Genomic DNA, 102,789 nt, shown 5'->3' on the forward strand with positions numbered 1-102,789 from the left:
CCCACAAGGATAATCTGCCTGAGGATGGTGTCACTCAGTGCACTAGGGTGTACTAATCTGATAGATTCTTCATGAGCAGCCCCTTTATAGGATCTTTGAGGATATAGGCTAACACTTCATTGTCACACTGTGGCATGTGCAACATCAGGCCTGCTCCCTCTTGACCCCCTCTTCAAGATAGACTGTAATCCCTGGGATCTCCTTCACTGGACTGGAAATACCTCCAGACGTACTTCCCACAAATAAATGGGGTTGCTTTTTACTTACTCATTTCTTTTTTGTTATTGCTACTACAGAATGCACTCAACATTACTGTGTTCACAATGCATACTTTGTGGTTGTGCAAAAAATTTTCAAATAAAGCAAGACCTTTTGTAATCTAATGTTGAATTGTTCAATGAGGGGGGAAAAAAGAGGAGCGAAGAATAGGATATGTAATAAAGTACATTTGCCTTTCGGTAAAGGATGGTCAGTCTCTCTCCTTTTATTTTTCCTTTGCATGAATGTCTCACCACACACTCCCTCTAGGGCACATGCTTTTTCACTTCTCTTTTTAGGATGAGGTGTAAAGATGCAGTGGAAAATGTCTGTGTCATGGCTGAAACATGTGGGATACTGTGCGAAGGCGTACCACCCTGTATCTTTTTCATGCTCATTTAGTGCTTTGATAGCAGACCTTGAGGAAAGCCAGTTTGTTGATGTTGATGGTTTTGATAGGCCACCAGGGCGCTCTTCACTCCAGACCCAGTAGCATCCACTCCCCCAGTGCAATGATGGAGCAACATATTGCCAGCCATGCCATCTTTAGTAATGAGACGATAAAATAACATACTGATTCACTTACTGCATTTATTAATGTAAGATCCTGCCAGCTGATTTCCCTCCTTCCTTCTCTCCCTGCATGTACATCACTGCAGCTCTTTACCGAGGAAACTCCAGGAACCAGGGTTTAGACGGACTAAAAAAGAGTATGAGGAAAAGATAGGAGGAGAAGCGAGGAAAGGATACCGCTGTACTGAATTAGCACCAATTATTTTATCTTGTGTGTCCTACTATAAATACATTTAACCACAAATCTGCACTAAAACATGATCAGTCTAACCTAAAAAGGAGATGAAGTGTTTGAATTCATCCTCAAGGAAAGAACATTTCCAGTTGTGTCCACAATGTCAAATCATAAGGAAAACATTTCAAATAAGAAAGAAAACATAGCGTGTTTAAAATACTTCATTTCTCACAAGGTGGGAAGTGGCATACATAGACAGATGGAGATGGAGTTGGAAACTGTAGGAGAGACAGAGAAGTATATGGAACAGAGCTGAAAGGGATCTGTGATCTGAGCTAGATTATCTTATACTGCCCTCCATTGACATATCCTGGTAAGTACCATAATAATTTACATGTAGCATGTCTCAACCACTAGATTTTTTTTGAGGTGTTCAAAAAGATAGCTAATCTATGTTACATCAGCTTTGTCAAATGTTCATAAAGCATTACAATAAAAACAAATGTTTAATAAATCATCGCTTCATATATTCTGTATCATCACCACTGGATCATAGTGGATTTTTGCATAACCAAATCCACCTCTATAAGTGGTTCAGGAGGGATCCAAAAAGCTGCTCTCCATTGACAGGGGTATTTCACTGGCAAATAAAGAAGAAATAAGACAATCTGAAATGGGAGTTCAGGGAGGATACAGGTAAGGAACTCAGAGATGAAGAACAGGGACAGGAGACAAAGGAAGCTTAATGGGACAGAGTCAGAAGCACAGGCAAAGAAACATGCACATACACACAGAGGTGTGACTCATGACAGGAAGACTACATTTCCATTTACATTTATTCAGTTGGCAGACGCTTTTATTCAAAGCAACTTACAAGCAGGACAGAGTACAACATAAGCAAAAAGCCATATAAGGAGTCAACCATATTAGAACTGCTGCATGACCAGGTTTCAATAGTTGGCCAGACAAGGTACAAGCTAGCTGATAGAGACACTAGTGCATTAACCCATTTTGAATTCATTTAATTTTCCTTAAAGGAAGACAAATGCATCATGGAAGTGACAGAATATAAATGCGCAAAGTATAGAGTTTACAATCACAGGCACAGGATTTAAGCAAAGTGCTGTGTGTGCAAGGTATGTGACTTTACCTGCAAGTGCCTCACATGTATATGTGGCTTCTGTACCTGTCTGTAATCTACCACTCTTCCAAATCAAACAGAACAATAGCACTCTGGTAAGAATTGCTGGGCTTCCTCAGTTGGAAATTCTCAGAACAACTGCTATGCATTCACAAATCCCGCATGCACTTCATAGCTGCACATCTGAAAATAGCCCACACTGCAAAAATTTTGGAATCAATTTTCATCACTGAATAAATAATTTTGCTTCAGGTCACCTTAGCGTTGGAGACTGGAAAAATGTCTTGCCACTCCTAGCACAGCAGTAAAAGAGATGTGCATTAGAGCTCTAGTTACTACGTGCTGCTGTTCAGTATAATGCTCTTCACCCTTCGCATTGCTTTCTCGCCCTTTTCACCCGTTTTAGAATCGTAAAATTGAGCATTACTTCGACCACTCCGTGTAACGCAAAAGAAGGGACGCACGCACTTCCTAAGTGATTCGATGCCACTGACACGTATGGGTGTGTGCTACTGAACCACAGCATGGTAGACGCAAAAGATGTGTGCGCGAAACCTAGCGTCTCAAACATGGAAGACCACTAGGGGGAGACGAAGGAACGTATTTCTGCCTAGAGATGCCCAAACAGGAGCGACAGGGACAGGCATCAGAAGACGGTATACAGAGTTTTTGATTTTAAGACTGTAAATGTCATTTCTCTTGGTGCAATTCAGATCATTGATGACAAAACACGCCGTTGCAACGAGAGAGCTGAATGATACGTGTGCTCCATCATGATATATGTAACTGACTTCTCTTATCGTTCTGAAATTTTCAGTGATGTAGGGAAGATATGCGATATGATATAATGATTAATCGATGTATTTCCACAAGAATGTAATACAATAAATTTTATGTAGTCTCACCTGCAAATCACACATGCAGTTTGGAGGAAAAATGCGGAATTCATTTTGGGAGGATTTAGAGGTATTCTATACCAACCTGTAATTGTAAATTACCTGTTCTTTAGGGATGTAAATCTTTTTGCCATTTTTGTTAATTTCTTGCTCACATTTTATTCCATCTCTAAGATCAGACCATGCCATAAATATGGTAATTGTTATCACAAACATTAGATCGAGCAAACAGGGTTTCCCCCCCTTAATTTCTATCAAGTATGCATTTTGCTTACATTCGAAAGACGTTTGTGTTTGATTTAATTTCCATACTATTACCATACTTGGAATTGCTTCCCTATATTTGGCACATAACCAAACAAACAAACCTTCCCGTCTACAGTAATAGATTGCATAATGTGACAGCTGGAGTTTGCAACAATATTGGATAAAAACATGTCAACCCGTGCTGAATCCACAGACGTCAAACTGAAGTGATTAAGGAAAACTATATTCCAACTACAGCATCTTATGGAAAACACTTGACTTGAGACTTTACATTTTGATTACAGCTCTTGAAAATTCAATCTGCTGACATTTGGCTTGATGAAAAGCTTTCAAATAGATCATAATTATTTGCAACGTTGTGATGAAGACAGATTTATCCGTTATTTTTGTTTCCGCATTTCCAAGTGCAAAACAGATGAGAAGAGAGCCGAAAGAGATGCTCAGTTATGTGTCTTTTTTACACAATGACACTAAGAACCAAAATCATACCTTCGAGCCATATTAGCGTGGCGATCCCTTTTTAAAGTTAAATTTTGGGAATATTAATAAATGCTTGTCAGTCACACCTCTTCGTCCGTTCAATAGGCTTTCGCGTCAGATTGATGGCCGTTTTGTCACATAAAGAAATTCTCTCACATGTGGGCGTTATTACGGCAAGCCAATGCCAACACTTATTTGGCCTGGAGACAGTCCTGCCGCGTACACTCGTTCCGCAGGGTCTATACCGTGCCCACACTACCACGCTCTCCGAGGCTTGAATGACAAGCTCCATGGCCAATTGTGGCTAGGTTGGGTGGAGACTTACGGACAGTGAAAAAACGGCTTGTTAAATTTCTATCAAGATTACACTTTGCAATTACACATCGGTCGGACGTGTGGACAAGTGTAAGAGAGTGGAGAAAATGTCCTGCATTGCTTTACATGAACATATATTCAGGTAAGTCCTGAAACCGATTGATTGTGGTTTTCGCGACATCGTATTGGTTCTTGACAGTTAGCGACCGGTAAGAATAGCTAAACTCGGCGATTTAGTGCATGACTGAAATCTGTAGCTAGCATGCAAGTGATAACCGGTTAGCAGTCGGGCAAAATGGAATGATCACCGGCAAGGCTGGGCGCTAGTATAGTTGAATGCCTGACTGAGATGCGATATGAGTTTACATAAAATTTTATTTTAACACACGTGCAGCTATAGAACTCGATCTAACTAATTACAATGCTTTGTTGTTTAGTCGGGACATACTGGGTTGTGGTAAATTTGATATTTAAGAAGAAAGCTGTGTTTATTCGCTCAAATCTACGTTGCCAGTAGTGGCAAGTAATTTGACTTGATTCATCCTCGCTACTTACGAGTCTGGTAATGCCTTTCTGTGTTTGCACCAACCTCCTTCACTTCAGATTTTTCATTTAGATTTGATATCATTCTTAGCATGCAAACATCTGGAAGGACCAATAGTATCATATAAGTGATCTGTTTTCATGGAAAGGGGAAAGTTTGTGGATAACAAACATGTTACTTGAATTTGAACTGTTGGTACGAGACATTTGTTTCGATGCTGCAGCAATCAAACAAGGTAGTTTTTTATGCAACTAAAATAATAGGTTTTTTATTTCTGTTGTAGATGATTATTTATCAACATGTTCTCCGTGGATGTTTTCGAAGGAGAAAACTGGCAAATTTACTTGTTCACATGTTGGTTGAAGTGGAAAGGTCTCTCTCTCTCTCTCTCTCTCTCTCTCTCTCTCTTTCTCTCTTTCTTTCTTTCTTTCTTTCTTTCTTTCCAGCTATGTGTAAACCACCCTGGCCGCCTTGCTGTGTCTGATGCTCAGGTAATTGGAGTGCTGGATTAACCGCCACTTCAATTTTTAGATAATGTGGATTACAGTGATTCTGATTGGAGGTAACTGCGTGCAGGTGCCATCGGGTTGAAAAAGAAAATATTACGCACGGTAAAAGCTCTTGAAAGTCTTTGAGATAATAGATGTGTAAATGCGAATGCGATGCATGAGGACATGTTTGGCAACACAGAGGCGTTTTTAAATAGCAGGGCATCTCGTACTTATGAGGCAGAGAACAATCGAAGTATTGCTTCTTCTCTTGCGCAGTGTGTTTGGGGCAGTGCCTTCACGCTCGGCCAGGGCTTAGGTGTTTCAAAGTTGTCAGGTACAGATGTTTCAGGCAGCTGGAGAATTAAGATGAACAGAGAAGTCTTTAACCCTGGCTTATACTATGAGGAAAGACTTCAATATACGTTCAATTTGAACTGCTGCCGTCGTGGTGAGGTCCCAGGTGCTTCATGGCTGAGAATGGAGCGACATGAAATGACTCAACCACATTCACTGTTAAATGTCATCCTGTATACTCACTGTAGCTGAAGTGTGGGAGGAAAAGGGAATTTAAAGTCCATTAATTTCCAGGTGCTGGGCAAAAAATGGTTACATTGATGAAGTTGTAGTATCTGCACACTGGCGTAGCTCTCAACAATGCCATTGTCGCATATCGAAGCTAAAGCTGGGGAGCACAATATTTTTAACAATAGTCTTTTGTCACTTGGCAGAGACTGTATAGGTGAGATTACTGAAGGGAATTACGAAGCATTCTATTTCTACATGAAATAAATTAGTGTGTGCAAATGTTAGATGGTGCTCCATTTCTGTGGAGAAGTTGTTTTTTTTCCATAGGCAAACACTGTGTTCAGTATGAATGGGAACAGAGGGACATTGGAACCTTTTCCAACATCGTGACAAGAAAATCTGGTTCACCAGAACTTCAGGAATTCACTGTATTCCTGTTTTGTTTGTGTTTTTCCTCTTGTCATGTCCTTATTTTTAGTCACTGAGGTAACGTGTGTCTCCCCCCCCCGGCATCCTTTAACAGTATGGGGGTTAATGAATAAGTAAAGAGGGGCCTCTTTGATGTGCGGTACCGATGGCAGCTCCCCTGCACTGCCAAGGAGGACGAGGCAGTGCCGGAGGCTAGAGCCCCCGTCCAGCTTGCGGCCACACCGAGCCAGCTCTGGCAGATGGGGCCCTCCTGGCCCCCAATGCCTTATGGGACTGGGCCAAGGTGTGTGCTTGCGCGGTTCATTGTTTCATGGTGGACGTTTCTATCTAGACACGCAGGTGCATATGTGGCACAGTGACGTGGGCAAAAGCATTGGCCCTGGAAGGTTGCGGACTCGAATCCTAGCTGGCTGCTTTTGTTATACCTTTGAGTGTCGGTGCTTAACCAGAATTTCTTTGCTAAATGTGCAGTAAGGTACATTTTAAAAGAGGCTACTTAATTTGCCCTGAATAAGGGTGTTTGCTAAGCAGATAAATTATGTAATTCATGTCCCAGTTGAAGACAAGACAGTTGGAGTTTAGCTGTGCTTCCTTCCAGGTTGGTAATCTTGCTCAGATCTTCATCTCAGTTGATATCAGTTGGTATCAAAGTCCCAAAAAGAGAGCTAAACCCAGAGAGTTGAATGAAGATGCTGGGAGGGTTTATCAAGTGAGAGAATTCACTGATGACTTTAGGATGCAGCTATTTGTTTATCAGTACCTGCTGCAAGGTGTATACTTTGTGTGGGGATCTTAACTACTGCATTTAGGCAGAACAAAGTGACCCAAATTAAAAACTTAGTAAAACTCCACTATACATAAAGAGAGAATCAGAAGAAAGTGGAGAAGGGAGCTGACAATCAGTAATGGTTTAATAATAGTCAAATTTTATTGTATTTTGACAAAGACATTCTCACCCATGTCATTTCTACCTGCTTCATTTAATGCTGTGAAGTCCTGTTCTGTGAGTTGAAATGGTCTTGTGTGTTATTGTATGGTATGTTCAGGAAATGGGATTCTAGTTACCTTCTTATACAAAGGTTTTCTTACAACATGTTGTGCTTTTCTCCTCTTACAAGTAAGCCTGCCTTGATTTTCTGGCTTATATTCATGTTGGTATGTCCTTGAAAGGAAGAAGATTGTCCAAAAAGATTATGTCTGTAATCAAGGTCTTTACAGAGGGCCTTATGAGAACAATTCGTAGATGCGATGCAGGACGAAATGTTGAACTGTGGTCCCGCTTAAGGTCATCTGGTTCCATTTGCTGAGGGAAGAATGAATGCAGTGCTCTCTCTCAGGGTCTCTGTGTGTCTGACTGAGTGTCCGTGACTCAGCCTGCCAGGTGGGTGGGTGTAGAAGGAGAGGGGGTGGGAGAAAATCAGTCCTGTCTACATTCACTGACATATCAGGCTCAGTCTAAGAAGCCTTACTGCTGAACTCTCTATCTGTAGTGAGCCCGCATTGAAGACACCCTGCGTTACATAGCACAGCATGGTGGGGTTACCCGGATTCAGGCAGCCACCTGGAAGAAATACAGAGAAGAGGAAGAAGCCTTTCTCCAAGCACTCACAGGTTCACGAAAATAACCCTGATTAGAGCAAGGCTTCCTCATTCTCAGTTCCACTGTCTGTTTTTCTCTCTCTCATCCTGCCCTAATTATTACTGTTTGTGTTATTCTCGTCTGTTTTCGTGATCCTCTTCTTCTCCCCCACTGCGTCCCCCTCTCCGTCCCACTGCTCTGTCGGTGCCAATGACAGATGGGACAGTGAAGAATTGAGCAGGCTGTTAACAATTGATGCCTGGCTGAATTATTATTTCTTTTCCCCACGCGTCCCATTTCTCCTGCCCCAGTAAGGTGGCTGGCTTGCTTCTAATGCATTGTGTGAGCCTGTGTGGGCATCCACCTGTGTGTATGTGGTTATCTGTGTGTGTGTGTGCATGTGTGTCCGCTTATATGCAGGTGTGTGCGTGTGTGTCCGCTCATATGCAGGTGTGTGTGTGTGTGTGTACGTGTGCCCATGTTTCCCCGCTTATATGCAGGACAGTGTATGTTTGAATGTGAGCCCGTGTGCGTGTACATAAGTGTATGTGAGGGAGCGAGTGCGTATGTGTGTTCACAGCCACACACATGTCTTGAGGGGGGTAGAGAGGGGGTGTGCCCCAGGAGAGGGGCTCCGCTCCAGTCCCTGCTGCCCAACAGGGCGAGTTGGCGGGAGCTGGCGGGAGCTGGCATTTGGCTCCTGCCAGGGAGGGAGGGAGGGAGGGGGCGCTCCTGAGGATGGGGGACAGGCTTCTCGGAGTGCTCTTTTTCCATGGTGGCCATCTGTTTGCTGCTGGCGCTTTATTGCACCCATCAGTATGGCTCGGAGGGCCTGGTTAGCCTGCTGACGTACCGCTGACTACATGCAGCGTTGAGCGACCCTCCCTGCTGTCTCCAACTCCTGGGTCTCTAAATCGGGCAGTGTCCCCGGAATGACCAGTGAAGGAGAGAATGGAGGTCAGACAGCCAGACAAATGACATAGATGGACAGACGGGAACAACCTTTTCCATCTTGCTACAGTGTATTAACACAATTAAAGTGGTGTGGGAGCAGTTTGATCTGTCTTCGTTAACAAATGAAATATCATTTAAACTTTAATTTTTGCCATGTTGTCATCTGTGGAGGTTGTTTTTGAAAGGCAATTCAAAGCCTGCGAGGCACCCCTGATGGTGACCACAGCATAAATGCCACGGCAAACAGAAGCTCTTATCTACTAATTGCGTTGAAATTATGTCCATCTTCTCTGGGTCTTAGGAATAAGAGCACTCCACAGTGTATGCTGGACAATGAATGACTTCAGCTCTATTATTTAGCTTTCTGGTATCACAGGTAGTCACTATGTGTTAGTTGGTATGAATTATAGTTTCTTCAAGTAGCGATTGTCATTTACTCATTCGTGTGAATGGCATTTTGGTTTTCATTGTAATGATTTTGTTGACATTCATGACAATATTATTAGTGGAGATAGCAGTAGTCAGTAATAAACAATAATAATAATACATGAAATTGTGATAATAATAGTTCTCTGTGGCAGCCCCTCCTCCACGTCCAGTGCACAGCTTTGTTTTGTGTTTGTGAGTCACTGCTCACCCATTTACTGTAGTACAGTCGCCTTGCCGCGCACCAGATGGTGTCTCCTGTGCCTCTTGGCAGTAACCTGAAAACCTCTCATATGTTCCAGCTGAGACTTTGTGTCTCTCAGGTGCATCTCCATTTATCGCTTCCTATAAGTCTGTTCTTAACACACTACCATTACTATCATGCCTGAAATCTGTCTGTATATCTGTCTGCTGAAATCAAGGATAAGCAAGATTAATGTTTTGCATTCATTTTTTTTTTCTTAGAGATGAGAGCAGGTTTATGTCATCAATCCAGTGTACAGCTCAGTCCCAGGAGGGCTAAAGTGTGTCCGGCTCCCGCTTCACCTGAGGCCTTAATTAGCCAGAAAATCAATTAGCTGCTTGCTTTGAGAAGAAATCCCTGCCCTTGCTGTTGAAGCACTAAAGATATTACTGTGAAGGCTGTGTACTGTGTATTGCTGTGAAGTCTTCTGGGCTGGGCCCTGCTGGACTGTAGCTTGGTGCTCCTGGTCTTAGAGGAACAGTGGCTTCAGTGACACACTTCAGTCATTTTTTAAGGAACGATGCATGAACAGATGTCAGCATTCATCATACATAGAGTAGTGGGAGCTTGTTCAGGAGGTAACTGAAAGTTAAACCCACTTATCCTCTGTGTTCCTTGTCCTAATGAGATATTTCTTCAGGGGTGGAAAGTTGGTGTCCAGAGGTAATGAGCGTGCTGTGAGGAGGAGTACTCTTGGCTTCCCTTGTCTTGTCAGGTTACACAAGTTAACCTAGTGTAGGGCCTGTGTTATGCTCGCACTCACTGGTCTGGAAGTGTTGTTAGCCTGGTCTGACACTGTTGCTCATTCAACTTGAATGGATAAACTTATGTTCTATTGAGCTAGAAGTCGTTCTGGATAAGAGCATCTGCTAAATGAATATAATGTCATGTAAAGAGGAGGGGGTTGAGTGTAATGGGGGGTTGTAGGGTTTGTCTGTCCTGTGTTGGGGTGCTCTGCTCCATCCATGCCAGGACACGGCAGAGGCAGGGTGAGGAGATGGCTCAGCCAATAAGAGGGATCCAGAGGCTGGGGGGCGGGGCCTCCAGAGCCTGTTCTGGGCAGAGGATCAGCAGAACAGAGGCCTTGGTTTTTCTCATCTGAGGAGTCTGATTAGAATCATCCTGCAGTGCTTTCGCTATAGCTCCTCGGTGGCTCTGCGTTTCTCAAATTTAGAGGAAAAGAGAGGGAGAGAGCATCCCACCTGTCCGTCTCTGGCGGTGAATGTTCTTTTCCCCGCCCCCTCAAACGAGCATTATTCCTGCCGCGGAGCGATGGGGAGCTCGTCACTTCTGCGCAAGGGGAGCTCAGCGCAGCGTGAGGGAGTGGGCGAGAGGAATCAATACGTCCAGCAGGGCGTCGTGATTCTCCGCAGCTGCTGTTTGCGGTGCCAGTCTACCTTCAGCGCAGAAAGCTGAAAGCCCGGCGACGTGACTCACTGTCGTTAAAGAAATGGCGATTAGTCACATCATCACCATCAGTGTTCCCTGTGTGTGGGTCTGTGTAGGCTTGTGTGGGTGTGTGCGTGTGTGTCTGCTTGGGTGTGTGTGTTCTCTGAATACCCCCTTTTCTTCACCATATTCATGCTGAAGATATGAGTATGGCTGGGATGTAATCTGTGACAGTCAAGAGGGTCACACGCTGCACTTCGTGAGGGGATTGGCTCCCTGCCCCTGCTCTGCCCCCTAAATCTTCACCCTGCCCTTCCAGTTGCTTTCCCCTCCCTAGCCTATTTAGCCTGTCCTGGGTCTTTATATGATTACATCTGAGAGCAGTAGCTCTTCCTTTTTCAAACTTGTTAGCTGGGAATGGGCCATTGTGCTCTATGTATGTGTGTGTGTATGTGTGTGTGTGTGTGTGTGTGTGAGAGAGAGAGAGAGTGTGAAAGAGTGAAATGGCTCAGGATGTGTGGAGTGGCCTGGAGTATGTGTGGAGAAGAATGTCTCTCTGTCCTACTCCTGTGCCACTGCCACAAGGTGTGCTGCTGTGTCTGCCTTTTCTGCATATCTGCTTCTTTATCTCTCCATCTTTGTTTCTCTCAGTCTCCATCTCTGTTTTTCTCTCTGCCTCCATCTGTTCAATCTCTGCTTCTCTCTTGCTCTATCCGTGTATCTGTCTTTCTCCAGCTCCGTCTGTCCATCGATGTATCTTTTTTTTCCCCCCTTTTTTCTGTATATCCTGCCTCTGAGTAAGTTTCTCTCTCAGATGACAGATGATAAAGAGGAGTGTGGGCGGTGGTGTTATTTCAATCAGCACCCAGCAGTCAGAACTTCTCCCTCCACACAAGTGGTGCATCACTAATGAGGTGAAACAGATCCTTCTCCTCTCCTTTGCCTCGCCTCATCGTTTCTCCTCTCCTACGTCTCCTCCTCCCACTCCGCTCCACCGCCGCCTGGGTCGTCCTGCCGTTCATTAGAGGTTTATTTGACCCTGGGCGATAGGCGCGGTGATTGAAACAGCGTGCGTTTCGCATTGGTTGCCAGCACCACACTGAGATAAATAGGGAAGCGATATTGATCTGGAGCGTTCCGTGTTCCTCTCTGGGCTGAGTTCGCCTTGTGAAGAAGTGACGATTGCTTGTGAAAGCAAACAGAAGCGAGAGTCTGGTTCCAAGCCCCCCTGACCTGCCAGCACCTCTTGCCTCGGCTGGATCTTTCTCACAGAAGCAGTGGCCCTGACCCCCCCCATTACAGAGCCCGTTTCAGCTGAACTGCCTCAGCTGTCTGCGAGTTTGATTTTTAACTCACGGTGCATCTGCTGCTCAAGCGCTCCTGACTGCAGAGCACTTTGAGTTACATCTCTCTGATAACACTGCAGCAGTCTGGTGCGTTTGTAAATGACTGAGTGGGGTCTCTGCTACATGGGCAAGACAGCATGACCAGGCTAGGGAGTTGGGTAAAGAAAATCATTTCTGGCAGTGGTCTTTTGCGCAGGAGAAACAGCCAACTGTGTCACTCTCTGTCCTGCTGTTACATACGGAGCTGGTCAGCATACTGTCGGCCTGGTCAGTTTGTGATGGAAACGTGTCTGGGTTGCCACAGGTACAGCTGACTTCCGACTAAGGAATTTCAGTGGACACATGGATTAGGATTCATCTGCTCTCTCATAGAGCAGCACTGTGACTTGATGTCCTCTCACACACTGTGGCAAGCTCGTTCTCGCAGCTTCAGGCCAGCTCTTCTCAAGGCTAACAATGCTTTTTTTCTCCATTTCTCTTTCAGATCTTGGTAAAACTCTCTGAGCAAAGATGGCATTCTTCAAGAATAACTTCTGGGTAAGTGCCGCGGTCGGTTTATCCTTCAATTGTTTGTGATTTCTGGTTTGCTTTGAATCAGTTACAGAAGGCAAAATCCCCGTCTGTTGATGCAGAAGGACCGATATGCAAGCAGAGATGAGTCTGGACTGACAGCAGTCTTGGTGTAAGGTGGTGTTGTATGTATGTGTGAAATGTTTACAGCTCCTCGGCTGGTGTCTGTCACTGCTCCTGTGTGCTCTGGGACCTGTAGGACACAGTGCATGGTGATAATTTAAACTGAACAAGCGATGAATTAAGTGACAACGAGAGAAGGGTCTTGGGCATTCAAAGGCTCCTCTGGTGGCTCTGAAAAAACAACCCCCCGGGAAAGCATTTGGTTGGACGCACACAGCGTTTATAAATTAGTTTTGTGTGCTTGCTACATCCAGCTAAACACTCTCCCTTGGGATTCATTTTCAAAGGTGTTTTAAGCTGTGTAAAGCTATTATTCTGATGGCGTTCCCAAAATTATGCTGTGGTGGGGAATAGCCCAGACCTAGAGAGTTAAGCCCTATCTGAGGTGTCCTACAGCAATGAACACAATGACTCTGAGGACTAGGTCCTCGCAGACATTTGCATCTGTACCATCTAATCTCATTTAAACACAAATAATTGAGATACAGCTTCAAATAAGGACACGAACTTGGTACTTTCTTCCTTATGCTTCTCTCCTGCTTCTTGCTGTTGTTATGCTGCTTGATTTTTGTGTCTATTACCCCATCACAAATACCCATAACAATATCTCATTATTGGCATGTCCTCTCGAAGCATATGTTTAATTATATTCAGTCTATGAGTATATCTGTGCATTTTGCCAGTTGTACAGTATGTATGGGTAGCATTACTGCTGCAGATACCTGTGAATGTGGTGGGAAGGGTAAAACCAGCCAAGTCAGTGTTCTGTTTACAACTGTCATGAGGGGCTCAGCTTTTCTGACCAAGCTCTGTTCTAAGGTGCGTAAATTCTTTGACTCTAGAGTAGTATCCTTGGGTAAAGATTTAGTTCTACTATGGGTTTTTGGTTAAGATCTGGTGGTTCCGTTTGCAGTGCTTCTTTTTGGTGTTAGTTTTAATCTTGCTACCCCATTCTTTGGCCTGGTATGGCACACACACATGCATATTTGTCATGTTTAAAATTAAAGCACTCTTCTGATTCTTACTAGCTTGACAATATTTCCTTTTCAAAATCTTTGCATTCATTTCAAAGAACCTTAGAAGAGATAGGATATGTGTCTTGTGTGGACTGCAGCTTAACAACAGTTTATTCCATTTTTGGGAACTTTAAGCATTGGCTACTCAGTTATCATACAGAGCATGTAGGAAAGCATTACATTTATATTACATTTACATTTATTCATTTGGCAGACGCTTTTATCCAAAGCGATTTACAAGTGAGGTACAATACAACACAAGCGAAAAAACCATACAGAGTCAACAACATTAGAAGCACTGCATGACAAAGTTCCAAAGGTTGGCCAGGCAAAGTACAAACTAGCAAGTAAAGCTAACGGTAAAGAGGTAAAGCTAAGCCCATTGTATTTAGATGATGAAATGAGAAACAAAATGGCTAAGTCAAATGAAAGAATATAGAAAATACTCACTACCATTTCTTTGAAACATTTCCTCTTTAGTGTGTGATATAACGTGGGTTAAGTTGTTCATTTCAAGTTGCCATCATGTTGATAAACACCTTCTCGGCAGAGCTATTTTTATAAATGTGTATGTAGCTGCATATGCCTATTATACAGTGCGTCCATATGAGTATCTTGGCATTTTTAACACAGCTAAAGTGTGTTCTGTTGAGGTAAGATAAAGCCTACTTAGACTTAACACATGATATGGAAGATAACAAACTGATCTACTAGGAAACGGTCCCTAGTACTCTTTCCTGGGATGTGAGCGTTGGAGAGGACGGCTGCGCACACCTTTTGTTTGAGCGGTGAGGAGAGCTGGAGGTAGAGAGGGAGGCGGAGGGCAAAGGGGTGTATGGGAATCCGTCCCCTACGGTGGCCTCAGAGGCCAGTGCCATTTGTTTTGTTCTCGGCCCGCATTGTGAGGGTAGAGCATTCCCTCCCCAGCGGCCCGGTGGAGCCTGGCTCTCTGCCTGAGCTGCCGTGCTGCGCGGGGGCCTGTGCGCGAGTGACAGGAACAGGCCAGGCCTTTGTCATCGCCTCCCAGGAGGCCCCTCTGCGTTCAGGAACGTCGGCGCACCTGGCCGAGCTATTTCGGGTTTTGCGTCCTACATTACCTACCTGGCCAGCTGGTAGCCAGAAGCAGGCTGCTGAATCAGGAGGAGTCCTCATTTCAGACAAGCTCAGAGAAGCCGCGTGTTTAGGACAAGCACAATTAAAGTAAAGTAAAGCTTATGAACTAGTATAGTAAGGCTATGTGTTCAACACAAACGCAGTAAAGCACAGTAAAGCGGTGTGTTCAACACAAGCCCAGTAAAGGTATGCATTCAGCGCAAACGCATTGAAGCACAGTGAAGCTGTGTGGTCAGCACAAGCCCAGTAAAGCTGTGCGTTTGCCCTAATCTGCGGGTGTCAGAGGCTCCTGCTTGCAGGGGATGAAGCGTTGGAGCGAAAAGCCCAGCACCTCTTCCCGTTCCCGTTACTCACTCGATCGGCAGAGTTCTGGGACTTTCCAGGGGCCGCTGTTGCCGGGCAGCATGACACACAGCCCGCCAGCCCAGCCCGGCCCTCATGACGTGGCAGATTTCCACAGCCCCGTGCGCTGGCCCGGCCAGGCCCGCCTCACACCAGAAGCCCAGCACAAACAACCAGGCACAGCAACATAAAAGTACAGGCTATTGCTGGCGACACGCCATCACAACCCAGTTTATCCTGTGCAGCTCTCCAGAGCGCGGCAGCCCCAGCAGAGATGCACAGGAGCAGGCTGTGCGCAGGCTGGGGAGCTGCTGGGTGAGTGGGGAGTAGGGGAAGAGCCGTGGGATTGCTGTGTCAGTGGAGATCACCACTCGGGCATGGGGTGAATGGCAGTGAGGGTCCATGGAGGAGGAGGGCCGCAACCCAGGCCTCGGAGGCGGGGGGGGGGGGGGGGGTGTGGCCCCCCGTCCCTCCCCATTGTGAGAGCTTTGGCCGCGCAGCAGAGCTGTCTGTTTTGTCATTGTGAGGTGAGCCCTGCTTGTCTCTCTGCTGACCACGCTCGGGTCATGTGACTCCCCCCTGCTTTTGTGTCCGGGCCTCTGATTGTGCAGGGGCTGGGGGGGGGAAGGGAGAAATATAGACTATTCAGTTGAAATGTAAGATTCCTCCATTGTGTCGGACAAAGCCGGTCAAAGCCGCCTCCCACCCGTATTAGCATGTATGTGCTTGCAGGTTCAAATCCAGGCCACCCGCTGGGGCTGTCATAGCATGACCGCTCAGCTAGTCTGGTGTGTACCAAGCAGGGTTAAACCTGATGCATCTTCAATGTTCAAGTTAATACAACATAAATTAAGGCAGCAGATTTGATGCAGGATTTAGTATCAGGTGAAAGTTGCATTGGGGTGATAACTGAATGTGTGTGAGTGCTTAAGCACAAGCCAGACACAGGGGATCAATTTTGTGCATCGCAAAGTCCTAAGGTTCACATTAGAAGTGTTTACTTTGTTGTCTTTAGTTGTGAGTAGTTGCATTCATATTTCCAAATTGAAAACATTTTCATCTCTTGGCACTTTTAAACAGACTGACGAGAGGCAGGATTGCAGTTACCATAAATTCACATATAATAAAACATTGTGCTTTGTACAATGCTCTGTAACATTCCTGTTGTGAGGGATGCTAACGTAAATATTGTTTATTAATTTGATTGATTAAATAAATGATTTATTCATGGATTGATTTATTGATTGAAGCCCAGCCCAGCACAGGCAGACTGTGACAGCTCTCAGTGTGGAATGGACTGTTTTGTCTGTCTTAGGTGGAGGTGTACTCAGCCAGGGTGTATTTCAGTGTACTGGTTATGGACTGTAGGCTTCACATAAGGTTTAAGAACTCAGCCTGTCCGGTGCACCTCACCCCTGAAGGGCCAGAGTTAATAGAGGTGTCCCCGAGTGGTCACCTGTGTCATTCCTTCCCCAGCTAGGGTGCTTGCATTTCTAGGGATCCTGGGAAGTGTTCATGGATTATTTAGGATATGTTGTGTAAGGGCATTAAAGGTTGTTCATTATATGCCAGTCAGTTTTGGAATAACTCATACCTCCATGCTTAAATGTGAAATTTATCTGTGAAAGTACACTGTGTGTACCACAAGTAAAACACTGACTGCGATCACTATACACAGCGGCTTTAAACGTCAACCCAGTCAAGTAAATTGGGTGTTTGTGTAAGTCATGCGCTGAAACTACATGAGCCCAAAGGCTTGCATCGGAAGATGTGGATAGAGGCACACAAAATAAGTTGTTTTGAAAGCACTGACTAGGTGAATAATGCAGATGAGCAGAGCCGGTCTGCCTGTCCTTGGCTGCAGGCAGTCCCATCACTCTTAATGACAGACTGTGGCTCGGAAAGCCAGGCCACACTTCTCCCCCGCTCATAACTCAAGATGTGTTCAGAATTCGGAACTCTTTTAGTGGGCGCCGTCATTTTCGAAGTATATTTTCCAGTAATATTGCGTCAGCTCTTTTGTTTAATGACTTATTAGCGTAAATTAGCGTTTTTCCCCGAAAACATTTGCCGTCTTACAGCACTCTGCCAGTGCAGGAGTGAGCAGAGGAGTAACAGCTGGCATGTGCAAGACACTGTGGAAACTATCAAAGAACGGTAATTAATTTCAGCCCAGAGAAGCAAGCCGCCAACTGCCGCAACCAACTGGTGCATCGGCAGCAACGAGCCAGCGTCACTCTGTGCTCTGTGCTCCACTCCCTCCGAAACTCCATCCCATTCCTGCTCCGTGTAGACGAGAACCCGGCAGGGGGGGAGGTTTGCGTCGGTCTCCTCTGTCGAGCTCGAATGCGTTTTCTCAATTGAATTTACAGCGTGTTCCTTGTGTTCAGATGTGAAGAGATCCATTTCTAATGCCCGCATTACTGATGGAGAGCCTTTGTCAAACAAAGATTAAACTCAATGGCTTTTAGAACTGGTTGGACAGGTGCAATGCAATCGGATAATAATCCTTTGATTTCCCTCCATTAGTATGAGAACTAGACTTATATACAGGCACATTGATATATTAAAACGATCTTACACAGCAGTCAATGTAGGTAGCCCCTTTGTACAGAACCCAGTGCTGCCGAAAGGAAAGGGCTGTCTTTCATATGCTGGTATTGTCCTGTAATTGCATTATGTAAATTTGCTCCTTGGGCCTAAGAAGAAAGTGTCTTGTGCCGACGCCTGGCTGCTATTACTCTGTCTGGGTCTCACTCTCTCTGTCTGACACAGCGCACTCAGGTCCGGCATTAACATGAGCGCCGGGGCAGGAGTTGGCAGGGAACCTGGGGAGGGGACTTATTTAGAGAAGGGAACTCATTGTCATTGAGGAGAGCCGTGTCTCACTCTGCGAATTAGATTAATGAAAGGCAGATAACGGCCTGCTGTTCTGCCAGATAAGGGCCCGAGCGGGGAAAGGAATGCGCTCGGAGGGGTGAGGGAAGGGATTCAGGTGCCCGTCTGAGGGAGGGTAATGAAAGAAGGAGGAAGGGTGTTTGCACCGTGCGTCCGTGTAAGAGTGTGTTATACTCGCGCTTGTTTGTGAATGCACTGGTTTCCCCGCACCGTCAGCCTTGTGCATGGACTGCTGACTTCAGCTTCTCTCCAACTCCAAAGTCATTAATCACCACGGTGATAGTGACAGGACCAGGGCGTGCGGCTTCTGCATGTCCTGTGCTCTTATGCAAGTGCCTTTAATTAACATATAACTGAAATCTGGGGAAATCACTTGCTGGAGTTGTGTCTGCTCACTGATCTGAGTTAGCCTTATCCTGGTGTGGTCAATTGGTTTTCAGCCTCAGGTTACCTCATGCTTGTTAGATGGTGCCCCCCCAAACAATGACTTAGGATCAGCCAACCTAATCTTTAAGGTTAACCCAACCATATTTTGCAGAAAGGCTGTGCGATCTTGGGTTAGTGCCCTGAGAGGACATTGTCTGTAGAGTGTATTGCAAAGTAATGTAATGTAATTTAGTGTAATGTAATGTAATTCAGCTTCGTTCTCTGAATTTCAAGTGTATGGCTCAGCTGGGAGCCCTCTCTCTTTTGAGTGCATAACCTATCCTCTACAACTTAGTCATTTGTGTCTAGATGGGACAAGACATACAACATGATACTGATAATCATGGCAGAGTGATTAGAACGGTCTGTTCACCCTAAAGTTAGTTCATTTGCAGTGTGCTTCAACTGAGAGATTATGTTACTGCGATCAAAGGCCTCAGGTTCAGAGGTTTCCATTTCGGCTTTTCATTCCACAGTAACTTAATAAATTCCATCCTGTTTTCTGGTCTGATTCCCAGAGGAGCAGTTTGGCTGGAAATGCCCAAGGTGCCATTTCAGGCGCAAAGCGATAGCTGTCTACCATATACCTGACTTGCTACCACAGGCACCATATTGCCAAGTGTTTACCCTTTCCCTCAAGGGCAGAAAGAGAGGCTCTAGACCCCAGCGCACAGATGAATGACTGGCCATAGATGGAAAGGCAGCACTGTACAGCAGCATTGTGTGACCCGAAGGAACATTGCCTTCCTGCAGACTTGCTGTGGGCACAAGAACTGCAGTACCAGTACTTAAGCAATTAAAACACTGTTTAATAGCTCTTTTATAGGTCAGCAACTGAGGGCTGTATTTTGTTTTGTTAACTATCCATTTAAACATTTTCACGGCATCGTACTACAATACCACGCTTTAATTAAAGTAAGCGCCTCCGAGGCTTTCCCAGTTTTTACAAGCTGTCTGCAGTGATTGAAAGTGGGTGGGGTTTTTTTATTTAGTTTTTTGGAAAGTCTGAGGCGTGAAACCGCACCGTTCAATCTATCCACCCAGCTGTCTGAGCACGGTGTCCTCTGCATCATCTAAAGGAAGCACGGAAAGAAATAACTTTGAAAAAAGAGCTGAAACTGTATATCGCTAGGCAAATATTGCATTGCAAAGCAGGCATAGCGCAAAGCCACCAGCTCAGTTCACCACCACATCCATAGGCATGCAGGCAAACTGTGAGACAGCCAGGGAAGCAAAGTGTGGCCCTGTTTGTTTTGAGGAAAGCAGTGAGCTCGCAACTTCCAAGGATATGCTGCCACTGAGTTTTTCTAATGATGAGGGTTTCCACTCGATCACACCATTCGTCCTACTTAATCCTAATGGTTTGAATGCTTGTAGAGTGAGTGTCCAGTGGGCCTCTCTCAGTTGAATGGTTTTAAGCTAAAGTATGGTTTTGAACTAAAGTGGTATGGTTTTAAACTCCTAAAGGTGCCAGTAAAGTGATGTTTCTTGTCAAACCTCAGTTACTGTAAGATTTCACTGTAGCCTATTTGACATTGCAATTTTTTGCTGTTGTTTTTTATTGTGCTGTCATACATAGTGTTTAAATTAAACTAAGAACTGTATTTTAGTTAATCCAATGACCCTTGGAGACTTGGATTCTTGGAGCCAAGTGAAGTTACAATGTTCAGATTTGCTCATTTTGACTGCATTGTTTTATCAATTGTAAACAAATCTATCTGGCTAGATGTAATTTTGTTAGGCTTTACAGCTTGTATTGTGATGCAGCCATCATTTTCTCTGGTTTGTGATTGAAGTTACTTGACCTGACCATATTTCAAAGCACACTCTGGGTGTCTCACAGTTTGATGATTTTGTTCCACTGTTCAGTTTTTCCTAGTTGGCCACATTTAATATAATAAACACTTAAAAAAACCAACATTGATATTCAGTATGGACACATTCTTTAACGGTAGTCTAATTAAATACAGGCGCGATAAACAGAATTGTTATTCATTTCAAGAGTTTTCAAATATTTGTTGACGGTAATACTTTCAGATCTAATTACACCAACTTTAGAGTGCTCGAAAATGTGTAACCCCAGGCACTGCAGGCGCTCAAAATGTGCTTAGCTTCATTTATGCCTGTGGAGAGTAGGGAAGGAGGGGGATGTCCAATTAAAAACAGAGTGATTAGAACACTGTTGCAATTGAATAATTCACAGTCCTCTCTCAGGCTGTGAGACGGGCAGCTGTGTTGGACAGGGCGTGACTGAACGTGTGACTGATAACCTATTTCCTCTGTTAGCATGGAACCAGGCAGAGCCACTATGTTCAGGTTGTTGTCGAGTGTTACATTTCATTATTTTTTCTGTCAAGTTGAATGACAGCTAACCCTGTTGACCTGGCTGCTCAACGCAGCTAACCATACTAACTGGGCTAAAGCAGGCCAGGGTCTGTGGTTTTGCATGGCATAGTTATGGTGCAGCATTGAGCCTCAGCACAGTAGAGAAGGGGGAAATGTTATAAGGAGCGTTTATTGATATTCTGTGAAGCTCCATAGCTATGAAATCCATATCACCCTTAAACTAGGATTTACCGTTTCAAATGTTCATCTTTCTCCACAGTAGGGTAAGCATCTGACAGCTGTATCTGTCTGTGGCTACTCTGAGTTTCCATATATCACAGAAAGTGCAGAGAACTGCAAAATGTATTTAGTAATTATGGAAGGTTTATTAAGCATGGTCTTTTTGGGTGTAGTGTGAATGTGCTGAGCACTGAGAAGCTGTAATTGGTCATTGGGTCAGACTGTCAGCTGCCAAGACCCGTCTTGGTTGTGTGTGTGTGTGTGTGTGTGTGTGTGTGTGTGTGTGTGTGTGTGTGCCTGCATGTGGTCTTTCTTCAGGGGGTCCACAGAACTGGATACCTCCTCTGTGATACAGTTAGATTAGGATAGAGCACAGCAGCTCACCTTTCTAAGGCTTGAGTTTCAGCTCAGAATGCAGAGCAGGTGAACACAGCAGGAACGGAGACCGACAGAGATAAGGGACCTCAACAGGCGTACTAATTAATCTCACATCCGGAGTGTTATCCAGCAGCCCTCAGCGCCTTACATAACCATACTTTATCATACACCATCTACCCTTTTGTTGTAAACTTAGAATGTTTGCATTGTTATGAATATTTTTATGCTAAGGTCCTAAATAAGAACTAGCATGTGACCTTTGTAGAAACAATGTCCACCCACCTACCCACCCACTCAGTTCACCCCTGTTCAAACTGAGGAAGGAGAAAGAAACTCCATTGTGTTTAAGTAGAGAGGTGTGTTTTACTCAGGACTCTGGAAGGCTGCACTATGTGTGTGTGTGTGTGTCTGTGTGTGTGTTTGTGTGCGTGTGCGTGTGGTAGGTCTTTGAATGTCAGTTAGGCTTTCCCACTCATTTATCTCTGGGAAATGTGGCTGTCTGCCCTCCTGTGTGAGGATACACCTCCTCTCTCCTCACACTCATTCAGTGCATAATTTGGTTTCAATCTCTCTCTCATCCAGAAAAACAAATGCATCTGCTGTCGACAGCAACAGAGATTTCCCGTTGACATTCTTTCTGTAATTGGTTTGTGTAAGAAGGTCAGGATTTTAATTTGAAATCCCTAGGGAAGACTATGGCCCCTTGTCCTCTGTCCTCCAGAGGACTCTGTGCATGTGGTCTGATCTGCTGAGCCCTTCAGCAGCCAAACACGCAAATGCACGCCTACACCGTTCACAGCTGCTGTCTTAGGGAAGCTTAGAAGGTCTGACATTTCCTCCACCCAGCTCAATGACAAGGACTCCACAGCTAGCATCACCAAGCCTGCAGAAATGTTGTCACATCGCTAAACAACAGCGCTTCTGGTGTTTCAGGAGCCACCTGGGGATCCCCTGTTACGCTCACACTGCTCATATTTTAGTCTTTTCATTTCAACAGGCACCTGTCTTGTTGTGTTCACTTTTTTGTCCTAGCTGCACTTAAGATGATATTAAAACATGCTAAATCGTAACACAGTGCACGAGGAAAACTTATTCTGCCATTTCGGTGAAAGGTAGAAATCCCCACATTTTGTCCGGCCGTCCATGAGTGGGTGCAGTTCTGCTGTTTATTCCCCATATTCTGCAACCCACGCCCCAGTGCACACATGAACACACACGGATACATAGAATGTGGTATTGGTGTGAAGTTATGCTGAGCTTTGCATAGTGTATTCTTGTTTATTCAGCAAGATATACGAGGTCCATGAATCTAAAATGCCAGACTCTCTGCTCCCAGCTGTAGATCTGAGCTGACGCGTGTGTGTTGTTTTGCAGGGGGAGAAAAACGCGGGCTTCGATGTGCTCTACCACAACATGAAGCACGGACAGCTTGCCACCAAAGAGCTGGCAGAGTTTGTGCGAGAGAGGTAAGGAGAGAGGGAGGGAGAGAGGGAGGGGTGTTGTTTGGGTGGCAGACTGTTGGTGGGAGAGGTGGGTGAGAGCGGGGGAGGAGCGAGGGGGCAGATAGCGGTGTGAAAAAAAAAAACACGGGTGAGCTCAATTACTGCATAATTAACACTTCCGTAGACAAGCATGTCTCAATTAGCTAATTTTGATAAACTTTGTTTGCTTCAGCCCGGCACTCCATCTCAGGACCGATAATTGATTTGACAGCACAGTCATTCCACATTAGAAAGTGTGGCATATGTCCCAAACACTGTCACTGGCACAAAGAGAAGTGTAATCCATCTTTCTTTTTTTTCCTCCTCAAGTGAAAGACTAGTTTAACTCATAAAGCCTTGAAAAAGCATTTCACCTCTATTGTTGATTCCATTGACGGCTTTCATCTCTGTGTTGCTACATTTTAACCAAGACCCCCACAAGTAAAGCTGTGCTTTTGTGAGGGATTGGGGATGCCACGAGCAGGCCCCCAGTGTCCCTGCACTCCACAGCTGTGTCACTGCCGTACACTTCAGTGCGTTTCCCCCACTGAACTGTAGGTGGAGCCAATGCCGGCCCACCACCGCCGTTCCAAACCCACTGTAATCACCGGTGAAACTCCACTTCCAGACCTCATTTATTTTCCTCTTATTACCATGGTGAATTCAGCAGAGCAGGACGGCATGTGCTTTCACCTGCCCCGGGTTCATCCCAGGCAGTCACATCAGTGCTGCGCACGGTCTGTTAAGCTATACACCGGCATGAATGGAAAAGAGGGCGAGTTGGATGATCTTCAGCTCAGATGGTGGGTGGCTGATGGTTAGAATAATACCACTTCGTCTTCTGGGCCTTTACTCGTTATATTTTTTCAGGCATTGAAAGCATGGGTTAGACTGCAATTAGCCGGAACATTTAACTTAATTACAGTAATTAGGTCTGCTTAACTCAGAGCTTTGGAGTCCGGTGTCACAGTATAAGAGGATGAGGGAGTCATTGGGCCCACTGTCACAATATAATTGGGGCACCTGACCACACCACTTTTTTCGCCCCAATGCTAGTCATTGATTGGAAGCAATTGCCACCTATCTCATTACATTCTCTACAGGTGCACATGAATGTAGGTTTCAGTTCAATTGCTATTGCTTTTAGTGGTTGAGACAGTTGGTCAGAAAACCCTAAAGGTTTGATGTCTGTCCCGTACTATCATAATTCAAAAAAGGAGTTATTCAGTGAATAGAATGCACTGTGAATTAATACTAAACAAATGTAAATCGTAAATCCAGATACTAGGTGCATGAAATTATTCAGTGTTCCTTGTCTGACCTTGGTACTCATTGTGAGGGTAAATGTGCTGAGTCTTTCTTTGTCAGTTATTCTCATATTTTTACATTTTAATGAGTTAGCAGGGGTGCCTCAGGCAGAAACACTGCTCATTGTATGACAGTCTTAAGTGGAGATGAAGTAGTGTGCACTATCAACATGTCACAGAGAAAACTCCAGGAATTGAAATGTCAGCGCTCTAAGTGTGTGCTACCCAGGATCCTTTGCATTGTTGTGGTTCAAGCAGTAAGGTTTAGCTCTTAAGCTAGCACCAGCATCTTCGATTTGATGAGAGCTGCAATCGTTAGTCAGCTGAGGGTGACAAGGCGAAGAGAGACTTGGGCATGTTTTGAGGAGAGGAAGACTTACCTCACAGCAGAGCACTGAATGAGGGAAGGAGTCAAGCGGCACAAACAGGGAAATAGGCTGATAGGGAGATGCTGTGGCCCAGATGCAACAGTCCATGAGCCTGGACCAGGAGCTTGGATGGGTAGATTGTGTGAAATGGACAGATACTTCTTTGTTTGAAGACAAGCCTGCTGGACCAGATTCCCTGGCCAGTTTTCTCTTGAACTGGAGAGTAACAGTAATAGCTGGTATGTAGAGACAGAAATAGGAAATATAGGAAAAGTGCCAGATAGTGAAGAGATCATTTCCCTCACCTTGTTACAAGCCATTACTTCTTTCATCTGGAATCAGCGAAAAGAACATGAATGATAGCTTGCTTCTGACTTCATTTCTTCTATTCATAGCTGATTGCACAGACATGAAGTGTTTTTTCCCTCTCTCTCTGAAATTTGAGGGAACAGTCATTAAAGTTTGATATTTGCTGAAATAAGGTTATTTATTATTTAAACATGGACTGCACCAAATATTTACAGCATATTACATAACAGGTCAATTCTTCTTCTAGGATTGTCCAGCTGGTCATGCCATGTGTTTCATGTAATCTTTGTTCTCGTTTACATTGCCAAGATAATAATTAGTCATGATAGCATTCAGACGTCAGTTATAAAAATAACTGCACTGATTTTGGTGATGACTGAGCACCTCTCTTTCAAGCCTTTCAAAACCCACTGATAGGGTAACTCATCTTATCCAGCACTAATGTATTACATCTTCCTGTCACTCAAAGAGGTCAGCGATTGGTTACTGCATTTCTCTCTGATTGGCTGCCTTTGTGTTTTTGTCTTACAGGGCAGCCATTGAAGAAACATACTCCAAGTCCATGAGCAAACTGGCCAAGATAGCAAGTAATGGAAGCTCTTTGGGGTAAGTGTGTGAGTCAGGTGATTGAATGCAACTACCACTACTGATAGCACATAGGAAGAGTTGCTGAAATTATTATGATACTGACAGTGCACTGACTGACATAACATGCTAGAAAAACTAAAGGTCTCAAATTGGTATGAGCAGGTAAATGAGTGTATTACATAAGAGGGCTACATCTGTGGTGTCTGTATTGCTCACAGGACACTTAGTATGCTTCATAAATAAGTGTCAGTGTGAGTCACAGTTTTGATCAGCAGTCTCATCCCATAATCCTGTCTGCCTGACACATTTCTTGACTGCCTGCTCGCTCATGGTTGCTGAAAAGGACCTCTTTCTCCATACTGATCTCTCTCTCTCTCTCTCTCTCTCTCTCTCTCTCTCTCTGCCTTTCCTTTACATTACATTATTGTCATTTAGCAGATGCTGTTACCCAGAGCGACTTGCATAGGTTACAATTTTTACATGTTATCCATTTATATAGCTGAATTTTTACTGAGGCAATTGTAGGTTAAGTACCTTGCCCAAGGATACAGCAGCAGTGCCCCAGTGGGGAATCGAACCGGCAACCTTTCGGCCCTGCTCCTTACCACTGTGGTACACTGCTGCCCTTTATCTGGTAGATTGTCCTTTCTTCCTCCTCAGAACTCTCTTAGCTTTTTTTGTTTTTTGTTTCTGTTAGATGAATTTCTTTTGCAGTGTACTGAACTGAAATAAAAGAACAGAATGAATCTGATAGCATTCTGCTCTCTTTCCCTCCCCGCTGTCTCTTCCTTCCAGGACTTTTGCCCCCTTGTGGGATGTGTTCCGGGTGTCGTCAGACAAGCTGGCCCTCTGCCACCTGGAGCTGATGAGGAAGATGAACTCCCTCATCAACGACATCAACAAATATGGGGAAGAGCAGGTCAAAATTCACCGCAAGGTAGGGTGACCCACGCCCCTCGTCTCACTGCTGTAGCCTGCTGGCCCCGTTCCCTTTCCCAATCTCCCTGCACTTCTCAGGTTCTCCGTGTTGCCCTCCCTCAGTTTTAAGCATGCCCAGTGGTCCCACTGATGCAGGATCAGCTACCCAACTCCTCATTTCGACCTCAGGTACTTAATCCAAAATCAGAAACTGGCCCAGAATCAGTGGCTCAGACAGCCACAGGCCATCAATGTGAGGGATAATAATAAGGACTGGAGGTTATCTCTCCTTTTTTCTGTCGTCATTGGTCAGAACACTCACACACACACACACACACACACACACACACACACACACACACACACGCATACACATACACACACACAAATATCTGTCAACGTCCCACATTTTTTAGCACACAGATGACCTGGATTCATCAGTGTTATTTATTTAAATGGTAAAATCTCCAAACCACTACACTCCAGAGTCTGAATGTAGAATGCTAATATACAAACAACTCTAACTGTAAAACTATAATTTCGAGTACATTTATGTCTTTGTGAGGTCAGTATGCAATGAATGAGATATCATAGGAAAATACTTGTAGCAAAATGAATGAGAACCTCTCATCTTCTATGCCAGTCTTGTATTAAGTATCAAGGGTATAGCATCAGGGGTTTCAATAATAAGAGGACAATGCCGATTTGCTGTAAATGCTAAAACATGACAGGGAAGCGCTGTGGTCATTTCAACTACCCTGTTAAAAACTGATGAAACATTGAGAACTTAAAAAAAAAAAAAAATTTTTGAACGAGAACCTCTCATCCCCTGTGCCGATCTTGCATTGCGTATCCTGTCGCTGATGTGAGCGTTCTACCTGAACGTGAATGCCCCCCCCCCCCCCCAGACGAAGGAGGAGGTGATGGGCACGCTGGAAGCCGTGCAGACGCTGCAGGCGCAAAGCAGCCAGCTGCAGAAGTCCCGGGAGAACTACCACAGCAAGTGCGTGGAGCTGGACCGTCTGCGCAGGGAGGGCGCCCCACAGAAGGAGCTGGAGAAGGTGTGTGGAGGGGGGCTACGCTAACCCAAACCCAAACCCAAACCCGAACCCACACAGCAAGAGGTATGAATACCCCAGCGAGTTAAAGATCAAGGTATCCAGCACTGGAAAGGATTCGCACTCTTGTTCTAAGGCGACGGGGTGTCATTACCACTTGTAGTGTTGTTATTTATGCACCCACTCATGTTACCGAACTCTGCGACAGCAAAGATTACAGAATCCTTCATGGGAAAATGTAATCATTCCTCAGCGCCATCTGTCTCTGTCATGCAGAGGCATCCTTCATAGTCAGGTGTTTATATTAAATGCTGAAGCAGCTGTAGCCAAACTAATAAATACATAAGAAATCATCACTGTAGAATCATTGTGTGTTGTGTAACTGCAATTAATCATATTATACATATGGTGGCATTGTTAGGCAGCAATACTGTACCTGAGTCACCCCCAGCCTTTTCGTTTACTCCAATTGCATCCCTCTTCCTCTAGGCGGAGGTGAAGTCGAAGAAGGCAGCGGAGTCCTTCAGCTCCTGTGTGGAGAAGTACAACCGAGTGGGTGGAGACTTCGAACAGAAAATGACTGAATCAGCACAGGTGAGGGGCGGGGGCTGTAGGCAGGAACCGATCGATGCAGGGTAGGACCATGAGAATGCAGGGAGCGGTTTGGCACAGAGAGGAAGGCCTTGTTATAACTGAATGAAACTGAAATTGAATGAGAACTTTCACAGGTACTCTTCACCATGTCTAACTCTAACCTGTCATCACAGGTTGTGGAGTTGTCGCCTGTCTGGCATGGTTCACCTAAATGCAGATTTTGTAGAGTAGTGTGTCAGAGCAGCGTTTAGGTCCGTGGTCTGGCAGTGTTGAGTTTTGTGCTCATGTAGTGCTAACTGCTCTGTTCAGGCAGTGCTGAGTGGGGAATGTTAAGGTAAATCTTACTGCATTGATATGTTCCTTTCAAATTTACTGAAAAAGTCTTACTCTGGAAGGGAGCTGGCATGCTGTTGAAAAGTGATGAGCAGCAGATTGTTTCTGACAGCCTCTTTAGATTGTCAATCACAGTTTGACAATCAGCTGATTAATAGCCTCTGCTCAGGTGTCATCCTCACAGCATCAAAAACAAAATGTACTGATTTCCTCAGAGAAACACGTTTTGCTGCAATCAGCTGTCCGTCTAGAGACTGTATGAGCTCCATGGTCTGAAGAGGAGGCTTGTTATGGATATTAGAGAGGAAAGTGAAATCCAGAGAAATTTGTGTCTGCTACGGAAGTGTACTTTATATAGCAAAATAAAGATGTTGACAGAACAGGGTTTTTTTGAGAAGCGCAAAGTCTACTTATATGCTCATAAAAACTGGGATAAAAGTTGAAGAATTCATGGTGTTCTCTTTTTGGCCTGCAACCAGTGATACCTTTCTATTTATTGTCTACAGTGACCATTGCGGCAGGTAGTTTGTTATACTGTTGTACCGTGGTCATGGGCTTTTGTATTCCAGGTTATTTGTAGTTGTGTTCATGTGTGCAAATCTTTCACATCGCCTGTGACAGTTGATGGTGTTGAAGAGGCCTGAAATGGGTAAGGAGGTAATGAAAGTCCCAAACTGCACACAATTCATTCAGAATCGATTCAGCTTCAAGTGTAATGGGGGCTGAGGTGTAAAATGGGGTCTAAGTGCCCAGTGGAGAATTCCAAATCTTGGTCCTGGGTAGGCCACAGGCCAGCTTCATTTACAGGACTGGTAAGACTAGTTCAGCAAAGTCAGCGAGCTGGTTCAGGGACAGCTGGCCTCCAGCACCAGAATTGGGCAGCCCTGAATTGCCGTAGGTTGCTTTTTTTCTAACAATGTGGGTGTCTCCATGGCGACCCTCGCTGTTTCCAGGGAGACCCTCCAACAAAATGCATGAACACTGCTATTTATATATGACATAACGATGAAAGCCCTTGCAGCTAAGTATTCTATCTCATTATGTCTAAAATAGTGCATATACACAGTATATTGCTGTGATCATTTAGAGATCTGGACAGGTGTAATTAAGATGCAGCTCAAAAAAATATAATCACAGCTCAATACATGAGTCTTTGCGGGGGACCATTCCTAAGATGATACACTGTCTCTGTCTATGTGACTGTTACCTTGTGTGTGTGTGTGTGTGTGTGTGTGTGTGTGTGTGTGTGTTATGTGTTTGTGTGTATGTGTATGTTTGTGCGCGTACGTGCTTGTGTGTGTGCGTGCGTGCGTGCGTGCGTGCGTGCGTGTGCATGCGTGTGTGTGCACGTGCTTGTGTGTGTGTGTGTGTGTGCGTGTGTCCCTCTCTCTCTGTCCCTCAGTCAGTGTGTGGACGGGGCAGGGCAGCTCTGATGTAGCTGGTGTTTGTGTTCTTGTTGATGTGTGTGCAGAAGTTTCAGGACCTGGAGGAGACCCATCTGCGGCAGATGAAGCACCTGATAAAGGCATACTCCCACTCCATCGAGGACACACACGTGCAGGTCGGACAGGTATGGCACTACCCGGGGACCAGGACACTGCTCTCTAACAACTGTGGCAGCAGTGTGGTGTAGCGGTAGGGGTAGGACTGGTAACCAGAAGGTCACTGTTTAGATTCCCGGATGGGGAACTGCTGTTGTACCTGTGATCAAGGATGCTTAACCCATAATTGCCTCAGTTAATATCCAGCTGTATAAATGAATAAAATTGTAACCTGTGTAAGTTACTCTGGTTAAGGGTGTCTGCTAAATGATAGTAATGTAATTTAATAACCAGACAAGCAGTATTGATTGTCTTCCCAACTGCTTAACTGATTCCAGACATACACAGGTTACTCTAGACCGGTAGGGAACAGGACTCTGTTTTTGATAGGAAGAGAACACTTCCTTCGATCCACAGTGAACTGAAAAAGGCCTTAGGGCTGTGATGTGGAGAGAGTGTCCTGCCGCCTGGAACCATTTAATTTTGAAACGGAAAGAAAATGTCTTCGGACTGATGACTGACTGGTGTGGAGCACAGGTTTGAATCAGAAAGGCGTTGACAATTATTGCCATACACATGCTTAGGGCAGCTTCATTTAGATGCCATTTGCAGAACAATAGGGAAAAAATTTGGTGTTAATAAAGGAAGTTCTGAATACTTGTCTGCTGAGAATGGTGAGTCACAGAGTACTGGCAGCATGAGTCTTGCAGTAAAGTGATGCCCTTATTCTCCAGTGTGACTATGTAACTGAGTCACAGCTCCCTCCTAATGTGGATATATATGAAATGTATGTTTCAGCTGACATATTAATAATGAGTAATGGTCGTGGCAGTGTAGGATAGTGGTGCAGGGGTCATAATTGAAAGGTTGCAGATTCGATTCTCCACTGGGGTACTGCTGTTGTACCCTTGGGTAAGGTACTTAACCCAGAATTGCCTTGGTAAATACCCACCGGTAAAAATGGATAATATGTAAATTTGTTACCTGTGTAAGTTGCTCTGGATAAGAGCGTCTGCTAAATGACAGTATTGTAATGTAATGAGAAAAATGAGGGAGTGCATGTTCCACCTCCCCAGGTACACGAGGAGTTCAAGCAGAACGTGGAGAACATCGGCATCGAGAACCTCATCAAGAAGTTTGCTGAGCAGAAGGGCACAGGGACAGATCGGCCAGGTACGGCTCTGCGGCCAGGTCAGGGCTGGTGCGGAGTGGTCCGGAGGTGTGCGGTTTGAATGACGGTCGCTCTGACAACGCCGGCTCTGTGTGTTGCAGCTCCGGTGGGCTTTGAGGAGTACAGCTCCAGCGGGGCACCAGAGGGGGGCAAGAAGAGCCGTGCCAAAGCCTTCCGAATCCCCGGGCTGGGCAAGAGGGACAAAGAGCCCGACTCCACGTGAGCACACACACGCATGCACACGCACACACACTGGGCAGCAGTGTGGCGAAGTGGTTCAATTCCCCCTTGGGGCACTGCTGCTGTACCCTTGGGCAAGGCACTTAACCCACGCTTGCCTCAATAAACCTCCAGCTGTATAAATGGATGAAAGTGTAAGTCACTTTGGATAACAGTATCAGCTAAATGACAATAATGTAATGTAATGTAATGTATTTTGCACTGTCAGTTCACGTGTGGTCATACCCACCATGCCACCCACAGTACTTAGCTGGCCTGATATTTCATGCTGGTGTCCTGACAGTGGCTGTCGCCGTGCTCTCACATACAGTACATTCCCACACATGCTGAGGCTCTCTGTGCTTCCTGCTGCAGATATTTTCCCTCTGTCTTCTCTCTCCCTGTGCGGTCATAGCCAGCGCTCATTCATGACTCTCTCTGTGTGTCTTTTGTTCCAGGGACACGGCTGTCACAGAGGCTCCGGTGAGTATGATGCACGGCCGCCCACTCCCACGCGCACACGCGCTTACGCACATGCACTCACAGAGGCGCACATGTTAAAGCACACAAGCGCACACAGATCAGAAGGAGTGGGTAACGGATAAACACTGCCACCAGCACTGAATGGTGGTATAGGGAATATCTGACAACGCTGGCCTCGCTCTGAGAGAGGGAGCTAAGCTCCTGTTCATGGCTTTGGACAGAGAGGGGCGCAGGGAGAGAGAATGAGACAAATGGGAATAGGGGCACCTGCTGTGCTGATCCCCCAGCATCTGTGGTGATTAGGAAAGGCTACCACACACACTCTAATGGCAGCGGGTGAAATGTCTTACAGTGTCTCACAGGCTGCGGCACCTCTAAACCAGGTTCTACTAGCAGAGGGCTGTGACTGTGCTCTTGCTTGGGCACAGAGGATAGCACAGGCTTCATAGCTGACAGAGACAGACCCTATGTGTGTGTGTGTGTGTGTGTGTGTGTGTGTGTGTGTGTTTGAGAAACAATGATGCCGCCAGCAGTACCTGTCTATTTATAGATTTCCCAGAAGCCAGGAGTTTAGGAACAAGGCTGTAGAATCATTTGGCAGCCTAGAGCCTTTTAACAAGGTTGTGTTACATATGGGGGGTTTGGGGCAGGGATACAGTGGAGAAGAGGAGCACTGCTAACACTCTGTAACCTAGCACTTGTGCAGTCATTGATCTCCTCTAGCAGAGTGAAAACTTAAATAGATCTCCAACTTTTATGACTAGTGGTATGACTACTGCTGCAACTAATGAGCGTTCAGTGGGCCCATGAGTGTATGTATAGTCTCAGATTACCATCTACCTCTCTGCTTCAGTGTTTAAGGGATTCTGAGTGGTTGATTACCAATGGTCTATAAGACAAAACTGCACTGTAAGACTTGGAAATACCATAATCAGTTGTATAGTTGTACAGTAGTGTAATAAAAATGAGGAGGCAGTGTTTTATACACAAAGCATGAAACAGCAGGTGTAGGATATGCAGATTGGTGCTCTGGAGGTGAGGTGAGAGCTAATGTCTGTCTGTCTGTCTGTCTGTCTGTCTGTTTGCAGAATTCCCCACAGGTGGATGAGGAGGGATTCGTAATCCGAGCAGATGTCAATCAGAATGATATCCTTCGCTGTGACAAAGTGGGTCTTGGAAAATGGAAATGTGTAGTATGTACTGTGCATTCCGCACACGCATACACAGACACACATACAAACACATACACAATCCAATTTTAGCTGTCTGATGTAGAATAAGCAGGAAGCAGTCACAGACATGCTTTGGACACTGCAAGCTTAAGACTGGGAAAACAGCTTGACTTACCCGGTTTGGATAAATAATTTCGCCGCAGTCACATGCTGGCCGTTCTGCTATTCCCGAGGGAAGCCAGCTGAATAGCATCTCATTCAGCAAACTGACATCTTTCGGGTCACATCATGGTCATCTCTGTAGCATTACAGAGCCATGAATGTGTCTTTTTTGTGTGCTCAGATACCTCTTTGTTAGAGCAGCTGAGAGATTGAAATAATGGTCAGTCACGTTCCCTGTGACCACAAACTAACATGAGGTCATGGCTCTTTCAACCACAATCCCTTACTCTTTCTCAAATTATGCACTCCCGCATGGGCACACACACACAGCCACACACACAGATACATGTGGGAGGGGTATGGAATAAGAGAGTAGGGCATCACAGGAGGAAGATGATACCAGGTGATACCTGGTTCTCCATCCTATTCTTTATCACCTGGTACACAGTACTTCCTGCCCCCAAGGAATCACTTCAGTGTGCAGGGCTTTCTGAAAAATTCTGTCCTCTTCAGCCAACTTGTAATGATTCAGTTTAAGAGTCATGGTCCATGGCATTGGAAAAATAGCCCATGCTATTTAGAGTCCTAATGGTGAATTGATTTGGTCTAATGGTATTTTTGTCTGAATCAATGTTTTTCAAGTTAAATGCATTGGGTGTATCATGATACTTGTTTTTGTTACTTTGTTCTGTCAAGCACCTTACCCGTTCAATACATAAATGACCTGTGAAATAAATGTCATTTGGCAGACACTTCCTGTAACTGAGGATGGATTTCCTGAGACTCGTTTGTGAACAGTGTTGGTCAGCGGTTGTGTGCGCTGTAGCAGGTTTGGCCCATACCCCAGTGGTGTGGCATACTGTTCTGAGAAGAGGCCCTCAACCCTGCTCAAGCTGTCTGCTGTCAAAAACTTTCCTTGTATTAAACCTGTCCAGGGCGGTTAACAAACCAATATATATAACAGCCTCAATGAAGTACAATACCAGTCAAATGTTTGGACACACCTGATTAAGACAATGAGAAACATGGATTCAAAGACATTTTGATCTAATGGCTTATGCTTAAATTCTTGAAATTTGTTTCTTAGACAAATGAAAATAGTGAAGTTGATGCCTATGTATGAAATTATTTCCAAAAAATGTATTTTTTAAAAATGTTTTTGGCTACTTTGAAGAATTTAGAATATAAGATTATTTTGATTTGTTTTTTGGGTTCCATCTGTGTTATTTCATAGTTTTCATGTCTTTAATATTATTCTATTATTCTTCTCTTTGGAAAACATTACAAAATAAAGAATAAAAATTGTGTTCAAACTTTTGACTGGTGCTGTAATTGAGGACAGATTCTCAAGCATGCAGCTCCTCAGAGTCAAACCTGCAGGCCTCTGGTCCCTGGTCCAGACCTGCTAAGAATGCCGCTCCCCGGCCATGTTCTGCCCACTCCTTGACTGTAGCCCCCCTGCCTCCATACGCTGCTCCCAGGATAAAGATGGCAGCTTCTACTCTAGCGACTCAGACTTCGATGATGACGAGCCGAAGAAGTTCAACATCCAGATTCGGCCAGTGGGCACCAGTGGGAGGAGCCACGCGCCCGCCGAAGAGCTGAGGGCCACTGTGGGGGCCCTGACTCTGCCCCCCAACAGAGGGGTACGAATCGGGATGAAGAGGGACGTAGCTTAACATTGGCAGAATGAGGGCAGACTGTGGAGAAATTAAGTCCATCTGATTTAAATGCTCACATCATAGTAAAGATACACAACATGATGGGAAGCTATGATTAGTAAGGAAAAAAGATAAATAATGGGTTTAAAATGTTAACATTTCTCACATGTTTTAATAGTCCCAAAGGTAGGATGGAAATGTATTTCTGATGAGTTCAATGTCTGTGTTTTTCTTTTGGTCCAGGTCTCCATCAAGAGGCATCTCTCTAGTAAGTTCTGTATGCTTACGCTCGAAACCCCTACGTTGCCTCTGGGCAATACAAATTCAAGAGCATGTAAGTGCAGCCTCTTCTAGCCCTTTCACTGCTCCCTGGCTAACAAATGTCCTCTGAAGGCTTTGATCTCTGGTCAGCGTTTGGATGTTAACAGCTTTGTGTCAGTGGAGAATGGAGAGGATGAGTGATTAGGATCCCGGGACAGTGACCTCACAGTGTGGTGTCTGTGAGGCAGGGGCGTTTTAGGGGGCTCAAGGTGAGCCTTATTCCTCCTCTTGCTCTTTTCCCATGTCACAGGGAGTTCCAGCCGCACAGCTGGAGCACGCTCAGAAGGAGAGGGGGATGGTGCCCCCCACAGGGGTGAGTCAGTATTTCCCTTGTGCGCTTGCTGTATAATACGAATTCTGTTACTCTCAAGGCAATCAGTGATACTGCTCCATTTTAGTGAGGGTGTACCCATCAGTCATTGCAGCATCCTGTCCTTTCAAGATTTGGGTCTCTCTCTCTTTAATCAACACAGAGCATTCATTCTTTCTAAGTTGCAAAGCAGTTGCTGTAAAGGGCACCTCTGAGTCATCTTTAAAAAAAAAAATTAAAAAAAAATGAAACCCATGGAGAAGTGTTTGAAACATTCATGAATCAGGATCTATTTTATGCCATGGCCAACCACACAATTGCCTTATTATTAAAATTAAAATATTAAAAATGACTTTCATGTTCCTTCTATAAATGTAAAATAGTTGATATAGTGGTGTTTTTAGCTGTTTAGTTCACAGAAGTAAACTATATAAATTGTGATGTGGTGGGATTAGTATGGATTATAAAGTCCCGTGTGATTTAAAGATGATAATGTTGTTGTGCTGCGTTTCTCCTGTAGACGGTGAAAAGGAAGGACTGAGGAGATCGACCTCCAGCCCTGACCATAGCAGGTAAAGAACCCACCCACCTCCTGTCTGACACAAACAGGAGTAGTTGTTAGCAGGTTAAATGCAATATGTTAGAATGTGTCATGTTCGACAACGTGTCCACACCTTTCTCTCTTCCTTTCTCTTTCTTCAATCCTCCCTTGTTTGCCTTGCTCACTCTCTACTTCCCTGCCCTGTCCCTCCTTCTCTTCAGGCTGACTTCTACCGTCTCGGCTCCGGAGAAGCTTTTTGGACCTCCGCTGGACTCTGCCTTCAAGCCCAATAATTTTGCAGGTAGAGTTGGGCTTCAAAGTAAATTTATAGATTTCACAGCTGACATGAAATTTGTAGTCCTTAAAACTTGCTTAAGAGCTAGTAATGCATAATTATTCTGTTAATGATTATTTTTGGACATCAAGCAATATTGAAGGGATAATGATAGATGTGGTAGATGGAAAAAATTGATTAAAAATTGTTCAACTTGAAATAACTGTAGGTGTGAGGGAGTAAGTGGTGTTTATGAAGATGGTTAACATGCAGGGATGTGTTTTTTACCTCACTCTTCCAGATGCTGCCTTCTCCTCTGACTCCTCCTCCCCAGAGAATGTGGAGGACTCGGGGCTGGATTCACCTTCCCATCAGCCCCTAGGGCCCTCTCCAGAGCCAACCGCCTGGGCAGCCTGGCCAATGGCAACACAGAGCAGAGAGTCAGCCAGTTTGGGCAGGGCCTCCGACCCCTTCTTGACAGCCTTCCGTGACCCCTCCCCCGGGCGCACCCCTCCAGCGCAGGATGACCCGGCCACGATGTGGGCCACCACGCCCCGCTCCCCGCGGCCCATGCCCGACATGGACCCCTCCTTCTTTGGCTTCCCCGCCTTCGGCCGCCCCCTGGCCCCCGCCGAGCTGGAGCCCCCCATGTGGAGCTGCAAGCACATCCCTCCGGAGGACCCCTTCCTCGCTGCCTTCGAGAGGACCACCGCCCCCGAGCCAGCGGCTTCCCCCGAGCCCTGGGCCCCGGCCCGACCCCGCCTGACCCGGGACGGCAGGGGGCTTGACGGGCGCGGCGATCCCTTCTCCGTTTCCCACGGAGACAGCAAGACGGCCACCACCTCCTCTTCGTCCTCATCCCAGAAGGAGAGGGACAGGGGGGCCCCCATCCTGGAGTCCCCTGAGGACCCCTTCTCCATCACCATGATCGGGAGCCCCTCCCACCAGTCCTCCCTAGCTGCTGCTGCAGTGGCTCAAAGCTCCACCAGCAACAGTGGCAGCAGCCGATTGGCTCCCAGCTCCAGCTCTGGCCCCACCTCCAGCCACGGCCCAAGGCCCCGGAAGGAGCTGGTGCGCTGGAACTCGGTGCACAACCCTTTCAGTGAGGCCACCATGGGTGCGGCTCCAGCGGGGGCAGGAGGCGGGCGCGACGGGGCCAGGAAGCAGCGAGCCTCAGAGGGGGCACCTCGCAGGAAGGGTCTGCCCCTCACAAGGCATTCTGGGCCACAGGAAGACCTCTGCTTCTCTACTGACAACGACCAGAACTGCTTGAGCCTGGGCACACAGCCTCCACACACTGGAGGTACGCAGGCACATACCAGTAGAGTTAACACAGGCACACCAGCATGGTAACACAGATACACACTAACAGAGGCAACACAGGTACATACTAGAAAGGTAACACATTTAAAATTACTAGCTTAAAATGCCCAGATAGTGAGGAGCAGAGCACATACCAAGTCCAGTCTCCAAATGGCAGAAAAACACAGTTCTCATGATATGTGGCTTGTGGTATTGCTTCCTTTTGTTTTTTTTTTTTTTTCTTTCTCAGTTTTCACCAGCCTTTACATTCTACAGGTTAAATAGTCTTACCACTGGACTCCAGTCACCACTCTGATGTGGTACCAATGTAATAGTCAGTAACTTGAGTGAATCACAGTCAGTCAGGAATAATTTATTCTGTAAATTTGACCATTAAACATTTAGTCAACGTCCACAATCTGTATACATTATCCTACAATCATGAATGTGTAAATAGGGATACATTTCTTTTGATGCTCAGAATGTACATTCTGAGTTTTGAAGCCCCCTACCCTCTCTTCACAGACACACCCCCTCCCTCTCGACGGGACAGCGCCGAGATGCTTCTGGCGGCCCCGCCCCGCCCATCCCGGGCCAGGAGGGTGTCTGCAGGCCGGCAGGGGGCCTGCGAGCGGGTAGGACAGGCCTCCGTCCCCTGTATCCTAAAGACCCTTCTGCCCGCAGAATTTGGCTCATTCTTAACCAGCGGAATAAACACCACAGGGCCAGAGCTGAAAGAACCGACTTTTATATCAGAACATGCAAAGTTCTAAATAATCCACTTTGTAGCACAACCCTTTGAAAAATGGTTCCATGTTTAACCACTGACAGCCTCGTCAAAGTTGGCGCTTTTAAGTACATGCTCTTCTCGCAATAGATGTTCAGCTATACTTCAGCACTCGACAGTGGTAGAGTGTAGTGATACTTGGATACTGTCAAAGATAATAAATGGTTTATAAGAGCAATTGTGTGAAAATGTACAGTTTCCTGCTGTGCTGAAGTCTTTTAAAAATATTTCTTCACAAGGCTCGAATCAATGATAGATATCAGGTGTCATTTGCCATCAGACCTCTCCAGTTAATTCATAATGCAGCTGCTCAGCTGATCTACAACCGGCCAAAATACTGTCATGTCACACCTCTCCTCATCTGTGTATAAAGGCTACCTGTTATGGCTTGGATTCAAAACTCTTGTTCTAGCCTGCTGAGCAGGAACAAAAACTGCACCTGCGTACTTACAATCTATCAATAGGTTAAGGTTATGTACCCTGTGACCGCTCCAATTGTGGCAATGATTCCCATATCTAAAGGATGGCATCAATGATTCATTATCTGTGTGGCTAATTACCAAACTCTATTGAACGCACTTCTCGTAATTGCTCTAGATAGGAGTGTTTGCCAAATGAACAAATGCAAATGCAGTGTCTCAATGATAGACACCAGTTCAAACTTCATTTTGCCTCCCAGTTCTTCCCTCCTAGCTTGTCCAAGTCTCTTAATAAGCTGTGTGGAGCTTTTGATGGCTGGCATGGGTGTATGACTGTGTATGTCCTGTTCTTCAGTCCAGGTCTCTGTGCTCCTCTCCCCTGCCTGGCCCAAGCCCCCCGCTCACCTCGTCCTCCTCCTCCTCCTCCAGCCCCAGCGAGTGGGGGGGCCAGACGTCCACCCCGCGAGCTCCCAGTCCCGCCAGAGGCGAGTTTCCAGCCACGCCCTCATCAGACATCTTTCTTCCCAGTGATCCCGCTCCTAAAATAGCCATTTTTTAGCTCCCACCTTCAAATGCTGTGCTGAACATATGCTATGTGAAATCTTGTTTGGTTGAGAACCCTAGTGATATCTTTTTAACAACTAATGTTAAGTATGCTCATGTCCTCTCTGAGTTAAATTGGTTTAATGAAAAGTGATCCTCTGCCTCCATTACATTACCATATTGTCATTTAACAGATGCTCTTATCCAGAACAACATACATAGGGTACAATTTCATCCATTTATACAGCTGGATATTTCCTGAGGCAATTCTGGGCTAAGTACCTTACCCAAGGGTACAGCAGCAGCTCCCCCAGCGGGGATTCAAACCAGCAACCTTTTGGTTATGAGCCCTGCTCCTTACCAGTACACTGCCACCTCCGTGGGAAATTTTACCCAGTCCCCTCTCTCCTTGCAGCTGGGTTGTCCCGAGGACCCAGCCCAATCTCCCTCAGCACCCAGGAGGCCTGGCCAGTAGCCGCAGCCATCACGGAGTACATCAATGCTTACTTCAAGGGTGGAGAGCACAACCGGTCAGTGTGTCTGGCTTTCTGCCCTGAAGCTGTAGAAGGGGGGTGAACCGGAGACTCTCTCAACATTGGGCTGAAGTCTGTCTCTCATTCTTCCCCTCAGCTGTCTGGTGAAGATCACCGGTGACCTCACCATGTCCTTTCCGGCCGGAATCTCTCGCATCTTCACTGCCAACCCCAACGCCCCTGTCCTCAGCTTCCGATTGGTCAACATTGCCAGAGTAGACCACTTCCTGCCAAATCAAAAGCTGCTCTACAGGTAAACTTGAAATGACAATTGAACCACTGCAACTTGAAAGGAAGGTCAGTTTAAGTGATTCTTTTCATAAAGTGGTAACTGTTTTTGCTTGTTTTCATCAGTGACCCCTCTCAGAGTGACCCAGACACAAGGGACTTCTGGTTCAACATGCAGGCGCTTAACGTATATCTCCAGAGGGAAGCTGAACTCAACCCGGGGGCCTCCTACTATAATGTAACCCTACTGAAATACCAGGTGAGAAAAAGGCACCTCAAAACGGCCTACCTCGCTAGAAATGAGGACAAATCTTTTCTGTGAGGACATTTTAGGTTAGTGTCCTCTCTTCTCCCACTCCACTCCGTGTCTTCATGGTCTTTTGGCTGCATCGCCATCTTTGGTCTTCATCTTTCATGTTCTACCCCTCCTTCTCCTCCTCTCCTCTCACCTCAGGTGTCGTCCCAGGATCCCGGCAGCGCCCCCTTGCTGCTGTCCGCAGAATGCCAGCGCAGCGGCACGGTGACCCGCGTGTCGCTGGACTACCACTGCTGCCCCGCCACGGCCCCCGCCGCCCAGCTGACGGGCGTGCAGGTCCTGATGGCCCTCGACCACACCGCCACCGACCTGCAGTGCCAGCCCCCCGCGACATGGTGAGAGAAGCACAGGGGTGCAGGGAGAATGGCCTGGGGTAGAGACGGACAGAGAGATGGAGGGCTGAGGGGTGGAGAGGGAGAGGGAGTGGGAGAATGGCCAAGGGTAGAGAGGGACAGAGAGGTGGAGAGAGAGGTAGTGGAAGAATGGCCGGGGGTAGAGAGGGACAGAGATGGAGGGACTGGGGGAGAGAGGGAGAGAGAAAGGGGTGTAGGGAGAGAGGCCAGAGTAGAGGGGGACAGAGAGAAGGGGTTTGAGCAGAGAGGGAAAGAGAGATGGAGGGACTGTGAAATAACCAGATGGACTGAGAGGGCAATGGGGGGGAGAGTGGGAGATTGTATGAACGCCTCTGTCTGCCTCCCTTTCCTGACAGGAACGCCGAGGAGAGACGGCTGCTGTGGAAACTGCCCAACCTGTCCCCCACCAATCACAGCAAAGGTCACTACCGCATGCCCATCTGTCTGTCCGTCTGTCTGTCTGTCTGCCCATCTGCCGGCCTATGGCTACCTGTCTGTCTGTGTGTCTGTCTGCTTGCCTGTTTATATTCTGGCTACAAATACACTCACCATTGGAAAACAACATTCCTCCCGACAGGACTATATGTGTGCCTTGTGTGCTGTTGCTGTTCTGTTAATGAGTGCTTCTGAGTGGGTATCGTCAGCTTAATTGTCAGAATTGGCATATGAGATGCACAGGGCTGAGTGGGAGGCGATCGCATGCTGTAACAGATGACCGCAGAAGGACGTGCTCTGCTCCCGCTCCGGCGTTTCTAACGCGGGGCGCCTCTGTCGCTCTCCCAGGTTCGGGCACGCTCTGCGCCAGCTGGCAGTGCCTGGAGGTGCCGCGGGGCCCGCCGCCCAGCCTGCTGGTGCAGTTCGTGGGCTCGGGGGCCTCCCTGTCGGGCATGGACGTGCAGCTGGTGGGCAACCGGTACCGCATGTCCCTGGTGAAGAAGAGGTTTGCCACAGGTACAGCACACGCTCACAGCGAATCCCCTCTGCTCTCAAACACACACACACACATGCGCGTAACAAAATTCAGACAGTCAGGAACCGATATGCACTTAATACTGTGTTTGCATGGAACAATATTTTCAGTTGGAATACATTTCTATATGAATGTATGTATGACTTATGTAAGCACTGGCACTTCAGATGCCCTTGAATTTTTATAAACAAGTGTGTGTGTGTGTGTGTGTGTGTGTGTGTGTGTGTGTGTGTGTGTGTGTGTGTGTGTGTGTGTGTTCGTGTGTGTGTGTGTTCGTGTGTGTGTGTGTTCGTGTGTGTGTTTGTGTGTGTTTGTGTGTTCGTGTGTGTGTGTCCTCCCCAGGGAAGTACATGGCTGGTTGCTCGATGTGAGTGACAGGGAGCTTCCAGGGAGCTTCAGAAACGCAGCCAACAGCACTTTCAGCTCCCTTGTGGCCTTCTGACGACGAGCCCAGGACAGAGGGGTGTCACTCGCCGGGGACAGGAGACAACCTGGGGACCGCGGACAGTCCGACACCTCTGCGTGAACGTGCACTTAGCAGGAATCGTGCCCCTTAGACACAAGATCCAAGTACTAATGAGACCGAGCCTTGTTCTCTGTTAGCTCACAGTTTAGAAACCCCCACCCCCTTTTTCTTGGGAGTTGTTCTTTTCTCTTTGTTCGTGCTGTATGCAATGTGAGTTGTGTGTGCCTTGGGTGAACACCTTGAACTGGAAGGGATGGACAAAGGAACATGTACAGTATATACAGAATATATTTGTGTATATGCTCTCATACATATGTATCTGGAATGGAATTGCCATGAAAACTTGAATTTTTATATTTATACATTATACAAGATAGATACAATAGTTGATTATACACATGTATCTAGGTTGTAGATTATGTGTGGAGTTCTAATTTTACAGGATAGTTCTGTACAGGTCAGTGGTTTAATTTGCCAGGGCAAATTCAGGTGTGATAATAAATACTGCCATTTTTTGGAAAGAGAGCTGTGTCCTACCGTTCTAGTTTTTCACACACCATTAACTAAAGATCAAACCATTTTTACATCAATTTATTAGACATTTTGACCAGTACAAAATACAACTCCAATGTATACAGACCATTTCTGGTCTTCAGGCTAGATAGTGTGGTCAAGAACAGGTTTTTATCATTACAAGTTCAACACAGCTGGAATAAGATCCAGAACTAGACCAATACAAAAAGAACCTCCTCAACCCAGGTCTAAACAACATTACAAAAAAGCATTCAATTACAAGAAGAAATTATGTCCCCTACTGTGACAAACCCAAGCTATAAAGGACAAGCCAGAGAATTCTCACAGCTCGCAACTCTAAAAACAGAAAGGCCATTTTGGAGTGCATAGAACAAGAGAAAAAAAAAGATTAAATTAGAATGTGCACACCAAGGGAGTTTTTAGATATAAAAGGTTATGTCAGGAATCAGAATGAAGGCGTACAAAAAGCTGGGAGCATCTCCAAATGGAAAATCTTGAACCAAGTTCAAGTCACTGACCCTCAGCATAGCCTCACGGGTACTGCAGGCACATCAAATGTGTGGAACAGAAGGCCACAGATGGATACAAATAGATTTCTTCTACAATAGCTCAAGACACAAATAAAATGTTTAAGAGTTTGGTTTTTATAAATCAATTTACGCTTACAACAACCGCTACATAGATCATGTGAAATAAATTTAGAACAAAGGCTATTGCAGGCCTTGTAGGTTTTGTAGCATCGGAGGTTCAGCTTCACTTACAATAAAGGAGATTTTAAAATGAACCTCATGGTTTTCCAGCTCCCTTAACAGCCACAAACTAATAAAATGGGTTTTTTTTTTTGAAAGTGGGAGGAAGTCTAGGGCTTTGATGGTTCATCAGATTTGAGAACAAAGATGAAAAACAGGCCCTGCTGCTGTAGCCCCTGAAGAGGCTTCAGTGCCATGCACTGCACACAGAAAGCATGAAAGCACAGGCGAATAGCTGTGTCTGAGAGGTGACGGAGCGGAATGACAGAGCAAAGTACTGTGCGTGAAGGGACGCCCTCGAACGGGAAAGGGTAGAAACAGCATTGAGGGATACACTATATACCCCTCTTAGCAGGACGGGCAGTGTGAGGCAACAGCGTTCACACATGCCCCAGGAATGGCCATACTCTAAAGGGTCAGAGTGCATAGCCTTTAAGGGAGGTGTAAGTGAAATCCAGACGGATTCCTTTCAGTCCACTACAAAGGGTTTTGTGTGTGTGGAAAATGCCCTACAAGGGCTGAATGTGACAGGGTTGGCGTTACTGCGTGAAGCTGGGAACTGAGGCACCAAATGAACCGTTTACACCACCTGCTGGTAGGGCTTCAAGGTGCTTTGAAAGTGGAGGTTTCTGAAACCATACATTCATACGTGGTTGACACAAAGAGGCACATCTGAGGGAGGCGTGCTATGATTACAAGCCCTCATCTAAGGCACTGGAGTAACACTATAGCTCAGATAGTGAAATGCCACTCAAATGTTACATAGCAGAACTTCAGTGCTTTACAAAGTCCATTCTCTCACTGCCAGTCTGAACTGCAGTAGGGGAAGGGAACTGAGAATGGAGCCTTTGCTGTACTCTCCAGACTCAGGAATCTGAATCCCCTTTGTGAGTAGAAGCTGGCGGGGGGGCCCAACCTGAAGAGGATCCATTGTCCTGTAGGCAGCAGGCGCCGTAGATCCTGCGCACACACACATACAGCTCAGCCTATGATCCTGGCCTCAGATCTCCTGCAGTGTGTGGTTGATCTCGATTCGCTCCCTCTTGACCACCGGCTCACTGGGGAGCCTGGACACTTCTCCGTCACGGCCCATGTCACTGATGTCGCCCGAGAAGTGAGACGTATCTGTGAGAGTGGCCACACGTTGCATTACATGACATTATATTCATTTAGCAGACGCTCTTATCTGTAGGGACTTCCAGCACAAAAGAACAGAAGTGTATCCATTTAAGATGAATGAGCAACAGTGTCAAACCAGGCTAACAACACTCCTAACCAGTGAGTGTGAGCATAACACTATTCAAGCCCTACCACATGTTAACTTGTGGAACCACACGTTAAACTGTGGAAACTAAGTGAAGCCATGTACACACACTAATGTACATCACAATAAGAGCTGCATTCCCCATTAAAGTGTGACTGTACTGTATCAAAATTAATCTATAACTGGGGGTAAGATTCATTGTGGAGAGGGAATGTGGGGTTGTGGCATGGCAGGACCCTACCTTTATCTATGAGCATTGGCATCATGGAGCTGAGGTCACTGAACTGTGGAAGAGAGAGAACATCATTGAGCATCAGACCAAACCATCTACCAAACAGGCCCTACTTCCTGTGTGCTACGCTAACATCACACATGACTACCAATCAGCGACCAGCTTCACAGAACCAGCATCGGCCCTAGCATCTCACCTCTCCCATGACGGCGATGGGTGTCTCGCCGGTCGCCTGGGCGACGCGGTGCTCCACCAGATAGAACATGTACTCGTCGTAAAGCAGCCGGATGAGATGGAAGGAGCCAAAGCTGGCAGCGCTGCGCAGGGTCAGATCCCGGATCACCATGGAGCTGTGAGGAGAAGGAGGAGGAGGAGGGGCCAGAGTCAAGGGCTTTCACTCAGCGCATCGCCATGCGGCACCTTCCTACACTGTAAAAATGTCAGACTGCACTGAACTGCCCCTGAGGGGGTTTAAAAACACTGCTCTGTAATTACAGTCAGGGGGCCAGCTGGGCGGCAATCACTTGGCAGAGTACCATGAGATGTCTGTAAGGGAGGCTGACAGCTGAGGTTCAGAGCCAGAGGGTGTGAGTACATAGAAAGCTGCATCATCGTCTCCCACCCGCCCCTGTTATAGGGACTGAAAGCAACCCTAATGGTTATTTTTATTAGCTGTGCAAGTGTTGGACACATTGCAATAAGTCTAGATATAGGGAGCAGTATGTGTACTTCGGAGGGAGAAGACTAAAGCAGCCACAGCCACACAGGTTGGACTAGGCACCTCTGTGCCCCTGTATCGCACTGCTGACTGTCTCGAACAGCACCTTACACTGGTGTCTAACTGAAGGCTGTCCTTTGTATCCTGACATTACAAGGACCCCTGTTTGGAGCTATGATCTGAAGCACAGCTCAACTACATGGCCTACCTAGGCCGCTGCTCATTTAACGTGAATGGATACACTTCTGTTCTGTTGTGCTGGAGGTCGCTGGATAAGAGCGTCTGCTAAAGGAACGTAATGTGATGTAATGTACCTGTAGAAGGACCACTTGAGCAGGAACTGGCGCGCGGCCTTGGGGAAGCTGGGGCTGCCCTCGTGGGGCTTCAGCACCTGGCTGACCACGCCGTCCAGCCAGAGCGCCCACTGGTCCAGGGAGCTCTGCCGCTGCAGCGTCAGCTTGAAGTCCTGCTCCAGCCGCTGCACCACCGACTCGCTGCACTGGCACACCCAGGACGCCTGCTCCTGCACCACAATGCACACACACACACACATACAGACTGCAGTGAGGACACATTACATTTCACTAACTTACATTACATTAGATTCATTCAGCAGACGCTCTTATCCAGAGCGACTTCCAGCACAATAGAATATAAATGCATCCATTCAAGTTGAACGAGCAACAGTGTCAAAATAGTGAGTGTGAGCACAGTGCTATTCAAGCCCATTGCAGCCTGACTAGAAGCGAAGTGTACTACCATACATCAGTCACTAGAACACAGAATCCAAAACATATCGCAACACTACCTGTAAAAAAAATACACACATACACACACACACACACACAGCAGTAAGAGGTAAAAACAAACACACACACAGTAGCATACACTGCGCACACACATACAGCACTAAAAGAAGGCAATGTAGAAACTTCAACACACACATAACTGAGAAGACACACACACACTTCCTTGTTTTTCTGGTGATTATGAGAGGTGTGGTGACGGTGGTACCTGCACGTTGGTGAAGTCCACGCGGTTGAGGTCACTCAGCATCTGATTGATCTGCGAGGTGTTCTGCAGCACTGCACGGGCCGCCTGCGCCAGGTGGTTCAGGGACGTGTATCTGCGCAGGGTCTGCGCAAACGCGCTCACCACGGCAACCTGCAACACAAGTGGAGAGGGGTGAGCACGCTGCACGCTCAACACAGCTCCACATTCGAGGACACTTTGGCCACAGATGAGCGGCCAGCGAACAAGGCCTGGACACAGTACCTTGGTGCGAACGATCTCCTGGGGGAAGCCGCTCATGGCTGAAGTCAGCCAGCCCTCTAGACTCTTGGCAAAGTTGCGGATGGCTTGTGTGAGAGTGCCTGGAGAAGTGGGGAAAAGAGACAGGGATAAGCAAGGATGAGAACAAGACCATGGATGTGAGACAGTGTCCAGAAGCATGCATAACATCAGAAATTGTAGATGACAAAGCAAGCATATAAACATGAGAGAAAAGGCAACAATTACACCGGTGGAATAAGAGGAATAAAAGCACAAAACCCACAAAAGAATGTGGAAGGAGGGCTGATAAGAATGAGACTGCTGGAGCGGATGAGAGAAAGCGAGAGCGAAGAGGAGAAACAGGCGAGTGGGGAAGCAGGAGCAGGACTGACTGGGGACGGGGCGAAGCACGTCGGGGATGAGAATCTCCACCAGCGCCTGGTACAGGATGTGATCACAGCTCCTCATCCACTGTTTCACCGGCTCGCACCTGCACAGGGCCACCAGCTCCTCCCGGGACAGGGTCCCCTCTGCGTCCCCGTCGCTGCAGGGACACACAGACACACTGAGCTCTCCGCTCAGTCTCTCACACACACACACACACACACACACACACACACACACACACACACACTACACAACACTGCAGGGGACATGAACGCTATTTCCACCATTTCCACGCAGAATTAATAGTTTTCAAGGGTGAATGTGGGAGTGAACTACTGTTTGTCCATTTTCTAAGACAATTATCCTTGCGACTACCGCAAAGGAATTGAACCGGTAACACGTTATTAAAGCTATTTGAGTTTTAATTTAAGTGTACAGCATGTTCTCTATTTTTTACTTTGTAAAACAAATCCCTTTCATGCAGTGTGTCCACTATTTGTCTATTTTTGTCTTGGAATTGGAGTTGAATAGGGAGCTAAGAGAAGCTCATCAGTGACTGACCTGCCTGGTAGAGTGGCGGCTCCCTCACTAGATGGCGCTGGTGAATACCAGAAGGTCTGCCACAGCTCCTCGATGTATTGGAATTGGAGGTTCATCACCACATCCAGAGTGGCCTGAGATAAGATCAGGCAGCCCGCACACACACACACACACACACACACACACACAGTTAGCCTCAGTTACTGTTCCTATTGTAACAAAATTCTGTAAACATTCATTTTCATACAAAAAGCAGTGTGAAGTAGCCATTAGAAAATACAGGCAATCTATGTTGTAAGCATATACTGCACATATACATCTATCAGATTCCCTGGTGGAAGATTTATTAATTTACCCACTCAGATTGCTTTGTCTTATCTTTCTCTCTCATATAACTTGTCTTCACAGTGAGCGATAGCTCTCTTTTAACGCCCACATGTCAGACTACTTTCCATGCTAAGCACACAGTCGCCTTCCCTGTGATCCCTCAGTGTGTGTGTGTGTCTGACCCCTCACTTAGAGAGCACGGTGCAAATGACAGCCCACGTCACTAACGGTGCCCTGACAAATACAACACCCAGCAGCATGAGGCCCAATAGCTGGGATACGCAAATATGAGCCGCTTTTATGGGACAAACCCTTTCACGCTGCAAACACAAAGACCACCAGCAAGTGTCTAACAGCCCGTGCACACGCGCGCACACACACACACAAAACAGGACCGGACACTGCATGCCATAGTAACCAAAGTTACATAAGTCTCAAAGTTTTAACTTTAGGAGCGAGACAGTAGGACAGTAGTGTGCTGGGATGCATTAACCCAAAGGTGTGAATTCTCACTGCACTGTTCATGAGCTTGACCAAAATCTTAGTTTAACTTTACTGCTGTCATTATGATGTAGTCTCCTCACACCTCAAATGCAGAGCCCTGCCCCACAAAAACCTCCATTTTAATTAGGTGATGCCAACACCTTGATCATAGCATCTTCAGCCCATATCTCAGGCAGGGCTCAGGTCTCTCGCACACCACACTGCTCTTTCAAAGCTTCAGTTCAGAGTAGGTCACAGATCCATACATCACTATATCTTCAGGCTCACTGATGGTGTCATTATGGACACAGATGATTAGATTACTGCATCTATTTAACATAGAGACAAGTGGCTCTGTGTAGCATAGTGGTAAGGGGCAGGGCTCGTGATCGAAAGATTGCTGGTTCGATTCCCTGCTGGGGCACTGCTCTTATACCCTTGGGCATGAGCCACAGAACTGAAAGGCTGGAGAGTAGCCACCCACTAGTTGCAGAGATGAGCATGTGCTTAGAGAGCTCTGGTGGCCTGTCTCCATTAACCGTGATCTGCACCAGGCATAGATTCTCATCTGCCAGGACAGGCACCCAAGATCCAGTTACAGCAGCATACAGGTTTCCCTTAAACTACACGGTACTTTTCTGTTTCTGTACTGTCGTCACCATGGTGACTGTGTTTACAGTCACCGTCGGCAACGGCTCAAACACTGGACATGGAAAATCTGCCAGCTTTTAAGCAAGTGTATGACCTCTGACTACAGTTCATAAAAGTGTACACTAAGCAAATAAGTAATGTGATACGTGACCACAGAAGCAATATACCATGTTGTGTAATGAGATGCAGAGTGAAAGCAAACGGCAGTCCACTCTGTAAGAGATTCATCTTTTGAGCCATTGGTTAAATTAAGCGAATATGAATATGACTGTAAATGAATGACAACTAAGGCCATACTGTGGAAGAGAGACACAGCACGCTAACACAGAGACCAGCTGGAGAGCCTGCTGGCATGGCCTGAAAGCAGTGGTGACGCTACAGCGACATGGAGCCAGGAAGCAGCAGGGGGGACACGTTCTGTGTTTTAAATACCAGTTACATGCAAGTTAAAAAAAGTGCTCAGTCACTGTGAGCAATGATTAGGGCACAGAGCCCTTATCTGTCTCAGCCCTCTGGGGAAGCTCTGAAAAAGCACAGAAACCAGCTTATCTTCAGCTTCTCTGTGCAGCGCAAACCTCCTCAGTAATCAATGCGCAGTCGCAGTTGAGTGCTGCGACAGGTGACCGTACCTCACAGTGGTCCCTGTACAGCTCCTGCAGCTTCCTCAGGTCACCGGGGGTGACAGAGTCCGGCAGGGGGTGGGAGCCCAGATCTGGGGATGGGAACGGGGGCAGGACGTGCGACACATCTGCCAGCGAACAGAGAGCCACGTTACACACACACACATACACACAGACGCACACCTAGAAAACCGACAGACTCTTCTCAGCTCGAAGACTCCGTCTCTGTTAGGTGTGTTCTGGCCATCAGAGAGAAAGGACACAAGATGGTGCAGGTGCCTAAAGCTTGGTTAACATTCTCCAAATCAATAAACTGTCTTTTTACTTATTATCATCACTATCATGCTCACTGTCACACTTCACGCAAGGTAATGTTGAATGAATAAAACAGTATATGGCACCACATACAGAATGAGCATTAGAATGGAATGAATGGAAATGGGGATAGGCCGGTAATGAGTGGTGCGTAGTGGTAAGGAGCAGGGCTTGTAACAACAAAGGTTGCTGGTTCCATTCCACACCGGGGCACTGCCGCTGTACCCTTGGGCGAGGTACTTAACCCACAATTGCCTCAGTAAATATCCAGCCGTATAAATGGAGAACAGGTGACATACGTAAGTCGCTCTGGATAAGAGCACCTGCTAAATGGCAATAATGTAATGTAATGAATGAAATGCTGATTTTCCACTCTGGGCACTGCCTTGCTGTAGAGTGGCCCTGCTTCTCGTAGTGGCTGGGCTCTCACCGATGTACTGCTGGTGCTGCTGACTCTGAGAGGACCCCGCCTGCTCGGCCATGCCGGTGGGGTGATGGGAGCCTCCCGACAGCACATCCCCCGAGCCGTCAGTCTTCTGCAGCGGCTTGTACCTGCGGACAGGGGGAAAGGAGAGGGGCGGGGGTCACACAGGTGGACTAGAATGGACACAAATGTCAAAGAGAGTGAGGGAAAATCAAGAGGCGGGACCCTACTGTTGGCAATAACACACACACAACAAGGTTCAGTATAACACAGTGCTGCTTAATTTGTCTGTTCTCCGAGTCATCCCTGTTTTTGACTCTGCACTCCTGTAAGAGCACCCCCTCTGGGTATAAGGGCCTTCACTAAATCTCACAGACAGCCCAAACTGAAGTATGGTGTAGCAGTCAAGCAACTGCACTTGTAATCAGAGACTTTGTGTTCAAATCACAGACAGGACACTACTTTTGTATCCTTAAGCAAGGTATCTGGCCCAAATCAGTCATGTCCAGTTGTGTAAACAGACAGTATGTAAAATATAAGCTGTACACATTGCCCTGGATGAGAGTGTTTGCTAAGTAAATGACCCTCTTGTTCTGGATCAAAAATGAGAACTGCTTCTCTTCTAATGTCCTTGGTTGCTCAGGTTGAATAAATGATGACTGTGAGTATAAAGTATATTGAGTTAAAAGAGGGTGCTTACCTCTGCTTCTGGTGCACAAACTGCTGTCTCATGGCCATGTACTGGGAGTCCTCCTGAAGCCGGTTGAGAGGCGAGTCTGGTTTCAGTCGGATGCCGTAGTAGTGGTACTTGGAGTTTCCCCTGAGAGACAGAGAGGAGAGGTCGGTCAGTCTGTCCCCCCGCCTCACAGGTGCCAGATGAGTTTGAGCAAGGCCCACCGAAAGCACACGGCCAGAAACTAGCAGAAACCCGGGACTCGTAAAACACAGCAGTGCTGGTCCACGGGGGGTCAAACCTGGTGCCCAGCCGGCGCGTCCTCAGGCCCATGAAGACGGAGCGGATGAGCTTGCCAAAGGAGGCGGCGTTGACCGGGTCCAGCTTCTGCTCCTGGCAGTGCCGCAGGTAGTGGTAGTACAGGGAGCTGCGGGGCAGGCTCACGCCCTCCGCCGTCTCGTAGTTATCCAGCAGCCACTGCAGCTGAGCACAGCACGCACACACACAGCAGGCAGGGGTCAGCTACGAGCGGCTGGGGTCACAGAGGCCTGGCTAGGAGCTCAGAAATGAAGCCCTTCAACCGCACACGCACACACACACTCTCACTCACTCTGTACACACGTGCACACTTAGAAACAGAGCCCTCCAACTACACACACTTATGCTGACATACGAAAACACTTGAAAATTGACCCCTGAGAGCACATAAACGCTCTCATACACATACATAAACACTGAATAACATATGCCCACACGCTTTCTCATACATACACTCTTGTACACAAGAAACCATACAGGTACATGTGCACACACACATACACACATATGTTGTTGGACAGATGCTCCCATATGCACATACACACTCATAAGCATACATGTGCATGCATATGCACAGTGATTAGAGCCAGCAAAAAATCTCAATCTCGAGGGATGAGGAGAGGATGAGGAGAACATAGCGAGAGAGAAAAAGATCCCAGCGTGCACTGCACTCCAGGCAACCAACGCTGCATCGACACTGAGAATTCACTTCCATCTGTGGGGTGAGTGTCACAAATCTGTTTCACTCAATCTTCCTTGGCAGTGAGCATTGATATTTTTCTCATGTCCGTTACAAGGCTTGTCTGATAGAGAGCACAGAAATTCAAGAATGGTCTCACTTGGGCTGTTGGCAACATGAGGATTCTCAAAAGGTTATCCTGGGTTAAAAGCTAAAAGAAATGTACGGGAGATTCAAATGTCAGCTGGCAGGCAGCTGAGATGCTGCTGCAGATTTCAGCCTCATTTGGCATTGCCAATGATCTACTAAAATCATTTATTTACACTTACAGCACCAGTCAAAGAGATTGAATGCATGCACAGCTTCGTTGAAAAAAGCGACCGTGGCAACCTTAACGGGAGCCTCTGTGACCAGTGGCACGGCGGATATGAGCGTAAGCGTTGTGTCACCACGCAGCCTCGGGTAATCGGCTGTGGACTGACAGCCATGCACTAGGCGAGACGGCGCAGCTCGCTAAAGCACCGACCCGTCAGCATCAGCTACAGGTTGAAGGCTGGCAGAGCCAGGCGGGGCTCTCCCTCCTGCTCCTTCTCCCCCTCTTTAGCTCCTGGTTAACTTACATGGCTGCTGAGCAGACCGCTTTTGTGAGCTGCAGTCCCTTCAGACATTTGGAGGTTTTCAATCACCATTTCAAGTTAAGAGGGAAAAAAGAAGCATGCCAAACAGGGGGGAGAAAGAGAAAAAAAAGGAACGAGGGAAAACAAAAACAAAAGAGAAAGGAAAATAAGACGCAGCCAGACGTCTCCATTTCCACTCCGCCCAGTATGGTGGAGGAATTCATTCACTGGCTGACAAAAGGCATGCAAATGCCAGGAGCACTGGGGTTAAGCTGTGTGCCGAGGTCACTCCTGGTCTCACACATATAATGTATGCAAATGTGCATTACAAACACACACACAGGTCACACTTTGCTCAGTGGAATAGGAGTGACTTGGCAATTTCCCATTTTTTCTCCCCCGTTATTCATAATGTCTATCTGAGACCATTGCATGTGGAATTCCACCCCTCTAGCCTAGAAAACCTCTCAACGACTAAATCTCTTTTGGTTAATTAGGGCAATACACACCAAACAAAACTGTGAAAAAGTATGCAGACAAAACTTTCTGTGTCACCATAGTTCAAATTCTGTGTTATAAATTGTTCAACTTGCAGCGCAGTGGCCAGTCTGAAGTATAACCAGCACTGTGGACAAAGATGCGCAGCAGAGTGACCCAATCAGTAGGAAAAAAAAAACAAACTGCAGACAAAGATGTGCAGCCCAGTGGCCAATCAGAAGAAAAACCAGAGCTGCAGACAAAGCTGTGCAGTGCAGTGGCCAATCTGAAGAGATATCGGGCCTCTTGCCAGGCCTTTAAAAAGCTCCTGAGGCCTGTGGCCAAACTCTTAATGAGCCCCAGGTTCTGCTCTGGTTCATGGAACGCTCAAGTGCCTGTGAAAACTGATTACACTCGACAGCACTGAATTATTTACAGCACTGTCCCGCACGTCCTGCTATTTCTGTGCACCGAAGTCCGCCATCACTATGCAACACCGGTGGTACAGGGGTGGCACAACTGTCCTGGGGAGACTTTTATCGGTCACCTCTGCTGCGCACCAGTCAGAAGCAAGGCTGCCTGAGAGGAGTGACCTAAGTGAATGGGACATTCCCATTTAACTGGCCATTAAACACATCACCAGCACTCTATTCTGGTCAAAGAGCCAAGTTCTACTCAGCCGTTTAAGATGGCTGAATGGAATTCAGTGCTCCAACTGGCCAAATTTAAATGTACTTAGCCTGTAAGGTTTTGGCTTGAAGCCATTAAGAACCAGTAGCGTCAAGACTTCAAGAACTACAAGACTATTAGCATAATATATACTTGCTTTCTATTTCTTACACGCAAATTACTGTAACAGCGAAACACATTCCCAGTCCACAATCTGATCCCCACCACCCAGAAGTAAAAAGAGGGCCTCCCTCAACAGTCCTCTTCACCAAAGTGTGAATCAGGGGAGGGGAGGTGCTGGGCCATACCATTGCAGAGGAGGCGCGGGAGGTGTGGTGCCGGCTGCTGTCCATGCCGCCCCCGTGAATGAGATAGCTGCCGCCATCGGAGATGATCTGGCTGCCCCCGCCGTCCATGGAGATGCCCACCATGCCGTGGGAGGGGACGCTGGCCGGTGACACCACCGTGGTCACCTGACCTCCCCCGGCCTGCGTGTCGAAGTAGGCCCCCCCGCCAGCCTGCCCGTACAGCTGGGCCTCGGGGTTGTAAGAGTAGGCTGTGCGGCTGTGAGGGAAGCAGGAACAAGAGCTGGTTACTCCGTGCTTCTCCACTGACTGGCATGGAAATTAACCCTGTTAACTACAGTAAGTGCCTGAATTCAATCACAGCAAAACTTAAAGTAGCAAATATAATTTAATTACCAAAAATTACGGCTCTGCATTAGAGGACTTCACAGAAAGCCATGCAGCTTTGTGGAAAAAGCGATGGCCATCGCTTTTATCATCCCATTAACGGTTATTCTATTCATAAGGTCTACTCTACTCCTTTTAAGACTGAAGCAGTGGCATTTCAAAGTGATTATCAGACAGCTCTGGACAGAGAATACTGTGTATATACAGCTTTCATTTAGCAATGATAAAATACATCTACCCACGCAAACACAATGAGCATCACCACTTAATAAGCATTTGCTCATTAATTCAATCCACCCACAATTTGATCCACATTATCTCTCTGCGGCCACGCAGACCATTTTAATTAACTTTTAATTAGTGACTAATCAGCTACAAAAACGCAGTCTCTCGTGTCACATAATACATATGTGTGTTTACTGTTTACAATAAAGTAAGTAAGGTAAGACAGGATTATGGTGCTTGCTACATTATTGACTGAACATAGCAGGCATTGAGATGAAAATGGTAAAATAAAAAAAAATTGCCGCACTAAATACCCAGCTAAATCAATAAATAACACGTAAAAAATCATGTGCTGTGCAATCTGGTCTGGATGAGCGTCTGCTACGCAAAGAGTAACGCTACACATGTGTGTAACACAGACGTGTTGCCCTGTGTTACTTCCTGCCTACACATGTGTGAAAACACCCTCCATGGGTACCACAGACAGTGGATAGGAGAAGGCAGGCTCTTACATGGTCCCGTTGGTGTAGACGGCCTCCCCTCCTTCTACATACTGGGCCTGGGATGGGTACACATGCTGGACCACATGCTGGACCTACAGAGAGCCAGAGACAAAGGAAGAAATTAATTAGAGCAACACCTGGAGCAGATGTCAGGTAATGGGAATGTATCAGGGCCTTTACAAGCAGGCACAACCTCCTGGGAGTACATTTATTCAGCACTGCAAATGAATGTTCAATCCACAGGCCACTGTTTATTCTTCTCGCAAAATGATCGGTAATCTTTCACTTTAAAACTGGCCTTAAAAGCAAGCTTGACACAAATCATTTCAGTGTACGCCCGTAACACTGACTATATATACACTCTCTCACATATGTGAGAATACCTGTGACAACAGTAGCATTGTATGCGCACACCTTCCTGACCATGTCTTTTCCCCTTTACCAAGTGATTGGTTTAGAGCAGGCATTGCACAGGTCAAGTCTTCATGTCATTTGGGTATATTAATCCATACAATATGAAATTTATCATCAATTGTGCATGTGAGGTGTTCAATTCCATATGAAGATGATGCATCACATACAACCCACAGACCACAATCAAGTCAAACTGGGGTTTGATAATAAACACAACAAGGTAAAAAGTTACACCTGGACGTTAACTCCAGTATCCTGAGGCAGCCAATTCAATATGTGAACATGGCCTAAGGTTTTACAGTTTGGAAGTTTGCACAGTGTAGACAGTAGGTGGCAGTAGTGCCACCACAAACAGCTACGTCCAGGTAACTGCTTAAAAGCATGACGAGATTTTGTTAGTAGGAGTAATTTAAATCATGCTACAATGGACGACAAACTTTGAATCAGTTTAACCATAATGCCCTTTGTCTTTGCAACTTCAAGACAAGAATAAATGTTTCAAGTCTAACAAATCTGTTCATGTCTGTCAAACCCATACTGTTCTGCAACACTTGCATATTTTAGTTCCTCAGAGTTAAGGATGAAACTCAGTGCAGTTACAAATAACATCAAGTACTTCTGTATCAGTTCCAGATAACAGCAGCAAACACAAATTGTCAAAGGAAGAGCCTACAAAAAAGGTGTCCTCTGGCTTTGTTTGGGTGCTATCAGTTTTACGTCAGGGACAGAGAGACCAGTGGGTGGGGGGCAGACGGTTTCCCCTTGACACAGGCCCGGTGCTATGGGGGAGCACCCCCAAACGGACCACAGTGCACCCTCAGTTGTCTCCTTATATTCCAATGTCTACACAGTAGACCACCGTGGATTGCAGGTGTACCCCTGTGTATTTTCTCCCAGCGCCGGGCCTGCCTTGACAGAGCTGTGCGCGTGTGGCTTCTCTGAAGCAGAGCTGTTTGTGTTTAGGACTCTGACGTGTGCAATGCCTCGGGAGACAGAGGGCGGGTACGCTCCGTACCTGCTGCGGGACCTGCTGCATTCTGGGTACTGACAGCTTCTGCTGAACCTGCTCCCCCTTCTGGCCGGAGCCTGCGGCCTGAAGCAGCACTCTCTGCGGAGAGAGGGTGGAGCTCCGTAAGCCAAACCGCTCGCTCGCATAGTGGCACCACTCGCCTTGCAGTAAGAGCAGAGGGAGGGAAATGTGGTGCCCCAAAACAGCATGGGTAGCAACCACAGTACAGAGGTCTTTTAAAGCTGGGCTCAGATTTTAAAGCGTGTCCCTTACCATTGGGCTAAGACAAACTTACTGACACAGTCCTCGGTTTAAAGTAGTACCATATTTATGTAACTACTTAAGAAACTAAAATCTTAGGCTAAAATGAAATATATCAAACCTGAGATGTATTTCAAGGTTCCTTTTTTGGTGATTATCAAGATCAAAGGTGACGTTTTTGTGTGATAAAGCACACCATCCCTCGATCAACAGCACTGTGACTGCCGGCAGACAATGCAGTGCACTAGAAGAATAGCTGGCCCCGCCACCTCTGCGAACGCAGCTAGCCTTTAAGGAGCTCTGTGTGCTTTCACTTAGGGGAAAGCAGCATCCATTAACAACAGAACGTCTCAAATTTTCTATTTCCCTTTCCACCTATTCTTTAATTGTTTTTCGAGTAACGCTGTAAAAAAATGCAAAAGCAGCTCCACCCATGGCCTCAGCCCCTGTGAAACACAACCAGGAAAGTTGTGGATCAACAGGATCACCCAACAGTGGAGACACACAAACCAAGCCGTTCTACTGAAATCCACACTACAGCACACAGGCAGAAAGGGAGCACAGGTCTGTTTATCCGGCGCTCTCCACTCCTCCTGGGGGTCAGCAGGGGTTGGGCAGCTGCGCATCCTCTACATCAGACAGACGTTATTAAGGGGATCGGTTTTCATCTTATCCTGAGTAATGAGTGGAAGATTAATGTCATCTCAGAGATGCGGTGAGGGGGGTCAGCGCTTTGCATGTATGTTCCATTGTCAAGGCAAACACGGCGCGCCAGCCAAACACATTAATATAAAAAACACATTTTTGGAACCGTTTACAAACCCGCATCCATTAAAATGGATCCTGCCTTGCAGTGAACCAGCACTACCCGCAGCATTCAACTCAACATGTCCCAGCACGGGGCCATCAGTGATGGAGGGGTCACACTGTAAATTCAGACATGAATCTGCTAATACATCTTTGAGCATTATTTATTTTTGTCTTTAATCAAAGAGAGAATCTCATTCGAGGTTGGTGCCATAGCATCTTGGACATACAGTAACAGTCAAACGTTTGTACAGATCTGATTGACATAATAGAAACAATGCAAACAAAAACATTTTGATCTAAAGACTTATGCTTAAATGCTTGATTTTTTTTTCTTAGAAAAATATGTAAAGTGAGGTTGATGCATATGTATGAAATTCTCTCTTTAGTATTGAAGTATTTCTTTAGAAATACTTTAGTTCTGATTTGTTTAACACTTTTTTGGTCACTGCCTAATTCCATTTGTGTTATTTCATAGTTTTGTTGTTGTCTTTACTATTATTCTAAAATGTGTAAAATAGTGAAAAACCCTTCTATGAGTAGGGGTGTCCAAACTTTTCGCTGGTGCTGTAGCCGCTGCCTGGTGTGCTGAAGAGGCCAGAATATATTTTTGCTTCACATCCTGGGGGGGGGTTGTCTGAGGAGAGGGGGGGGGTGTACCTGCTGAGAAGCGGGGACAGGTTGGACCACAGGGGCCTGGATGGAGGTAGATGTGTGCAGCACCACACTGGACACCGAGTCAGACCCTTCATCTGAAGTCTGCATGCTGGAGTCTGGGGGAGAGAGAGCAACAAGCTTATAGATATTACAGACATTTATCTAATCAATTTTACCGATCCACCTGGACCCAGGGATCTTTCATTTTCCCCGTCAATTTTAAAACTCTCCCTCAGTTACTTCATACTCTATAAAACCTATGAATCTTAAATTTTGAAACTAACCAATCTAGCGTATGTGAGCAAGCAGGGAGTAGGTTTGGTTAGATTTCCTGAAAGTGAAACAGACACAGACAGAGAGCGACGCAGTGAGAAACAGACAGACACAGCAACCCAGAAACAAGACAAGCAGGATTTGGCTGAACAGGACAAAAGGTTAAAAGTTTCTGCACTCAAAGAGGGCTCCGAACGTGTGCTGCTCAGTCAGACAAAAGGTCTTCCCATGCTTTCCTGAAGCAGAAGTGAATGCAAGAAGCACTGAATTCATGAAGCGTGTTCATAAGACCCATGGAAAATTACAACTGTGTTAATTCCACACTGGATTTATGACTACAGGACTCATTGTAGGAACCCAGCACCTCAGTTAAGCAAAATCAAAGAGAAAAAGAGATAGAGGGAGAGATAGAGTGAGTGAGTGTGTGTGTGTGTAGTGGGGTGGGGGGGGAGCGGGCTGGGGGATGGAGGAGAAGGAGAGTGCAAGTGAAATAAAGAAATCCCCCCTGCCATTTTGAGGACTCTGAAACAACAGCAGGGCCCCTCCCTCCCCACGGCCCTTGTAATTTGCAGTGTTCCTTTTGAATGAGAGCTGTTCCTCAGGGGCTCCCGTAATCCAGCTGATATGAGGAAATTCCCCAAAGCTTTGAAAATGTTTACTGGTTGCTATGGAGAGGAATCCATGGCAACCACCCCTGCGCCCACCACCCCCAAACCACAACCACCACTAACCCCCTGCTCCCTTCTCACTTTTCTATTTAGAGCTCAGCCAAGTAACTTGCGTAGAAAAATGGCAGACAGAGAGTGAGAGAACACAAGAAGGAATAAGGAGAGAGAGGGAGTGAAAGACAGAACAGGAGAAGGAGGAAGGGGAAAGAGGGAGTGAGAAAAAAGGGAGGCTGGGGTGAGACTAAGTATAAAACATAGGGAGAGAGCATAAAGCAGAGAGAAACAGTGTAAGAGATGGAGAGGGAGAGAGAGAGAGAATAATAAAGGACGCCTGGGAAAGCCCAGTAAACGAGCCTTAATGAACAAGGTGACTCGGACGTGTTCTCCTACAGTTTTGCTCATCGCTCACAGGCTGTAAGAGCAGGAGGGGGTCAGCGTGAATAACACATGTACCTCTCAGCATGGCAAACAGATGCTGCTGCCGCCAGTGAACATGTCCAAGCCTGAGCAACTGGCAGAAACAAAGAGGCAAGTGGGCTGACAACCTCATCCTCAATATAACCTACTGAGGTAACTCAGTCGCTTACAATTTAAGTGCCGCCCCAAAGAGCCTGACCTGCAAATGAGTTAAAATGGGGTCCTGGGAAGTAAATTCCATGAAGCAGCTTCGCTAATGTGAAGTAACCCTGCTGTGATTGTTTGGGACACAAAGCGCAGCACCTGCAGTGATTCTGAAACCCTTTCCCATCATCAGTAATGGGCCCAGTGCTGGCAAGTGCCTTGAGTTTAGGAGCAGTGTAGACAGTGTTGCAAGGCAGGCATCCGCGTATGACCTGAACTGCAAGGGGCACGGGCACCCCAGAGGGCCCTCAGAGACCCTCTCCATTGTACTAGAGTCAGCAGAGGTGCGTCCTTCTGGCTCATTCCCTGGCACCTCCTAAACCCCACTGCGGCCCTAGAGCACACCAACAACATGCAGAGGATAGCAATCTTTTGGAAGTCTCTACAGCGCTTCAACTGTTGCCCTGACCTTTCAGGTCTTCCAATTGATTGATTTCATTAGTTATGGATGCAGGCTCAACAACACCACCATTCTCCTCTGTGGAGTTATTACTCCCAAAGGAAGAGAGCAGCGCCTTCATCACACACAGATAGACAGGCATGAAGAAGATGGAGAACGCCAATCAACGTTGTTTTGTAGCCAAGAATCAGCCTAAATTTGAGAGCAAATGAGCTGAACCGGGTTTGAGCAGCAGTGCACTAAACAGGCCACAGTAAACGGTTCAAAGCCACACCAAGTCTCCCTGCAGCTGCTGCCAGTGACACAAAGGGTGGACACAGTGGGGGTCACCACTACACCGCTATTACAATCATCTCTGAACAAAGCTGCCCTTCAAAGCCCTCTCCCCCCTCCATGCCCTTGTCTCCCAGTTTCACAAAAAACAACCCAAACGCAAAGCAGTTGAAAATGTGTAATTAAGGCCATTGTGCTGCCAGAAAGGGGTGCCGAGTGGCTATTGACCAATTTCCTTTTCGCTTAAAAGTCACCTGTGATTTCAAAGGAGAGGCAAAAAAAAAAAAAACAGGAGGGGAAGCTTGACTGTTTAAAGCTTCCGCGGCAATTCACCCAGGAATATAAATCTATACCTGCGGGTTGGCGTGGCAGCCCAGACAGGATTTAAGCACATCCGCCAATGACAGATCTCACTTAAACAGCTTTTACCTATAGAAAAACACATACAGATGTTCAATTAAAAACAGGAGCCCGCGGTCTTGGCCCTTGTTTGCACTGGCCCGTGTTGTTTGCTGAGTAACGAAGGTTGCCAGGGGCAACACCGTCCACTCCCGGTTTCAGCAGCCTGTTGCTAGGCAACCAACAGACTACTTCCCAAACTCAACAATGCCATCCCTCCTACTGATCCCAAATATCTCACATTAACTAGAAACCCGAAATAAATATGTAAGCTATTAATTTCAGACTGGGGGGTGGGGGGACCGTTGAGTCATTCCCAAGCCACAGAGAGCAGAGATTTAACAGGCTTTTTTGTTTGACCATTTTTAAATCACCTTGCTGCCTGAGGTCAGAATGCACCATTCCCCTTTTCCACAAAGCTTAACTGGGGAAACAAAGTCATGTTAAACTAATCAGGAAAGCAATGGGAACGTCTCCAAACCTGCCCAACACCAGCCCTGTCCAAAAATAACAATCTAATAAAAGCTTTTTGTGTTTCATGAGTGGGAAGGTAACGCATGCACCTTGAAGAGAGGACAGACAGTTTCCTCTTCAACTTCCTCTCGAAGCTCAGTGAAAATTAAAATGAAAAAACAATTCTTCTGAATTTATTCACAGAATTACTTGACAGAGAAGGCTGCTAATCTCTTTCTTTTGTTCTCTTCAACTTCAATTTTAAGATAATAACTCAGTATCCTTGGGCGTTATTGAAACTGAGGTCAAAAATCCCACTCTGTTCTTTCTCACAGGTAAGAAGGCCGTCATTTCTCACAGATTTTGCAAGGCGGCTCGTAGCTACTGAGCATGAACAGACAGGACAAATTAAGATAAGATCAAAGTCAAAGACTTCCACTGTCCAGGCCGGTCGCATTATCTTAATTCCTAATTCAATTAAAGCGGCTCCCAGGTCAGCAGATGGCAAGGCCGGAGGGGGAAGTGGGGTGGAACTAAGAGGTTTGCTGAAGGGAGATCCTGAGCCCTGCCGCTGAGAGCTGCGCTGATCAACAGCGCTGAAGAGCAAAAGATCGTTGCTATAGACAACTGCCTCACCCCACCCCCCACCACCTCTGCAATCATTTCTAGGGTTCTGCCTCTACACCATCCAAATGAGTAATGAGCTTTGTTTGTTCCAGAGCGGAATTCAGCCATTGGGCCAGTACCTGTTGCTTGTGGCAGTATTTGCACTTGCATTTCTCTCCTATATACCAACCAATCAGCAATGATAGCAACGAATTACCCCAAGTGGTGGCAAGCACAATGTTATTAACCATCTTCACAATACTCAGTATAGCATAGAGTGCACGTCTCATGTTAAAGTCGTGCTTGGAAAAAAGAGTACAGGCAATGCAGTCCTCTCTAATGACAAAGTCAAGAACATCAGGAGATTGATAGTGGTCACTTACTATTGAAAAACTGACACATAAGCACTTGGGAGCTGTTTGACACAAGCCTGTACCCTTGTTGTAACTCCATAACACATCAGTCACTTGTTATAACAATACTATAAACCAGTGGATGAACTGGTGGAGTTGTTTCTGTTTTTTTTTTTTTTTCTCCATGCAAGCTGTTTAGTTGACAACCAAATCGATGAGTCACAACATTAATATGAGTAAGGGGAGTGATGACATGATGAAGCCAGAGCAAAGAGACACTTCAGTTTAACTAACCCAGGCAGCAGCTGTAATGGAAGCCAAAAAAACTGCAAAACAGTTCAAAAGACTTCAATGACTGCTTTGTGCGCGAAGCTGGTGGTGGCCCATCAAACTTCACTTTCATCCTCTCAACCCCTCTACAAATCCTCATCTTCATGTGAACACATGACAAAACGTGACCAAAGAAAATGAAATCAAGGAATTCCTTTCTTGAGTTTCAGGCATTAGAGTGTAAGATACATTTTATTATTTTTCTATCATCTGGCAGCAAAGGTCTGGATTTCAGGCTTTGCTCAGACCAGCTGTGGTTTCACTCCTTTCTGACCTCAATGGTAAAAAACACCACTGATAAACTAATGGGAGTCACCTCTGGGAAGCTGGCACAGAAGGTTCCCCCCAAGTGCTTGACATAAGTGACAGTACTGTCTCAAAAGCTCCGCACACACATCTGCAAAATGAAACCAAGTGCCAAAAATGGCCGCCAAAACAATGATCACAAGCAACAACCCGTTTATGAGAGCTCCAATTTTCGTACTGAGTCCACAATTGATTCGTACAATGCAAGCTATTATTGGGCAGGTCTATTGGTTGGTCCATAGTGGAAATCAATAAGCCATGTGATGGAATTATAACCCAGCAGGATGATTCAATACAGAGAGAAAGTTGCCTAGCAACAATTTAAAACAACATTGACTACAACGGAATATTGTTGTTAAAAATACGTCTTTTAAAATAGTAACTGCACCCAGTCACTGGAAGTAGGCTGTCACTGCATATGCTCCTAGCTGTATGTGAACACCATAGGCCTAATCCTCCCTGTAAACCCATGGAGGGTCACTGGCTCAGTATACTAAACATTTATGACTTAGCCAAGCAAACATCATACGGGCTACTTTCTTTACCTACATACCTGTGCATAGGTCCAATTAGCTATCCATTTTAAATGCTTCACTGTGGCAACATGTCTCCTAATTTTTCTTTTACTGGAAGCCCATGCTGTAGGGGGTTGGAGCTTCCTCACTGACATTTCTGAGTGCCTTTATAGATGCCAGGATCTCACTGGTTAAACAGAGGGAAAGAGTCAGAGAGAGCAAGAGAGCCTTCCTCTTTCGGTAGCATTCTGTTTCTCCAAGGCGAAAAATGAGACATTCTCACAGTGGAATGACAAACATAAAACTTACGAGAGAGACTGATTGGCTGAAAGTATGCCCTTACATCCTCCAAATCTGCTTTCTGTGAAGAACAGGTTACAGCAATTTGCAGGCATGTACGTGCGTGCTGCCAGATATACTCAGGAGGGTCACATCTGCGAAGCATCGAGGCAATCAATCATCCCACGGCACGGAAGTCACTTCCTGAACCTGCCCCTCCGGCAGCAGCCCGAACCGCGAGCGGGGCTGGATTGAGTTAACCTCCAGAGTTAATGACGCCCAACGGGAGAGGAAATGTGCGCACGTTGTTATGGCTTACGGATGCCCCCGCGCTGCAAATCGAGGGTGGCCGTGTTCACGCCCTCCTCCCCCCGCCCACAGAGACGCCGGCTCAGACAGCGGGGACGGGTTCAGCGAAAGAGCAGTCAAAAAAAGCGCATTAAGAACAGATTGGAAAATCTCGGCGCATATGGGCTGGGAAACAACCGCTTGCTTCGGTTCGCCAAAAGAACCTGAGGACTTTTTGGGGCTGAGAGGAGAGCTGGAGAGGGAGTCCGATAAAGGCAATGTCACCCCCTCCACCGCTCAGGCCTCAGAGCTATCACGTGAATCTGGTCCAGTTGGCAGCATAAGGCTCTCGGCCGCTCGCTGTAGTGGCCGGTTTCAGAACATCTGACTCTGACACTGCCACCATCCTCACAGAATCACAGTGCCGTCACAGTCACCGCTGATCTCCACACACAAAAATACACAGAAATAAACCATCCGCATCTGAAAGCAGTTAGAAGCAGCTGCTAGAGGGAGGATATGAGTCCTCACTGAGATTTACACTTAATTCATGGGATGTAATTATTCATTGTATTTGGTTCATGGAAGAAACAGTAAAAGTGTTCTGGGAAGAGTCAATATTTTGAAAAGGAACTTCCAGGGAAAATGTTCAGTTGGACATTGAAAGCACACACATGATTGTAGAGGAGTAATTTATAAAAGCCCGGTATGTCCCACCAAATAGTTTCTCTGTGGTTTATTTCCTCATGCAAGGTAGTTTCACAAAGGAAATAAATAAAATACAGGTAGACACATTTGTTACAAACTCAACTGTCAAGCAGGCCTTCATGTTCCAGTGTACCAGTCACAAGTTTGGACACGCCAACTCACAGAACGGTTTTTCTTTATTTTTACTATTTTCCACATTTTAGAATAATAGTAAAGACATCAAACCAGAAATAGAATTATGCAGTGACCAAAAAGTGATAAACAAATCAAACCTTACATTTTAGATTCTTCAAAGTAGCCAAAAATATTTTTAATTCATTTAATTTTTAATTTTTTTGAAAAGAAATTCATACAGAAGTATCAACTTCACTATCAACTTCACTATTTCAATTTCAAGCATTTAAGCATAAGCACAAATCAAAATGTCTTTGAATTCATGTTTCCCATTATCTTAATCAGGTGTGTCCTAACTTTTGACTGATATTATATGTCCGGTAAGCAAGGCGAGCCTGGACGTATGCTTGAAGCATAATATAACTGTCTGGGGCCACCTCTTCACTCTCATGAACCTGTCTTTACCAGCTGTTTCAACCTGAGCTCTAGGGCCGTCTGTGATGGCTGCTGTTACAAATCATCAACGTGATAAAGGGCACAAAACGTCATATATTAAAAAAAGGTAATAAATACTATGTAGACATCGGGATATAAGGAGACAACTGGGGATGCACTGAGGTTTTTTTTTTTTATTACAACTGAAACAGATTACTAGACTGATAGATTGCTGTTTACCATTTTGTGGAATACATAAACTTTCTTTCTAAAACTAGTATCCATAGAAGTATCCAAAGAAGCAATCACTGAAAGCTGCATATCACTGATGTAATAGGTTATGTTGATTTTTTGCACCAAAATGCAAGAAGGCAGCAAATTTGTGTGACCTTACAAAAATGTAAGCTATAAAATTGACAAAGAACTGAAAATCCTGAACTCCACCTGCTGTGAGCCAGCTGGATGAGGACAAGGCCTACATGTCTGACATTTAAATGTGTGCCAAGCCCTCCAACTGGTGACTTACCGTTAATGGAAATAATAAAACTGAACACATCAGGGCTTTGTGACAATATCGATTGTAAAAATCCACTATACCAAATATAATCTGTTTGACTGATTGACATATCAGAGCATACATTTCATTTACTATAGTATGATTGTCTTAAACACTAAACGAAGCCAGCGTTAATCAGAAGAGACCATCAAAATCCCCTCAATAGCAGGCACTTCCATTTGAGCCCAATCACTATCACAAGGCAGAAAGTGTCGACAACCCATCTGCCACGCTGCACAGAGCAGCTGACTTCCTCTGGTCTCCCGACAATAATCATTACCACAATTATCATCCGCTTAAAACCTGGCTGTCATTACCAGCTTCCCCCAGACATGTCTCTCTCCCCGTCTCCCCACCCCACAGAAACAACATGCTCTGCTGAGCGCTGCCACTCCCGCAGGAGGCAGGATTTCCGTGCTTCACTCCCTCTCCGCTCCCCAAGGACTGATTCATCTCCGCGGCAGCCTGTCGGAAACGCTATCAGCCTCGCGTCTGTCGCAGGCCTCTCCTCCAGCTTTCAGGCTTTGCGCTCCCCTCTGACCATGCACCTTCACCATACTGCCCTGCTGTAATCGCATCCCTGTGAGAACTCCAATAATCAATACTGAAAGCATCACTTCACAGTACAGCACCAGAGCCAAAACAGCTCTGCGTCCAAAGGAAACACGTGGCTATGGAATGACTGATTGACTGGTCTGGAAAAGAACCAATAGAAAATGGACTGCAATGGAGTACATACTTAACAGATTATACATAATGACCATTAAATTAATGAGCACAGGGTTTACTTGACAATGCTCTATATTGATTGTCTGTGATATTGATTGTCTGGAGTTGCACAGTCAAATCTCTCACTGTTGCAATCAATATCACTAGATAACCATGTTACAGAGAACACATAAAGCACACATACCCACATCAGAAAATCACAAAGTTTCTTAATAATACTTAATTTTCTTGATAATCATTTCCAACAATAACAGAGAGCACTCTAAGGAAACTAAAATGAAAGCACATATGAATTTCTGCCAAACAGCAGTTTTCATCTTACTTGTCACACCACTGTTGAGACAACACCACAAGGCATTTTTTCAGCTCACACCTTAGAAATTATTATTTCTATTTGGGGCTCAGGGGGACTCCTCTTCCTTCATTTCTACTGCCGGACCAGTGTACTTTACAGTAATAACATCACACAAATAGATCACAACTAAAGGCAGAAACTCACCATATGAGGCTAAATTGGGGTGTTTTCCAAGTGAAGTTCAAAGGCTGAAGCATGTGGATGGAGAATAATGTGTGTCGCAATGAAAGTCTTTAATTCAGTAGAAAACAGCACTGAAGCACGTGAGAAACACAGACTTCGGGTTCAGCGGTGTCGGAGTGAACCCCGAACGTTCAGACGAATTCCCATATATACAGTTTAGGTTGTTCTTAATGTAAATTAACCTAAACTGTCGCTTGTATGATAATGAAATCGGAATGGCATGTTTTTTTAGGTTACACTCTTGATGTGAGTGAACTGAACCTGTCACCTGCACGATAATGAAGTCACAGCGTCGGTTTTTGAGTAAGCCAGGATACCATTGTTTGAATAAGCCCGGATACCCCTTTGTCTGAGATAGTTCTCGAACGCCCACTCCCAGTCCCATTCTATAATTGTTTGCCACCTCGCATGACCAAATTGTTAAGGTGTCAGCAGAGGTGTGGACCATCCTATCGGGGTCTCTATGATCTCAAGCCCTTTGGGATGCCGCAGCTATTCAAATTACATCATGTGTGGTGGAATACACATTCTGGTCTCATTCAGGTTTTGGTAAGAAAATCAAATTTTTCATATGAAGTCAGTCAGCCAGTAAAAACAGAATAAGGTTTGGAGCTTATTGAGCAAAACACATACACACACACAAATGCACAAAACTATACATTCAGAGACTGCAAGCCAGTTTAACCAGTTGGTACCAACTGAACACCATCCCCCTCCTGAGCACCTTCTAGACTGTCTATACAAACTCAAAATAAGCACGCCCCGGTACTCTGTGCCAGATGAGAATGACCTGACTAAAAATGCCCACTTTTAGAGAAAGACACTGTGCTACCCTCTCTCCTTTCAGCTCTGTGTATTTGTGTATTGAGTTGCCATGTGAACATAACAGCTGCATGCTCTGATATTAGCCTAGTGCCAGGAGTTTCATTTCCAGGTTTTTATCAGTCATTTCTGGGGTTTGGAGACCAAACTAAAGAATCGGCTTAAGAATTGACTTCAAAATACTGCGTTTGGCAGTAACAATGCTGTCGTCATGTCAAACACAGGCCGTGACATGCCAAATATTACCCTGTGTTCAATGAACATAAGAGAAGTTGTGCTGAGAGATTGGATTCTTATTTTTTTATTATGATTATTATTCAGCCAGATGCCCTCATTCAGGATAAATTCCAGGACAAGGTTACATTGTATGGTAAACTTCAAGCGGAGAGATGAAAGGTTCAGTCACTGCTGAAGTCACCCACGTCTGACTGCCTGTGTTGTAATGACTAACACCACCATTAGCCATGTGAGGATTCAGTGCAGCCATCTACAGGCTAGCAAATAAAAAAGTAACCAACCCAATACTGGTGATTGGACCAGCCACAAATAGTACTACAAGCACTGCTGTTCCCACGCGATTACCCAGAGCAACAGGCTAGGCTGGTTCCACAATACAAGCTGTGGTGACTTATTATTCAAAAATGAAAAGAACTCATGCACACACAATGCAGTTTTAACATCGCAAGCCAATGTGTCATCAATGAAAGGGGCAGTGACGAGTCAGCTAGACTCACCACCAAGAGACCAGAAGAGATACCATGTCACAAACAGAGAGAGCATGTCATGCACAGGTTTTCCAAATTTAATGCAAAAGTCTTTTCTACACGTTTTGTGGTGGCTGAATTCCAAGCCGTCTCAAGTACTCACACCTGTTAGGCAGCAAAAAACGCATACAATACCGGACCTAGCATTTGGACTTATGAATAATTTACCACAGAAGCATTAATCATTTAGGCCTCGTTCTCTGTCTAGAAGATAACCCTTGTTGTTAGAGGGCACCTGCTGCAGTGCATTTGATTACCAGTAACCAGATATTTGGCTCTTAATTAACATGCCAACTGAATTTTGAAGTCATTTTCAAGGTTTTAACAACTGTTAAAACTGGCAACCATATTCACAAATGAGCATCTTCCATTCCTTTCAAATGCACGTTTGTATGATCCAGAAATAACATCTGCAATAAAATAGACAATTTATCGCCACCTCAAATGCTGGATTACGCAACTTTAGATGCAAGACATATAAAAACGCATTTTACAAGAGGTCACTAACACTGTGTTTTAAGAGACTGGAACGTCATCACCCCGCACCCACAACAATGACAGAGCTAAAGGCTTCGATGCTTCAGTTCTCCTACAAAAATCACTTGGAGAAGAGCTGAAACAGCACCACCTAGCGGTACAACCTTTATGTTTGAATAAATGTAGTGGTGAGGCACGCTGTAGACAGATAACGTAAAATAGCTGAAAACAAGTTTAAAAAGTGCGGAGATGGCATCTAGCTGAGATCATTCAACGATGTCAAAGGAGAAACAGACCAGTGGATCACATCGTTCAAAGCGGCATTAGCACAGTTAAGCTGCATTATGCAATTACAATCCAAAACATACAAATTAAAGACAACTGTTTAATCAAACCTCTTTGATCAAATCCCTGTCATGTAGGGGATTCATCATTATTCCTGGACGTCTTGCTAGTGGTTGCAGGAAAAGTCTAACATTCAGTCGAAGAGAAACAAGACTGAAAAGGCGCCTTTATTCCTAGACATGAGGATATTATTCATTTTTATCAGATATGGTAAAAAGTCAACATTTCCACATTATCTCCTTCCAGAAATCAGTTCAAATGAGATCACTACACAAATAACTTGGCGATCTAGAAAAGAAAATAATAATAATCATGCCGTTCTAGAGCTCAGCCTATGATGCCGTATTGAAGCTTTAATTTGTAAAAATTAAAGATAAAGGTGCTGTGAATACCAGCCATTACAAGAGGGAGGACGCCTTGAAAACAAAATTGTCCTTTTTATGACAACTTTATACTACATAATGTGTGCTTCTCTCTCTCTCACTCTCGCTCTCTCTCAGTGTGTGTGTGTGTGTGTAATGTGTGCGCATAATAACGTACTGATATTAATGTCACAGCAACGACTTACAGCTCAAAATCTGTTGCAGATTTTCTGACTGCTGCAGCAAAAAAAGATTAAACCAGCCGATCATGACTACTAGCACAGTCAATTTAAATGCTACCTTTCAAATGGTTTCAAACACTGTTTTAGCACAAGCACAAGATATGTTACCCTGCGAAAACAGGAGTATGCACTGTCCAATTCAACTAGTTAACCAAGTGAAACTGCGTTAAGAGCCACTGAACAAGCAAGGTTTCACTTTAACTCAAGGTAGGCAAAGGTACCTACATTTCACTTAGTTAGCCAGTAGGCAGGGTGCATGCCAGCTAGCTACCTAGACTAGTCGTGTTGTCTAAACTCAGTCTTTCGGAGACCTAACCAGCTTCAACTGTGCCTTCTGGATGCCTTTTAGAGTTAGTGATATAAATGTTATTTTAAAAAATACCACGTCGAGATCTCAGATCAAAACCGGCGTGTGAGCGGCCAGAACCGCAACTGTGGTCTCGACACACGAGCGCTCCTCTTGTAAAGTTTGCTGGAAAGCTAGCTCCACTAGTGTAACGTTAATTGGCTTGTTACGTATCAGCAGACATTTCGGATTTGCATCAATGTATTTATCAGGTAATGACAGAATTAACATGGACATGTCTGTATTAATTCTGACTAGTGAGTAGAACTGTCTTAAGTGTAGCTCGCCAGTCATTAAGGAGGGCGACAGCTTCAATGGCAGCGAAAGTTTTCTATCTAGCTAATTAAGCTAACGTAGCTATAGGTATAACTTATCACGTATCATATCACACCGCATCACAATCCTCCTAGTGAGGTTTGAATTGTTTGCAGCAATTAAAAGTAAATAAACACTGAAACAGGAAAACATAGATGTGTGTCAACACGTGACAAACTTAGGTAGCGAACTAGTTAACGTTGGTTATTTAGCTAAAAGTTAGCTTGCAAGCTAGATAAATCTATTACTACACTTGAAATAAATTAACGGTGACGTTACTCAACAATACATTGCAAGAATAGCTACTTGAAACAGTAAACAAATAACTATGTTTAAGTGGCTGGCTCACTTTTGACAAATTGGCTGGCCAGCTTGCTTGCCATTTAACGTTAGTTAAAACTATAACGTAACATTTAGCTGGCTTGGTGGCTTGTAAAACACTTTTGGTTATCAAAAATCCTTTTTTGCTGCGTTGCCTGCTTGATCGTATTTAGATTTGGCTGCATTAAAATGACGAAACTGGGAATGAAAGGAAAAAAAACGACAGCGAGGTAGTTACAACCTATTTTTAAGAGTAAAAGAGAAATCATTGTTCTCAATAAAGATATATTCACCTTTGCCTTCTGTTTAGTTCTGCCCTGGCTGTGCTCGCTCTCTCTCTCTCTCCCTCACTTTCCCCGTTGCTGCTGCTGCTGTTGCTGCGTGTTGCTCCCGTTGGTAACTGTCTCCACGACTACAGTCACTATGGCGCGTGGGGGTCTCGAAGCAACTGTTGCTACCCTTTTTTTGCATACGTCACCGCTTAAAAAATCGCCCTCCTCCCCTACTTCTCTATCTCCCGCCCTCACTATCTCGCCATGGCTACATCTCCAACTGGACGAAAGGCAGAACGTCTGCGCTGTAAGAGACGTGTGGCAATAATCGCCCAAGTTGTCCGAGTGGCCCCAGACTGAAAACATCTGTTATAACATCTTATCAGTGTACGTAGTGTCATATTAGGAATTGTGTTCTAGAGTAGTATTAGATTTTATTTTAAAATTTAACATGCAAGTTCTTTTTAGCATGTTTTGGTAGTACTTTATTTCTCATTAAGGTGTAAATGTCTAGGTGTTTCCTGGGGACCTCAAATATGTCAGATCCACTGCCTTGGATCTCAGAATCTGAGTCTATACATTATTCTTTAGCATATTTATGGATATGAGGTAATCTCATGTGTGATCTTCTGCCATGGTGCTTCTAATGCTATGCTGTCATTGGCCAAAGTCAGGTGTCCTGGATGTTGCTACTTGGTATCCATTAAATTTACAAATACTTTCTCAGTTTCGCTACACATCAGTTTAATTATATGATTTACAATTAAAAAAACATGACAAACACAGTTGTTGAGTTGAATATTATTTTTGTTGTTTGATTGTGCTTTCAAATCTAAGATGTAAAGTCTCTTTTGCCATTAATACCATTGGGTCTGCAAATAGTAGGGCCTGTATGAAAGACATGAATAGGTTGGGTAGAAGTATGGGTCAACATAAATACTCCAGCTCCTTCTTTCCCCCAGGGAGGGATTGATTTACACACAGTGTAAGTCTGTGTGCCTTTCTAATGAATTTAATTAGATGATTCCTTTTGAAGGTGAACAAAAGATAGCATATTGCTGTATTATTATTATTGTTGATGTTATTGTTATTGTAATTATTATTATTATATTTTCTTTTTTTTTCAACTGAGGGGGCTTGTGTCTGCAATGACCGCAGTGAGTTAGGGCTTCAGAAAGATCATTTCTTTATTCAGCAAATTTCTAGATGTCAATATCAGATGTCACTAAAGATTTTTTAGAAGGCTGAATTACTTACACAAACATCACCTCCTCATATGTAAATCTGCTTTTAGGACACAACTGCAAGAATCAGACTGTAGTTAGGAAATGTAATAACTATTTTCTTATAAAAGAGAAAATAAATAAATACACGACCACCACCGCGACGTATTTGTTTAAAATAAACACCTTGTTTTTAGGAAGTGCACAGAATCAAAGAAGGTCTCAATGAGATCCTTCCTCTGAAAAATAAACACGACCAAAGCTGTAGAACACACGCGTGGTGACAGCACGGTGCTAGTGAATACTCCCCGTGAAAATACACTGGAACAGGGCGGGAGGGATTTGTCTCGTAACCAATGAAAAATCTCTTCATAAGCATAAAGACACTTCCTTCCTTTGAAATCCCAAAGCTACGTCACGTGGGGTTCCGTCCTGTTCACCTTATAGAAGCTGCTGCAGGATGTGCAGAACTGTCCTTCGGTGTTCTTTTTTTAAGGACATCTGGTTTATGTGTTAGTTATATTTTATAACCGTTTACCCGAGAGTTGGCTCTGAGCAAAACGTATTTGCACGATAATGTTTTAGCTAGCTAGTTGCATTTCTAACCAGAAAGCCAGCTTTGGGTCGATTGCTTAGGGAAGACAGGGACAGCTGGGGTACACAGCAGCCCCACTCATCTGAAAAAGGGACACGAACACGAAGCTCGTGGGCTGAAGAGTACTGCGAGGACAGATAAAAACCATCGATCGGTAATTTACAATTAAACATGCCTACTGCTCTATTGTGTAGAAAACAATATCCATACTATTTGCATGAAGGCATTTTCTGTACCTCACAAGTGTGATGATTGAGAGGGGCACTGCGACCCTAAGGCCGTTCTTCTTGAATTATAGGTTGTCTTAGAATACCTATTTTACTTAAGAACTCAATTATTTACACTTATATCGGATATATGTAGGCAGTGAGATTTAATTTTACTGTACTAATGACAAGTGAGATTAGTTTTCAAGTAAAGTCAGCAATCTTTGGTTTCCTAAATCTAAGTTTACATTCTCCTGCTCTGAGACTTACCGAAGTTTTTTTTACTGGTCAGACTAACAACACGACAGTTGTAAGTGTAGGCTAAAAAAATGCATGGAGGTTTTGCATTATTGACAGTATTTTCCGCGATTCGTTCTGTTCACAACTGAGTCGGTGTTGTTGAACGAATTTTCAAGTGTACACCGTGTAAACAATGCGTACTTTTGTTCAACAGGTGCCCTAATTTATCAACCATTTTAAGCAACTTTTATGATGGCTCATGATTAGAGGCAATGAGCTGTTTTCCAAGGGGCCATACAATCTAATCAGCATGGAACTTTGTCCTTGACTTTGAGCAATGGCTTTAAGCAAATAGTACTTTTTTCATTTGAAATAAAACTTTTTTGAAACAAGACTTGCTAATACATTATGATGCACATGACTCAAGAAAATGCAATGCATATATTTGTTACTCACGCTTGACAACCAAGCACCATAGCATATAGACAATGTATACCTAAGCTTTTTCTTTTCTTTATTTGTAAGGAAGCTGAAGAGCAAGGGGGGCTTCTGCCTGAGCCAGAAACCAGAATCTCACTAAGGATTAAAACAGCAAACAAAGGGCAGAAGTCTTCTGTGGAGGAGTCACAGATCACCAAAGGAAATCGTTTGCTGAATCCAGAAAGTGTGTCATGAGGATCTAGCACACAAGAAGCTGATGCTCTTTTCTTAAAAGACAAGATGTCTTTCAGTCCAACAGAAGAAGGCCCTTTGCCCACAGTGAGAGCAGACCAGATTAAAATCGAGAGTGAAGAAGATGATTACTTCTTGGTAGAGCAGCTCTCTGACCAAAGTTGGGAGTCACCAGACAATGACCCTGATGCCTGTCTGGACACAGATGAAGAGGACCTGGAATCTATGCTTTGCTGTGACCAAATAAAGACTGAAACTGATGACCAGGACCATAAAGAAGTCGAGCAGCACTTTACGCAGGAAGCTGACGAATGCACTGACTTGCCCGACAGTGAAACAGTGAATGAATCCCACAGATCAGATCCAGGTGAACTGGAGATCGAGCAGTTGAGTGAACAGCAAAATCAAGTTGGAATCAAATGGTCATGCTTGCGATGCAACATGAGTTTCACTGATGGAAGTTACTTGAAGACACATGAGAAAACTCACAAAGACGATAAACTGTACTATTGTCCTGACTGTGGGAAGGGTTTCAATCATATAAGTAACATGAAAAGACATCAGCTCATCCACAAAGAGGAAAAGCCACATTACTGCACAGAATGTGGAAAGGGTTTCAATCGCTTAAGTAGCTTAAAAGTGCACCAACTCAATCACACGGGAGAGAAGTTGTTTTCATGTACGGAGTGTGGCAAGAGCTACAGTATTCTGAAATACCTGAAAATACATCAGCGAACACACTCAGGCGAGAGACCATATCCTTGCTCTGAGTGTGGAAAGAGTTTCAGTCGATTTAATAACTTGAAGAGGCATCAGCTAATTCACACAGGGGAGAAACCGTTCTCTTGCACTGACTGTGAGAAGAGTTTCAATCAGTTAAGTAGCTTGAAAACACATCGGCTTATTCACACGGGAGAGAGGCTGTTTTCCTGCACCGAGTGTGGGAAAAGTTTTACTCATTTAAGGAACTTGAAAGACCACCTACAAATACACAAAGGAGAGAAACCATACTCCTGTACAGAGTGCGGGAAGTGTTTCAATAGACTGGATAACTTTAAATCACATAAGCTAATTCACACAGGAGAGAGGCCGTACTCTTGCACCGAGTGTGAGAAGACTTTCAATAAATTAAGCAGCTTAAAAAGACATCGCACAACTCACACAGGAGAGAAATTATATTCTTGTCCCGATTGTGAGAAGAGCTTCAGCCAATTAAGTAGCTTAAAAAGACATTGCCTTATTCATAGGAGGGAGATTGCATTCTTGCAGCGTATGTGGGATGAGATACAGTCAGTCAAGTAACAAAGAAAAGCAGCTGCTTGTTGACACAGAAGAGACAATGTACATTTTTACTGAATGCAGAGTATCTCTAGTGCAAGGAGGAAGTGAAACCTATTTTTCTGCAATTTTTTTCTGAATATCTTCATGCAACTGCATCCCCTCTGAGTCTGATCTGCATAACTTCAGAATGATATATTCATATGGAATTTGGCAGCAATAATATGGCTTGGGTTCCTTCACTTTGTAAACCGTAAGTGATGATGTCATGAATCACGATGATTATATTTATGAGGCTGAATGAAATGTCTGAGTATGATCATTACACAAAATAAGACAATGTTTATAATGGTGGTATTAAGTTGTTTAGCATTTGATTGTTAGGCATGAATCAAATTGTAAAGTAAACAACTTATTTTTGATTGCACTTAAATGTACAACATATGATTTCAAGTATTTTGCTAATATAGAATCCCTTTGTCTTTTCAAAAGTAAAACAATAAATTTACATTATTGGATGTGGCATCTGTCACATAAAGATTCCATTTGAATTATGGGAAATGTATTGAGAAACTGAATATGTATATCAGTTTTTTGTTAAACTAATAATGATGGCCAACAATGTTTAAATGTTTAGCCATTTTTTTCTGAGCATTCCAGGAAGCAAAAATATTATTGTTTCTTAGCCTGATGTGTGTTTTTTTAGTAATTTTTCTAATTGGTATGACTGAAACTGTGCAGAACATATACTGACCTGAGATGTGTTGATTGGTTAATATTTTAATAATTGGTTAATAATACTATTTTCTGTGCAGTAGGAACCGAGCTGAATGTCATTCATCTCTGCTGTCATGGAACCCTCAGGCTGTTAATAAAGTGTCACTGTTTTTACCTCTACAACTAGTTTTGGTTACATTACATTACATTAATTTAGCAGATGGTCTTATCCAGAGTATCTTCCAGCACAATAGAACATCAGTGTGTCCATTCAAGCTGAATGAGCAACAGTGTCAGACCAGGCTGACAACACTCCCAGACCCAGTAAGTGTGACATTGCACACATAAAAATTTTATGCAACACACAACTGACCATTGCTCACAAACAGAAAGTTACACACTATAATTAATGAAGAATGGAAATCATTACCCTACCTTAACTGAAATCATCACCCTATCTTACAGCAAGAGGTAGAGTGTAGTCTTTTTTGGTTGTCATTTCCTTTCACCGAGTCCAAATACAAGATGAATAATAGTCTTGACCTCCAAACTGTTCCCTGAACTCCTCTGCAATACTGATCTCTGATTAAAGCTCAATGCATGATCATAAAAGTGCTTACTACATTTGGAAAACTGTTATAAAAACTAAACTGTCACAGAGGAAAACAGTACTGTAAATTTAACAGGTGAAACAGATGGGAACAGCCAAAGGTTCCAAAAGCAATAGACAATAGCCTGTTTCTCTAACCCTATCTATCATCCACAGAATATATACCTTGCAGTTTTGGGGATTAGAACAAGGCCTCTGCATTAATCACTATTTTAGTCAGCAATCACGTCATGCATGACCAAGAAAATTGTGCAGGAACATGTAGTTTATTTAATGTCCTATAGGTGGCGTCATACCCTATAAAATGCTTTGTGTCAGCAAACATCTAATTTACTACATTTAAGTCATATGCTACTATATTTTATGTCATAATAATTGTAATGACTACCCTCTTATTAAGCACAAAAATGTTAACTATTACAGCAAACTCATATTAATAATTTGGGAGGGAGAACCGAAATTGAAATGGAATTTCTGGGTATTACCTTGACTAAACGAAATCCGTTTAAACCACAATCTCTGCTCAAAATGACGGGTGCATACATATATGTCATGTGTTCTACATTGTTAAACAGTCACTGATTAATCAGTCACCCGCAAACCTCTGCTGTAGTGTCACAGATGAGTTGGCTTTGAAATTAGAGCAGGCCTATCTCCTACCTTTGACACGCTCCTTGAGTATTGCGTTTACCATTGTCTGTCTGTCTGTCTATCCACACAGATGTAGGTACCTCCCTCCAACATCAGGTGTAAAGAGGGGGTAATGGGGCTGCAGTAGTTTTCACGTGTTACGAAGCACGCGACACACCCCTACTCGTCTATTCCACGGACTAGCTGTAGGGGGCGCCGACAGCCAAATTTAAGATCCGTAAAGGGCGCTTCATTACTTCAGTTCTCATCTGATTAAATTCGTGCTAGATTTATTTGCATTCATATCACGCTATAAAAGTCCACATATCAGCAGATCAATCAGCTTAATTGAACAAAATCACAACTAGCAAATGTTGCAGAAGTGATAATGTAAGGTGCGTGATAATGACAGCTATCTGCATTAGTTCGCAGCGGTCCAAAATAACTAATTAGAGTTAATTGAGTTCCTGCTGAGAAGGAGGTTAATAGCCGTGAGCACATCTCAAGTCCACCCTCTGGATATTGTTTTGCCACAGACACTTGCATTGGTTCCCTTATAGCGTCTTTCTCTCAATTCAAGTTCAAACGGCTTTAACTAAATAATAAAATTTAGACAGAGAAATAATATTACTGTAGCCAACACATTTGAATTATATTGTTATTCATCGTTATCGAGCGCCCTCTCTGTCAGACTGGCAACTCGTTAATCATTATTGTCTGTATTATTTCATTTTTAAAGCCCTCCCCCAATCCCCGTGATTTTATCAGTATGATAACACGCACTCGGCAACTATAACTCAACAAGAACAACTGGCTCGACCATAACCGGCTCTGTGTTGTATTATCATTTTCCCATCATATTAAAACTTCAGACTTTTGTTCGAGCTTCAGGTAAGAATACTTCTTTCGTTTTCGTTTAACTGAATTGGTCGAATTTAATTTGTTAGTTAGTGTGCTAAGCAGCATGAATGCGCAAATATTAATACTAAAATGTAGCTAAGTTTTCGCATAATTCGTTGTGTATTGTGCGAAATCCAAAGCAACACTAAACGAAGACAGGAGCACCTACCAAATACAGGACCTACATCTTATGTCAGAGATCCAGTTTGAATATAAAACTGGTAGGCTATATCCTGATAAAAGCATGGAATGTGTAAAATGAAACTGCAACTCTTCTGAAAATTGAAGAACGCTGTCGCAGGAAAGGGTAGTGTTAAACTTTGGTTTGATAGATGCTGAATGCGGACGTTACGGTGCATTTTTTATATTTTGTGTATTTTCCAAATACTTTCCAAATATGAACGATAGAGGCTGCTAACAAATATGTTATCACCCACCAAAGCTGAATACTGTTCCTCAGTGAAATGTCAACATTATGATTTCAATCAAGGCACAGGTTATAATGAACATACTTGGACTTCACTGTTCACTGACTGCCCTCAAGACAAGATTACATAGGCAAGCTTCGAAAACTGCTAAATTTTACCACATAAGCAGGAGGAAAATCTTTCGGCTGGACTGTCAAAGACTTGGAACAAAAACACCTTTCTTGTTTTTTGTTCGTAATTTATAACCGATGAGTCAGCGCACCAGTTTCTGATTGGTCAAACATAAAACATTGGCATTAGGCCAATATCAGAGCGCATGAATCGCTCATTGGTCGATGGTCCTGGTTCTGGTATGGATTCATGGTACTCTGGACTAACCTGTATAATCCCCTCGACTACCCTGCACACTGTTGCTTAAAGTTTTAAAGTTTTAGTTTTGAACTGTTTACAAAAATTAGATTTTTGATGCAACCCTGTATTTGAGATAGCTCGCTACTTGGCTATTCAGCTGGCTGTCTAAAAATGCAGGTAGGTAACCAGGTACAGTTAGTTCGCCAGATAGTAAGTACTTTGCCTGCCACCCAGCTGCAATGTCTGCTATGTCATGTATTTCAAGTTATAGCTAGCCCAGCATGTCCACCTTATGTGTTTAAGAGGAGTCAGACTAGTGTGCTGACTCTTATGGTTAACATTATACACTGGGGTCCAAAATTATCGGGACACTCACTTTTTTTTTCTGAAAACCCACAATATTTTTGCTGCATATTCCATCAGACATTAGGAAAGTCATATTTATGTCAATGTCAATTTCAGCTTCATCTTCTGTGACCATGTTCCAACCTTGTTAGGTTTATATAGGCTTCAGTATGAGTGTTCAATTAGGGGGCAGGGCAACGTTCAATCAGGCCTAATTGAAGTGATGGTCATTTTTGTTCACTTGTCTGCACTCAGTAAGTATGTAGGTACCTTTTAAAATTAAGTTAATGTCATGGAATTGTCAGTTTGTTTGGCAGAATTAATGTCATACATACCATTAAAATGTTGGAAATAAGGGTAATCATCAGGCAATCATGTGCTAACCACATAAAGAGATGTTTTGAAAATGTTAATAGTTGCCAAAACATGTAACTGTTTTTGCCACACCATAAATTAGGTTCAAGTGATAAAACTAATAGCTACATGGACACATCCACACTTAACCACAAAATGCCCAGGTGTCCCAATAATTTTGGACCCTAGTGTACATTTGACAAACGAGTGTGCTGGCTCATCTGAATCGTGCCCATTTTTCGCACTGCAAGGGACCTAGTGGACTATTGAAGTATTGGAGAATAGGCACTACGCCACTGAAATCTCATCGAGCATCTCGAAGGTGAACATTGCTAATTTGTTCTTAAAATCTGGTGATCGCCAGCTGATGACACGGCTGGGATCAAACCAGGGCTGTAGGCTTCAGTTTGCATTCAAAACAAGCACTTTAACCACTGAGCTGCTCTGAGCAGTGTACAACACAGTTATGTTTAAATTAATTGGACAGAGGATGAGGATCTTCTCTGGTAGGTGAATGAGAGAAGTGCTGAATTGATCGTATCCTGCATATCAATTGTGGTGATAGGAAGGGGTGTTCAGTGAACATGTTATATTGTGGTACTGTACCATTTCCCTTGAGAAGTGATCACATATATCTGGTGAAGGTGGTCAGAAATGTGAAAATCTTCACACTCTCATGAGTCATCTTTTGCATAGTTAGTTGGTGCGATTGTATTGTAAATGCCTAAATGTATACTTAACTTAAACTAAGTCAGAGGATAAATTTAATTTTAGTGAATAAGTACCAGCAACAGTGAACTGTGACATTAATGTAAAGAGCTTTCAATATGTATTTCAAAATCTTTTGCCATGTTCCGTCATTTCTTGAAACCTCATCAATTCTGGCCGGGTTCTCAAGTCTGTTCCATCAATGTATGAGTAGTTTGAGATGCACAGGCCATTCCTCATAATGAGCTTTTCTGTACACTCTTGACTTTTATAGTAGCATGGCATAGTGGTTTAGGAATTGGTAAATGCTGCTGTACTTTTGAGCAAGGCACTTGCTCTGTAAATATCCAACTGTACCAGTGGGAAATGTCAAATTTGGACTGTGCACAGTAAGCCACCAAGGGTAAGTTGTGCAATTGTAGCCTAATTAATAAGACAACTGTTGCAACTGTGAAATGTATTATTTTGTAACATGACATTCTGTAAACTGTACTTTGTCCCTTGTTCTGGTCTTGTATTGGCCAATCATGCTCTGTAAGTAGCCCTGGTTAAACACATCTGCGACATAAAGTAACCATAAAATAATGAAAACACCAGATGCTGCAAAGAGATAATTAATGGACATTTGAATTTGTCTTCATTTATTTTCATCCATTATCCACCTCCTCCAAAGTCACACTTTGAATTGCCTTCACTCTCTCACACAGATTTAGAGTTAAGAAAAGAGGAAGCAGTCACTCCAGTACTCTGCTTCTCGCTCGACTGGGTTTTCCAGGTTTACAGGGGTTAAAGGATACTATCTTGAATCTATCTAGAATGCAAGACAGAATGTAAATTCACAGGTTGATGTTACTTGTTCTCACTGCAATAAACTCTTTTATTTATTTTTCTTTCTTTGACAGCAATGCCCTTACAGCCTTACTTCAGTCGGTGTGAAAGTGTGAGAAGATTTTTGAAATTCGTACTACTCAGTCAACCAAGGTTAACATGAGGCTTTGTTCTGTACATCCTAACAACCTTACAGAAGGAGAGATGGGAGGTTATAACACTGTTAAAGTGCACCCACTTTCTGATGAGTCTTAAGACATGAAAGGCTAAAAGTGTGGAAAAGGGGACCCCACATAATTAATGCCATCCTGCTGCATCAATATTGATACAAGAATACTGTGTTTATTGCAGTGAAAAGGTTTCAACATGAACCATTTCCATTCTTAGCCAGATGGCAAATATCTGTTTAACTGTTGCGAAATTACCCTAGTTACAGCAAACTGGATTATGAACACTTACAAATATGAGATGCAAACTGGCTAAAATAAACAGACACAAGAGCGCAGAAGTCAACATGACCGGAGCTCTTATCACTTCATTTGAAATATGACCATGAAATCTGAGCATGCTCAAGCATTATAATTGCCTAGTGACGATGTGTTGGATGTTATGTCTGAAGAGGAAGCTGAAATCTACAGTACTAGTCAGAAGTTTGGACGCATGTACTCACAGAAGGGTTTTTCTTTAGTTTTACTATTTTCCACATTTTAGAATAATACTAAAGACATCAAAACTACATCCACATCAAGTGGAAATATGCAGTGACCAAAAAAGTTTTGATTTAACGTTATCATATATTTTAGCTTCTTCAAAGTTGCCAAAAAATATTTATTAAAAGTGAGTTTTTGGTTTTTTTTTTTATATCATACATAGTCATCAACTTCGCAATTTATATTTATCTAAGTAATAAATTTCAAGTATTTAAGTGTAAGTCTTCAAATTAAAATTCTTTAAATGTAGGTCTCCCATCATCCTAATTAGGTGCGTCCAAGCGTTTGACCGGTACTGTATATGAAAGGTTTTGTATAGTATGACTGATGGGGGAAACGGAGGGACAGTTCCACCAGTGTTAGCAACACCAGTTTTCTGTTCTCCCATACCAAAGATCTTTCAGCAGAGGCTTCAACTGTATCACTCAGCCAGTCTGTTACATTGGGATTCTTTTTATTTCTGCCAGTACTCTGCAAACATGAGCTAACTCTGAGTATATTTGAGCAGATTTTAGGATGCGCATACATATCATTTTATTTTGTTTTTTAAAGAGCTGCCACCAAAAATCAGTATGCAGTAGTGTTTCCTTTTGAGAAGAGTGCTAAGTAGCTATCTCTGACAGGACTGCGAGGTCTAAATTCTGTTTCATACTCACTGTCTTGTCTTGATACGACAATGTTATTATTGTTTGCTAACCCTGAGATCCATTGTGACTGTTATGAGAATCTTAAATATTTAAATCCCTATTTCCAGAAAGCAACGCAATCATCCAAACTGAAGAAAACTGGCTTTCCTGTTTCCTGGCTATCCTGGCCACATTTGCATATCAGTTGGGACACATCTATTAAGAGATCAGTTCCATCAAAACCTGGAGTTTTTTTTTTTTTTTTTAAGGATTTCCTGACTGACACAAAATGAGATGCAACCCCCTTCTTGAAACTGCCTGCTGACCCTTTTATGTGGAAATCCCTTTTTTATATAACCGGTACATCTGCTTATGCGCTGAACTCAACAAACAGGAAAATCTGGATTTTTTTCTCTCTGAAGTCATTGGCCTCTGAGTCATTAGAAAAAATACTTTTGGCAATGAACACTAAAATGAGCAGAAAGGTATTTCTTTTCACTACAGTTTGAGAGGATGTCATCTGCTAAGGCCTTGTAGACTCCTACTTTAAAGCATAGCTTTAAGTTTGCCACCGTTTATGTTGTGAATTGTGTGCTTATCTGAGTCTTGCTTGGCAGCTTCTTAACAACATAATGTAAGTATGTTAGGTGTGGTTGCATTACACTGAAAATCAGAGTAGATCAATGTTGAGCAATACAGAATGTGTTGCATCAAAGATGAATAGGCTGTCTTAGTGTCTGTCCAATTTGAGGTCATATGAACAGTGAGTATAAATGTAAAGCTCCAATTGTAAGTAATCATCCATAAGTGAACTGTAAATCCAGCTACTTTGGCTCACTCAGATGCTTCAGCAAAAATACCCCGTGGTAAAAGGGTGTAAAAAAAAAAAAAGTGGGCTGAAAATGTCAGTCTGTGCACACTTTTGCATATGTAGGCCAGCAGGAAACAGCCACGCTTTGCATGCCTCGTAGATATAACGAGCCGCTGCTGATGCTGCCTCGCCTCATATGTGGACAAGCGTCCCAGCTATGTCCTGTAGTAACCCCGGCATATCTGTGCCGGCTGCGTCGTGCTGACGTGGGCGGGAGCGAGCAGCACAGGAGGAGAGCGGAGCCTTAGGTGTACTGATGGGGGAAGAGAGAGAGGGGGGCCGGCCTATCTAGCAGAGGTCCCTCCCTGTCTTCTCAGCACGGGCAGAGAGCACTGTGGTGTGATGAGGGGCTCTGACCAATGGAAACCGAAGCCGTCTGGTATGTGACAGGAAGGCAGAGGAGGAGCAGAGACTGGAGGGGGGGGCGGAGCCGCGGGGAGGAGGGCGGTGCCGGTCGAACATGAATGATGTGGTGTGCACAGTTGTAAAGCGAGCGGGAGAGTTTGGTCATAACCGCATCTGCTGCCTACGGGACCTGATCACAGGGGGGGCTTTGAGAATCAACACAAACAGGGAAGTGGGAGAGCATTTAGAAAATCAACAGACCTGCTTTAAAGAATGCACCGTAAGTATTAATACACGGTGTCTGGGCGTTTGCAGCTAAGATGTTGTATAGTCATTTGATGAGAAAATCACTTCTGATGAGCACATGTTGTGCGTGTTACACATGAACATATTATGACATAACCTATGAATATTAGGCTTGCATTTTAGACATGTTTTACAGAGGTGATGCTGATGTATTAAAAGGTACTGTACATGAGCCTTTTTTCTCTCACCTCTTCCGTGTATTTGTAAAGCAGGCGTGCCAGGATATGGGTAAAATGTATAGGTCAAACAGTGGTGTGCAGGTCTGTAGCAGATGGCCAGGTGGGCATTGTTTCATTTTGGATTATTTAACCACGTTGAGAATTTTCGAAAGGAGGGGATGGCCTGTGTTGAGACACTTGCATGGTGTTTGTTATCAGGAAGTCTCCGTCAAACTGGCGGGGTGATTTGCATGGACACGTTGGTAGAACGAGCAACTGCAAAGACCCATGTATTTAACTCTTGCAGAGTGTTTTTAGTCAGGAATTCAACTGGGAGGGTGCATGTGTGTCTGTTTGTGTTTTGGGCTGTGTGTGTGTTTGTATGTGTGTTTGTGTGTGTGTGTGTGTGTGTGTGTGCATGTGTTTGTTTGTGGTTAGGTGTCTGTGGGTCGGTGTTTAGTTTTAAACCCTGGGGTGTGATGGTGTGCTGGAAGAACCTGTCGCTCTGCTTCCAGACCTGACATTTTGAACCCTGTCTCTGCTGTAGTTACTACTGCGCTAACCTTGCTCACAAGGCAAGTGTTGGGTCTGCTGTGCTCAGGCTATATTTACTATTGGAATGTTAAGAAATATAAGGATGTCCTCTGTTCTGCAGTGCACACCCTGGAGAGAGAATTTACCAGTACAGGGAGTGTTCTGAGAAACATTAGCCAGTGTTGTTTTCATTCACGTGTATCATCCCTCTAAATCTGATCTGCCGGACCTGACTTATTGTGTAAAAACGGGACGTTTGAACAACATTTGTAGTCTAATTTCCTTATTAATTGTGAGATACTGTACAGTGGGTGATAGAAATGGGAGGGTACTTCCTTGGGTAGTTTCCTGGCAAGTCCCTGTAATCAGATCAAAACAAATACTCCTTTCAGACATGCGATGAACTGCTCCAGTGAGAACTACACCATTCCTGCCCTGGTGTTGAATTGGCCTTTCCCTCTGGCAATACTGCATGTGATTAAAACAGAGAGAGAGATGGTGATCTACAAATATGAAGGGCAAGTTCAAACAATCTTGCAAGAAATGCAGTAAGACTGGAAATTGTACAAACTGATGTTTCATAAACTTGATTATGCCGACCATCAAGATAGGTTTCATAACCATTTCTTAAAATTGTACAAATGGAGTCAGCAGTTTTATCATCCACTGCGAAAGGTAGAAATCTCAAAGGTATGAGTGAGCAGCTCTATCAGGCAGTGAATCTGGCATGGCTATGATTCAGAAACCACCCCCCTGCCTGGAGCCCGGATCAGGTGATGCGCTCTAGCCAAAGAAAGGAAGAGTGATGGAGGAGGAGGAAAAATTAGAAAGTAAAAGATGATGTGGAGGAATAGGCATGCAGGAATACTCGGAATGTCCTCAGCTGTTTGTGCTGGCAGGTAACTTACTTACCTCAACACTTCCAGCATTTGCAGTAGATGGTAGAAAAAAGTAAAAATGAATTTAAACTTGCCAGGTTGGTTTTCGCTCCTGTGATGGCCGATTCTGTAGTTTAGTGCATGGGCAGTAGAGCAATGACCAGAGTGGTTTCCCAGAACACCAAACATACAACAGCCGACATAGCCTTTCCTTATGGTCTCGCTCCAGCTTTCTGTCATTTTTTTTGGTCTGGTTTGGACAAATTGCAACCTATGTAAGTCGCTCTTGATAAGAGCGTTTGCTAAACGCCAATAATGTTAATGTTAAAAAATGGTAAAAGTTGCGTTTTTACATGAAACTGTCCGCTCCCTCTGCCACAGGTTCTCACTGCAGTGCAGATAGTAACAGTGAGTTAGGGGACAGTGCTGGAAGGCCTGGTGCTTCAGCGGCCTAACGTCCTGCCAGTCCGAGTCCACGTTCAGAGTCGCGCTCACTCTGGCTGCCATGGAGTCCATGAGTCAAGTCATAAAAATGTAGCGTGTAATTCCTGGCTCAGGGTGAATGTCTCTGGGTGACGCAGCTGTTTATTTATTTATTAATTTTGCTAGTGGAATTGGCTCTGTTACACACACACACCCCCGTTCAGAGGTAATTGAGGATTGGCTTCTCTGTGGCAGCTGCTGTGTAGCTGTCGTGACGGAGCCATTCGCTATATGAGAGGAGGCAGGCTGTGCAGGAAATGGTAGTGATGCCGATGCTATCAAGCAGAGCAAGCAACTGAAGGGCTGGGGGCTCAGTTGCAAACTCTGTTGCAAATCCAGCACTCACATGAACGGGACCTGATTCAAGATGTTCAATAAAAGCTATGGCAGTGTTTCTTTGAGTAGATGGGAGCCTTTGAGAAATTTTACAGATCTCTTTCTTGACTGTCAGACAGTAAACACATCTGGTGCTTTAGAAGGATTGTCAAGGAGGATCTCTGTTCCAGCGTCTGTCTTATGCTGATGTTTAACTGTTATCTTTGTCATTAGAACCCTCTTTATCTCTCTCATGTAGCTTAGAAGTGAGATTGATAACAGCTTGCAGGTCATTTGCACTAGGGTTAAGATAAAGAAAACGCTTTCAACATGAGGCGTTAAATAAACATGAACTCCGTGGCGTCTCTCAAGTACATTAGTTTGGAAGCAGGAGCAAAAGGTTTCGGTGGGGTCAGTTTTCCGGTATGTTCTGTTTAATTTCCCGTCTCTGTTAGTCTGGCGTTGTTGTGAAGGAAATGGATGGGTGGGGGGTGGGGGGGATCTGGAATGGTTTGTTGACCATCAATTCAGCTGGTAATAACAATTTGCAGCACTGAATAGCACACTGCATCCAGATGGAGATATTTGATTTTAGCATCTGCTAAAGAGATGAATGACCTAGTTTATTTTTTTCTGCTTATGAAACAGATTATTTTCCTTATAATTAGTCATAATTTCACCAGAGCTTATTGCCTCTGGAAAGCATTTTAGAACAAGGCTGATATAGCCTTCATTTAAGTTGTCCATGCTGTTTATAAAGAGGGCCAGGACATAACTTTATTTGCTATTTTTGGTTAGGGAAAACATTTCATTATAAAAAACATGTGATTTGTGTTTTTATACAGAGGTCTGTAATCCATTGAATAAAATCGTTCTGAGGGCATCATATGTTTGGGACATTCTTGAGATTGCTCCAGAAAATAGTCAAAAAATGTCATTATTTTACCTGGAAAACTTGGTTCTCAAACCCAGTGTGGCCAGTGTGGCCGTTGGTCTCGCTTGTCTGAATCCAGTCAGTTTTACTGATGACTGTGTCTGTCTCATTTTTATTTCTCTGTTGAATGGAATGGAAAGACAGCATTGTTTTTAGATACCGCCTGCTTGGGGTGGACTGATTCTAAATAAAAAGTGAGAGTGTCATCGGCCTATTTCACGTGTATCTGCGTGGTCACGTATTTCTGACAGTTCTGCTGAGTAGGCGATTGAGTCAGGGAGTGCTTGTGTGTATAGGCAGTCTGAGTCACCGGTGCTGCTCCGGTGGTGTCACCAGTTTCTGTCCTTGAGCTCTGGCCCCTTCTTCTGGATCAGACTGACCCTGGAGCAGTGTCAGTCTCACCCCGGGGCAGTGTTGACCCTGATGCTATGTGTGCGATGTGTGTCGATGACCTTGTTTCTGTCTGCCTCTCTCTCCTGTCAGTGACTGAGTGTGAGCCCACAGCCATGTCTGCCGCGGTCGTGATGGACCCCCTGGGGGGCGGTGCACACCTGCAGTCCGGCGGCGGCGCCTCGCTGGACGACGTCGCCACGGAGCCCACTGCCATGTACGTTCCACCCCGCTTTCCGCCACTTTTTGGCGTGTGAGGCGCAGGTAACCTACCCGTGGGGGATCATGGGAAAGCAGCACTGTCTCACTTGTTGTGACCTCTACAGAGAGTCATCGGGGGAGGAGTCGGCCTCCGAGAGGGAAGAGGAAGCGGTGACCCCAGAGGAGCCTGCCCCCCACCCCGTCGACACTCGCATCACCTCTCAGAACACACACACACAGCAAGGTGAGCCCAGTGGAAGCAAAAACGCATACAAGCATGCACACACACTTATACACACACATTGACTGAAGTGAGTTGTGCGTATTGGACAAACACACACACACATCCACACACACATACACACACTCACAAACACACTGAAAAGTGAGTCTGTCAGAATGATTGGCACACAGACACCATCATCATACACAACACACACATACCCCTGTTTAACCCCAACTAACAGGAAACTTAAGCAGGAAATGCACTGAAACAACACTGTATCCCAGGGCTACGCACACTTCCTCTTCCTGTTTCCCTGGCCCAGTCAAAATGCTCCTTCAGATTGCCATCCTCACTCATCAATGACAAGCAAGTGCACTAATTATTAACGATGCATATTCTTGCATCTGCTTAGAATGTCTATAAATGTTCACCACTTCATTTGGGCATTATCTCCCCATAATTCTCCCACAGTGCATTTCCCTGCTATGGTTAAGTGGTGCTTAATGACAGTACTGTGTACTGTTGTGACCTGCTTCTGAGATACAATGACCAGGCTAATTTACAGTTTCACATTTTTGCCCTGTGCACACTCCGAGAAAGTAGTACTTCATACCCCATAATATCAGTGAAAATACAATGCCCTTATCTGTATCTCTGAAGACATCTCCTTGACTGACCTCTGTAATTGGGTAACAGCAGGCTCTTTACTGGTTAAGCAACAGGTTTCAAGAGACACTGAGAACTCACATCTCCTCACTATTTTCTAGACTATAATGGCAAGCTTCACAAAAGCTGAGAATAAACAGCAATTTCAGAGATGTATCATCAATGTGAAATGTTCTCTTTATCTCTGACATTGAGCTTATACATGAGTGGGAAGATAATGTTGTAACATAAATTGTCTCAGCAAAATCCATACTTGCACTTGCCTTACAGCTTCAGGCAACTGAACAACTTCCAAAATGGCTTCAAATACCCACACTAGAGCTGGTCTACCTAGCATTAATCTTGGTTTTGTCTATGAGTCTGTCTGCAGTCCACTGTACACGTGCAGGGCAGTCTGACTGCGCTCAGTGCAGTTTGGGAGCCTGCCAAAGAGGCCTGTAAGATCTTCATTCTTTCTTCTCCCCTATTGTGGGGCCGTGTGCCTGCTATTCTGCAGCTGGCTGCCGGGGCTGAGGGCCACCAGGCCCTGCTAGCAGTGGCTGAGGTGGAGACCTGCCGGCTGTGGCTGTGCTTCTATGATCTCTTCCATGATTGGCTCACAGACCCGCGGAAAGGTGATCCTGTATACAGGATGCATACACTTTCTCATAGATACAGTAACAGGTGAATATGTACCCAGCAGTGCTGCAGAACAGACAAAAGCAGTAACTGCACACAAAATCACTCCTCACCGTACGCAGCACACACATCCCTGTTTGACCCCACTGAACAGGAAACTTAAGCAGGAAATAGACTGCTAGAGACAACACTGTATCCCAGGGCTACACACACTTCCTCTTCCTCTTTCCACAGCCCACTCGAAAAACTCCCTCAAATTGCTATCCTCATTCCTCATTGATTGACAAGTGCACTTTTTATTAACAACACATTTTCTCCCCTCTGTTTAGGAGGTCTATAAATGTTCACCAGATCATTTGGACATTATCACCTCAGCATTGTCCCACAGTGCTTTTCCCTGGTATGGTTAAGTGGTGCTTATTGGCAGTATTGTGCACTGTTGTGACGTGTTTCTGAGATACAATGACCAGGCTAGTTGACAGTTTCACATTTTTGCCCTGTGTACACACAGAGAAAGTAGTACTTTATACCCCATATCAGTGAAATGGTCTGTAATATGCCCTCCTCTGTGTCCCTGAAGACATCTCCTTGACTGACCTCTGTAATTGGGTAACGGCAGACTCTTCAGTAGTTAAGCAACAGGTTTAAAGAGACACTCACATCTTCACCCACATCTCCTCTATTTTGTAGACTATAATGGGAAGCTTCACAAAAGCTGTGAATAAAGAGATGTCAGAGATGTATCATCAATGTCAAATCTTTTTATCTCTAACATTTAGCGTATGCATGAGTGGGAGGATATTGTTATATCGTAACATAAACTGTCTCAGTAAAATCCATACCTGCACTTGCCTGACAGCGTCAGGCAACTGAACAACTTCCAAAACGGCTTCAAACACCCAGACTAGAACTGGTTTGCTTAGCGTTACTCTTGGTTTTACATGCAAGTCTGTTTGGAGTCCACTGTACACGTGCAAGGCAGTCATTTCTCAACTTTGGGAGCCTGCCAGAGAGGCCTTTAAGGCCTCCCCATTCTTTCTTCTCCCCTATTGTGGAGCCGTGTGCCTGCTATTCGTGTGCCAGGCCCTGCCGGTGCTGGCCGAGATGGAGAGCTGCCCGCTGCCACTGTGCTTCCATTACTGCTGACCGGCCAGAAACAAAGAGAGGTTAAAGATTCCACTGAGTCTGAGCTTGGAGCGCGGCCAGCGGTGCCTTCCCCGTGTCCCACGGTTGCCCTTTCACCATTTCATTAAAATGCCTCTGTCAGCTTTCCTAGTGGATCCACCCCCTCCCACCCCTCTGGTTACTGCATCTTAAGATGTGTAAGGTGTATGCATGGCTGAACTTTAGCCCACTGGCGTGTCAGTGTAGGACATCCGCTGTGCTCCACTGTTAGCCTTGGCTGTGATTTCCATGACCTCACCCGTGGTCAGTGAATGCAGTGTGTATATACAGCAGAGAGTAGTACTACCGTCAGTGTCAGGCGGGACGCCATCACCTTTGCCTTCTTAAAGTGCCCGGCTACTCTCTACTTTCCAGCTCTGTGACCTCTCTCCTCCTCTCTCTCCCTCCCCGCCTCAGGCGAGGCACGGAGCCCAGAATCCCTGGCCCTAGCGGCGCCTGCGTCCCATCTGTGGACCACCAGCGGAGAGGGGACAGTTAAGCTGAGGATGTCCGACTCCGGCCTGGCCGCGGAGCCCCCTATCACTGTGCACCAGATGTTCTCCAGGGCGGTGGAGAGGTTTGGGAGCCAAACAGCGCTGGCCTGGAAAGAGGGCGAGAAGTGGAGAACGCTCAACTACAAGGAGTACTATCAGCAGTGCAGAACAGCTGCTAAGAGCTTCCTTAAGGTACTGTCCCAGCACCAGAGACCCCACACTGCCCAGTCATTACACTTCAGTCCATGCACATGAATGCAGTTCACCCACATCGTATCTGATAGCTATGTTTTAAGAATGACATGACACATTACAACTCATTGAGTTGCAAATGAATGGGCTTGTCCCTTGAAAGGTAGCAAGAGTTTGCCTTTAAATGCATTCTAATGTACAAGGCTGTGAAAGTGTAAACTGATCGCATTCAGGGGCACCCGAAACCAGTGCCACTCCCATAATTTCAGCTTACACATTGATGGTGTTTGCATAGTCATGATGATGGGCTATGAATCATTAAATCCTGCAAATCTAAAGAATTAAAAAAAAAAAACCCAGCCAAGCTTTGAGGTGGCCTCTCGCTTGAGTGCAAGTGAGATTTCAGACGCACAGCAGCCCCTGTCATTTCGGTTTTTGTCCACCGAGATGAAAGCGAGCACGTCTCCTGCCCACCACTTCCCTGTTCGTCACATGCATGCGTTTCCTCACAACGGGCGACTTTCACAACAGGAGGGCAAACAGAGTTGTTTGTGGAGGGCGGGCTCATTGTTTATTGTGAAACAGTCACAGGAGCCCCGTGTAGGGGGGCCGAGCTGTGAACTCACTGGCTTTGACACCGGAGCCATGGTGTCAGCTTGCTGTGCGTGTTTGCCCAGCAGCCGTGTCTTACGCTGGTCACGGCATTGGGTTACTGGCCAGTAGGCAGGATCTGACACCAAGACACAAGCCATTGTTCTGTTTCCACCACTGTCAGACATTGCCATTGACAGCCCAAAGGGCTTGTGGGTAAAATGTGGACACGTATTGTGACGGTCCTTGTTAGCCGGGGAGCCCTCGCTAGCACCCCGGTAATGGTGGTGAGCTGTGGAGGCTTCAGATAAAGAAATTGGTACAGTTGCAAAAAACGGCCCACTAAATTCTGCCAAGGTTACTGCTGTTCATCCAGGGATAGAAGAACAAGCAACATCCCTCCAGAAGGGGACGAAGTACAAGTTCCCAGCATTCTCCTTGGTTCTTCATCACTCTTTTAACAAACATATCAACACTTTTAAAGAGACAGGTCCAAATAAAAGTCAAATCATTACAGTGTGAGCACGATGCTGCTTGGTGCGACTGTGTGAGCTTACTGTGTGCCCGTGTCCCGCAACAGCTAGGGCTAGAGCGTTACCACGGTGTGGGCATCCTGGGCTTCAACTCTGTCGAGTGGTTCATCACCGACATCGGCGCCATCCTCGCCGGGTGAGTCTCTTTCTCTGCCCGCCACAAGGGGGCGCTCACATCCCCTCCTGATGCAGCTTTTAATGGAGAGATTGAGCTGAATGCATTGAAAACACAGCAGTGAGGGGCTCTGTGCTGACCAGCCAGGTCCCTGATGTAGACACTGTGAGACAACCAGCAAGGACGACACTTATTACTGCAAAGATGCGTTTGCTTCATAGTCATTCAAGCAGAATGCCAGCAAATGCTAAATAACCAAACACAGATGCATGCAATGTGCTGCCCAGCCTTATTTTGTGGAGTGTAGCGTTTGGTTAAGTGTAAAGTTACCCTTTTTCCTGTTGACTGCTCTAGCGGGTTTGCAGTGGGCATCTACACCACAAACTCCCCGGAGGCTTGCCAGTATGTGGCAGAGAACTGCCAAGCCAATATCCTGGTGGTGGAGAACCACAAACAGCTGCAGAAGATCCTTCAGGTGGGTAGGACAGGATAGGGCAGGGTTATGTATTATTTGGAACTCACATGTGCTAAATGTTGTATTTTCATGAGCAGTATGCACCTAAAGGCGATTGTTTTAATGTTTACTTATCTTTACAGATTTGATTCATTAAAATGCAGTGCTGAACAAATAATCTCAATGAGCAGTCTTCGATCTTCATCTCAATGAGCAGTGATACATTGACCTAGTTGTGTCAGTCAGAGTAAATTAAATGTTGCTTATGTGTTTTTATGTGCTTGTCATAACTATGGGTTATGTGTGTGGTTTTATAATGGGTTTCTTCTCTGGGCTCTAGATTCAGGACAAGCTTCCACACTTGAAAGCCATAATTCAGTACAAAGATGCACTGAAAGAAAAGAGACCAAATGTGTTCACGGTAGGTTTTGTTTTTAATACTGAAATGAATGAGTCAGAATGAAGTCACTTCAGTCTTGAGTCATTGGTCACACTTTTTAAAGCTTGTGATTAAGTACAGACATCCGGGTAAAAGATGAATTTAGGTATATACTACATACAATATCTTACATTTTCTAATATCCAAAGGCACTGTTGAATTAAACTTGTCAGTATGAAATAATTTAGGATTCTGATGTTTTCCTTTTTTAAGTGCTAAAACAAAGTTGTCACACACTGGTACGCACCTCTGTATTTTCTGTACTGCAGCAAACTTCAGCCAAACTTCCTCTTTCTACCGCAGCTGCTAGCAGAGCTAATTTGATTTATCTGTTTAGTGGGCGGAGTTCATGCAGATGGGGAGCGAAGTGCCCGATGCCCAGCTGGATGACATCATCGCCAGCCAGAAACCCAACCAGTGCTGCACCCTGATCTACACGTCGGGCACCACAGGGCAGCCCAAGGGTGTGATGCTCAGCCACGACAATGTAAGCGCACCACCTGTCAATCATCCATTTCAGGCCTAGGCAGCAATGCAACAAATCCTCATTCTGGATAAAGAACAGCTTGCACTCGATGATTATGAAAATGACCAGAAATTTATGCAGAGCCTTTCATCCAAGGATCTCGAAGACTTTTACAGGAAGGGAGTGACTGGCCACATCCACAAGTACAGAACAGCCTTGGAGCCTGCGGTTTCAACTCGTTTGAACTTGAAGGGCACAGGAGGCTGAATTTTGAACAATGTCCTAAAAATACTTGCACTGAAATAAACAGACAGCCTTTATTTAAACCTTCTTAAATTCATCAAACTTGGATCTCACCCTTCATTGTATTCGGTTGGTCTTGTACCAACAAAGTCCTCATTTTCAATTTCGTGCAGGTTATCGATCCTCACATGAGCCTGAATCATTCAGAACAAAGTAAATTATCTTATTTCCAGTTATTTTCCCGATCGGAAGACCGCAGCATGATTGAAAGACCACAGCATGATTGGAAGACCACAGCATGATTGGAAGACCACAGCATGATTGGAAGACCACAGCATGATTGAAAGACCACAGCATGACTTTTCTGTGTGCCTCGCCCATGTGTGTGGAGGCCTTTCCCAGCATGTCGTTTGTAAAATAACAAACTGCTTGCGTCTCCCCCTGCAGCTGACCTGGACCGCCTTCTCCACCGCCCGTCACGTCGGCCTGAAGGACGCCGACGTCGCCCAGGAGGTGGTGGTCAGCTACCTGCCGCTGAGCCACATCGCCGCGCAGATGATTGACATCTGGATAACCATGAAGACCGGGGGCGCCACCTACTTCGCACAGCCTGACGCCCTAAAGGTGATCTAGGAGATGTGGGATGCAGTGGGTCACACAGAGCAAATGGAGACCTTACTTTCCATACACTCATAATATCATACTTTGTATTTCACTGGTCTAAAAACAAATGCAAACGCAAATGGTCTCCTTTTGAAGGATGTGCAGATGACATCTTTTGAGTCTTTTCTTAAGTACTGGGGACGGCAGTGTAGCATAGTGGTAAGGAGCAGGACCCGTGACCGAAAGATTGCTGGTTTGATTCCCCACTGGGACAGTGATGTAATACCCTTGGGCAAGGTACTTAACCCAGAATTTTCCTCAGTAAATACCCAGTAATTCACACACACTACCATCACACTCACCCGTGCCCAGCTTCCTGCACTGATCTTCCTGAGCAGATCAAGCTGACTATGTAATCCAGGGAAAGGGGTGGTTAAGAAATTCACTTCGGGAGTAACTTAATTTGAACTCCCTGCGCCTCTGTCTCCTGGCATGCGCACAAGTCATTTTCTTGTCTGCTGCGTGTGTTTGTGTGTGGATGCGTGTGCGCATTCCATGACCGAGCTTCATGTTGCCGTTCCTCTCAGGGTTCTCTGGCCAACACGCTGAGGGAGGTGCGGCCCACGGCCTTCATGGGCGTGCCACGCGTGTGGGAGAAGATGCAGGAGAAGATGAAGTCCGTCGGCGCCAAGTCCTCCGCGGTGCGCAAGAAGGTGGCCGTGTGGGCCAAGAGCGTGGGGCTGCAGACCAACCTGAATAAGATGCAGAGGTAGAAGGGAGCCCAGCTGTGTGTGTGTGTGCGTGTGCGTGTGTGTGTGTGTGTGTGTGCGTGTGTGTGTGTGTGTGTGTGTGTGTGTGTGTGTGTGTGTGTGTGTGTGTGGGGGGGGGGGGGGGGGGGGGTCAGCAGATTCATTATCTAGTGCAGCGTTTCCCAAACCTCTCCTGGAGTACCCCTTGTCCTGTATGTTTTAGATCTCTCCCTGCTCCAACACAGCTGATTCAAATGATCAACTGGTTATGAACTCCTGAAGCTGCTTAATAACAAACTGATCATTTAAATCAGCTGTGTTGGAGCAGGGAGAGATCTAAAACATGCAGGACAAGGGGTCCTCCAGGAGAGGTTTGGGAAACGCTGATCTAGTGGAATAAGTAAAGAAATGAGCAGGACTAACCTGCCCCTCCCTTTCTTTTGGCGCCCACAGCAGGGTGTTGGCAGGAACGCCCCTGAACTACAGGCTGGCTAAGAAGCTGGTGTTCTGTAAGGTGCGCAAGGCCTTGGGCTTAGACCGCTGCACCAAGTGCTACACAGGCGCGGCGCCCATCACCAAGGACACGCTGGAGTTCTTCCTCAGCCTGGACATCCCCGTTTACGAGCTGTACGGTATGAGTGAAAGCAGCGGGCCCCACACTGTCTCCCTGCCTGATGCCTACCGCCTCACCAGGTACGCGTACACACACACGTGCACACACGTGCACACACGTACACACACACACACACACACACACGTGCACACACACACGTGCACACACGTGCACACACACACACACACACACACGTGCACACAAGTGTACTTTCATAGGTGGACTAATTCTGTTCTTTTGCAAAAAAGAACGGTGTGTTTCAAAACAAGCAAAGCTTGGTGGCCTTGAAATGCACATACAGTGCCAGTTTGGACACACCTGAAATTTGTTTCTTAGACAAATATGAATAGTGATGTTGATGCCTTTGTATGAATTTCTTTCCAAAAAAATTTTAATTAAAAAAAATGTACATTTTTGGCTACTTTGAAGAATATGAAATATAAGAGTTTTGATTTAACACTTTTTGGTCACTGCACAATTTCATTTGTGTTATGCCAGTTTTGATGTCTTTACTATTGTTCTAAAATGTGGAAGATAGAAGGGTTTTTCTTTATTTTCACTATGAGTCGGTGTGTCCAAAGTTTTGACTGGTACTGTATGTACACACACACACATACACACAAGTGCACTTTCATAGGTAGATGAGCTCTGGTCATGCACAGAAAGAATGGTGCATTTCAGAAGTTGTTTGGTGGCCTTGACATACATGTACATGGTAGTTTTCCAAAACAAAGTCCTTAGTGCACTCAACATTTCAATCCAATTGCTTGGGATGATTTATTAAGTTCTCTGATCATTCTCTCCTCCACCCTCTCTGCAGCTGTGGGAAGGTAATCCCAGGGTGCGAGACCAAGCTCTTCAACCAGGACGATAAGGGCGAGGGGGAGATCTGCTTCTGGGGCCGTCATGTCTTCATGGGCTACCTCAACATGCCCGAAAAGACGGAGGAGGCGCTTGACGCCGATGGCTGGCTGCACTCTGGGGACCTGGGCAAGGTGGACCCCGAGGGATTCCTGTTCATCACCGGCCGCATCAAAGGTGACCTCAGGAGGGCCGACTCAATCCTTCCATTTCTGCTCATAGGAACACTTGAGCATATTACATTACATTATATTATTGCGCAGACGCATTTAGCAGAGTGACTTGCATATGTTTTACATGTTATCCATTTTTACAGATGGATGTTGATTGTGGGTTAAGTACCTTGCCCAAGGGCACAACAGTAGTGCCCCAGCGGGGGACTAAACCAGCAACCTTTTGGTTACAAGCCCTGCTCCTTAACTGCTATGCTACATTTTGCCCACTGACCGGACTGTGCATTTTATCTATTATGAGATCTCTGTAGCAACACCTGCCCCCTCCTTACCGGTGTGCGTGTGTGTGTGTGTGCGTGTGTTCCAGAACTGATCATCACGGCGGGCGGAGAGAACATTCCGCCGGTGCCCATAGAGGATGCGGTGAAAGAGGCCGTGCCGCTGGTCAGCAACGCCATGCTTGTGGGAGACAAGAGGAAGTTCCTCACCATGCTGCTCACCATAAAGGTACGCACTTCCGGTGTCTGCGTGTCCCCGTCTGCCTCTCTGTACCCAGCCTTCCCTCTCTGTCACTCAGACTGTCCATTTCAGTGCATGCGACTCTGGTGATAGACACTGTAATGGCTAAGCAGTCACTGGGGTGAACTACTAAATGTATAAAGTGCTTGCTGTACTGTCTTGCATTCATTAGGAGTAGGCGAGCAATCTATAAGACGGAAGATCTGGGATGGAAATGCATATAGTTAAAATCTTACATTAAAAAAATTGCTTTGCAAAAATATTATATGGATCATTTCTGTTTCAGCAGAGATAAAATCAGCTGGCTGAGAACCGATCAGTGATCAGTGCTTGGCTTGTGGTAACTGTAGTAACATTGTATGCCACTGATATTATCATCTGGTTATCACCCAGTGATTGACTACTTTAATTTTTTCTGATTGCACTGTCCCAGAAAAATTTTAAAAATCCTGCCCTGTATCTGTATGCTGATGTATACAAAGTAAAATACTCAAAATACATTCCCTGCAAATAGGAATTTAAGAGCATATGTTTGTAGTGCCATCTAGTGGTCAGTTGGGGGTACTCAAATGTTTACAAACTTGACGGTATAGTACCGTTTAAATAAAATAAAAATGAAAAGTCAAAGTGCCAGGGGTTCATGGGATATATTTTCTTTGTATGTATAGCAATCTATCTTATCTTTATAACAAGCTATTAATGGAACAAGTACACAGCCTTAGTGCCAGACATCACCCCACTCATCTGTGTTGCTTCCCGAGGCTGTGTTGTTGTGTCCGCTCTCCCAACCCGTCTCTCTCCCCTCAGTGCCAGGTGAACGGGGAGACGGGGGCTCCGGAGGACGAGCTGACGGAGGAGGCGGTGGAGCTGTGCCAGAAGCTGGGCAGCTCGGCCAGGCGGGTGTCGGAGATTGCCAACGGGCGGGACCGGCTGGTCGTTGCCGCCATCCAGGAGGGCATCAACCACGTGAACGAGCGCGCCACCTCCAACGCCCAGCGCATCCAGAAGTGGGTCGTGCTGGAGCACGACTTCTCCATCCCCGGGGGAGAGCTGGGTGAGCCGGCGGGATGGAGTTGGGGCGTAGACCATGACTGTGACCACTCAGGGTTCTTACATGAACGGGAACTTGTCGTGCCACATTACATTACATTATCGGCATTTAGCAGACGCTCTTAACCAGAGCGACACAGGTTACAATTTATAGATGTTATCCATTTATACAGCTGGATATTTACTGTTTTTGCCTAAGTGCCCTCCATCTTCCTGAAAGGGACTGTTCATTTTGATAAACTGTTGAGCTGAATTTTACAAATTTTGTTTACTTATACAGACTTTATTCAGTGTGTAGTGCGCCGTTTTCCCATCTAGAACAGACTGTATGGTGTTCATTTGTTAAGATGATGAATGTCACATACTATGCCTCTGTAACGGTGTGTAGCTGAAGCAGTGTTGGGTGTCTGATGCTTGACTCTCCCCCTCAGGTCCCACCATGAAGCTGAAGAGGCCGGTGGTCTTGAAGATGTATGAGGAGCAAATCGAGAACTTCTACAATGACGTGGTCACTCCTACCAACGCCGACAACCCTGTGCTTACCAAATAAGACTGTGACAATATCCCTCACCGCATGTGCAAATTCCAAATAGGTGTTTTTTTATTAAATCTGTGGGTGTAGTAAATATGGGAGATGTGTAAAAATGGGTAAATTGTCTATTTTAAAGGTATTTATTAATAAATGGATTATTATTGTAATAAAGTGCAATGATAACAAATGGGGCATTGAAATGTTTATGTACAATGCAAAACTGCATAAGAATCCAAAGTGAAGTCAGGTTATTGTCTTGTAGGCAGTGTTAGAAATGTGTGGTTAATTAAAAATGTGTTTAACCTTGGCTAATTGAAAACATCTAATACAGTTTGTTGTCCCTTTGTTACCTGTTTGGTTCTTGTTTTTTGTCTTGATGAAAGCCTATAGCAATACAACGTTCCGCTAAACCAAAATGTGGACCTGTGCAATATGGTGAAAACGATGGCATTGTGTAAGGAAAGATGATCCAGTAGGTGCTACTGGGCAGCCTCTGGGGCTGTCCTTGGTACTTAGCACCATTCCACGGGGAACAGCTTGTAAAAAGGGGTATGGAGGCAATTAGCAATGAAACACTGCCTCCATTCAAGCCATAATTATGTTACATTTAAGCTTTCTGCAAACTCTACTACGTATTGTTGTATATGACATGCTAAACGTCCTAGCTTTGGTGAATGATTTTTTGATGTATTAAGGAATATTGTAAATAATGTTTTGCTTGAAGTCATCTGCTTTGACGCTGCTGTTGAAGTGAAGCATGTCAGAAATGGCTCATTTTGAATGGCTGTGCAGCACATTGCTTTTCTTTGTGCACACTGCTTGTTTATCTGTGATTGGTCAGTACAACACACAGGAAGTGTAGACCAATGACAGTGAGTGTATTGTGCATGAAGAAACACCATACACTATACTGAAATGTGAGATCATTGACCTTATTCTATTTTGCACAGTTCCAAAAAATGACTTTGCAGAGATCCTTGTCTTATTTTCTTGCCTTGACTCTGCATACAATCTCTTGCTTGTCCTTTAGAACTGGGCAATTGTAATGCGTGTTAATTTTGTATTCGATTATGAACAGGGAAGTGCATGTATAAAAACGTCAGGACTCATTTAGACATCAAGTTTACAGATGATTTGGCTTGATCCAAGTTACCCCCAGGTATGGTGTTAGACCAGACATTCCCAGACAATCCCTGACCATAAATGAACAAACTATTCTGTGGAAACTGTGATTGATAATATACCAGTACAAGTATAGTACACACTTATTCTCTAGCTTCATGACTTGTCAGTTGAGGGGTTTTGCTGATGTTGGCCGTAAGTGGAGTAAGGAATCCTTTCACAAGTTCACATGTGAACGTGTAAATGTAAAACGTTTGTGAGGAATGCAATTTTGACCTTTTTACAATAACAACAGTTCCAGATCGCAACATTACTGGGATGTAATATCCCCTGGCGCCACATGTTGTCAGTTCTGCTCCCTTTGCAAAGCATGCAAATCAATGTAAATTAAGACAAGGGAGGGAATCCACACCCGGCCTGATTGTAGTATGGGGCTCTCCTGACTCGAAATTTGAGCTCTAAAACAAGCTCTACTGTAGCCTGGACGTGATGCAGTTTTTTTTTTATTTTGTGGCAGAAAAACATATGTAAATGTGGTATGTGTGCTGTATTTCGAAAATAAACATTGTATATTCGTTTTTGGTCAGAGAACATGCTTGTGTATGCACACGTGGTATAGCATGACACTACATAATCATAATGAGCATAGGGGGAATGCAATAACAGATGATACAAGAATTAACTAGGCCTGTACTTGTTTCAGAGTATGCACCTCAGCCTTAGACAGCACAATCTGCTACAGTCAAACAAACAACCCGAGCATTTAGGGAAACGCCAGGACAAACTTTTGACTGGCCGGAAAATCCCCCCGGGAAAGGTCTGACCTTGCCAGCTGCAGCCGGTGTGGAGAGAGTGGCTGAGAGGCTTGACCTTTACATGACCTCCGCTCATCGTTCAACATGAGGGACAAAAGGACCGAAACACACCAAACCGAAGACAAGGAGACAGACAGTACTCAATGACTTTATTAATATGATTCAAAAATAAAATTAAAATAAAATTATAGCTCTTGTTACAACTTGCGCTGTGTGGCCACATGGTGGCCTAGTATGCCAAGTTAATACCGAACGCGTGATATCGAATAACTGCTTTTGCCACGATGCCCAACGTCACTCCGTCCCCCAACACCCCGGTAAACGCAGCCCTCCCCCGACACACGGAGCCATTAGCCGACTAGCCTAACAGCGTCTGAACAAGAAAGTTCTATCAGAACCACACACACCGTTGGAAAGCACTTAACGCAAACCGTGTTCCATTTGTTTCATCTCCTCGCCTTTACACATACACAGCAGATAAATCTACTTCAGGCTTATTTTACGTTTACGTAGAGTTTCGAGCAGAAACGCTTCCCTCTAACCCCCACGCTCGTTTTCCTATGGCGTGTCCGTTTTGTTTTGGTTTTTCCTCGGGGGTCAGAAACCGCTTGGAACAATCCCAAGGAACGCTTGAACAAAAGCAGGAATGCGCGCTTCTGTCTGGGCTTTGTAACCATACCTCACAGAGTACGGAGAATTACAACGCTGCCACACACTTTTGAGTAAAAACACTCAAATCTTCCACACACACATTAAATACTTATTTTCAGCAAAATTCCAATAAGTACATGGTTCCCGTCTTCTCTGACAGACTCTCCCAAGAAGACAATTAAATTCAGTTCCTCGTACAACGAATACCAGCCCTCCGACACCTGTTCCAACATAGTGTCCAAATGT

At 45.0% G+C, this 102,789-nt stretch overlaps 4 protein-coding genes across 5 annotated transcripts; 3 read left to right on the plus strand and 1 right to left on the minus strand.

Moving 5' to 3' along the window:
• The first annotated feature begins 4,164 nt into the window (after nt 1-4,164).
• Nucleotides 4,165-42,666, plus strand: LOC118795856 (F-BAR domain only protein 1-like). The gene is made up of 27 exons (XM_036554608.1): nt 4,165-4,247; nt 12,517-12,569; nt 22,838-22,929; nt 25,460-25,534; nt 26,312-26,453; nt 27,343-27,495; nt 27,982-28,086; nt 29,891-29,989; nt 31,037-31,133; nt 31,233-31,350; nt 31,809-31,833; nt 32,922-32,979; nt 34,638-34,813; nt 35,072-35,096; nt 35,400-35,462; nt 35,980-36,031; nt 36,222-36,301; nt 36,576-37,577; nt 38,102-38,211; nt 39,138-39,267; nt 39,741-39,855; nt 39,956-40,111; nt 40,213-40,345; nt 40,541-40,737; nt 41,112-41,176; nt 41,539-41,706; nt 42,068-42,666. The coding sequence occupies exons 2-27, from the start codon at nt 12,543-12,545 to the stop codon at nt 42,094-42,096; spliced, it is 3,492 nt and encodes a 1,163-aa protein (XP_036410501.1). The 5' UTR covers nt 4,165-4,247; nt 12,517-12,542; the 3' UTR covers nt 42,097-42,666.
• Nucleotides 42,667-44,417: 1,751 nt separating this feature from the next.
• LOC118795846 (DNA-binding protein RFX2-like) lies at nt 44,418-58,816 on the minus strand. The gene is made up of 17 exons (XM_036554593.1): nt 58,712-58,816; nt 56,990-57,082; nt 55,570-55,652; nt 54,449-54,704; nt 52,998-53,072; nt 51,682-51,863; nt 51,408-51,527; nt 50,714-50,835; nt 49,978-50,096; nt 47,909-48,021; nt 47,353-47,504; nt 46,964-47,061; nt 46,703-46,852; nt 46,003-46,211; nt 45,167-45,320; nt 44,980-45,022; nt 44,418-44,599 (listed from the first exon to the last, which is right to left on the minus strand). The coding sequence occupies exons 1-17, from the start codon at nt 58,814-58,816 to the stop codon at nt 44,475-44,477; spliced, it is 2,199 nt and encodes a 732-aa protein (XP_036410486.1). The 3' UTR covers nt 44,418-44,474.
• A 16,379-nt stretch (nt 58,817-75,195) lies between these two features.
• On the plus strand, nt 75,196-76,062 carry LOC118796117 (gastrula zinc finger protein XlCGF7.1-like). The gene has a single exon (XM_036554948.1). The coding sequence runs from the start codon at nt 75,196-75,198 to the stop codon at nt 76,054-76,056; it is 861 nt and encodes a 286-aa protein (XP_036410841.1). The 3' UTR covers nt 76,057-76,062.
• Nucleotides 76,063-78,814: 2,752 nt separating this feature from the next.
• LOC118796125 (long-chain-fatty-acid--CoA ligase ACSBG2-like) lies at nt 78,815-100,199 on the plus strand. Of its 2 annotated transcripts, none has more exons than XM_036554957.1 (15): nt 78,815-78,880; nt 88,547-88,670; nt 88,780-88,898; nt 91,746-92,014; nt 93,186-93,274; nt 93,608-93,728; nt 94,048-94,128; nt 94,484-94,633; nt 95,303-95,479; nt 96,046-96,227; nt 96,661-96,900; nt 97,641-97,858; nt 98,222-98,361; nt 99,181-99,427; nt 99,855-99,973. In XM_036554957.1, the coding sequence occupies exons 2-15, from the start codon at nt 88,570-88,572 to the stop codon at nt 99,971-99,973; spliced, it is 2,253 nt and encodes a 750-aa protein (XP_036410850.1). In that variant the 5' UTR covers nt 78,815-78,880; nt 88,547-88,569. The 2 variants fall into 2 exon arrangements, with proteins under 2 accessions (XP_036410850.1, XP_036410849.1); XM_036554956.1 differs by lacking the exon at nt 78,815-78,880 and adding an exon at nt 84,606-84,735 and having other exon boundaries at nt 99,855-100,199.
• Nucleotides 100,200-102,789: the final 2,590 nt, after the last annotated feature.

Source organism: Megalops cyprinoides, chromosome 20, assembly GCF_013368585.1.
Source record: "Megalops cyprinoides isolate fMegCyp1 chromosome 20, fMegCyp1.pri, whole genome shotgun sequence".
NCBI classification, from domain to species: domain Eukaryota; kingdom Metazoa; phylum Chordata; class Actinopteri; order Elopiformes; family Megalopidae; genus Megalops; species Megalops cyprinoides.

Excerpts from the sequence above, each read along its gene's own strand:
- LOC118795856 (XM_036554608.1), top strand. The coding sequence starts at position 12,543 with ATGGCATTCTTCAAGAATAACTTCTGG. Across the intron at positions 41,177-41,538 it reads CCCCACCAATCACAGCAAAG|GTTCGGGCACGCTCTGCGCC; the intron begins GTCACTACCGCA and ends TCGCTCTCCCAG. Across the intron at positions 41,707-42,067 it reads GAAGAAGAGGTTTGCCACAG|GGAAGTACATGGCTGGTTGC; the intron begins GTACAGCACACG and ends TGTCCTCCCCAG.
- LOC118795846 (XM_036554593.1), bottom strand. The coding sequence starts at position 58,816 with ATGCAGACTTCAGATGAAGGGTCTGACTCGGTGTCCAGTGTGGTGCTG. Across the intron at positions 54,705-55,569 it reads GTCTACACCAACGGGACCAT|CCGCACAGCCTACTCTTACA; the intron begins GTAAGAGCCTGC and ends CTTCCCTCACAG. Across the intron at positions 48,022-49,977 it reads TGTACAGGGACCACTGTGAG|GCCACTCTGGATGTGGTGAT; the intron begins GTACGGTCACCT and ends ATCTTATCTCAG.
- LOC118796117 (XM_036554948.1), top strand. The coding sequence starts at position 75,196 with ATGAGTTTCACTGATGGAAGTTACTTGAAGACACATGAGAAAACTCAC.
- LOC118796125 (XM_036554956.1), top strand. Across the intron at positions 95,480-96,045 it reads CACAGCCTGACGCCCTAAAG|GGTTCTCTGGCCAACACGCT; the intron begins GTGATCTAGGAG and ends CGTTCCTCTCAG. Across the intron at positions 99,428-99,854 it reads CATCCCCGGGGGAGAGCTGG|GTCCCACCATGAAGCTGAAG; the intron begins GTGAGCCGGCGG and ends TCTCCCCCTCAG.